A 144,179-nucleotide genomic window follows, 5' to 3' on the forward strand; every position below is an offset into this window, starting at 1 on the left:
TTTCACATGTCATAATTGAGAGAATCTGCTTCTGTTCCAGCAATGTCAGCTCTGACACAAGTTTGCCACATGCTCTTTTAACTTAAAAGCTATAATACAACCCAAGAGCTAAATAAATTCAGTGCTAGAGATATTGATAAATGCAACTAACTTCTGACCTTTCTCAGGAAGCTCAAGGTTAAAACTTTTATGTGTGGTTTTGAGGCGGTAGAACTATAGAGGACATTTAAAAGTGTCAAACATGTTTGTAACAAAAGACTCAATTGAACACATCTGAGTACATTTCTTTATGTCTTTTATGGTAGTGCTAACATGTGGGTTCAATTAAAAGGAACAATCGCAGAAATGATAGAAAAGAACTCCCATATATGGAGTACTCACTACACCCCAGGCACCATGCCAAATGTTTTCCAGGTATGATGGTGTTTAAAGATTACAAATCAGGAAAATGAAACTCTAAGATACAAGAAAATTGCTCAGGTCACACACTTGGTAAATGGCAGAGACTGGATATAAAGTCAGATCAGTGTGACTCTATAACAGAAATACAACAGCTGGATGGAGGAAAAACAAAGAAATACATTTCAAATAGTTTAATATTATTGTGACTGGCTGAAGGCAAAAGAGATGTCATCTAGAAAATAGGAGATTTAAGGAGATAGACTTTTTCTTTAAACTGTGTTGGAAATGTTTCATAAAAATGTGGAAAGCCAAGTGCTCGTCTTAAACTTCTGGATTGATGCTAGTATCTTCTTTAAGTGTGTTGCAGTTTTTCTTTTCATTTTCAAATTTTGGATTAAAATACTTTGTTTATGTTTTGATTGGCTTTTGTATTGTCTATTATTCCCTCCTCATTGGCCTTACTGCTTCTTTCTGAACAAAATGCTACTTCAAATGTTTCCTTTCCTAATTCTTACCATGCCCCCATCTTTCAACTCTAAGCCTTTCCCTAAACCTGCCTTTAATGGATTCAGTTTCCTCATTTGAGGTTTCAAAGTCTCCAGTTAATATATCTTTGTCTATAGTATAGTTTTTGGTTCTTGGCATCCATACTTTTGAGACTTTTGTCTTATAGTTCCTCATTTGTGACCTTTTTTGTTTTCCTTTTGTTTGTTTTTGACTTTTTTCTACCCTGTCTTTTTGAATTTGTGGCCCTTTTCTTTAGGTCAAAGCCTAAAGAAAGAAGTTTCTAGAATCTCTCTTACTAAACCAATTTTCAACTTTCTAAAATGTAAAAACTAGTTTTTTCAAATTGATCATAAATCTGCTCTTGGATCAATCAGTCATGACCAGTTGGGTCGTGACCAGAATCCCATCGTACAAAATGGCTGCTGGGAGTCTACTGATACAGACTCTGTTAGGGGCATTCCTAGAAAAGGCAAAATGTTTACTAGCCAGGTACTCATCCAAGAGGTGCCTTCTACATTCTGTAGACCAGCGCATAGGAAAACATTATGATGTCCTTGTAAATAAGATGGAGAAACATAAACTGAATCCTGGGGAATTCGGTGCAATTGTAAGTGTTTGAACAACCAAATGCAAAGAAGGTTCACTGATGTTACCCTGCAGGCAGGTCATTAGTGATGAGCTGGAAGGCTCTGCTCAACCTGCCCTGATTTTGGCATTTCTCTCAGTGATTCAGATGAGCTCTCACTAGAATGCAAGTGCCCACATGAACAGAGGCTATGGCCCTGGCTTCCTTGGTGCTATCAGGCCACATTAAGAAAGTGATAGTCGTTTGTCATTTTCTGACTACCCTCAGCTCCCCTTCCAGAGTATATTATCCTCCAGTCTTAAAGCAACTGCCATTAGAGCTCTCCTGGGAATAAGTAATGCCAAGATAGGGAAATGGCTGGAGTTCACTAGTCTCCCCTACCCCTACTCCCAACCTTTTCTCTATTCTCTTTTCCTGGGACACCATTTACTGAACATTAGGCTTTTGGATTTCATCTGTTCTTTCACATTTCTCTCTTTTCATCCTATGCTGTAGGAGATTTCCTCCCTTTTATATTGCAATTTGTGAACATTTTATTTCTGTTATCACATTTTAAATCTCTAATTGCTTCTCTAATTATTCTTTTTAAAATCTTATGTTTTTATAAAAATCTTTCTTAACTCTCTTGAGTCAGCTTTTATTCTATTCCCTGATTATTTTTTTTCCCACCAGAATTTGTTTTTCACATTTATATATCTTGATCTTTCCCTCTCTAGCTGCTGGATCTGCCGTTATTTTGGTGATCTTTGCTTACCTGCTCATATTTAAGAAAGAAGGTCCACGTAAGTGGGGTGACATCTCTCCACTGATAATTCTGACTGGGTGCTCTGGACATGAGGTGGGAGAGTTGAGTGGAAGGTCCTTTTTAGGCTGAGCTTGCCTGATGGCCAGAATGAGAACTTTACTGTGAGACATAAAGCTGATGACTGAAATCCGTAGATCTCCAGTGTGGAGAACTGTCTAATCTGTTTAGAGAAGAGCTGTCTGGGGCTTGTTTACTTTTGCTTGAGGGTAAAGGCCAGTTGCCTGTACTTACTACATGTGAGGGAGGGACGGGAGGGTGGAAGTGGATGGTGGAGAAAAGCAGGTGGGTACAGTTGATCCACCTTCAGAGCTTGCCGGGTTCCCTGGGCTGACTGGCAGCCATTCTCTGCAACCCTCATAGCTTGTCCTGGGCTGGCCGTCTAAGGCATCCTTTACCTGTAAGCCCTCTTCTGTCAACTTTCTGGCTTCCAGATATATGCCAGCTGTCTCATCCCCAAGTGATACCTCCTTACTCTGTTCTCCATTAGATACGAGTTTATTCCTTTGTGTACTTCTGTTCCTTTTGTACAAAAAGCCAAGGCACAGAGAGCATGTCTGGTTCATTAATAAAAAACAACAATACACATTTACTGTTTGTTATCCTGCAAGTAATATTTCTAGCAAGAGAACTGTAAATTAATGTAATGGTCCATTAAAATAAGCAAATAATTTTTTATAAGTTAAAAAAGTATACAAGTAATATATAAAAACATGCTTCTTATAGAAATGCAAATACAGAAACATGTGGATTATAAAGAGAATTTGACTTTTCCCTTATTTTTTTCCCCAACACAGTTCTGCTCTTTCCCCGGGAAGCAGCTGCTGTTAGTTACTGGCTATGTATCCTTGACTATTGCTAATGTATTTGTATATCTGTATGTGTCTGGTTATCAGGCTGTTTGTACTTTTTATTTAGATAGGATCAAGTTTCATATGTTGTTTTGTGAATATTGACTCGGCCATATGTCTTGGCTAGCTTTTCATGGTAGATGTACAGCAATCATTATTTCCTCTACTGGTTGCCATTTAAGGAGTCTGCAGTTTTGTTTTTTTTCCAAAAGGCAAAATCTATTACTTTCCTGTTTCTTTGACCCTTAGCATGCTTTCCACTCACACTGTCATAACTGTAAAGAATCCCAGTGAATTAAACTGAAAAAAAATGTGACTGGATGAAATATAGCAAATTGAACAGATCATAACATGTGATAATATTTAGAGGTACAGTGCTAAAACTTCTTTATTAAAATTCATATTATCCTACCTCAGGTAGTGAATGGAACAAAATCAAATCACAGTTATTTTGCTCACAGTTAAGAAGGCAAATCAGCTTGAATGTTGTCTCTCAAACGTACTAATAACAAATGTCCAGGCTTAAAATATCCTTACTTTTTTCCTACTGTTCTTTTCCTACTATTCCCTGCCTATTTTTCTGGTTTATTCACCATGTTTTAAGTTCTTGATTTATTCCTTGTTCTTTTTGTTATAGGTCTTGAAATTGGAATCAGTTTAACCTCAAAAAAAATAATCAGTGTTAATTTTCAGATGAATCCTCTTTATAACAGTGTATAAGAATATCTATGACAAAAAATACACACTTTTGACTCTGTGGCAGAATGATACCCCTATACACCCCCATTCCCTCCACTTCCCACTTTCACATTTCTTCATCTGTAGAAATCTGTGCTCACTGGTCGCCTCTTTGTAAGGTTGGATCACAACTCCAGCTTACACTGTGCTTGTAACAAATTCATTGAGCACTAAGCTATGTTAGGCGCTGTTATATGCATTTCATTTTCATTATCTCATTTAATCCTCAAAATAGTCCCACACATTAGATTTAGAGAGGTTAAGGTACTTGTTTAAAAGTCAGACAGTAAGTGGTAGAGCTAAGCTTCAAACCTGGGTCTGCCTAACACCAAAGCTTGAGCTCTGGCCTCTGTGCTGCACATTCACCACTCAGCCAGTGAACCCTCGTGACTGGGTGAGAAGAGAAACCTCGCTGGGAGGGTGGATGATGGCCCCCCCTAAAGGTATTCACATCCTCATCTCTGGAACCTGTAAATGTTATTTTTTATGGTGAAAAAGGACTTTGCAAATGTGATTAAGAACCTCAAGATGGGAAGATTATCTTGGATTATCCAGGTGAGACCTAAACACAGTCACATAGATCATCATGCAAGGGGGGCAGGGGATCTGACTGCACAGAACAATTGGGAAAACAGTGTGATCATGGAAGCAGAGTGCAGTGATCAACCAGAAACCAAGAAATGCCAGCTGCTACCAGAAGCTAGGAAGGGAAGGACTGATTTTCTTTTTTTGGTGGGGGGGAAGGACTGATTTTCTCCTGGAGCCTCTGGAGAAAGCATGGCCCTGCTGACACCTTGGTTTGGCCCAGTGATATCAGTTTCAGACTTCTGGCCTCCAGAACTGTGAGAGAATAAGTTTCTGTTGTTTTAAGCCATTAAGTTTGTGGTGATTTTTTATGGCAATCACAGGTGACTTTGTGACCTCTCCAGGCCAGTTTCCTTATGTAAATGAGAATATTAATGGTAATACTTAGAATTTAAAAAATGTACAGTGCTAGCTTTTCCTTGCACAAGGTGAATGCTTGACAGAACTATTACCGCTTTTAGGATCTGATAGGAAGACGTTTGCAGGGCTTTGAGAACACACAAGGAGGAGGGGCAGTTAACCCAGCCTCTGGTTCATAAACGCACCCAACCATCCAGTAAGGTTAATGAAGAAGTTAAAATTGATTTTAAAAGACAATATATAGCATTTTTTTGGCCAAATGACAGAGTTCACACACAAAAAAATCTCCACCCCTAATTTCTAAGAGTGACTGCAATCATCAGAGAAACCCTTTTCAGGTGATAACTCTTATTACCTGGTAGATGCCCCGGTGACTTTCTTATTTTTCTAGAGGTGATTCTGAATGGTCATTCCAGGACACATTAATTAATGGACCATAAAAATAAACACTGCAACTGGAGACTGGAAGTGTAAATTCAGTTGCCTATCAGGAATGTAATCTGTGACCATGACACTTTGTCCATAGGAATGAACAGAGGGAGGGCTGGGCTGGTCTAGGGACTTGGTTCCCAGGCTTGTAAGGATTATTTCTCTCTGAGGGCTGGACAGGAGCTGGGCCAGAGAGTTTGCCTTTGAGCTGTTCCCATTTGTTCATCCAGCTCCCGGAGAGACGTCATTGCCTTCATTATGGGTTGCTCTGGGCTAGTGATGGAGGAGTTAGCAGGGTGGCCTGGAGTGGCTCTCTGCAGGCTGGTGCCAGCTGACACATGCCACTTAGGTTTCCAAGGAGCCAAGCTGTCCCCACTCACGCATGGCTGATGCACTTGTGGCTAAATGCGGTGCCGCTAGGGCCCCAGGCCAGATTCAGGGCAGGAAATAGAATGCCACCTCCATCACCAGGGAAACAATGGTCTGCGTGCATGATTTAAACCGGGGCCAACAAGAAAGCTCAAAGGCACAGTCAGCAGAGGAAGGGAGACAAGAGAATGGCTTGCATGGATTTTGTCTTGGGTTATGACTGTTGACAAGCCACTTAACTGCCCCCATGTTTAGGTTTATCTGCATGTAAGATGGAGGGAACAATACGCATCTCACAGGGGACTTATGAAAACAACATTTCTGATAGACCACTCGGAATCCATGGATGGAAGGTGGTATGTAAGTGCAGATGGTAAACTTATTGTGTGTGTATGTTTTCAGCAGGTGCTTTAAGGGCATGCAGACCCTCTAGAAAACACATTTAGAGTCTGACTGAAAACAAACAATAGTAAAAACTAACAATCTTAAGTGCATGGATTTGTCTTTGGTTTTGTGCAGCTATCGGGGAATTACATGTGTAATTCAGACTTCAAATCTATTTTATTTTCAAACATTGCTGTGATTAGTCGTACTTAAGGCTCAAATCATTTGAGGATGCTGTACTTGATTGTTTGCAGATGTTTGCCAACTTTGTTCTAAAAAAATTCCCAAATTAATTCTACTGTATAGTTTAATGAGTTGCATGTGTAGTCTGGAATGTTTGTTTCCAAATTGGAAGGGGGCAAAAATCTTTTTAAAAAACAAAGTACAAAGAGGAAGCCTTTCTCTATCCCTGAGGGTTTACTGTTTCTGAGGAGTCCTGAGTCTGTTACATATACATTTGTTTTGTTCATTTAAGGTTAAGCAATCGACCTCTGACCTCCCTATAAGGTTATTAAATGTTGTTTTCTGTCAGCTGGGTTCCTGGGGGAGTCTGTTCTTGGTGAATTAACCTCTCTCTTGTGCATACTGTTGTCTAGAATAATTCCTGTGGGTCCAGATGAATCATGACTATTACAGAAAAAAATAACACAAATAATACACTTAAAAGTTAGATAATTATATAAATGAAATATAAAAAAGAAAGATTGTTTGCAATTCTCTGATACAGAATTAACCATGTTGGCATATATGTATATTTTAAACAAAAATGGGATTCTAATGTCTGTACTTGGCTGTTTTGTAACCTGCTTTTGGGGTGAAACCTTCCCCTATTGGATCTGGGAGGAACACCATAGATCCTCAGAGTGTCTGGCCCACAGTGAGGAGGGGTCCTACTTTGGTTGCAGGCATGGCGGTGGGGGTCCGGGGTGGAATGAGGGCCTCAGAGCATCAGTCAGCATTTATGAAAGAAGTTTCAAAGACTTGTTCTCTCAGATGTCACTCCACTTCCTTAGCGCTAATGTGTTTTGGCAACAGCACACATCCCGGAACTGGTAAACACTTACTGATTTTAGTTTCTGTGTGGACGATGATCCTGTGCCCTCCCGATCCATTTACATTCCATCAGATCCACTGGTTCCCTCTTCCTCCCTTTTTTTCCATACTAACAGAACTTGATCAGGCATGCAGCACAATGCACAAATCTTATAGCCTTTTGAATTGAATACTGCAGACCTATATGCACATATACATGAACCAGTGTAACCACCACCCAGGATATAAAACATCTCCAACATCCCAGAAGTGGCTCTGTGTCCCCTCTGAGTCAGTCCCTCCTACCTCTAGGTAATCATTCTGCCCAGTCTTAGACACTAATTTTACCATGTTATTTCCCACCTAAAAACATTCCACAGGATTACTGTCCTTTTATCTTGCTCCTTTGGGTCTAAATGTCTCTGCTTGACTTTCCAGGTCCACTTTCTTAAGAGTCCTGCCTGCTGAATCATCTGGGCCTCCATTGACACCTCGTGGCCCAAGGCCAGTATGTGCCCTGTCACTCCCATCTGCCAGACTCGCTCTGGAGCTTTGTTCCCTTCGTGCCCTCACCGTTCCCTGGCCTGCCTGAATCTCACCCATCCTTCAAGGCTCTGCTCAAGTCCTGCTTCCACCAAGAAGTCCTTTCACTTTGCTAAAATTTGTTTCCAATTTCTTTACCTCCCACTTACACTCTGAATTGGTTGACATCAAGTAACCAAGTTTCTGCAGAGACTTTGGGCCAAGGAAGGCAGGCCACGCTGCCATCCCTGCTTACAACTCCCAGTACCCTTTCAACAGGCAGCAGCACAGAGTTTTCCAAACCTCCCTTCTTCTCTCACACATTCTCTTGCATCAGGGGGCTGCCTCATTTCTGCTGCTCCCCAACCCCAAACCCTGCTCCCGGTCTGTCTAGCCCCCTCTCTCCTTCCCCTTCTTGGTGCTTTGCTACCCACCTCACCAAATTCTCTCCTCCAGACTCAGATTCTACCCATTCTTTAGATTTGACAGGAAAATTCCTGAGACCAAGCTCTCCTCAGAGGGTTGGGATAGATTGAGGGCTGAGAATTTGAGCAGATGAAGATGGGCTTTTTTTTTTATCAGATATGGGAGGCCTGGAAATGCTGGTACATCACATGATTTTGCCCTATCCCACCCACATCCTTCACACCCAGCAGTTAGCGGCTGTCCCATCTTCTCTGTTGTTCCAGTGTGTTAACCTTGCTCCCACCCAGACTTTCTGAGTTTCCCATGGCACAGCAGAGATCTGAGCTCACAGGTATCAGCACAATAAAGGGTTTAAATAAAATATTGCTGTTAAAGTGCTTAGCACAATGTCTGCCATGGTCAGGCTTGGGGCTAATATAAAAAGCCTGCAACTCTTTCTCTGATTCCTGTCAAGCCAGGTGTGTTAGGGGTCTCAGAGTGAGTGTGTGTGTGTGTGTGTGTGTGTGGCCAGAAACCCTATCTACTATAGTGAACACAGGCCCTGGGGCCATGGCCAGCTCTGCACTGACTCTCCCTGGGACCCTCAGTCTCTTCTTGAGGAAAATAAGAATCATAGTCCATGCAACTTAGATGAGTGTAAGTGTGAGCACATGTCAAAGCACTTTGCAGGTGGGGACACCTTACCAGTATGAGCCGACAGGCAGTACAAAATGTTGGCATGAAACTTACTGGCCTAGCTCCAACTTGCAAATATAATTGTGTTTTTAAAGTGGCGGTTGGAAAATGCAGCACCCCCCCCAAAGAAAATTGGGTTCTAGACAAGATGTTTCAATTAGACTCCTTCAGCTGTAAGCAGACTCGGGAGTTTGGCTGCCTGCATTGATATACAGGGTCTTACACAGACTTACAACAAAAGTCTGTCTAGTCCAAGATATGGTTTTTCCAGTAGTCGTGTACGGATGTGAGAGTTGGACTATAACGAAAGCTGAGCGCCGAAGAATTGATGCTTTTGAACTGTGGTGTTGGAGAAGACTCGAGAGTCCATTCGACTGCAAGGAGATCCAACCAGTCCATCCTAAAGGAAACTGGTCCTGAATATTCATTGGAAGGACTGATGCTGAAGCTGAGACTCCAATACTTTGGCCACCTGATGCGAAGAACTGACTCACTTGAAAAGACCCTGATACTGGGAAAGATTGAAGGTGGGAGGAGAAGGGGACGACAGAGGATGAGATGGTTGGATTGCATCACCGACTCGATGGACATGAGTTTGAGTAAGCTCCAGGAGTTGGTGATGGACATGGAAGCCTGGCATGCTACAGTCCATAGGGTCACAAAGAGTCAGACATGACTGAGCAACTGAACTGAACTGAACACTAACTTTGGAAAGTGACTTTGTCATCCCAAGCCTCAGTTTACTCACCTGTGAAATGGGGATATAGTTTCTTTCTCTTAGAATTGTTGTAGGGGCCAAAGTAATTTATGTGACAATATAGCACAGTGCCTGACACATAGGAATGCTTGATAAATAATAGTGCTTTTATTATTTCCTAGTAAGTGTTGCTCTGGACATGTTGAATGAATGAATAGCTGCTAGTGTGGATTTGATTTATGAGGGTCCTTTCTGTTCTTCTCTGATATTTTCAGGCTGCTTCCATCTGACCGTGCTTGGCTGGGAACAATTTTGACTAGCCATGTGAGAAAGGAATTGACAAAATGAAAAGCTTCAACCAGAGGTAGAAATGCTGCCTACAGAAGACAGTGAGATCCTGGAAGCAAACCCACCAGCCACCTGAGAGCTAGCAAGGAGGGTCCCTGAGGCCCAGGCCTGTCACAAAGCTGTCATTTCCCTCTCTGCTTCTTCAGAGAGCCCAACTTGCCTCTGGTTTCATTCCTAAGTGCAATTCCTGGACTCATCCTGGCAGGACTTTTGGTATCTTTCTGGGTAGCCAGATGAGATAAGCAGTAGACGATTTTCTACAAAAGAATAAGTAACCATTGTAATATCTAGGGGCCCCTACCCTGTGCCCACTCCCTGCACCCCCCGCCCCATCTCCTCAGACAATTGTCAGGGATGAGCCTGTGGGCAGAGGCCAATTTCATGACACACACACCCTTCTCAAATCCAGAAAGCAGGGTGGAGATTTCCATGGTCACTCTGAGGGCAACAGTTTGGTCCAGACTTTACCTTTGACTTACTCAGTGGCCTTTAAAAAGTCCCTTCTCCTCCCCAGATCTCAGACTCTCCATCTACAAAATGATGGGGTTGACCCTTACAGTCTCTGAAGTTCCTCCTGTCTCTGAAGGTGGCAGCGTGGTGTGAGTTATCAACCTCAGTTGCAATTCTGGCTCCACTGTTTTCTGACTGTGTGGCCTTGGGTGAGCCCCATAAGTTCTTTAGGTTGATCCCCCTCTGTAAAATGGGGTGATAAATAGTAATCTACCCTATAGGGTTGTGCATGCCTTCTCAGTCCCTCAGTTGTGTCTGACTCTGCAACCCTGAGGACTGTAGTCTACCAGATTCCTCTGTCCATGGGATTTCCCAGACAAGAATACTGGAGTGGGTTGCCATTTCCTTCTCCAGGAGCTCTTCCAGATCCAGGAATTGGACCCAAGTCTCCGAGTCTCCTGCATTGGCAGGATTCTTTACCACTGAACCACCTGGGAAACCCACACTATAGGGTTGTAGCAAAGTCTAAATAAGACATTTGCAGTTAAAGTACTTAGTACAGAATCTGCCCATGGTCAGGTTCAAGAAAGCAAGCTAAATATCAAAAGCCTGCACCCCCTACTCTGATTCCTGTCAGTCAGGCCAGGTGAGTTGGGCCCTGGAGTGATATATGTGTATATCTGTATGTCTGTCTGCGGATGCATGCCAGGGCATGTGGAGGGTTTGGCCTCTCCCAGAGCACTCTGGGAAAATCTGTCCAAGGAGTCTCCCTGAGGGTAACAGCTGAGTTGGAGCAGGCATCTCATTCAGCAGAAGCCACAGCTCATGGCCTTCTCTTCACTGCAGCATGTCCCAGTCTTTGGGGCTCCAGATATCTTCATTGCTTCTTAAGTAGTTTTACTTGAAGAGGCAATAACTGATCCCTCCCAGCTTGGATGCAAGCCGCTCCCATGAAGAAAAGCAACCTGTTCTATTGCTGTCCAGGGCTTTGCTCTGTCCTGGAGGGCTGCCCGAAGGCAAGGAGCCTTAGCTCTTCTTCTGGCCCCTGCACCCGGGTTCTGGGTTTTGAACTCAGGTCAGCTCTGTCTGAGGACTCAATCCCTTCTTTTTTCTGTTGTTGGACCACACAGTGTTTCTTTCACACTGGACACTCAGCTAAGTGATGCAGGAAGTAGGCCCCCGGGAAGGCAGATACCGCCTAGCAAAGCAGATAACCAAGTGAAGCCTCTGGATGCCTCTGGGGCCCGGGGCAGGCTCAGAGATAAGCGGAAATGCCAGGCTTATCGCTGCAGCCCGAGTTCTAGAGAAGCCATCCTGGCCAGCCCACCTCGTTCCCTGGGCTCCGGGCAGTCGGGCATCTCCAAGCAGAGTAAACAGTGGGCTGGCACGGCCGCAGCAGCAGGACAGGACTGTGCTCACTCCGGCACTTCGCAGTCCCAGCGCCAGAGGCCAGCAGCGGGCATCGAATTACACCCAGATACTTGCGGTAAGCAGGCCGGTCTGCTTTGAAGTAGGAACCCAAATAACAATTATTAGGTTCACAGGACAAAGGGAGCCTCAGTGACAATTGTCGCCCAGATCTGAGTCCTCTTGGACCAAGAAACTCCATCAGCAGAAACTTTTGGTTGATGAGTACAGCCTGGGGGTGGTCAACACAGGCCTTTCCTGACATAGTGGGCAGACAAGGCCAACGGGCAGCTAACCCCGAAGTTGTCCACGTTGAACCCTGCGAGGCTTTCTGAGGTTCTGTTTCATCTCTGGTTTCCTTTCGGGAGTAAGTGCAGCTTCGTGGAGGATGTGTTTGCACTTTCTGGTTGCACATCATGAGTGGTGCATGCGGAGTGGTGGCCTCGGGGGAGGTCAGGTGGCTGGGGGAGCTGATTTAGGTTTGGGAAGACACACCCTGGTCCCCTGCCCCCGCCCCACAATGAGGTGACTGAGTACGCTGCGGTGCTCGTAGGCTGTCCGTCTGAGGTGGGATGGGCGTGGTGAGGGGTGGTGAGTTCCGATCTCTACTGTTTTCATGTCCTTACTGTGTGCCAAGGGCTGGGCTGAGTGTTTTGCTTATCTGAATACTCAAATAGCCCTGAGGCTATTGCGCTGTTATGAGCCCCTTTTACAAATGAGGAACACTGTGTTCACAGAGGTTAAGTAAGTTCCAGCTGGCCCTTAAGGGCACTTAGGTGTACTTACCTACACAAGTAGGTAGTACACCTTTCCTCAAGATATGTGGCCTCCATCTCACAGAAAATTGTCTTATTTGATTTTATTAGAACAAGACCCTTCCCTGCCTTGTGCTGCCACAGTTGTTATACGTCCACAAACGTGCAAATTCTACCACATGTTGGCCTCCCCAAGATGTTGTACCTGTGAGCTCTGCAAAACCTACTTTCCATCCTGCTTCCCAGCAGCAAACACAATGAAGTCTTTGAGCAGTTCTTTCTGGTATTTGCCTCCAATTCTTTCCTCATCAATTTTGTTCATTATTTATGGATTTCCTTTTAAGAGAAATGAAGATTTAGCTCTCTCCATTTTCCCTTTGCAACTCTCATAATATTATATATCACTGCTTTAACTTAATGCAATATTTACTTTATTATGGCATAATATATATATATGTATATAATGAACATTATAATGTGTGTGCTGTGCTTAGCAGCTGTCTGACTCTTTGTGACCCCATGGACTGTAGCCCGCCAGGCTCCTCTGTCCATGGGGATTCTCCAGGCAAGAATACTGGATTGGGTTGTCATGCTCTCTCTAGGGGATCTTCCCAACCCAGGAGTTGAACCCAGGTCTCCCACATTGCAGGCAGATTCTTTACCATCTGAGCCACCAGGAAAACCCAAGAATACTGGAGAGAATTGCCATTCTCTTCTCCAGGGGATCTTCCCAACCCAGGAATCCAACAGGGGTCTCCTGCATTGTAGGAGGATTCTTTACCAGCTGAGCTACCAGGGAAGCCCAAAAGTCTGATGCTCTACCAACTGAACTATCCAGGCTCTTATATAAATATTATTCATTGAAAATTCAATCATGTGCTTAGAAATTTTTTTTTTAATTTTTTAGTTGGAAGATATTGCTTTACAATGCTGTGTTGCTTTTTGCTGTACAACCGTGCAAATCAGTCATAATTATATATATAATCCTTCTCTCTTTAGCCTCCCTCCCCTGCTCCCATCCCACCCCTCTAGGTCATCACAGAACTCCATGCCAGTCTCCCTGTAATCGTGTATTTTGATTTCATTCTTTCCTGGTCTCTGATTTTCTTGGAGACTCTGATTCCTTTTGTTCCCCTTTTGCCCCGTGGCCGGCATCATACTGATGGCTAACATCTGAGCGCTCACTGTGTGCCAAACTTTATTCCAGGCGCCTCGCAAGCATTCTCAAGTGACCCTCCTGACAACTCCATGAAGCATGTGCATTGTTATTATGTTACACTCCAGGAAATACAGACTGAGAGAGGTTAAATAAACTGGCCCACGATTCTGCCTAATAACGGGCAGAGGCAGGAGTTAAATCCTGGTCATCTGACCCTAGCCCCATACTCTTAACATTTTACATGTCTTTAACTCTGTTATATTTCATAATGCCTGTAGGATTTCTTTGATAAATTCCTTTCCTCTTTCTTTCCTTTCTCCACCTGAACTCCAGCTAATTAGATGTAGGATGAGCTTAATACACTGTCTCTCTTTTTTCTCCTAATGTACACATCTTCAACTTCCAGTTCTGTTTTCTGGAATATTATCTTATTCCAGATAAGATAATATCTTCTTATCCTTGTATTGGATTTTTAAATGTTAACATTCATATTTGTAATTCCCAAGGCCTCTCTTTTATTCCATGCTTGTTCTTTTTCCATGATACCCTCTTCTTTTTTAATGGATGGAAGAGTCTTTCACACTTTTCTGTGGTTACTAATGAGAGCCTTTTTTGAAACTTTCTTCTGTTTCTTTTTTCCCTGTTTCTGCCACGATTATATTTCTGTTTATTTGTTTTGGGGCGCCCCTTTTTATCTTGGGAGCTTTCTTTGAATACCTAGTGATCCTTTCTTTCTGTGCACATTTCAGAATAAGGCGCAGAAACCTGGGTGGTGGGTTGAGGCTTGTTGATCGCTTGGCTTTGTTGAGGATCAGATGATCCCCAGAGCATAGTACTGTTATATTGTGGACTGCTGCATCCCCAGAAACGGATCTGTGATCTGCAGGGAAGGTAGGGCAGGAGGAGAATCACAGCTTTGAATGGACTCCTCAGCCTTGAGTTTCTGCTCCTCTCTTCCTCCAACTGGGATCTCAGGGTCCACAAGCTTCTCTAAAGTTCTTCAGGAAAAGCTGGCTATCACCATAAAGACATTGGAAGACTCTTGGGGTTCAGTGCACACTGGCCACAGCCTCCGGCAAACAGAGGTCTACATGTGCTTTTCTGGGAGTGGATCAGCTGCCAGTCCTCACCCAGGAGAGATGAGGTGTCACTGCACTTGCTACTCTGTAACTATCCAGCTTGGCTGCCTCTTCTCTGGCCTGCGTTCTCTTGACTTGGTGGGTGAAATGCCTCCCCGCGTCCTCTGGGCAGGCACCATGGCCCCAAAAGAATTGCCCGTGGCTCTTGCTGTGCCCTCTAACTCAGGCAGCTGGAGAGAAGCCATGCACCAGCCCTCAGAAAACCGATGTGCTCATAAACTCATTTCTCCTGGAGGCTGAGAAATGAAAGGGCTTCACAGTTGGTCCTGTTCATCAAGGAGGCCTAAGAACTTGTCCTGTTGGCATATTCTGAGCTTTCTCCCAGAGGGTCCTAGAGTTTACTTCTGGGAATTGTCAGGGCTTCCTGCCCTCTGCTCATTTGATTGTTCTGGGAAACCCCAGCAGCAGCCTCCTCCTTCCACATTCTCCCGGGGATCAGCCCAGCTCCCTGCTCCTATTGGAGCCTCCTTAGCTCATTCCTTCTATATAGTTGCCTTGAATACCTACATCCCAGGCACATTGGTGCACTGGGGATCATGGCAAGCCAAAGGGGTGCTGTTCTGGGCTCAGGGGCCTTCAAAGTAGTTCTGGAACAGTAAACCCACTGACTTGCAATTACTTGTCACTTAAGGGAGACCAGGGGCAAATCCTTTTGCAATTTGAATAATTAACTTTTGATATAAATAGGTGTCTGGGACACTTACTTGTGACCATTGTGTTCACCTAGACTTTCAAAATATCTTTCCAGATTTTATTAACCCAGGACTTGCCTGGAAGCAGGCTGCTCTGAGATCTCTTGAGCAGCGGTCATAGTGAAGCAGCCTGTGCCAAGCATTGGTAGGAACGGTCTCCCAGAGACAGCATCTGTCTCTTTAGACTGTGGGGACTTCCTTTCACAAAGATTAGCAGGACCTACTGAAGGACACTGTGCTGAGTGTTAGACTTCCAGAGCTTTCTCTCGGCGGACATTTCCCAAGATTGGATCCAGGGAACCGCAGTTCCACAGGGAAGTGTTCAGCAGGAAGTGCGGGGAAGGAGTGAGTCCCTGGTCGGATGCTGATTTCTTCCTGTGGCAGATGAGTGCTGCTGAGGTACACAGTGAATCCCCAGCAGTGTGCCCAGGGTGCCCCAAATTTCTTTTTCCAAGGAGAGTTTATCTGTGTGTTTTAAATCACAGTACATGTAGCAGACCAGTGCTCTTTGGAGCATGCTCTGGGCCCTTCCACCAATGACACCTGGTCTGTGCTTCCAGAAACGGGTCTGGATTTCTATATGGGCTGCTAAGGGCAGTTGTCCTGACAGAGGGGGGTGGCGAGGGGTTTGTGGTCAGGCTGCACACTGCGTTTACCACTCACCTGTAGCTTCAGACAGCAAGATGATCCCAAGGCACTTTTAGATGTCAGAGTTCCAGGTCGAATTTATTCTCATAGTTCCTTTCATTCAGAAGGAGGGAGGTTAAGGGGATGCTAACACTCACCTCCCTGGTGCCGGCCTTCACCAGAGACACGCTGTCCTCAGGAGGTTGTACGCCCGGGGCCACCTTGGACAGAGTCCCTCTCTGGCCCTGCTTTCTCTCTACGAGGACCTGGAGGCAAGTGGGGCTGGTGGACTGCTCCACGGCAGCCTCAGGCACTATGGTGCCCCCTTGCACCCCACCTTAGTGTCAGCTTGAGCGTGTCCTTTTACCTGCTGTATTGTTGATGTTTCTGTGAATGTTCCATTTTAACCAAGGGTTTCTGATGCTAAAACATTTGGAAACCACAGGAAACACGGGTCCCCTTGCTCTCTAAGGCCCTACTGTGTCAGCTTCAGTTTTTCAGTTTACAGACTGAATGCCTGATGCCTGTGTAGTCATCCTTGGGGGAGAAAGGGGTGGCTGGCAAATTGTCCCCAGAGGGCTCTGCAAGGAACATGGCCTGCAGGATGACGCTTGGGGAGTAACCTAGGCCCTTGCTAGTCCCTCACTTCTATTTTTAGGTACAAGTGATTAGTGACTGGGGGCCCCATGTTGGGGTGGAGGGGAACGTGTACACTCACCTCTACAGCAGCCTAAACACCTTTGAAGTATCAGCAAAGCAGGGGCAACAAAATTTTGTTTTTAATTTGCAAAAGAATCAAATTTTTCCATCATGACAAAAATCAGAACTCTGTTAAATGGCCTCACATTTATTCCTGTTTTGGTCTTGCTTCTTATTGTGAATTGGGTGTGTATGTGGTTTGGGTGGGAGCCATGTACTCCTCAGTGCTTTGGGTCTCTTAAGCCCTTACTCTGCCCTGGTGTTCCTGAGGCCCCCTTGTAGAGTCCGGCTTTCAGGACGTTACCTAAAGGATTCCTTTTCTTCTAACCTTTAGTTTCAGCTACATGAACGCCTGCCTGTCCTGGGCAGATTCTTAAAATATTTGCCCATCAGCAGCCTCTCAGAGAGGAATGTTAAATGATGTCAAAGGGGCCCCGAGGAGAAGGGCCTGGGCCAGGCCCAGCCTGTCACTCATGGCCACGGCAGAGTGGGAGATAAGCAAGGCAACGGCTCGCGGAGAGCCTGGTCCTCTGGACTCCCTGAAAACCCCAGGCAGTCCCTAGCTAGGGAACAATGAACTTCCAGACGCCACTGCCCAAGTGAAAGCCAGAGGTCTGTGGCTCTTCCGAATCTTCACCCTTGGAGAGTCTTCATCAGGATGTCAGGAGCCCCTAAGGAGAGTTTGGGGCCCCAGGGGCTGCCGGGGCTGGGCAAGGCCTGCTTAACCAGCATGGACAAAAAGCTCAACTTGCTGAATGAGAAGGTTGACAAACTGTTACATTTCCAAGAAGACGTCACGGAGAAACTGCAGTGCGTGTACCAAGGCATGGGCCACCTGGAGCAAGGCCTGCACCGGCTAGAGGCCTCCCGCGGTCTGGGCCCGGCTGGGGCCGACCGCTCTCCACCGTCTGACGCTCAGGCTGGGTGGCCGGAGGTTCTGGAGCTGGTGCGGGCCGGCAGGCAGGATGCTGCCCAGCAGGGCGCCAGGCTTGAAGCCCTCTTCCGGATGGTGATGGCCGTGGACAAGGCCATAGCTTTGGTGGGGGCCGTGCTCCAAAACTCGAAGGTGGTGGACTTCATCATGCAAGGGAGTGTCCCCTGGAGGAAGGGAAGCCTGGCCGACGTCCCGGAGGAGGTTGGTTCCTGCTTCTGTGCCCCGGTGCCCTTCTGGCTGGAAGGGAGGCTTGGGGCCCTGGTGGGTTACCCAGACAGGAAGCTAGTCTTCGGAGAGCGGGAGGGCTGTTGTCTTCTCTAGTGTCTCCTGCATGACCTGTTGATGGGAAAAAGGAGAGGTAGAAGCTTAAAGGCCATCAGTGGATTTCCAGACAGGGCAGGACAGTTGGGTTTCTCCCTTGTGCCCTGGTGAAGACTGTGGGGCCCTGGGCAGTGCGGGGCACCTAGAAGTGGGGGGCAAATAAGCCACTAGGGAGAGGAGGGCAGTTACACTTCTCTGACATCCCAGGGACTTCTCTCCTTACACCTGGGGTGGGAGAGAGATGGGGAGCACTCAGTTTACCCTGACAGAGCCCCCCCTTCAGAAACCCAGACCCCCCCTTCCTGTCCCCAACCTTGTGCTCTGTCCCCGAGTGGGCGGAGCATGCAGCTGCCTGTGGGGAGATGAGTGTTGACAGTGACCCATGGGGGACACAGGCTGGAGCCAGAGCCTGGGGGTGGAGTGTGGCATTTCTGGGAGCGGCTGTTCCCAAGGGTTGCATAATCAGATCCACTGGCTAAAGGACGCTTGGCTGGGGTGCGGGGTGTTTGTATGTGCATGTGTGTGAGGTGTGTAGAGGCAACACTCTGTTTGGGAACAGCTAAGGGTCAGCCACCTAGCAACTCGCAGATGTTGGCCTGGAGCTACCCTTTCAGATCTTTGCAGCCTTCCCCCTCATGGAATCTGAGCTTGACTCTGTGTCAGTGACTGAGGCTTTCCGGAGCAAGGCTGCAGGACTTTCCTTCCTTCCCGCCCCCAGCCAGGCCACCTCCAGCCAGGCCAGAATTTGCTTTGCAGACCCCTTTCCCTCCCGCCCTGCAGCTTCTCCACAGCTGACCCCTCCCGCCCCAGCTCTCTGTTTTCTGCACCTCCCCTTAGAGTCAAGCCCGTAGCAAAGATATGACCTTTTGCTCTTGACTATGATAACCAACCTCAGCTTTAAAAAAGAAAATAAATCTAATTTATGCAATGGCAAAAATCATTCTCCCTCCTACTCATCCCCCCGTCCCCAGGACAACCCTCCTCACCCAACTATCATAGGAGCCTATTTCCTGTGAAACCTTCCTGACAGAGACTGTTAATCTATAAGCACATTGGTATACACACCACCCTCTTTGTTTAGTTTTAACTAAAATATTATTCACATTGTACTGGGCTTGATTATTTTTAAGCTTTTTGGGGCATTATTTTGGGCATTGTTTCATATTTATAACTAGAAAACGTTCTTGTTCTTGTTTTTTAAGTTGCAGAGAGTTCTGTTTTTAAGAATGTGTCTTAATTTGTTAATCAGTCCCATATCATTGTATACATTATTTCTCATTTTTAGCTTTTATAAATAATGATGCAGTGACTATCCATGGAATTGTGAGTTTATCTATATGACACACTCCTAGAAGTGACAATGCTAAGCCAAAGGGTAAATTTATACAATAAATAATGCCAAACCAACCTTCCAAGAAGTTATGCTAATTAAGTAACATGGGAATGCTTGTTGCATTCCTATTTTTGCTAACAAAGCATATTATCCAGTTTTTCATTCATTGTCTGTCTGGCGAATGAAAACATCTGTTTCTTTAAACATGTGTTTCTCTAAAAATTTTTTTTAATGTAAAAAATGTCAAATGAATAAAAATAGGTTAGTATAATGAACCCTGTCAGCCCACAACTAGAGGCTGTTTCCCACCCACTTCCCTCTTTCCAGATTATTTTAAGGAAAATCTGAGACATTGGATCGTTTCTTCCATAAGCAACTCAGCTAATATATCTAAAACATAAGGGGTCTTTTAAAAAATGTTAGCATGATACCCTTCATATCTAAAAGGTAAACAGTAACTTGATATTACCAACCAGTGTTCAAATGTCCCTGATCAACTAATGTTTTATTTGTTAACTTTTAAAATTTGTTTCTTTGAGTTAAAATCCAAATAAGGCAATTGGTTACATGTTTTTAAGGTTACTTTTTTTTTAATTCATAAATTTTCCCTCTTTTCCATTTTCTTTTTTTTGTCTTTTTCTTGATTTTTAAGAATTCTTCATACATAAGTGAAGTTAGCTGTCTCACGTGTTGCAGATATTTAGGCATTTCTGCATAAGGCAAAGCCATGGAACTTTCTATTTTCTTGCCATAGTTCTTGCCTGTGATTGATCTGGAACATGACTGATCTCTCTTCTGGTCTTTGTATTTAATATACATGTCAGTAGCTCTCTACAGGGCTAGATCTAATCTCCCAGTTAGGCGGTCATCTCCTTACCCCCATGAGAAACCTCTGCTTCCTTCTGTGTGCTGGCAGGGCTTTCTCACAGACGGTGTCAGAAAATGGGCCGTTAATAGCTGAGACTGAGCCCCAGCTTTTAAACACACTGTGGATGCTGAAAACAGTGCATTGTGGAGACTTTCTGGAGACCCTCTTGTATTTCCTAGGAGAGTATGGGCATTGCAATTTGTGGAATTGAATGCAGTCCTAGCACTGGCTGCCAGGACTTCATGAAGCTTCTCCTCAGGTCTGGATTGCTCAGTGACACTTCATTTGGTTGTAGCAATGGATCAGATTATTACTGGAAGCTGCATGCTCTCTCATGGACGGAGTCAGGCTCAGCCAGGGTGCACAGAATCACAGTCAAACTGCTCAGATGCCTAGGTGTTTGGGGTTTATCCTCCTTCTTCTGAATACATCAAAACCAGGCCAAGACCAAAAGATTGAGCCTTGAAGTCAAAATTCATCTCTGCCTGTGTGTTTGTGTGTGTGTGTGTGCATGCACCTCCCTTCACCAAACACAGGGGGAGGGAGAGGATAGTCTGAACCCCACAAGGTCTGCCAAAGGACAATCTGTTTGAATCAGTCTGTTTGAATCTTTCTCCACTGGTAGGTGAAGCAGGAGGCAGCCGTGATAATGCTTCCAGTTCCCCAGTTATGGGGGTGGCAGGACAGAGTCTGTAGAAAGAGACCCAGGGAGAGATCTCCCTAGAGCAGGGGATCCAGGTCACGATGATGCTGGTGATAATCATGATGACAATAGCCAACCTTATTAAGTGTTCCCATGTGTTATGTTGTTACCATTAAGAGGGCAAAGCTTGCTGTCCTGGAATCACACAGACATGAACAGGAAACAAGACTGAGAGAAGAGGTCACAGGGTAGGAAAATCAGTGGAACCAACCTGGAAGCAAGCAGAACCCTGTGTACTGCCCTCCACTCCCACCTCAAGTACAAAGACCGCTCCACACCCCCTGCCTTTTGTTTGTAAGAAAGCTGAAGTCTCCCAGGCCTCGCTGAGTCACAAAAGAGCAGGCTCAAGCAGCTAATGATTAGGACACTAGAGTCACAGACCCAGTGTCTGATACACGTTCCTGAGTTGTTTCACAGACACTATAACTGCCACCAGAGGGAAAAGGCCAGCTGCATGTTGACCAGACTGCAGCCATGCCATCAACTTCTCCATCTTGAGTAGTACTGAATTTATGGCTAGGGCAATTTCAAGAACTGGCCTCAAGAGAATGGTATTAGCACTATTGCTCATAACAATCTATAACTTTGTGGGTATTAGAATAATTATAGCTTGCTCTGCAAAAATATGTAAGCAGGCAACTAAAATTGTCAGCAAAGAGATGGTACAGATTCAAGTCAACATCTTCACTCTGAAAATACAATGTCTTATGTCAGCATGAAGAATTTACAGAAGTCAGACAGATCCCTAATCCCAAAGGAATGGAATATGGCACCCTGTGTCAGCATGAAAGAGTTACAGAAGATGGATTTTCCCTCATAATTCCAAAGAAATGGAATGATGTTTTGACAAGTGGGGATTTGTAAGCAACATTTGGCAAGAAAGAGCTCTCTGTAGGAGCTCCCTTTTATCTTGTCACCAAACTTAAACCAGGCACCTCCATGCTCTACTCATGTCTGGCCCAAGCATACCTTTCAAATCTTTTAATCACACAATCCCTTGCCTAACATGTTTGTTCTTTCTGTAGATCAAACAACTTGAAATGAAGAATAAGTAACTAACAGATAACCAGATCTCTTCCCTAGCTTCTTCTTTCGTAATCTCACAAAGTAACTAACTGTGAACAAACTGAACAAGATAGCCTCCACCAGCCTATACAACAAGCCTGCATTCAGTGGGGGACGAGGACGACTCTGACTCCTTATCTCAATGATTAACTGAGGTTACTTTCTTCCCTTTTAAAAACGTTCATGGGTGAGCAGATTCTTTGGAGGTGGTTTTTGGGGGAAGAGAGTTCACCATCTCCCCAGATTGCTGGCATTCTGATTAAAGGCAACTTTCTACCAACACTTGCCTCTCTCAAGTATTGGTTTTTGAGCAATAAGCAGCTGAACCTGATTCAGTAACAAACCTAACCTTCATCCTTAGTGTCAGGGAGACATGCAAGAGAGGTAAGGATTGTGGTTCCCCGGTTAGAAGGGATTGCTCCAGCTGATTTTGCCATGTGGGCTTGGAGTTGACAGATCATCAGATTTTTTTTTTTCAAGAGAAGCTGGAAACCTAGAATGTTTTCTAATCAGTTTTATTAAGGTATAATTTCCATACAATAAACTGTATATATACAACTAAATATGAACATCTTAAGTACACAGTTTAACAAATGTATATACCCTAATAACCACCACCACAATCAAAATGTAGAACAATTCTCTAAACCCAAAAAGGAACTTAGAATTTTGATGTAAAATGCTGTGCAAGCCAAATAAAACTCTAGCTCTTTTTGGACTCTGGGCTCCCAGTTGAGGCCTCTCTGGCCAAGGTAGGAGAAAGGGCCTTCAGTCTCTGGGCGGAGACCAGACCTGGGTCTGTGACATGTGCCAGGAGGAATCTTGGGGGCCATACTCTAGATGGGGTTTAAACCCTACCAGTCTGGCTCAAGTGTCCTGTACTATAAAGTCAAAGACTCAGAATCACCAGGGAGACCGAACAAGGGTCAAGGCACCTAGAATTACTTGCACTCAGAAATACTGAGTGCTCTGGATGATTTCAGGAGCACAGCGCATGCACTGGCCTGGTGTGGACCGTTCAGTTAGGGAAGAACTCCTGAGAGCCTCTGTGGGTGGGCTCTGAGCATCCTACACGATCCACTCTGTCTGTCTCAGACAGGATAAAATCACCAGAGCTAATCACCTTGTGTTGGGAGAACTCTTCAAGAAATTCTACAAATGAACTCCCTCAATCCTCCCACTGCTCTGTGATTAGATACTATTCTCCGCATTTCACAGATGAGAAAAGTGAGAGGCAGAGAAGTCAAGGATCTTGTCAAATGGTTAAACCAGATTTAAATCCATCAAGTTTAGCTCAAGGGTCCTGTACTATAAAGAGAGAACATTGGATCCACCTACCTACCTCCCAGGCAGATATTCATTGACAGTGACACTCCGCCTACAAGCATGGATTCAGTATCCAACCCAAGTCAACACTGGAATAGTCATGACCGACTAATCTAAATTGACTCAAATTTATTTTCCAAGCCTAATCTAGTATTTTGAGGTCTGGTCTAGTTAGATAGGGGACTAGGTCTGCCCCTTACCTGCAATACAGGAACCCATTTGAAAGGACTTGGTGACCTTGGGAAAACCTCAGTGTCCTTATCTCTAGAATAACAATAGTAATCCGTACCCTCTAGTATTACTGTGAGACTACATGAAATAACCTAAGTGTTTCTATTTCAAGCACAAGGTAGGTGCTCAACAAAATGTTTGTGGCCTCAATGATGACAGTGATAGCTTTTATGGTCATTCTTTTAGAACAGAGAACGAGTGGAAGAGAAAGAAGCAAAACCAAAGCACACGCTGAGCACCAGAGGTGTGCAAGCTGAGCTCAGAGGCCCTTGGGAAGGTGAGTAGGGCCCCATTTGCTTTATCCCACATGCACACCCAACAGTTTCAGGGTAAAAATACCACCACCATAACAAATGTGATTACTGAAAAACTGCTGAAATGTCTTCTTCCTCTTTTTTTGAAGTTTTTTTTTTAATGTTTATTCCACTCTGTATTGCTATGTTTATTTCACTGTGCTTTAAATTTTTATGGACTTTTTTAAAGTTTAATTTTCTTTTATACTTTTTGCATAATATTTACATGCTTCCAAAGCTGAACTGATAAAACAAGCTATCCTAAGTCTAGTTTCTATGCATGTTCCCTGCATCTCATTTTCTCCCCCACATTTGTAACCATTTAAAAAAATTTTTGTCTTATCTTTCCTTTGAGGTCAAGTCTCTTCAGACCACATTATAAGTGGTTATACACAGGCATGTGTGTGCTCATACACACAGACAGCCTCCCTTTAGACAAACAGAAACACATCACACACTTCTCCGCCTTGTTTTCTCCATCTGAATATCCTGAGATCACTCCAGAGCTGCATATGGAGATAGTCATTTCTCCTTTTTTATGCCTGAGTGGCCCTGGTTTAGTCAAACAGCTCCATCCTGATGGTCACTCGGGTTATTTCCAGTCAGCCTAGAGTTATAAACATGGTGCACTGAATGGCCTGCTGCATATTCTTTGGAAAGTTTCCTCCAAATGAGAGATTTATCCTGCTTATTTTCCTATAGAGAGCCAGAAGGCGGACCTGCCAGAGGGGACAGCATCTGACCTCCTTACCCAGGCAGAGGCCTCACCAGAGCAGAGAGAGGGAATTCCTGGCCCAACTCCGGTGCGCCCAGAGGTGGAAGTCCAAACTCCTAGAGCATCCAGCGAGAACCCCGGGATTGGCCTGGAACTGTCTGTGGTGTCTGAAAGGGTCAGTGAGGCTCCCACTGGCCAGGAGGCTGCATTGCGTGCAGGACGAGGAACATCACCCAGTAGGCCTGACCCTCGGCCCTCGGTGGAGGGCATGCGGCTGACTCCAGCACCGCCAGCTCAAGCCAAGGCAGCTCACAGTGGTGGAGAAACACCTCCAAGGTAAGGCATGTGCCTCCAAGCTGGGAAAGGAGGGGGGAATTAACTGCAGCCCCTAGGCTAGAATGTGGCCAAGGGGACAGCTGCTCCTGCAGAATGTCCACTGTGTGTGCAGTGCTGGCTAGTCTCACAAGGGGAAGATAAGAGAAGGCCAAGGCCCTGCTTTCAGGAGCTTAGAGCACTGGTTCTTACCTGGCACCTATAAAAGTTACCGGAAGGAATTTTTAAGATACAAATGAACAGAGATTCTGATTTATTCAGTCTGGAAGGAGGTTCAAACATTGTTTGTTTTTAAAGCTCCCCAGTTGAGTCCCAAGTGGAACAAGACTGAGAATCACCAGTTCTGACAGCAACAGTAATAGCTATAATGACACCTAAAAGATGGGGTTCATAGAACACATCCCAGGTGACGGTCATTGGCTGAGCATTTCACAGACATCATCTCATTTTACCCTCAAAACATCCCCAGGAGGTATCCTCAATTTATTGATGAGGAATCAGGGTCAGGTTGCCGAGGGTCACACAGCTAGGGGTTCAGAGTTGGACTCTGAATCCAGGTGTTTGTTTATTATTGAAGTATAGCTGATTTACTATACTATATTAGCTTCAGGTATTCAGCATGTGGGGCTTCCCCGGTGGCTCAGTGGTAAAGAACCCTCCTGCAACGCAGGAGCCACAGGAGATGTGGGTTCGATCCCTCTGTCAGGAAGATTCCCTAGAAGAGGGCATGGCAACTTACTCCATTCATCTTACCTGGAGAATCCCATGGACAGAGGAGCCTAGTGGGCTATAGTTCATAGAGTCAGACACAACTGAGCGACTGAGCATACACTCATGCGGACAGCATAGTGATCAGATTTTTTATAGTTTACACCCCATTAAAAGTTACTACAAGATAATGGCTACAATTCCCTGTGTTATACAATATATCCTTGTTGTTTTTCTAGTTTATACATAGTAGTTTGAACCTCTTAATCCCCTACTACTAATGAGCACCTCCCCCTTCACCCTCCTCACTGGTAATCAACCAGTAGTTTGTTCTCTGAGTCTGTTTCTGTTTTGCTATATATCTTTAATTTGCATTATTTTTTTTTAGATTCTATATATAAGTTATTTCATACAATAATTCTTTCTCTGTCTGATTTACTTTATTAAGCATAATATTCTCTAGTTGATATACATTGCTACAAAAGGCAGAATTTCATTCTTTTTTATGGCAGAGTAGTATTCCATTGTACATATCTACCACATCTTCTTTATCCATTCATCTCCTGATGGACACTTGGGTGCCTCCATATCTTAATTATTGTAAATAGTGCTGCTATGAACATTGGGGGCATATGTATCTTTCCAAATTGCTGGTTTTGTTTTTTCTGGATGCACATCCAAGAGTGGGACTGCTGTGTCATGTGGTAGTTCTATTTTTAGTTTTTTGAAGAACCTCAATACTGTTTTTCACAATCATGGCCCCCATTTACATTCTCACCAACAGTGTATAATTGTTCCTTTTCCTCCACATCCTTGCCAACATCTGTTATTTGTAGATTTTTTTGATGATAGGTGATCTGACTGTGTGATGCGATATCTTGTTGTTTTGATTTGTATTTCTCTAATAATTATCATTGTTAAGCATCTTTTCATGTTCTTTTTGGTAATCTGTATGTCTCGTTTGGAGAATTGTCTACGGAGGCCCTCTGACCATTTTTTTCATTGGGTTGTTTGTTTTTTTGTATTGAGTCTATATAAACAAATAGGCTGTTTGTATATTTTGGATATTAACCCCTTGTTGGTCATATCATCTGCAAATATTTTCTCCCATTTGGTAAGTTGTCTTCATTTTTTCAATGGTTTCCTTTGCTGGACAAAAGCTTTTAATTAGGGCCCATTTGTTTGTTTGTTTGTTTTGCTCTTATTTCTTTTAACTTAAAATACAGATTTTTTAAATTTACTATAATTTACATCAGTCTTTCTGAATAACCATTCTTTCCCAGGAGTTTTATGTGTGGGATCTTATATTTAGATCTTTAATACACTTTGAATTCATTTTTGTATACAATGTGAAAAAGTACTACAGTTCGATTCTTTTGCACGTAGCAGTCCAGCTTTCCCAACAGTGTTTATTCAAGAGGCTGTCTTTTCCCCATTGTATATTCTTCCCTCCTTTGTCATAGATTAATTAACCATGGGTACATAGGCTTATTTCTGGACTATTTTTTGTGCCATTGATCTGTGGTTCTGTTTTTGTGCCAGTACTATGCTGTTTTGATTACTGTAGCTTTGTAATAGAGCCTGAAGACTGGGAGGGTTATTCCTCCAGCTTTGTTCTTTTTAATCAAGATTATTTTGATAACTTAAGGTCTTCTGTGGCTCCATATGAATTTTAGGATTATTTGTTCTCATTCTGTAAAAAATGTCATGGGTATTTTGATATAGACTGTGTTAATTCTGTAGATTGCTTTGGGTGGTATGCCTATTTTAACAATATTAATTCTTCCAAGCCAAAATGGGATATCCTTCCATTCCTTTATATCATCTTCAATTTCCTTCATCAATGTTTTATAGTTTTCAGAATAAATGTCTTTTATCTCCTTGTAAGTTTCTTCCTAGGTATTTTTAAAACATGATTTTAAAAGGGATTGATTTTTTACTTTCCCTTTCTGATAGTTCACCATTAGCATATAGAAAATCAACAGATTTCTGTATACTAATCTTGTATCTTGCAATTGTATTGAATTCATTGATCGACTTTTATAGGTTTTGGGTGGAAACTTTAGAGTTTTGTATTTAAAGTATCATGTCAATTGCAAATAGTGACAGTTTTCTTGTTGAATAGTGACATTCTTTTCTTCCATTTTGGATGCCTTCTATTTCCTTTTCTTGTCTGATAGCTGTGTTTAGGAGTTCCAATACTATGTTAAATACAAGTGGAAAGAGTGAGGTCCTTGTCTTGTTTCTGAATTTAGAGGAAAGGCTTTTCGCTTTTCATCATTGAGTGTGATATTAGCTATGAGACTGTCATAGTGGCCTTTATTATGTTGAGATGTGTTCTCTCTATACCCACTCTGATGATAATTTTTATCATGAATATATGAATGGATGTGGATGTGGAATTTTGTCAATGCTTTTTAGGCATCTATTGAAATGACCATGTGATTTTTATCCTTCCTTTTGTTATAATGATGTATCACATTGATTGATTTGCAAATATTGAACCATCCTTGGGTCCTTTGAATAAATCCCACTTGATCATGGTGTATGATCCTTTTTACATATTGTTGAATTTAGCTTGCTAGTATTTTGTTGAGGATGTTTACATCTATATTCATCAAAGATACTACCCTATAACTTGCTTTTATGGAGTATCTTTTTCTGGTTTTGGTGTCATTGTAATGGTAGCCTCATAGAATACATTTGGAAGTGTTCCATCTTCTTCTTGGACTAGTTTGAGAAGGATAAGCCCTAGCTCTTTTTTATAGAATACAAAAGAGAATTACCCTGTGAAGCTGTCCAACCCTGGACTTTTGTTTGCTGGGTTTTTAAAAAATTATAAATTTAATTTCACTGCTAGGGATCAGTTTGCTCAGATTGGCTGTTTGCTCTTGATTCAGTCTTGGCAGGCTGTATGTTTCTAGAAATTTGTTGATTTGTTCTGAGTTATCAAATTTGTTCATATATTCTATTCTGATTTTTTGTAGTTCTATGCTATTTGTTATTTCTCCTCTTTCATTTCTTTTGTTTGTTTTTAATTATAGTTGATTTACAATGTGTTATTTTCTGCTCTACAGCAAAATGATTCAAGTATATATATATGTATATACGTATTCTTTTTTTAAATGTTCTTTTCCATTGTAGTTTATCATAGGATAGTGAATATAGTTCTCTGTGCAATACAGTAGAAACTTGTCCTCTTTCATTTCTTATTTTGTTTATTTGGACCTCTCTCCTTTCTCCTTGATGAGAGTGGTTAAAGGTTTATCAATTTTGTTTGTCTTTGTTTCATTGATCTTTTCTATTGTGTTTTGATCTCTATTTTACTTATTTCCTCTCTAATTTTTATTTTGTCTTTCCTACTGCTGACTTTGGGCTTTCTTATTCTTCTTTTCTAATTCCTTTAGGTGGTAGATTAGGTTGCTTGAGATTTTTCTTGTTTATTGAGGAAGGTCTGTATCGCTATCATTTTCCTTCCTAGAACTGCTTTGACTGAACTCCATAGGTTTGGGGGGCTTCCCAGATGGTGCTAGTGGTAAAGAACTTGCTTGCCAATGCAGAAGATGTAAGAGACACAGTTCGATCCCTGGGTCACGAAGATCCCCTGGAGGAGGGCATGTCAACCCACTCCAGTATTCTTGCCTGGAGAATCCCATGGACAGAGGAGTTTGGCAGGCTACAGTCCATAGAGTCACACAGAGTCAGACATGACTGTAGCAACTTAGCATGCATGCATGCATAGGTTTTGGAGCACTGTGTTTCCATTTACATTGTCTTAAGGTATTTTCTGATTTCCTCTTTGATTTTATCATTGACCCATTGGTCTTCTAGTAGCATGCTGTTTAGTCTCCACTTGTTTGTTCTATTCCCATTTTTCTTTCTGCAGTTGGTTTCCAATTTCATACCACTGTGGCTGGAAGAGATGCCTAACATAAGAACACACATTCTTTTCAAGTGCACATGGAATGTTCTCCAGGCTAGATCACATGCTAGGCCATAACACAAGTCTCAAAAAATTTAAGAGGATGGATATAGGTTTCTGAACTCCAATATCTGTGCCCCTAATCACTACACCATCCTGTTTCTTGTCAGCATTTAGTTAAGTCCTAAATACTATGGTAGGGAAAGAATAATGGGTCTTCAGAGGTGGGAGGTTGGTATAGGCTGAATCAAGCCAAGGGAGTTTCAGGAGGATTATGCTTGGAGTCCTGGAGATGAGGTTGTATCCTAACCCTCAGGACTCAGTCTCAGGACCTGCCATCAGCCAACATGGTTCAAGAGAATGAGTTAGAACCTGATGATTGTCAGATCTGTGTGTTATCCACCAGTGTTCTCCAAGGGCAGTGCACTAAAGGGCATTCTGCTTCCTGGGCTTCTCTATAAATGGCCTGGTACCCTTCTACACCTGTCCTCAGTTGTCCTGACCTATAACCAAGCCCCTCAAGGCCTGCTGTAGGGAGGGGAGCTGGTGTCTGTGTATGCTGTGGTGACTGGCAGGGAAGCCCAGATACTTTGTCTGCCTTTGTTCTGCAAGGAAATGTGAGTCCCCAGGAGACCTAACCATCTGGAGGGAGGGCTTTCTGGCAGGCATCCCTGGATCCTTGCCAGGGCTCTAAATGTAGAATCTAAGGTGGAGATGAACTTTTCATGAACTTGTTAGGGGCCCTAAAATGATTTTGGGTGAGAGAGAAAGGTCTCTATGTAAGTTTCAACCTTGAGCTGAATTTCAGATACACCCAACTGGGCTTAGGAACTGGGGAGATCACTACCTACCCTCCCTTATCTAGCACATGGGTATATCTTGGGGGAAATGGGTTTGAATGCAAGTGTTGGCTCTAATTGGCAGCGGCCACCTGACCACCTGTATATTCTTCCAGACACTGGCTTCCTGCAGTTTCCCATGTTCCTTGATCAAGGCAATGCCTGAGTTGGGCTTGGATGCCACCTTTCCCATCCTGCCCTGTCATCACCAACCTGTAATTGCTCCTGAGGGGTGTCAGGGGAGTTTTGCTACATCCTATCCAAGCTTTAGCTGTGAACAGTCTGCAGAACCAGGTGCATTCAGGAGCAGGCAAACGAGGGACCCAGGCCTCCAGCTGCTAGGGGAAGCCCTAATTTAAAAAAAATTTTTTTTTTGGTTAAAAAGCATGTAACATAATATTCATCATTGTAACCATTTTTAAGTGTATAGTTCAGTGGTGTTAAGTATATTTATATTGTTATGACACAGATCTCCAGAGCTTTTTCATTTTATAAATCTGAAACTGTTACCATAACTACCATTCGACTTTCTGTCTCTATGCATTTGACTACTCTAGGTCCTTCATAGGGGCTTCCTAGGTAGCTCACTGGTGTAGAATCTGCCTGCCAATGCAGGAGATGTGGGTTTGATCTCTGGGTTGGGAAGATCCCCTGGAGAATGGAATGGCAACCGACTCCAGTATTCTTGCCTGGAAAATCCCATGGACAGAGAAGCCTGGCAGGCTACAGTCCTTGGGATTGCAAAGAGTCAGACATGACTAAGTTAGACTGAGCACAGAAGCACAGGTCCTTCGTATAACTCATTCACTCAGATGTGTAGAATCAGCCTTTCTGTCACTGGCTTATTTCACTTAGCCTGAGGATGAATACTATTCCATTATGTGTATATGCAATGCTTTGTTCATTCTTTCATCAGTCAGTGGACACTTCAGTTGCTTCCACATTTGCCTGTTGAGAATAATACTGCCATGAATAAGGCTGTACAAACATCTCTTTGAGGTTCTGCTTTTAATTATTTTGCGTTTATTTTCAGAAGTGGAATTGCTGGATCATATGGTAATATATTTTTATATTTCTGAGGAACTGCCATACTGATTTCCACAGTGGCTGCACCATTTTAGCCTTCACTATTAGAACCTCTGTGGTTTCTTTTCTTAGTTGACTCTCAGCACATCCACGAGGTGTTATCATCCTTGTTTGACATAAGCGGTTGCTGAGGCTAGACTTGCCCAAACCCAGCCCTATCTAGTAACCTGGTGGTAGACCAGTAGGGTCTGAAGCTCCCAGGGTCAGCGTCCTTTCCTCTGAATGTTGGGGCTTAGAGGACTTTCCTGACCTCCAGCTGGGGTCCCAAACCACAGTACAGCTTGGTCTGGGGAACAAGTATGGATGAGATGGGCCCAATGGCATCGGGGACTTGTAGAGAGGCAGAGAATTTCCTCAAGCGTGTAAGCATGCCGGCCTAGCACAGCCAGGACTGTTTCTTCAGGAGAAACAGAAAGTCCAGAGTCTTATAAACGATTCCCTGATTTTACTAAAATATGTCTAACCTGAGGCTTCTAGTGTGATGTTTGACTTGGTTGACCCTTCTCTTCACTTAAGGGAAGGGAAACTGAGGCCCAGAGAAGGAAGGGAACAGCCCAGGTCTCCTGCCTCCAGGCCACAACCCTTCTGGGGCAGAATCATGTTTCCAAGGGGCCACAGAGATGTCTGGTACCCATCCTCCCACTCCTCTCACCCCCCATCCACCACAGGTTCTTCAAGTCTCCCCAGATGCTGACCCAGTGGAATCCTGGTGACATCACATGTCACTGAAACCAGCCTCTCCCCAGTGTTGTGTCTGGGTAGAGAGGGATAGGGTTTGGTTGCTGGTTTCAACCACAAGCTAACTCTTACTATTATAACAACCCAAAGGACACTTTTAACAGATGAGAAAACTGAGGCTAAGAGACCATGGTTAGTGAAAGGCCGCAGCAGGCAGTTGAACCCAGGCATGCTCTGATTTGAGTTCTTGCCACATTTCTCTCTGTCCCAGGATCTCCATCCATGTGCAGGAGACAGATACCCCTGGGGAGCTGCTTGTGACACGAGGGGGCAGCCTCAGAACCTCACCCCCTGCAGAGACTCCAGCAGCTGTGCCTCCAGGTGAGCAGGACCCACCTGGGCCCAGGTGCTGCCCCCAGGCCCCCGGGACTGAGTCAGGAAAACCTATCCCCAGAGGAGCCAGTGTGCGGAAGCGGAGCTGTGATGGGGGAGCAAAGGCCAAAGAGAAGCAAGGACCTGGGTCCGAGCTGACCATGGCGCCAAGCAGGGCCAGGAGGGACAAGGCAGCTGATTCCGGGGCCCCAGGCCCACAGCAGGACACGAGCCCTGGAGCAGGGAACCCTGACCCTGGGAAGGACTGCACAGCTGGGGGTGCGGGCAGTGCCGAAGCAGGAAGGAGGACACCGCCAGGAGCTGAGGCGGGCAGCCTGGTTCTAGGTAAGTGAGGCCGTTGCTGTGTGCCCCAAGGTGAGTGAGTCTCAACAGCCTACTCTGGGAGGCCTCCCTGAAGCTTCTAGGTAGAGATAATGTGGGGATAATGTCTGGGAGACCAGGACTCAGAACAGCCTGCCAGCACATCTCAGAGCTGGAGACCAAGGCATGGAGATGCAGCAGGCTGAGCTCAGGTTGGCTGTGGCCATGGGAGAGGAGGGAACATGGGGGACTCAACTGGGTGGATTTCTCAAAGCCACCTGCCTGCCCAGTAGAATTGGTATCATTCTGGATTGAGATAGGGAAGGCTCCTGCTAAAAAGCAAATCCATTACCTGGTGTATATAACCAACTATTAGCCATTTGCACCCAGTGGGCTGACTCTCATCCAGGATCAGGAAAGGGCTGCTGATCTGCTTTCTGTCCCAGAGGTAGTGATAGATGTCCTTGTGTTCCTGTGACCCAAAGTGCCTTAGGTCTTTCAACCCTTACGGCCACACCCTCAAGGGAGCTCTCATCCCATGTGGTTCCCGGAAGGCCACCCTTTGCCAATTCCCTGTCCCAGAATTTCTGGAGGCCCTGAGGAAGGGCTGAGTGTTGTGCAGGTCATCCTGGTGCCCCTTGGCTCTTCCAGGCTCTGAAGTTGCTCTGATGTCTCTGGTTGCTTCCTTTCCCCTTGTATGACCTGGTCCAGATGTGGACACAGCCTCCCTTAATTCCTGAAACACAGGTGAGAGCAACCTGTGACTTTAGTCTTTCTGAGAATTAAGATGGCGATCAAGCCAATGTTAGCTGAGGACTCTCTGTGAGCCAAGCCTCAAGCGTTTGTGGCGGTGTTTACCCTCACAGGTCTGTGGAGTAAGGACCCATGAGATACAAGAGAGGCTGAGAAACACTTGTAAGGCCTCAGGGTCTGTGCTGACAGAGCCAGGATCTGATCACTGGGCTCTTGAAACTTGTGTGTAAACCTTGAGAACAGAAGGCAGTTACTTTGCGGTGAAGGAGACTTCAGACTGAAATTCTAGAAGTGGAATCTGTGCCATACAGTCAGGCTTTCCAGAGGCCCAGAAAACAACAAAACCCCACAAAAGTTACCCCCTTGTAGTCTAGGGCTCAGGCTCACCTTGGCAGACACACAAAAAATTCTCTCAAAGCACATTCAACCTTCTACTTTGGGGAGCAGAAAGTTGCTTGTGAGACAAACTAAGAGAAAATAGCAGTATTTTCCCCTGCTCTGGGTCCAGGGTTGCAGAAATCACGGAGCTGTCCTGGGAACACTCTGAATGCTCCCTTGATAAACCCCCAAGAAACCGGCAGAGGCCTTTTTGAATCAAGAGGGTCTAGGTCTGGGGGTCGGGGTGGTGGGGGGGGTGGGCGGAGCTGAGAGGTAGGGGCTGCATGAAGGAGACTCACGGGCTGCTGTCTCCCGAACAGACGACAGTCCGGCCCCGCCAGCCCCTTTCGAGCACCGGGTGGTGAGTGTCAGGGAGACCTCGACCTCAGCGGGTTACACCGTGTGCCAGCATGAAGTCCTGGGAGGGTAAGCGGGCCTTCTGCCTTGATGGGGGTGGGGAGGGCACCTGGACAACCGGGCGCTGCTGCTGGTTCTCAGGAACTGGTGGATGGAGCCACAGCCAAGAGTGGGCTGTCCCGCACGGCAAAAGCGCGAGCCGAGAGCTCATAAAGAGTGGGTGAGGAGACAGCCGCGGAGAGCAGGAGGGCCCATGTGGTGTGAGTGAGGCGAAGTGTAGGGTACAGGTGGGCCCACAGTGCAGGCCTGGGGCCCATGTACTGGAGGTGAAATGAGAGCCGACATGGGGTGGGTTAAGAGGAATGACCTCTAGGGTGAGGATGGCCTGGGTGGTGTGGCTGTGGGGGACTCCCCTGGGGTGCAGGATGGCCCAAACCTATGGGGTGAAGAAGCTCTTCTCCAGGTTCAGGCAACAGTGTGGGGCGGTGACTATGATACCTCTGAGGGGCAGGGTAATCCCTGTAGCGTATGTGGAGTTGAGGTAGGACCAGAAAGTCCAGGGTCCCAGATAGGGCTGGCCCCCACTCACGCGCAGGCTGTGCCTCCGGGGCTCTGAGCCTGCCGTGTCATCGCGTCTCTCTCTGCAGGGGCCGGTTCGGCCAGGTTCACAGATGCACGGAGAAGGCCACAGGCCTCTCGCTGGCAGCCAAGATCATCAAAGTGAAGAGCGCCAAGGACCGGGTGAGGTGTCTGCCCCAGGCCAAAGGGTGCGCTGGGCCAAGCTCAGAACTCCTTCACTTCCTTCTAGGCCCCTCTGGGTCCTGCACTGCCTCAGGCCCCTCCACACCGAGCAGGAAACCTGGCCACCTTTCCTGCCTTTTTTCCTTGGCTCCCACACTCTAGTCAGCAGTCACCTTGCACCCTGGGGAACAGGGTCCTCCCAGATCTCCAGGGTTCTTTTGGGGGTCTGAGGGATCCTATCTGGGAAATGAGTGGGTTCCTTCTGTTATAAGAAGCTGGTGTGGGTGGTGAGTTAAGGAAACCTGGTGATGCTGCAGGAAATGAGGATGCAGGGGGTGTGTGTGTGTGTGTGTGTGTGTGTGTGTCTTGGGGGATGCAACTGACTGCTCTTCCTAACCCATTTCTTGGAAACTCCTCTCCCGGTTGGCTTCACAAGGAGGATGTCAAGAATGAGATTAACATCATGAACCAGCTCAGCCATGTGAACCTGATCCAGCTCTACGATGCCTTTGAGAGCAAGAACAGCTTTACCCTCGTCATGGAGTAGTGAGTGGGAGGCAGGGCCAGGGCTCAGGGTGGGGCTAGGAGCCAAGGTTGCAGCAAAGCTCTCCCTTTCCGCTCTCTGTGACACCCAGAGAATGTCATCACTTCCTCTACCTGACCTCCTACATAAAACACAGAGGACAAGACCATTTGTCAGAAACCAGTGAGCCTGGTTCAACCTGCAGATATTGTTTTGGCCTATACATTTTTAATAATTTTGATTTAGCATTAACAGTTGGAAATTGGGAAATTTCATATTAAAACCTAGATGCCCGATTTTTCTTGCAAATATAAAAGATCTAGTAATACTGGCTCTGCATTCTCAGTTGGAAATGGTATGATGGAGCTTGTAGTAACTGACCTTTGTAGACAGGGCAACCAATTTCCCATTTGCTACAGTGCCCACCACTTTCAACGACCCATAGGGCTGAGGCCAAGGGCTCAGGGGACATTTATTAGTGTGCTGGTGTTGCTGTTTTCCTTCTGGTGCAAGTGAGGAGAGTAAAACATTTGTCATGTCATTTCTCTATAAAAAATGGAAAAACAAAAGTTATACTAAAGGCTGTGTATTCCAAGAAAACTTTTGTCTCACATCTGGTCTGATTTGTCCACTTAGATTCTTGCCATGTAGGTACTAATTGGCCCCTGTAGGCCAGTGAGTTTATAAGCTTGGTCTGGAGTATTGAGAGTGAGTATCCAGAGTGAGCCTGGGTGATCAGCACTGCAGACAAGCCCCAGTCTCCCGTTTGGCCCATCGCTTCCTTTTTATCACCCACACTCTGAGTTGGGAATAGACCAGAGCCTGTCCCCCCCGCCCTCATGGTCCCCCATAAAACCCTAGGTGGCAGTGGTACCCTTGTCTCCCCTGGTGATGAGTGGACCAGTCCTCTGAGAGCCTTGCTCAGTCACCGTCTGCCTTTTCTTTTGCCCTGGCAGTGTGGATGGGGGTGAGCTCTTTGACCGGATCACAGAAGAGAAGTACCACCTGACTGAACTGGATGTGGTCTTGTTCACCAAGCAGATCTGCGAGGGTGTCCATTACCTCCATCAGCATTATGTCCTGCACTTGGACCTCAAGGTCAGGCTCCTCCGTGGGCGTGTCGGGGGTGGGTGCCCCTGTTCCTGAGCCTCTATGGCTCTCTCATCTTTGAGAGCTCTGTCATCACACAGTCCTGGCTTCCTTTCCTGGCTCTGCCATGGCCTAGTTCTAGAGTCTAGGGCAGGCCAAGTCTCAGAGCCTCAGTTTCTCCATCTGTGAAATGTGGAAAATAGCTACCTCATTAAGTGTTCTTTAAGGATCAAATGAAACAACTAATTTTTTCTATAAAAAAACCTCAAAAATTAGTTTTTAAAAAATTAAAATAGAAACACATGCATGTAGTAACAAATGTAGACAATATAGAAATATATAAAATGCACAGTGAAAGTTCTTCTCACTCAGTCTCTGTGCTGAGAAGTCTTCTGTATTAGCATGTTGGCATGAAAAACACTCACAAAGGAGAGCTCACTGTACATTTCATTTTTAAACTTGCCTTTTAAAGTATAGTGTAGACATCTTATCTGATTCTCTTTAAGGGCCATCATATAGTCCATTGAATGAAAGCATTGCAGCTTCTTTTGTCTACTTGAAAAGTAAGCATGTGGTGGCCATTCTTTTCTTTCTTTTTGATACATAGTTTATTTTTCAGTTGTCTATTCTGTTCCATTGATCTGTTTGTTTTGATGCTGATATCACACTATTCTGATTAGTATAGCTTTGTAACAGTTTGAAATCAGGAAGTGTGGTGCCTCTTTTGTTTTTCTTCCCCAAGATTGCTTTGGCTATTTGGGGTCTTCTGTAGTTCCATACAGATTTTAGATTATTCACTGTATTTCTGTGAAAATTGCCATTGAAATTTTGATAGGGATTGCCTTAAATCTGTAGATTGCTTTGGGTAGTAAGGACATTTTAATATTAATCCTTCCAACCAAGAGCATAGGATATCTTTCCATTTATTTGTCTTCTTTAATTTCTTTCATCAGCGTCTTACAGTTTTTAGTATATAGATCTTTCACTAACTTGTTAAATTTATTCCTAAGTATTTTTTTTGATCAACTATAAATAGGACTGTTTTCTTCTCTTTTAATAGTTTCTTTTTAGTGTATAGATATGCAACTGATTTTTTGCATATTGCTTTTGTATTCTGAAAATATACTGAATTTGTTTTTAAGTTCTAACAGTATTTTGGTGACGACTTTAGCATTATATATATATATATATAAAATATAGCGTCATCTGCAAATAGTGACAGTTTTACTTCTTTCTGAGTTGGATGCTTTTTCTCTCTTTTATCACCTAATTACTCTCTATGACTTCCAATACTGTGCTGAATAAAAGTAGTGAGAGTGAGCATCCTTGTCTTGTTCCTGATCTTAGAGGAAAAGCTTCCAGCTTTTACTATTGAGCATATTATCTATGGACTTGTCATATATGACCTTTATTATGTTAAGGTATATTCCCTCTATAACTAGTTTGATGACAGCTTTTATCATGAAATGGATATTTAGTTTTGTTAAGTGTTTTTACTGTATCTATTGAGATGATAGTATGATTTTTATTTTTCATTTTGTTAATGTGTTGTATCACACTGATTGGTTTGCATACATTAAACCATCTTTGCATCTCTGGAATAAATATCATTTGATTGTGGTGTATAATCTTTTTATGTATTGTTGAACTTGATTTGCTAATATTTTGTTGAGGATTTATACATCTATTCTTAAGAGGTATGTTAGACTGTAATTTTCTTTCTTGTAATATCCTTGTCTGGTTTTGCTATCAGGGTAATGCTGGCCTTATAAAATGAGTTTGGAAGTATTCCCTCCTCTTCTGTTTTTTGGTAGAGTTTGAGAAGTATTGATACCAATTTTTTTTTTAAAGATTGGTAAAATTCACCAGTGACGCCATTTGGTTCTTGAGTTTTGTTTTTTGGTATATTTTTGATTACTAGTAATTAGTCTGTTCAGATTTCCTGTTTCTTCATGATTTGCTCTTATCTAGTTGTTACAATTCTAGGAGTTTCTTCTAGGTTGTCCAGTTTGTTGGCAATGAATTCCTCTCTCTCTCTCTCTTTCTTGGTGAGTCTGAAAAGTGAAAAATGAAAGTGTTAGTTGCTCAGTCGTGTCTGACTCTTTGTGATCCCACGGACTGTAGCCCACCTGGCTACTCTGTCCATGGACTTCTCCAGGCAAGAATACTGGAGTGGGTACCCATTCCCTTCTCCAGGGCATCTCCCCAACCCAGGGATCAAACCCGGGTCTCCTGCATGCAGATTCTTTACCATCTTAGTCACCTTATCTGTAAAGTTTGTTTCCAGTTTCATCAAGATATAATTGACAGGTAACATTGTTTTTGTTTAAAGTATAAACATAATTGTTGATATATGTATACACTGCAAAATGATTCCACAGTAAGTTTAGTTAATTATATCACCTCACATAGTTACAATTTCTCACTTAACAACTTTCATATATACAATACTGCATTGTTAACTATAGTCAGCATGCTGTACATTATATCCTCAGGACTTTTATTTTATAACTGGAAGTTTGTACCTTTTGATCACCTTCACCAATTTCCCCAAACCCTCCCCCTACCTGCCTCTGGAAACCACTAATTTGTTCCCTAAACAAACTACTCATTTGTTCATATGAGTTCTGGGTGATTTTTTTATAGATTCTACTTATAACTGAGATCATACAGTAAGTGTTTTTCTATGTCTGATTTATTTCACTCTGCATAATGTTGTCAAATTCCATGTTGTCACAAATGGCAGAATTTCTTTCTTTTTTATGGCTGAATAACCTTTTGTGTATATATAACACATTAAAAAATTATTCATCTTTGATGGACACTTGACTATTGTAAATAGTGCTGCAATGAATATAGGGGTGCAAATATCTCTTCAAGACTGTGATTTGGTTTCCTTTGGATATATACCCAGAAGTGGAATTGCTAGATTGGTAGTCCTATTTTTAATTTTTTGAGGAAATGCCACACCGTTTTGCACAGTGGCTGCACCAATTTACATTCCCAGCAACAGTGCACAAAGGTTGCGTTTTCTCTACATCCTCACAGACACTTGTTATCCCTTGTTTTTTGGATGACATTCATTTTAACATGAATAAGTGATATCTCATTGTGGTTTTGATTTGCATGGTGGCCATTTCTATGGTTTTTCACTCCGCTGGGGCAATAGAAGAATTTTTCTCTACAACCTCTGTCAGGAATCTTAGTGGCTCTCTACAGAAGATGGGAAGTGGGTTGGTTGGACCATGTATGCACACTGCTCCTTCTGACCATCTTTCTTGACTGACATCAGACTGTAACATTGTGGTACTATGAAAAATGGTAGAGATGGTGAGGAATCGGCCTCAAACTTCCTTACTCACTGGAGCTAATTCCAGAGCCTCTGGACCAGCTTTTTGTGGCATGAGCCGTTAAGAGAAGCTAGGATTCTGTTCTGTGATTCAGGATCAACGAACAGCCTTTGGGGCAATTCCTGTGTTACTACAGAAGGAGACAATCGTTGCCAAGGTCTGTTTCCCAGCCAGGAGCAGAGCTTGAGTTAGTTCAGCCTCTTCCTGACCAGGAGATCTTACATAAGTTCCTTGATCTTATTGATTGGTCTTGCATAAGCTCATCAATTGAAAAGTGGGGATTAATAATATCTACTCCTAGGAATGTTGGTTGAATTAAAATATGAAATATTTTAATATTTCACTTGGAACATAACTAGTGTAACTGAGGAACTGAAGTTTAAATTTTATTAGTTTTTAATTAAATAAAAAACTGATATGATTAAATTATTTAAAAAACACAAAATATATTTAGAACAACTTCAACATGTTAATTTGCTGTCAATTTCATGCAATCTAAATACAAATAAAGGATTTCCCAGGTGGCTCAATGGTAAAGAATCCTCCAGTTCATGAGATCTAAATACATTTAAAGTACTTCTGATGAAACTTTAGTGTCTGAATTGAGATGTGCTATAAATGTAAAATACACACTGGATTTCAAAGGCAATATAATAAAAATAATTGAAAATATCTCATCAACATTTTTATTTTGATAACCTATTGAAATAATAATATTTTTATATATTTGGCTAAATAAAATTATTATTAAAATTAAGTTTTAGAAAATACTTTGAAATGAATGAAAATGAGAACACAACATGCTAAAGCTTATAGGGTGCATGTAAACTAGAAACAAAATTTGTAGCTGCAAACTGTTATATGTTAAAAAGAAGATCTCAAATCAATAATCTAACATTCCACCTTAAGAAACTAGAAAAAGAAGAACAAGTTAAACTCAAAGCAAGTAGAAAGAGGGAAATAAGAAAGATTAGAGCAGAAGTAATTGAAACAGAAAATAGAGAAACAGTGAGATCAGTGAAAAGAAATTTGTTCTTTGAAAAGCTGAATAAGCTGACAAATCTAGCTATTTTGAACTAGAGAGAAAGAGAGAAGACTCAGTTACTGAAATGAATGGAATGAAAGAGGGGACGTCACTACCAGCCTTACCAAAATTAAAAAAAGATTATGAGAGAATATTATGAAAACTTGTATGCCAGCAGATTAGATAATCTAGATAAAATGCAGATTCCCTAAAAGGCACAAACATCTGAAAACTGGCTCAAAAAGGATCAGAAAATCTGAATAGACTTATAACAAGTAAAACAGTCAAACTAGTATAAAAACTACCCATAAGAAAGTCCTAGACCCATATGGCTATCAAATGTCTAAAGAGTTAACACCAATCCTTCACAAAATGTTCTGAAAATAGAAGAGAAAGAAACATTTTCTCACTCATTTTATCAGATCAAACTTATCCTCATCCTAAAACCAGGCAGACCTCACTTCCTGTGATGAAACTACAGTACAATATCCCTTATGAATATAGATGTAAATATTCTCAATAAAATATTACTAAACTGAGTATAGCAGCATATAAAAAGGATTATACACATCACAAACTGGGATTTGCTCCAAGAAAGCAAAGTTGGTTTAACATAAGAAAATCAATCAATGTAATATGTCATATTAAAAGAATAAAGGATGATATCACCTGATAATTTTAGTAGCTGCAGAAAAAGCACTTGACAAAATTGAACACCTTTTCATGATGAAAACACTAAGCAAATTAGGTATAGAACTTCCTTAGCTTGATAAAGGCCACGTATGAAAAACCCCCAGGTAATAATAAACTTAATGGTAAAAGGTTGAATGCTTTCCTTTTAAGATCAGGAACTAAACATGGATGTATATTCTTGCTGTTTCTATTGAACATTGTACTTGTGGTTCTAACCAGGGCAATTAGGCAAGAAAATAAATAAAAGGTATCCAGATTGGAGAGAAAGAAGTAAAACTTTATTCACAGATGACCTGATTTTGTATATAGCAAATCCTAAGGAGGGTAGAGAGAAACTATTAGAACTAATAAATGAGTTCAGCAATGTTGCAGGATCTAAGATGTAAAATTCAATTGTATTTCCGTACATTAGCAATCAACATTCTATAAATAAAATTAAGAAAACCATTTCATTTACAGTAGCATTGGAAAGAATAAAATACTTAGAAATGAATTTAACCAGATGTATAAACTTTATATTCTGAAAACTATGAAACATGGTTGAAAGAAATTAAAGATGACATAAGTAAATGGAAAGACATCCCATGTTAATAGCTTAGAAAACTTAATGTTATTAAGATGACAATACTCTCCAAAATAATCCATATGTTCAATGCAGTCTTGTCAGACTCACAGCTGACTTCTTTGCAGAAATTAATAATCTAATCCTAAAATTCAGATGGAAATTCTTGGGACCCAGGTGAGCAAAAACAATCTTGAAAACGAGGAACAAAAAAAAAGAAGAAGATGAACAAAGTTGGAGGACTCACATTTCCCGACTTCAAAATCTACTATAAGCTACATAAATAAAAAATGTGTTATGATGTAAGGATGGACAGACATATCAATGGGATACAATTGAGAGTCTAGAATTAAACCCTTTTATTTGTGGTCAATGGATTTTTGAGAACAGTGCCGTGACGGTTCAATGGGGAAAGAGTAGTTTTTGCAACAAATGATGCTGGGACACCATGCTTGATATCCACATAAAAGTTGAAGCCCCACCTCATTCTATAAATAAAAGTTAACTCAAATGGACATAGACCTAAACATCAGAGCTAAAACTATAAAATTGTTAGAAGATAGTGTAAAAGTAAATTATATCTGACTCAAAAAGCACAAGATAGAAAAGTTGATAAATTTAGATTTCATCAAAATTTAAAAATCTTGATACTTCGAAGGACACCATCATGAAGATGAAATGACAGCCCACAGAATGGGAGAAAATATTTTCAAATCTTTTATCTGATAAAGGACTTGTACGTAGGGTGTATAAAGAACTCTTACAACTCAATGAGAAAGATAAATTTGAATAGACATTTGTCTAATGAGGATTTTAAAATGGCTAATAAGCACATGAAAAGATTTTTTAACATCATTGGTCAAGAGAGAAATGTAAATCAAAACTACAATGGGATACTATTTCAGACCCATTGGATTAACTAAAATAAAATATAAAAATGGCAGACAAGTATTGGCTAGGATTTAGAGAAACTGGAACTCTCAGACATTGCTGGTGGGATTGTAAAGTTGTGCATCCACTTTAGAAAGCAATTTGGCAGTTTCTATAATGCTAAACATGGAGTTATCATATGACCAGTAATTTCACTTCTAGGTATATTCTCAAGAATTGAAAACACAAGTCAACACAAAAACTTGTACACAAATGTCATTAGCAGCGTTATGCATAATAGCCAAAAAGTAGAAACAACACCAATGTTTACTCTCTGATGAACAAGTAAACAAAATGTGGTAGGTATATTGTCCTTATAATGATTATTATTCAGCCATGAAAAGGAAGAAAGTATTGATATATGGATGAACCCTGAAGATATTATGCTGAGTGAAAGAAGTCAGATGCAAAAGGTCACATATGTATTTATGATTCCATTTATACGAAATTCCCAGAACAGGCAAATCTACAGAGATAGAAAATACATTATTGGTTGTCAGGAGCTGCAAGTAAGGAGGATGGAGAGTGGTGACAGCTGATGAATATGTTTTTTTTTTTCCTGAAGTGATGAAAATGTTCTAAAACTAGAGTGGTAAACTATCTACTGAAAAACCACTGAATTGTATACTTTAAAATGGTAATTTTTATGATCACGTCTTTATTATTTATATTTCAATAATGCTTTTATGAAAATTAAGTTCACCTATTTCTTTTTACTTTTTTAATGTGGCTATTAGAATTTTTTGAATTATGTATGTAGCTCACATTATATTTTCTATTGGACAGTGTTATTCTAAATCTTATAAAGAAGGCATGAAGATTTTTAATCATCATTTTTCTGAACCTATCTGAGGAGTTTCACAGCCCCATTGTAACATAAGTAGCAATAAAATCTTCTATTGGGAGAAATAGTACCTGATATTTGCTTCACAAGCTGTAAAGTCTTTAATGCATTATTATATCATTTGATCTTTACACCTTCCCAGGAGGAAGGCAAGAAGAGGTTATTATTCTCATTTTACAGATGGAGACACTGAGCTTTCTGGAATGGGAAAGTACTCATCTAGGGCTACAGACCCTGGTAATGGACCCCTGGACTGCAGGCCCTGACCTTAGGTCTCCAGGTCCTTTCTCCTATAAGCCTTCCATCTGCCCTCAACCCCTCCCCACCTTCAAATTTGTCTGCCACAAGCAGCAAGAATTATTCCAGTCTTCCTCAGGGCCTCCAAGCTGATATGAAAGACTTAAAAGAAGCATGTCAAGTCCATTATCTCCATTTCGTGGGTGACAGCTGTCACCACAAAATGGCAGGATGACATCTGGCAGCTCTGATCTCCTTGACCAGACTACTGCAGATTTGGTCCCACACTTGAGATTCCGATTTAATTGGTCAGGATTAGGGCCTGGGTGTTAGGATTTTCGAGGGGTCCCCTGATGATGCTAGCAAGCAGTCAAGGTTTGGAACCACCACCCCAAGCCAATGGTCTCAAGCAAGCAGCTCGTGGGCCAAATCTGCATCCCAGATATGTTGTGTTTAACTCCCACACATGATGAATATGTGTTTAAATTGGATTTAGTTGTCAACATTTAAAAGCATGGAGTTTTTACTTAAACTTGGATTTCTGGGATCCCTTGAGGACTGAGGAACTCTAGTGACTGGACCTACATTTCTGTGTGGTGGCCAGTGGCTGAAGCTGAGCTGTGGCTGCCCTTTTACACAAGCAGGAGTTCTCCAGGTTCTCATAGTTCAAACCACTCCTTATTGTCTCACGCTAGCCTGCATCATTTATTTTCACTATCAATCCATCCCTGAAGGGCTGCCCTCTAGGGCTTTCCTTTGGAGGCTGGGAAACTGCGGCCTATTGACAAACAAGTGTGGGAGCTCAGATCTTCCTAGTTGTTGATTAATCTAAGCAAACTTCTTTTTCTTTCCCAGCCTGAGAATATACTGTGTGTCAATCAGACAGGACACCAAATTAAGATCATTGACTTTGGGCTGGCCAGAAGGTAAGAGAGTTGTATTTGGGTGCTTCAGCAGAACTCCCTGGGGACTCTTGGATATGGTTACCCACAACTCAGCCAGTTTTTTAATTTTGGGGACTAATATGAGAAAGCTCTCTTACAAGGTTGTGGCCTTCACAAAAACTATGTAGACAGGCTTTGTTATGACCCTCCTTGCTACCACAGGGGGCAGGTTTATGCAGCAGGCTCCATTTCTCCTTAAAAGGCTGTAGGGTTCTAGGTTCATCCACCTCACTAGAACTGACTCAAATTTGTTCCTTTTTATGACTGAGTAATGTTCCATTACTTAGCAACTAAACAACAAAATATTCCATTGTATATATGTACCACAACTTCCTTATCCATTCATCTGTCGATGTACATCTAGGTTGCTTCCACATCCTGGCTATCGTAAATAGTGCTGCAGTGAACACTGGGGTATATGAATCTTTTTGAATTATGGTTTTCTCAGGGTATATGTCCTGTAGTGGGATTGCTGGGTCATATGGTGGTTTTATCCCAGTTTTTTAAAAGAAATTTCTATAGCGTTCTCCATTGTGGCTGTATCAATTTACATTCCCATCAGCAGTGCAAGAAGGTTCCCTTTTCTTCACATCCTCTCCAGCATGTATTGTTTTTTGATGATGGCCATTCTGACCAGTGTGAGAGCCTGTTATACAAAGCGAAATAAGTCAGAAAGAGAAACATGAATATTGTATATTAACACAAACATATGGAATATAGAAAAATGGTAGTGATGCTTTGCAGGGCAGTAATAGAGACACAGACATAGAGAACAGACTTGTGGACACAACAGAGAAAGAAGGTGGGATGATTTGAGAATAACATGAAACACATATATTACCATATATAAAATAGATAGCTAGTAGGAAGTTGCTATATAACACAGGGAGCTCAACCCAGCACTCTGTGAGAACCCAGAGGGGTGGGATGGTGTGGTGGGAGGGAGACTCAAGAGGGAGGGGACATATGTATATATACTTATGGCTGATTTATGTTGTTATATGGCAGAAGCCAACACAATGTTGTAAAGTAATTATCCTCCAATTAAAAATAAAATTTAAGAAAAAAATTAACTATACTTCAAACCACTTGTGTGAGCAGAGGGGGGTGGTAGTTAAAGGAGGTCACTGAATGGGGGTGCTGGGCAGCTCATTTCTATTCATTCCCCAGGTCTCCTGGGACCAGGATGTGTGATACACTCATTAGCAACTCTGCCTTCCAGAAAATAGCTAGGTTAGACAGGAAAGTGCGTGACTGTGCAGGATGGTGCCATGGATAAGCGGTTCTGGGCTCTCAGGACTGGGCTTGATCTTGGTAAAATGGTGATATAATGCAGTGACTGTTGATATGAGCAGTTATGAAGTTTAAATGAGATACTACATCAACAGTGCAGAACCATCCTATGAGGGTGGTTAGGTTCTCAAGTGTTAGTGCATACAGTGAACATCATATATAATTAAAAAACACACAAAACTTAAAGTCCCTTAAAAGGCAAGCCTAGTGAAGTATAGATAGCTTTCCTGCTGGATCCTGTCCTGTCTCATGTGTGATAAACACCATGCCTCTGCAGGGCTCTTGTCCATGGCATGCATATCCAGTGGTGTGGCTGTAGCAGACCCTGGGCATTGGGGAGGACATCCACAGTCTATAGTGCTTCCCTGGTGGCTCAGACGGTAAAAAATCTGCCTGCACAACAAAATTCTGTAAAGCAATTATCCTTCAATTAAAAAATAAATAAAAAAGAAAAGTTCAACCTCCCCCCGCCCCAAAAAATATCTGCAATGCAGGAAACCTGGGTTCAATCCCTGGATCAGGAAGATCCCTTGGAGAAAAGAATGGCAATCCACTCCAGTATTCTTGCCTGGAGAATCCCATGGACAGAGGAGCCTGGTGGGCTACAGTCCATTCGGGTTGCAAAGAGTCAGACATGACTGAGCGACTAACAGTTAACACTTTCCACAGTCTATAAAGATGAAAACCAATGTATGCTCATCCTCCATGCTTCCTCCAGAATTCTGTTTCCACCAGGAAATGACATGTCTCTGAGAATCACATACTTTCTAGATAGGCCTTCACACCACAGCTGAATAATCAAATCTTGAAATTTTTTCTAATGGTCATTTTCCACAAAGAAGTTGTTTTTGTCACTTTATGAGCCTTGCAGCATCTTCCACTCTCTCCACTAGGGGAGAAAGGAGACTCTTATCTCCACGGAGGCAGAGCTGCTTGCCTGAGTTCAGCCTCTGGTGTCGAGCACCCGCCTCCCAGAGGTGGCATTCAAAACCACAGTGGTGGTCTTCCTAGGTCACTTCTCCACTGGTTGAAGTGGTAAATGTATCTCTTTGTAGGTGTGAAAGGTGCATTTTCAGAGCTCCACATGATGGATGGGAGGCCAAGTGTGGGGTTGTTAGAGTAACAGCAGAGGGAAGTTCTTATCATCCCACTATACCTTCAGGATCCTCATTACACAGTGTATTGTATTTCATTAACAATACCAAGCCCCCCAACCCAAAAGCTTAAAAATCACACTCAACCCATAATGTAAAAAAAATTGCTTAATATTTTTCTGAGTGATGTTGTATAAAATTGGGATGCATCCTGTACACTTGTGTATCTTATGCACCAGGCATGCTTCACAACCTAATTTTCATGTCTCTGCCTGCTCCACAAAGCCTTTTTAACCATTTCTTTCCTAATCCCCAGGTTCCATCTTCATGATGCCACAGGCGTACTGCGTATCTGTTTATGTACTGCGGCCCTTTGGAGAGCCACAGACCATTGTAATAGCTAAGACTTTTTTTGCCCCACCCCCACCAGAACCGGTGTTTACTGGTAGCTCAGACGGCATAGTCTGCTTGCCACGCGGGAGACCCAGGTTCGATCCTTGGGTCAGGACGATTCCCTGGAGAAGGGCAACCCACTCTGGCCTGGAGAAATGACAAGGGACCAATGACAGGGAACCCTGACAGGCTATAGTCCATGGGGTTGCAGACTCAGACACGACTGAGCGACTAACAATTTCACTTTCACTTTTCCACAAGAACCACTGTTCCCTCACTGTGGGGCAATATATTCTTCATTGAGACTGCACACGCTAGTGTGTATGTAGGCCCCTTCCAAATGTCAGATGACCAATTGCCAAATGAGGATTTACAGCGACGCACTGTGAATTCAGAGCTAGAAGTAACCCCCTGAGGTCCCTGGAGTCTGAGAAGGCTTGTCTGAGCAGCCAGAAGAGAGGAATGGATGAAGTTTTGTTACCTGCAGGTAATAGTGCTGGTAAATGTTTAACAACCCACTGCAACTGGAGCAGGAGAGGGGACGGATTGATTTGTAACCTTTGCTAACTTCGGCTGATTTCAAGCTACCAGTATGACATCACTGAGTACAGAGCTGAGAGGAGATATGCAGAGCTGGCTTTCATGCGCCTGTGACAACTGGCTCCAGCACGCCTCTGCATGGAGAGGAGGCAAGAGGGCTAGTGTGACTTGGGGGCTGAGAATAGGATGTGCTGTGTGTGTGAGCAGGCTGACCTGGGGAAGGCAGGAGTTGCAGGTGGGGCAGTGGGTGCTGAGGGCACTCACGGGGCACTGGAGAAGTGTAGGCGCAGAAAACATGGTGCTTGGGAAATGGCCCTCGGTGGAGCTGGGCCGACAGGCTCATGGGTCCTGGCTGTGAGATGAAAGGAAAACATCAAAAACATCCTCAGCAGTCTGGCAAACTGGTCACTCAGCCGAAGGATTGTTTGGCAAATTGACCTGCTTACTGGGCAGTGTGATTTGAAGAGGAGGGACCTGTGGGGGAACTATGTGTGTTGAGAGAGTATGCCTCATGCTCCAGAATAGTTAAAATGTTTGTAAAGAGGGAGGAAATGGCAAAGTTTCCCCATAATAAGACCTATAGAAAGTACAGTTGTATTTCTGGGTGGGGCTGTGAGCAGGCACTGAGACTGTGAGTGGAGGTATGGCCCTCAGTAGAGAGGGGCCACACAAATCCAAAGAGGCTCTGACATCCAGCAAGAGGGACCAGTTTTACACCAGGCTGGGTGGTAAGAGTCATCAGTAGGTCTAAGTAGGGACATATCAAAGGTCGAGGATGGAGACAAATGGGAAATATCTTGTTTAAGCTTGGTCTCCAGAATTTTGGGTGCAGGAATGTGCCTCCTGACTCCCAGTCCAGGGCTCAGATTGGAATCTAAGCACATTTAATCAGATCCTTTGGCAGGGCAAGAAGGTGCTTGTCCAAACCTTATGGGCTGTGACTGCATATGTGACCTTATGATTACAGACGGCCTTGCTCTGGGAATTTGGAAAGGGAATCTTGGATACTTTGACCCAACTTTGGGGCAGATGGATTGGTTAACTATTGCCACAGTACTGTTGTATAACAAGTCACCCCCATATACACTCCTTGCTATATAACAAGTCACGGTGACTTAAAACAATTGTTTATTTTCCTCTACACATTTTTGAGTCAGCTGGGGAATTAGTATGATGGACCCAACTCCCACTAGCTCATAATAAGGAATCTTCTAAGCCAGTTGTTAAACATGACCGTTATTACAAATTAAATTATATAAATGTACAATTAAAGAAATTATATCAAAACAAAGATATTACAATTTTACATTATTTATCTTCATTTTTGGTTGTTCTGGGTCTTCGTTGCTGAATGCGGCCTTCCTCTAGCTGCAGAAAGTGAGGGCTACTGTCTAGCTGTGGTGCCCGGGCTTCTCATTGTGTTGGCTTCTTTCGTTGCAGAGCACAGGCTCCAGGGTGCAGAAGCTTCAGTAATTGTGGCACGTGGGCTCAGTAGTTGCAGCTTGTGGGATCTAGAGCATGGGCTGAGTTGTTGTGACATATGGGCTTAGTTGCTCTGTGGCATGTGGGATCTTCTCAGACCAGGGATCAAACCTGTGTCCCCTGCATGGGTGGGCAGATTCTTATCCACTGTACCACCAGGGACGTCCAAGATATTACATGTTAAAAACTTAATAACTGCTACTTATTTTACTAAATTTCACTATTATTTATGCTCATGAGGTTATTTATGCCTATTATTATTCTTATTGTGGAAAGACTATAAAATAGTGTGCTATTGCCTATCTCTTCTCAACTCTTTATTCAGTGACATCCTGATAGTACTTTAAAATCAGGCATGGTGAAATCAATATTTACACCATTGGCAGATGCTAAAAATCAGGATTTTTAAAAGAAATCAGATGGCCGGTTGTTAAACTTTTACACACACACCACTGGTAGGGAGTTTCTGATCTAGGCTGAGTTGAACTGGGCTTGGATGCAGGTCAGTGAGGACAGGTCTTTTCCAGGTGTCTCCCATTCTCTTCTCATGGTGATGGCCGAGGAGCAGGAGGGCACATTCCTACAGCCTTGGAATTGGCCGACTCTCACTTCCACCCACACAGCACTGGCCAAAGCTACTCACATGGCCAAGCTCAGCGTCAGTGGGATGGTGTAAAATATCCCATCTCTAGTGGAAGGAACTACAAAGTCACATGATACAAGATGTGGCTGTGGGGCAGATGAAGCAGTAGAAATAAGAATGTATCCTATAGCCAAAGTAATCTTGAGAAAGAAGAATGGAACTGGAGGAATCAACCTGCCTGACTTCAGACTTGACTACAAAGCCACAGTCATCAAGACAGTATGGTACTGGCACAAAGACAGAAATATAGATCAATGGAACAGAATAGAAAGCCCAGAGATAAATCCACGAACCTATGGACACCTTATCTTTGACAAAGGAGGTGAGAATATACAGTGGAAAAAAGACAACCTCTTTGACAAGTGGTGCTGGGAAAACTGGTCAACCACTTGTAAAAGAATGAAACTAGAACACTTTCTAACACCATACACAAAAATAAACTCAAAATGGATTAAAGATCTAAATGTAAGACCAGAAACTATAAAACTCCTAGAGGAGAACATAGACAAAACACTCTCCGACATAAATCACAGCAAGATCCTCTATGACCCACCTCCCAGAATGTTGGAAATGAAAGCAAAAATAAACAAATGGGACCTAATGAAACTTAAAAGCTTTTGCACAACAAAGGAAACTATAAGCAAGGTGAAAAGACAGCCCTCAGATTGGGAGAAAATAATAGCAAATGAAGCAACAGACAAAGGATTAATCTCAAAAATATACAAGCAACTCCTGCAGCTCAATTCCAGAAAAATAAATGACCCAATCAAAAAATGGGCCAAAGAACTAAACAGACATTTCTCCAAAGAAGACATACAGATGGCTAACAAACACATGAAAAGATGCTCAACATCACTCATTATCAGAGAAATGCAAATCAAAACCACAATGAGGTACCATTACACACCAGTCAGGATGGCTGCTATCCAAAAGTCTACAAGCAATAAATGCTGGAGAGGCTGTGGAGAAAAGGGAACCCTCTTACACTGTTGGTGGGAATGCAAACTAGTACAGCCACTATGGAAAACAGTGTGGAGATTTCTTAAAAAACTGGAAATAGAACTGCCATATGACCCAGCAATCCCACTCCTGGGCATACACACTGAGGAGACCAGATCTGAAAGAGACACGTGCACCCCAATGTTCATCGCAGCACTGTTTATAATAGCCAGGACATGGAAGCAACCTAGATGCCCATCAGCAGATGAATGGATAAGGAAGCTGTGGTACATATACACCATGGAATATTACTCAGCCATTAAAAAGAATCCATTTGAATCAGTTCTAATGAGATGGATGAAACTGGAGCCCATTATACAGAGTGAAGTAAGCCAGAAAGATAAAGACCAACAGCATAACTAACAATATATATGGAATTTAGAAAGATGGTAATGATAACCCTATATGCAAAACAGAAAAAGAGACACAGATGTACAGAACAGACTTTTGACTCTGTGGGAGAAGGCGAGGGTGGGATGTTTCGAGAGACAGCATCGAAACATGTATATTATCTATAGTGAAACAGATCACCAGCCCAGGTTGGATACATGAGACAAGTGCTCGGGCCTGGTGCACTGGGAAGACCCAGAGGAATCGGGTAGAGAGGGAGGTGGGAGGGGGGATCGGGATGGGGAATACATGTAACTCCATGGCTGATTCATGTCAATGTATGACAAAACCCACTACAATACTGTAAAGTAATTAGCCTCCAACTAATAAAAATAAATGCAAAAAAAAAAAAAAGAATGCATCCTAGGAAAGTGGTGTCCAGGGGCTGAGAGCCTGGACCCTCTGTCCTCAAGAGGAAGGCTGTTCCTCTCAGTTTGGCTGCTTGGCTCTGAGGCTCCAGGCAGATGCCAGTGCAGGGGAGGAACAGGCTGCCAGAGGAAGGCTTTCACTTTCTTCCCCTCCCTGGCTTCCTGTCACAACTCAGCCACCAAGGTGATCTTTGTTGCACTTTCACTGGATGGGTGTGGGCTGTGTTGGCTCAAGGTTTGCATTTGCCTGGCTCTTGGCAAATTTGGAAGAGAGGAGACTGTATTTGGAAAACTCATATCCCTGATTTAAGGGAATTGGGCCACATCAGCAGAATATTTATTTTATTCTTCTCTCTCAATTGCCTCATCTGTAAAATGGGGACAGTAGACTTACTTCATGGTGCTGTTATGGGGATGAAAGTTTATATAAATAAAACTTTTAGCATGGTATCTGCAAATAGAAAGTATTCATTGATTTTTTAAAAATAAATATTTAATTTTTAGAGGAGTTTTAGGTGCATATCAAAATTGGGGGGAAGGAACAGGGATTTTCCATTCATCCCCTTTCCCACATATGCAAAGCTTCCCACATCATCAACAATGATAAGCTTACTTTGACACATCATAATAACCCAAAGTCCGTGGTTTAAATTAAGGTGCACTCTTGATATTGTACATTCTATGGGTTTGGATTAGTGATATACTCATGAAGAGTATTGGGGAAGGAAATGGCAACCCACTCCAGTATTCTTGCCTGGAGAATCCCATGGACGGGGGCCCCGGCGGGCTACAGTCCATGGTGTCGCAAGAGTCAGACATGACTTAGCAACTAAACCACCACCACCACCAGCATGAAGAGTACATCTTGTGAAATGACAGGATGGATGAATCACAAGCTGGAAGCAAGATTGCCAGGAGAAATATCAACAACCTCAGATAGGCAGATGATGGCCGAAATTGAGAAGGAACTAAAGAGCTTCTTGATGAGGGTGAAAGAGAAGAGTGAAAAAATCTGGCTTAAAACTCATAAAAAAACTAAGATCATGGCATCTGGTCTCATCACTTCATGGCAAATAGAAAGGGAAAAAGTGGAAACAGTGACAGATTTTATTTTGGGCAGCTCCAAAATCACTGCAGATGGTGACTGCAGCCATTAAATTAAAAGACACTTGCTCCTTGGAAGGAAAGTTATGACAAACCTATTCAGTGTATTGAAAAACAGAGACATCACTCTGCCAATAAAGGTCCATATAGTCAAAGCTATGGTTTTTCCAGTAGTCATGTACGGATGTGAGAGTTGGACCATAAAGAAGTCTGAGCGCCAAAGAATTGATGCTTTCAAGTTGTGGTGCTGGAGAAGACTCTTGAGAGTCCCTTGAACGGCAAGGAGATCAAACCAGTCCATCCTAAAGGAAATCAACCCTGAATATTCATTACAAGGACTGATGCTGAAGCTGAAGCTACAATACTTTGGCCACCTGATGGCAAAAGCTGACTCATTAGAAAAGACCCTGATGCTGGGAAAGATTGAGGGCAGGAGGAGAAGGGGGAAACAGAGGATAAAATAGTTGGGTTGCATCACCGACATCATTGACATTAGTTTGAGCAAACTCTGGGAGATAGTGAAGGACAGAGAAGCCTGGGGTGCTGCAGTCCATGGGGTCACAAAGAGACTGACACAACTTAGTAACTGAACAACAACAACAAATGGGTTTGGACAAATAATGAATGATGGCATGTATTCATCAACAGAGTATCTTCACTGCCCTTAAAACCCTCTGTGCTTCACCTATTTATCCTTCCTACTTCCTAACCCTGACAATCACTGATCTTTTTATTGTCTCCATAGTTTTGCCTTTACCAGAATGTCATATATTTGGAATCATACAGTATGTAACCTTTTCAGACTGGCTTCTTTCTTTGGCAATATGCTTTTAAGGTTCCTCCATGTCTTTTGAGGGCTTCCTAGGTGGCACTAGTGGTAAAGAACTCACCTGCCAATGCAGGAGACATGGGTTCAATCCCTGGTTGGGAAGATCCCTTGTAGAAGGGCATGGCAATCCACTCCAGTGTTCTTGCCTGGAGAATTCCATGGACAGAGGAGCCTGTTGGGCTACATTCCATAGCGTCACAAAGAGTCAGACGCAACTAAAGTGACCTAGCATGCTTACATGTCTTTTCATGGCTTGATGGTTCTTTGTTTCTTTTCTTTTTTTTTCAGTGTTGAATACTATTCCATTGTCTGGATGTACCATACCTTATATTATCCACTCACCAACTGAAGGACACCTTTGTTGCTGCCCATTAAATTTTAGCTAGGGATTTTCTTCTCTTTCAAGAATGATTCTAAAAATCAACTTTTGCCATTCAGCAAAACTCAAACTTCTCCATGCAGCCATCAGTTATCTTCCTAGTCTCCCTTAAACTTCATGTCCAGAATACTTTCTAATCTTTTTTTTGTAATTTTATAAAATACATGTAACATAAAATTTACCTTGTTAGCAATTATTAAGAATAGTTACAGTTGTTGTTCAGTCACTCAGATGTATCCGACTCTTTGTGACCCCATGGACTGCAGCACCCCAGGCTTCCCACACTCTCTCCCAGAGTTTCCTCAAACTCATGTCAATTATGTTGATGATGCAACCCAACATCTCATCCTCTCTTGCCCCCTTCTCCTCCTGCCCTCAATCTTTACCAGCAACAGGATCTTTTTCAGTGAGTTAACTCTTTGCATCAGGTGGCCAAAGTATTGGAGTTTCAGTTTCAGAATCAATCCTTGCAACGAATATTCAGGACTGATTTCCTTCAGAATGGACTGATTGGATCTCCTTTCAGTCCAAGGGACTCTCAAGAGTCTTCTCCAACACCACAGCTCAAAAGCATCAATTCTTCAGCACTCAACCTTCTTTATGGTCCAGCTTTCACATCCATACATGACTACTGGAAAAACCATAGCTTTGACTATACAGAACTTTGTCAACAAAGTGATGTCTTCTGCTTCTTAATATGCTATCTAGGTTTGTCATAGCTTTTCTTCCAAGGAGCAAGCATCTTTAACTGTGTTCATATTGTTGTGCAACTGACTTCCAGAGCTCTTTTACCTTGTAAAACTGAGCCTCTATACCCATTAAACAAATATCCCTCATTTTCCTCCTGCCTCCAGCACCTGGAAACCGTCATCCTATTTTCTGTCTCTGAATTGACTACTCTGGGAACCTCATATTAGTGGAATCATACAGTATTTGTCTTTTTGTGACTGGCTTATTTCACTTACTGTAATGTCTTTGAGGTTCATCCAAATTGCAGCGTGTGTTAGAATTTTCTTTCTTTTTAAGGCTGAATGATATTCTATTGTATGCATATACCAAATTTTGTTTATCCATTAATCTGTTAATGGACACTTGGGTTGTTTTCACCTTTTGGCTAGTTTTGAATACTGCTGCCACGAACGTGGGTGTATAAATATGACTTCAAGACGCTGCTTTTAATTTTTTTGGATATATACCCAGAAGCAGGATTCCTGGATCATATGGTAGTTCTTAAGAAAATTTTTTTGAAGAACTGCCACACTGTTTTCCCTAGTAACTGCATCATTTTACATTTCCACTAATAAGGGTTCTAATTTCATCACATCCTAGCCAACACTTGCTATTTCCTATTTTTTTTTTCTGATGGTGTGGGTACTATTTCATTGTGGTTTTGATTTGTATTTCCCTGTGGTTTTGATTTGATGATCAGTGACGCTGAGCATTTTGCCTCTTTCTGTAACTCATGCCATCTTCCCTTTAACCATGTTGCACAACAGAGCAGTGCTCCCCACACAGTTTATACCCAGTTTTTGCTCACTCATGTGAGTGAGTGAGTAAGTGAGTGAAAGCCACTCAGTCATGTCTGACTCTAGGGCCCCATGGACTATAGTCCATGGAATTCTCCAGGCTAGAATCCTGGAGTGGGTAGCCTTTCCCTTCTCCAGGGGATCTTCCCAACCCAAGGATCAAACCCAGGTCTCCCACATTGCAGGTGGATTCTTTACCAGCTGAGCCACAAGGGAAGTCCTCATTCATGTGACTGTAGGCCAAATAAGATATATGGATCTTCCCTCCATTTCAGATTGCAAATACCTGGAGGAGGAAGACTGTGGTTTTCTTATTTTCCCCAGTAACAGGAAAGTCTGCATTTAGGGCCTGAGGGTGTGATGACTTCTCAGTGAACCACACATGGTGGGATGTGAGGTCTAGAAAACATGGCTGACACCAGGGTTGAGGAGTATTTAGCTCCCAACAAGAATTAGCCTGGCATCCCCAGCTTCTCTCAGAGCTCACTCCCATTGTGCTCTGCACCCCTCCTCCCCAGATACAAGCCTCGGGAGAAGCTGAAGGTGAACTTTGGCACTCCTGAGTTCCTGGCCCCAGAAGTCGTCAATTATGAGTTTGTCTCCTTCCCGACGGACATGTGGAGTGTGGGAGTCATCACCTACATGCTGTGAGTGCCCAGGGGCCTGGTTTCCCACTGGGGATGGAGGTCATTTGTCTTAGTTTGGGTATCCTTAGAAGCAGCAAAAATTTGAGTGCAAGGAGTTTACTGGGGAGATGTCCCCAAGAGAAACACCGAGGAGTGGGGAAGTGAAATGGGGAAGGAAGGGAACTAGCAAACTGTGTGTTGTGGAGTCAGTAACCACTGTGGCTAACTGCAGTTTATCCTGTGAGGAACATGGGACCCACTGTGGGACCTGCTGAGAGCTAGTTCAGCTGAGGGGGGAGGGAGTCGGAGTATTTATACACTGCCTCTAATCAGTTGTTGCTAGTGGGCTGGTCCCAGAGTTATTAATTCCCTGAAACCTCTGGGTTGATAAATCTGCTTCCGCTAGAGAGAGCGCCCTCTGGTGAGGAAATTGAGGTGCTGCGGTCCAAGTGGGGCTGGAGCGCACTGAAGCGGTGAGGAGAGCGACGGACAGAGCAGGGCTCAGCTCCTGCGTCTGCTAACCTTGTCCCTCTGCTCCCCGTTTTCTCTGGGCTGAGGAAGTAGAGGTAGGATGGGCAGAGAGGCGAGCCAACCACAGACTAAACATTCTCCTCTCTCTCCAATTCGCTCAGCCGTTTCCTCAGGGGCACAAAATCAAGCTTTGCCCCCAGGCTTATTATTACGGTTTAACTGTTTCTGTACTTTATGTGTACGCTGCACCGGTGGGGGAATATTGAGGCCCAAGGCCAGCCAGTGAGGTTGTCCTGTCTCTTTGCCCTCCTCTAGATGAGCCTAGTAAAGCCAGTTTTCCTTTGGCCTCTGAGGCCAGGGTAGTCTCTGAGACATGCCAAGCTATTTTAAAACTCAGTCAAATGTACATGACAAATGGGCTTATTGGGTTGGGCCTCAATTTACTCAGGGTAAGAGGGAATGTTGGAGAAGGAAATGGCAGCCCATTCCAGTATTCTTGCCTGGGAAATCCCATGGATGGAGGAACCTGGTGGGCTACAGTCCATGGAGTCGCAGAATTGGACACAACTGAGCAACTAAACAACAACAAGAGGGAATGTAGTGAGCATAATAAGGGAGTTTTTCCGACACCCTTCCTGCCATCAATTTCCCAGTCCTTCCACTTCCTCTACTGAGTACTGTGGATTTCTCCTATGGAGAGGCAAACGGGGGTGCTTTTCTTTTGAACCTTCTTGATTCTGGTTAGTTCTGCTTGACCTTGTAAGAGTCTTCTCTGTCTTGTCATTGTCTGTTGGCAGGCGTGGATTCCACATACTGACGGTCCTTTCTCTCCTCTGTAGACTCAGTGGTTTGTCCCCATTTCTAGGAGAAACAGACGCAGAGACCATGAATTTCATTGTGAACTGTAACTGGGATTTTGATGCTGATACCTTTGAAGGGCTGTCAGAGGAGGCCAAGGACTTTGTCTCTCGGTTGCTGGTCAAAGAGAAGAGGTACCCTTTATTGCTTATCACCCATGATCCATTCTGATGGTGACCATCCATCTGGATGCTGTGGAAATCAGGCTGTACTGGGCACGGCTGCTGAAGTGAATGGTCCTTTTGTCCTATAGACCAGTTCTGTCCAGGATTTCTTAGTCTGCTACTTCTTTGGGAAAAAAAGGTAACAGGGAAAGAGACAAAGGAAATCAATTAAGAAACAAGTGACTAGGATCATAAAATCTAGACAGAATTTTAGAAAGGACCATATTTATAAATTAGGCCTATTTCAAAGTTATCACTTTTGATAGGCTAATGTTGAAAAAAAAAGTTGAGATATGCAGTTGTTATTCCCCAGAATAAAAGACATAAAACATTATTTCTTGGAGATGAAGACCTACTTACTTTTCAGTAGGTTTATCAAGGTCATGGGTTGGACTACTGAGTTTTCCAATACTCAGACATACGGGAATAACAACAAGTGGTAAGGCCCAAGATCCGGGCTCTGAGGTAGCTCTCATTCCCTGGCCATGACTGTTTTGTTTCTTCCTGACTGTGAAAAGTCATGTGTGATGAAAAATATTTCTATTTCAGAAAAACAAGTTGACATTATTCTCTGTGAAGTTCTTTTACTTCTTGAGAGCAATTCCAGGCTCACCTGTCCCCCCTTCTGTTCTGCCTCAATTCCCCAGCTCTACTCTGGGAGATGGTAATTAATCACAGGGAAATACATCTTCCATAGAGGGCTGGGAACATTTTGCTGATGATATTCTTGCACTTTTAAGGATGAGAATTTTAGGTAGGAGGATTTTTTTTTTAAGTATGTGGCATGAATCTGCCCAAATGATTAATCTCTTCCACTGACTCAGCTTCCTACCAATTGAACAGAATTTGGACAGCCAGAAAAGGCAGCCCCAACTAAAAGTCTCACCTGCTGTTTGATTTCACAGTTGCAGAATGAGTGCCACACAGTGCCTGAAACATGAGTGGCTGAATAATTTGCCTGCTAAAGCTTCAAAATCGAAAGTTCATCTCAAATCCCAACTATTGCTGCAGAAATACATGGCTCAGAGGAAATGGAAGGTATCTATTTTTCTTTTAGTAAACACAGTATTTGTCTTCTTTAAATGTCCTGTGAAAGAAATGTACTAAGTTTTTTACTTACATTTTGATTCTAAATAGATTATTTAGGGAGAAAAAAGCCTCATGTCAAAACCTATTACCTTGAGTAAAAAAATGCCTCAGACCAAAAATGACTAGCATAAAACTAGCATTTAATTCATACTTATGTGAACACTTGAAATGACAGCATGAAGTTTGAACATATGTTCTCAGTGACCATTGCAGTGAAGTGATCAGAACTAACTGCCTGTAGTTTGAGGCTGATTCCTCCACATTTCAGAAAGAGGGCCTAGGAAAGCCCAGAAGTGAAAGTATTAGCCACTCAGTTTTGTCCGACAATTTGTGACCCCATGGACTGTAGTCCACCAGGGTCCTCTGTCCATAGAATCCTCCAGGCAAGAATACTGGAGTGGGTAGCCATTCCGTTCTCCAGGGGATCTTCCCAACCCAGGTACTCAACTTGAGTCTCCTGCATTGCAGGCAGATTCTTTACCATTTGAGCCACCAGGGAAGCCCTGTTAGGCTTTAAAAGCTTTATAATGTTGTTTACGACAGAACTGTTTGGAACCATGGTTGTAAAATGTATCTTAAAAACAATTGTCCCCCAGAGAAGTGACTTTCCAATATTTTGATGTTGGCTTAGATCCTCAATAAAGTCAGCATACAAGTATATGTATACTCACACATGTGTGAGACAAAAATACTGTGACTTTTACTCCACAGAGTATGATGAGCTCTGATATTTTCTACTCTATGATATTTCGTTTCATTAAAAATTTTCCAGTCATGCTCCATGAATTTGATTTCATGACTCACTGGTGGGTTGTGCATTACAATGTAAAAAATACCATTCTAGAGTGCTCCATTTTTCACATGAGAAGGGCAGGAGAACATGTTTTCTCACTTCAAACTTGCTCCAGACCTGCCCCTGAAAGTCATGTGACTGTTTTACTATAGTTTTGCTAGAATCTTCTTTTTCCCTTTAGTTATCAATTTTAAACAAACTCAAGTGGCTGAACTTAAGCTAGTCCTTTTATTCTTTCTTCTTAAAGTAATTGGTCTAACAATGTGCTTCCCTCCTCTTTTTTCCTCTCCCCCGCTTAAGAAACACTTCTACGTGGTGACTGCTGCCAACAGGTTAAGGAAATTTCCAACTTGTCCCTAATCCTCAACTCTGCTGCTCCCATGTGCCTCGAAATGACTGGGACTGGTGGTGAAATCATAACTGAAGATTCCTAGTAATCTGGCTTTCTACTTATTTTGTTTCAAGAAGGTTATGACTGTTGCCTTCCTTGTGGATGAAAAGTGGCTGTAAGAAAGTGACCTAAGAATTTTTTCTGCCTTGTAAGATCACTGAGTTGAAATGCTGTGGTTACTTTTCAAGTGTACCTACTTTTGGTGATAAGTATAGGCATGCTTTAAGTAGTAGGTAGGAAAGCTCTATTTTGCTAATGTCAACTTTAAAGTCAGCTTACTTTGATTAAAGAACCCAGTGGACTGTCACACAGGGCATGTTAGTCAGTGTTACCTCCTCTAGTTCAAAGAATTCCTAGCGTTTTGATTTACTCAAAAGTGAGCTGACATTTTGTACTACATTTGTTGCTCTAGTGTGAAGCAATGTAGATTTAGGGCAGAGATCCTCAAGCTTGTTTTAGCTTGTACTCCCTTTCAAGAATCAAAACATGCATACCTCTACCCTCTCCTAATTCTGCCGTGTCCTGACACTGGCAGCCTCCATCCTAACCTGTCTTTCTGTTATGAATCTATGGTCTAGTAAGTCTGGGAACTGATATGTAATATGTGAAAAGAGATATGTCATATGTGAGAAGAGAATGCAGTGGTGTTCAGCGTTCTGAGAGAAACAGAAACGATGCACTGTGAGAAATCAAATGAAAACTGCTCTCCTCCTGCTTTAAGGGGATAGAACCATCACTTAACTAACTTCCTGAAATGAGTAACAAGGAATGCTTTATTATTCAAAAGTAAATATTCCTTTTAATTTCCTCACTGCTAACTTGATTTTCATGGTATTCCCATGACCTTCTTGGGTAAGCAGTTTTTACTTTTAGTTTTTAATTAGCCATGCAACAGTTTCACATTTTTTGTCCCATAATACTTTTATTTGTTTATTTATTTTTAAGCAGAGGACATGGGTGTGGGGAGAGGGGCAGAAGATGGAGAGGTTAATCCTCCCGATGCATTTCTTTGGTCATAATGTTCCTCTGGAACACTAATGCCTGTTGGGAAGCTAAGATTTTCAATACTGGCACGCCTTGGCCTGCTCCAAGCTGACTGGCTAGTGGATGAATATCAGAAGAGATGGCTGCTGGAAATCTCTCTTTCATGGGCCAGTAACCGTGACTTAGTAAAATGCTTTAAGGTGTTTTGAAAGCAGCCTCAGAAGGAGCTAGAGGATATCTATAGTTCTATCTATAGTATGGTTATTCTTCCCCTCCACAGGACTTTACATTGGTGGGGAATGCTATGAATCTTCTCCCCAGAAAAATGGAGTCTCCCCAGTTAGTTATTCTAATCTAGAACACCACTGCCTAACAGAAATATATGAGTCAAATACATAATTTTAAAATGTGTGATAGATTCTCTTTAAAAAAATCTGGTAAAATTAATTTCAATAATTTATTTAGCATAATATATTAAACATTTCAATATATAATGATTATAAAAAGTATTGATAAGCTATTTTATGTTCTTTTTTTCATACTAAGTCTCCAAAATTTGGTGTGTATTTTGTACTTAAAACACATGTCAGTTCGGATTCTAGGTTTTTATCAGACATAATTTGTATTTAAATTTCATAAAATTTACTGTGGAAAAATATACTCACATACTCAAGTTATTCAAAGCATCTTAAATATTTTCTAGTATTTTTACATTTAATAAAAATTAGGAATTAGGAATTCAGTTTTACAGTTGCATTAACCACATTTTAAGTGCATTTAGCCACATATGGTTTGTGGCTGCTATATGATAGGACAGATCCAGGGAAAATCTGATAGTTATCAAATTTTAATTTTCCCTTGTATGCTATAATTCTCTACCTAAAGAAACAACTTTTCTCCAAAGTCCCTTTGAGGGATTTGTTTAGGCCAGACCCACACAAGTGAGAGTTACTGCAGAAGTTAGCCTCCCTTATTTGGCTTATTTGAAATGTGAGGGAGCTTTTATGAAGCTTTAATTTTCTGGATATATTATTAAAAATTTTCTGGATATTTTTAGTTCTCTGCTATGTACTTAACTAAAAAAATTTTTAGACTGACGCTTTGCTGGTATTAACTATTTCTAATTAAAAACTGCTGAGAGATCCAATATAAAATAAAATTTTTAAAAAAGAAAGAAAACTGCTTGGCAGAGGAAATCTGACATGTAGTCAGGACCCACATTTTATCTATCAGATTTAGTGCGGGTGTGGGCAAAACAGGATTTTTCACTCTTGATGAATATGTATCCAATCCAAATAAAAGTCATGCCCACACTTTCACCCAGTGATTCCATTTCTAGAAATTTATCCCTCAGCAATATTTGAACAAGTGGGCAGAGGTGTATGCAAAATGACATTTACTGTAGCAAAATGGCCCAATGAAAACAACCTGCATGTGATCATCAGTATGAGTTTAAATTTTGCCACATACGTATAGGAGGTTGCCTTATAGCTGTTAAAGATAGATCTTGATGTACTAATTTTTATTATGAAAAAATTATGGAACATATATATGGTATTATCCTCTTTGTGAAGACATGTTTATATATGTGTTAAATTTTTCTAGGTTATGCAAGAAACTTGACAGTGGAATGTGGAAATTGGGTGATGGGGAGAGAGGGAATTCTACTTTTCACGTTATTTCTGAATCATTTGAATTTTTTTAACAATGAGCATGTATTGCTTTTATAATTAAAAATTAGCCACCTCTTGTCAAGTGTGGACCTGTCTTGACCCTGATTTGAGCAAATAAAGATATTTCAGAGACATTTAGGGAAATTTAATTCTAAATTGTATATTTGATGATAGAATTTCTATTTGTATTAGTATTGTGAGGTATGATAACAGTAATGTGTTTATAATGTGGATTAAATGACCTCAGGAAAAAGGGAGACATAGTGAAGCAAGTGTGGCAAAATCTTAACTGTTGGGTTTGAGTAGTCAGTATGGGCTATCAGTGTATTTTCCTCTAGTAAAGGGATATATATTTGTTGTATACATTTGAAAACTTTAATGATAAAACATTTTTTAATCAGTTAAATAAGCCAAGAGGAGCTGTTAAAGAAATGAGCTTCCAAAAATCTTTACAACAGCACTGGAATATATGAACCCACTAAGTAGACAGCTTCCATTGCTGGGGAATGAATGTGTTGAAAAATTGTAAAGGAGTTCAGCTCTAGGAGAGCATTTGGACAAGACTATGTTAAGGCAATTCCCCTACCCCACAACTATTAGGTTGGTACAAACATAATTGCTGTTTCAGATCATGAATTTTAAATCGTTTTAACTAGGCTCAAACATATCTTTATTAACCAAAATAGGAACCATTACAAGCAGCACATTTTTGCCAACAAGAAATGTTTGTTTATTCCTGTAGCATAAAAGTCTATGCTTCGGGATTCGACAAACTCTTGGAAAGCATTTTCTGCCTCCTGATGGTTGTGGAAGTGTTTCCCCTGCAAAAAATTGTTGAGATGCTTGAAGTAGTGGAAGTTAGTTGGCAAGAGGCCAGGTAAATATGGCAGATGAGGCAAAACTTCATAGCCCAATTTGTTCAATTTTTTTTTTAGTTAATTTATTTATTATTGAAGGATAATCACTTTACAGAATTTTGTTGTTTACTGTCAAACCTCAACATGAATCAATCATAGGTATACATATATCCCCTCCCTTTTGAACCTCCCTCCCGTCTCCCTGCCCATCCCACCCCTCTAGGTTGGTACAGAGCCCCTGTTTGAGTTTCCTGAGCCATACAGCAAATTCCTGTTGGCTGTCTATTTTACATATGGTAAGGTAAGTTTCCATGTTACTCTTTTCATACATCTCACTGTCTCCTCCCCTCTCCCCATGTCCATAAGTCTATCCTCTATGTCCGTTTCTCCATTGTTGCCCTGTAAATAAATTCTTCAGTACCATTTTTCTAGATTCCGTATGTATGAGTTAGAATACGATATTTATCTTTCTCTTTCTGACTTACTTCATTCTGTATAATATGTTCTAGGTTCACCCAACTTATCAGAACTGACTCAAATGTGTTCCTTTTTATGGCTGAGTAATATTCCATTGTGTGTATGTACCACAACGTCTTTATCCATTTATCTGTTGATGGACATCTAGGTTGCTTCCATGTTCTAGCTATTGTAAATAGTGCTGCAATGAACAATGAGGTTCCTGTGTCTTTTTCAATCTTGATTTCCTTAGGGTATATGCCTAGGAGTGGGATTGCTGGGTCATGTGGTGGTTTTATTCCTAGATTTTTAAGGAATCTCCATACCATCTTCTATAGTGGCTGTATCAATTTACATTCCCACCAATAGTGCAAGAGTGCTCCCTTTTCTCCACACCCTCTCCAGCATTTATGTTTGTAGACATTTTGATGATGGCCATTCTACCAGTGTGAGGTGATAACTCATTGTGGTTTTGATTTGCATTCTCTAATAATGAGCAATGTTGAACATCTTTTCATGTGTTTGTTAGTCATCTGTATGTCTTTGGAGAAATGTCTGTTTAGGTCTTTTTCCCACTTTTTGATTGGCTGGTTTGTTTTTCTGGCATTGAGTTGTATGAGCTGCTTGTATATTTTGGAAATTAATCCTTTGTCAGTTGTTTCATTTGCTATTATTTTCTCCAATTCTGAGGGTTGTCTTTACACCTTGCTTATAGTTTCCTTTGCTGTGCAAAAGCTTTTAAGTTTGATCAGGTCCCACTTGTTTACTTTTGTTTTTATTTCCATTACTCTAGCAGGTGGGTCATAGAGGATCTTGCTTTGATTTATGTCATCCAGCCTATGTTTTCCTCTAAGAATTTCATAGTTTCTGGTCTTACATTTAGGTCTTTAATTCATTTTGAGTTTATCTTTGTGTATGGTGTTAGGAAGTATTCTAATTTCATCCTTTTACATGTAGCTGTCCGGTTTTCCCAGCATCATTTATGAAGAGGCTGTCTTTGTACCATTGTATATTTTTGCCTCCTTTATCAAAAATGAGGTACCCATACATGCATGGGTTTATTCCTGGGCTTTCTATCTTGTTCTATTTGTCTATATTTCTGTTTTTGTGCCAGTACCATACTGTGTTGATGACGGTAGCTTTGTAGTATAATCTGAAGTCAGGAAGGTTTATTCCTCCAGCTCCATTCTTCTTTCCCAAGACTCTTTGGATATTTGGGGTCTTTTTGTGTTTCCATGTGAATTGTGAATTTTTTTGTTTTAGTTCTGCGAAAAATGCTGCTGGTAATTTGATAGGGATAGCATTGAATCCATAGATTGTATTTGGTAGTATAGTCATTTTCACAATATTGATTCTTCCTACCCAGGAACGTGGAATATCTCTCCATCTGTTTATGTCATCTTTGATTTCTTTCATTAATGTCTTATAATTTTCTTTGTACAGTTCTTTTGTCTCCTTAGGTAAGTTTATTCCTAGATATTTAATTCTTTTTGTTGCAATGATGAATGGGATTGATTCCTTAATTTTTCTTTCTGATTTTTCATTGTTAGTATATAGAAATGCAAGCGATTTCTGTGTATTGATTTTGTATCCTGCAACTTTGCTAAATTCACTGATTAGCTCTAGTAATTTTCTGATACTATCTTTAGGATTTTCTATGTACAGTATCATGTCATCTGCAAACAGTGAGAGCTTTACTTCTTATTTTCCAATCTGGATTCCTTTTATTTCTTTTTCTTCTCTGATTGCTGTAGCTAGGACTTCCAGAATTATAGTGGTGGAATTGGTTGAATAATACTGATGAAAGTGGACATCCTTGTCTTGTTCCTGATCTTAGGGGAAATGCTTTAAGTTTTTCACCATTGAGAATAATGTTTGCTGTAGGCTTATCATATATGGCCTTTACTATATTGAAGTAGGTTCCTCCTATGCCCTTTTTTTCTGAAGAGTCTTAATCATAAATGGGTGCTGGGAATTTTGTCAAAGGCTTTTTCTGCATCTATTATCATATGATTTTTATCTTTCAATTTGTTAATATGGTATATCACATTGATTGATTTATATATATTGAAGAATCCTTGCATTCCTGGAATAAACCCGACTTGATCGTGGTGTATGAACTTTTAGATGTGTTGCTGAATTCTGTTAGCTAAAATTTTGTTGAGGATTTTTGCATCTATGTTCATCAGTGATATTGGCTTGTAGTTTTCTTTTTCTTTCTTTTCTTTTTTTTTGTGGTGTCTTTGTCTGGTTTTGGTATCAGGGTGATGATGGCCTCGTAGAATGAGTTTGGAAGTGTCCTTCCTCTGCAACTTTTTGAAAGAGTTTTAGAAAGATAGGCATTAGCTCTTCTCTAAATGTTTGATAGAATTCTCCTGTGAAGTTATCTGGTCCTGGGTTTTTGTTTTTTGGGAGACTTTGGATCACAGCTTCAATTTTAGTGCTTGTAATTGGGTTGTTCATAATTTCTATTTCTTTCTGGTTTGGTCTTGAAAGATTGAACTTTTCTAAGAATCTGTCTATTTCTTCCAGGTTATCTATTTCATTGCCATATAGTTGTTCATAATAGTCTCTTATAATCCTTTGTATTTCTGCATTGTTTATTGTAACCTCTCCTTTTTCATTTCTAATTTTGTTGATTTGATTCCTCTCTTTTTTTTCTTGATGAGTCTGGCTAAAAGTTTGTCAATTTTGTTTATTTTCTCAAAAAACCAGCTTTTGGTTTTATAAATCTTTAGTATGGTTTCTTTCATTTCTTTTTCATTTATTTCTGCTTGGATCTTTATGATTTCTTTCCCTCTACTAATTTTTTGGGGGGGTTGTTCTTCTTTTTCCAGTTGTTTTAGGTGTAAGGTTAGGGTGTCTATTCGATGTTTTTCTTGTTTCTTGAGGTAGGATTGTATAGATGTAAAATTCCCTCTTAGAACTGCTTTTGCTGCATCCCATAGGTTTTGAGTTGTTGTGTTTTCATTGTCATTTGTTTCTAGAATTTTTTTTATTTCCCTTTTGATTTCTTCAACAACCTGTTGGTTATTTAGAAATATGTTGTTTAATCTCCAGGTATTTGTGTTTCTTACAGTTTTTTTTCTTGTAATTGATATCTAGTCTCATAGCATTGTGGTCAGAGAAGATGCTTGATACAATTTCAGTTTTCTTAAATTTACCGAAGTTTGATTTGTGACCCAAGATGTGGTCTATCCTGGAGAATGTTCCATGTGCACTTGAGAAGAAGGTGTATTCTTCTGCATTTGGATGGAATGTCCTGAAGATATCAATGAGGTCCAGCTCATCTAATGGATCATTTAAGATGTGTGTTTCCTTATTAATTTTCTGTTTTTATGATCTGCCCATTGGTGTCAGTGGGGTGTTAAAGTCTTCTACTCTTACTGTGTTACTGTCAATTTCTCATTTTATGTCTGTTAGTGTCTGTCTTATATTTTGAGGTGCTTCTATGGTGGGTGCATAGACATTTACAATTGTTATGACTTCCTCTTGGATTGATCCCTTGATCATTATGTAGTGTCCTTCCTTATCTCTTGTAATCTTTATTTTAAGGTCTATTTTGTCTGATATGAGGATTGCTCCTCCAGCTTTCTTTTGCTTTCCATTTGCATGGAATATATTTTTCCATCCTCTCACTTTCAGCCTATATGTGTCTTTAGGTCTGAAGTGGGTTTCTTGTAGACAACATATATAAATGGGTCTTGTTTTCGTATCCATTCAGCCAATCTATGTCTTTTGGCTGGAGCATTTAATCCATTTACATTTAAAGTAATTATTGATATATATGTTCCTATTGCCATTTTCTTAATTGTTTGGGGTTGCTTTTGTAGATCTTTTTTCTTCTCTTGTATTTCTTGACTATGTAAGTCCCTTTAACATTTGTTCTAAAGCTGGTTTGGTTTGAATTCTCTTAACTTTTGCTTGTCTGAAGAGCTTTTTATTTCTCCATAAATTTTGAATGAGATCCTTGCCAGGTACAGTAATCTTGGTTGTAGATTTTTCCCTTTCAGTATTTTAAATATATCCTGCCGTTCCCTTCTGGCCTGCAGAGTTTCTGCTGAAAGATCAGCTGTTAAGCATATAGAGCTTCCCTTGTATGTTACTTGTTGCTTCTCCCTTGCTGCTTTTAATATTCTTTTTTTGTGTTTAGTCTTTGTTTGATCAGTATGTGTCTTGGCGTGTTTCTCCATGGGTTTATCCTGTATGGGACTCTCTGTGCCTCTTGGACTTGATTGACTATCTTCTTTTCCATGTTGGGGAAATTTTCTACTATAATGTCTTCAAAAATTTTCTCATGCCCTTTCTTTTTCTCTTCTTCTTCTGGGACCCCTATAATTTGAATGTTGGTACGTTTGATATTGTTCCAGAGGTCTCTGAGGCTATCCTTAGTTTTTTTCTTTCTTTTTACTTTATTCTGCCCTTCAGAAGTTATTTCCACCATTTTATCTTCCAGCTCACTGATTCATTCTTCTGCTTCAAATATTCTGCTATTGATTCCTTCTAGAGTATTTTTAATTTCAGTAATTGTGTTGCTTGTCTCTGTATGTTTATTCTTTAATTCTTCCAGGTCTTTGTTCATTGATTCTTGCATTTTCTCCATTTTGTTTTCAAGGTTTTTGATCATCTTTATTATTTACTATTATTATTCTGAATTCTTTTTCAGGTAGTTTGCCTATTTCCTCTTCATTTATTTGGACTTCTATGTTTATAGCTTGTTCCTTTATTTGTTTAGTATTTCTCTGCCTTTTCTTAATTTTTTTTTAACTTACTGTGTTTGAGGTCTCCTTTTCCCAGGCTTCAAGGAAAGTTGAATTCTTTCCTTGAAGAAGGTTGAATTCTTTCTTCCTTTTGGTTTCTGCCCTCCTAAGATTGGTCCAGTGGTTTGTGGAAGCCTGGCAGGCCACAGTCTACAGGGTCGCAAAGAGTTGGGCATGATCAAGGCGACCCTGTGCACATAGACATGAGACATTTTTTTGCCTTTGGCAGTTCTGCCCCAGTGAGGGTTGAGCATGAAACTGGTGCAGCTGCTTGGCTAGTGGAAACCCTCGTGGTGCCAAGTGTGCAGGCACATGGACTGCCTCCATCATAGGAGGTATGGCCCTATCAGAGTCTTTTTTCAAGCCTCTTGTAGCTGGTGATCAGAAGGCCTCTTTGCCAGTCTTTTTCCATAGCTCCACCCGTTCAGGCACTTAGAAGGCTCCCTTGCCTGGGTCCTTCTCTGTTGTTCAGCATGTCAGGCACATAGAGGGGTCCCCCTGGCTGGGGTCCTACTCTGTAGTTCAGCGCATCAGGCGTTTGATGGGCCAGCCTCTCTATTGTTCAGCTACTGATGCTGGAATGTTGGGGGAGAGAGTCTATGGTGGTGGCTCCACCCCCTACACGTGACTCAGCAGTATCACCTTGCTTCCAGGGCTGCCTGGCTTTCCTCCACTGGCATTTCCCACCAAGATCTCCTCCCTCACATCCCCTCAATCCATCTCTCCAGTCAACAGCAGCCCTTGCCCTGGGATTGCTCCACAATCCATAAACTTCAGCTCCCAGTCACTGCACCTTCTAGGGGACTAGCGTTTCTGTCCAGGGTATGTATGGCTGTGGCAAGGACTGTCTGATTCTCATTCCATTTAGGTGGCCACAGATCAACTGTTTCACTCTCAGCCTTAAATGTTTCTCCTCTGACTCAGACAATTGCCCCAATGTGGGGATCGGACCCCTGCTTTAGTTCCCCCACCTGCTGAGGGCAGGTCCAGTCCTACTAACACTGCTGTTTTTCCCCTAGTTCCTTTGTCCTACCGAGTTTTGCATGATTCTATATATTTTTTTCCACTAGTCAGGTACTCCTGTCCGTTCTCAGCTGGTGGTCTGCATGCACTTCTGTGTATGAAGGTATATTCCTGATGTATCCATGGAGAGAGATGTAGTCCATGTCCACCTACTCCTTCACCATCTTGTTCTCAGTCTTGTTCAATTTTTGAAGTGTTGGTTGTGTGATGTGTGGTGGAGCATTGTTGGGGAGAATTGAGTCCTTTCTGTTGACCAGTGTTGGCTGCAGGTGTTGCTGTTTTTGGTGCATCTCATCGATCTGCTTCTCAGATATAATATAACCGGGATTCAAAAAGCTGTAGTGGATCAGACTGGCAGCAGACCACCAATCAGTGACCATGAGCATTTTTTGGTGTAAGTTTGGCTTTGGAAAGTGCTTTGGAGCTTCTTCTTGGTCCAACCACTGAGCTGATCGTATCACAGGATGTCATATAAAATCCACTTTTCATGGCATGCCACAGTCCAATTGAGAAATGGTTCATTGTTTTTGCACAGAATAAGAGAAAATGACAGTTCAAAATGATGATTTTTTTTTATTTGTGGTTAGCTCGTGAGGCACCCACTTATTGAGCTTTTTCACCTTTCCAATTTGCTTCAAATGCTGAATGACCATAGAATGGTTGATGTTGAATTCTTCAGCAACTTCTTGTGTAGTTGTAAGAGGATCAGCTTTGATGATGGCTCTCAATTGGTAATTGTCAACTTCCGATGGCCAGCCACTATGCTCTTCATCTTCAAGGCTCTCGTGTCCTTTGCAAAATTTCTTGAACCACCACTGCACTGTATGTTTCTTAGCAGTTCCTGGGCCAAATGTGTTGTTGATGTTGCAAGTTATCTCCACTGTGTTAAAACCCATTTTGAACTCAGGTAAGAAAATTGCTCAAATTTGCCTTTTGTCTAACATCATTTCCATAATTGAAAAATAAACATAAAATACACAGCAAGTAATGTCATTAGAGAATTGGACTGTGAAGAAAGCTGAGCACCAAAAAATTGATGCTTTTGAACTGGTGTTGGCGAAGACTCTTGAGAGTCCCTTGGACTGCAAGGAGATCCAACCAGTCCATCCTAAAGGAGATCATTCCTGGGTGTTCATTGGAAGGACTGACGCTGAAGCTGAAGCTCCAATACTTTGACCACCTCATGTGAAGAGTTGACTCATTGGAAAAGACCCTGATGCTGTGAGGGATTGGGGGCAGGAGGAGAAGGGGATGACAGAGGATGAGATGGCTGGATGGCAGCACCGACTCGATGGACATGAGTTTGAGTAAACTCCGGGAGTTGGTGATGGACAGGGAGGCCTGGCGTGCTGCCATTCATGGGGCTGCAGAGAGTCGGACACGACTGAGCGACTGAACTGACTGACTGAATGTCATTAGCAAAAAAAATAAATAAATAAAGTGAGAAATGTGCATTAAAATAATGTGTAACATAACCACATTTATTTAAGAATGTATTCTAATATCAAACAGCAAATTTCAACCATGACAAAAACTGCAATTACTTTTGCACCAACCTAATAGTAGAAAGGTGATTCATTTTGATGTATGGCAGAAACCAACACAAAATTGTAAAGCAATTATCCTCCAATTAAAAATAAATTAAAAAAAAGAAAACAAAAGAAATGACCAAGAACTTATTCTTGGTTTGATTATCTTATTCTATCAGATAATCAAAATAATTACCATCGCTTGCTTTTAAGGCATAAGAAAGGTCACAAATAGTACTAAGATTTATTCTCATGAAATTAACAGCAAAAAGGCAACCTTAGGAATGGGAGAAAATATTTGCAATCATTTTTTTAAATAGAGGCTTAATATTTACACTATATAAAGAACAACTCAATGACAACAAAAATCCATATTAAAAATTAGGCAAGGATTTCAACAGACATTTTCCTAAGTGGCCCATAAGCTCATGAAAAAGTGCTCAATAATCATCAGGGGAATGCAAATCAAAACCACAGTGAGATACCACCTCATACCAATTTAGGATGGCTACTGACCAACAAAGAAAAAAAAGCAGAAAATGAGAGTATTGGCAAGGATGTGGAGAAATTGGAACTGTTGTACACTGTTGGTGGGAATATAATATGATGCAGTTGCTGTGGAAAACAGTATGGTGGTTCCTCAAAAATTTTTAAATAGAATCATCATATGACCTAGCAATGTCACTTCTGGGTAAATGCCCAAAAGAACAGAAAGCAGGGTCTCCAAGAAACACTACACACACACACACACACACTCTCTCTCCAAGAAACACTACACACACACACACACACACACTCTAAATGCCCAAAAGAACAGAAAGCAGGGTCTCCAAGAAACACTACACACACACACACACACACACACACACACACACACACACACTCTATAGCAACACTATTCACAATAGCCAAGAGGTGAAAGCAACCTACATGTTCATTGACAGATAAATGGATAAACAAAGTGTATAGGTATATCCACACAATGGTAAATTATTCAGCCTCAAAAAGGAAAGAAATTCTGACATATGCCACAATATGGATGAACCTTAAGGACATTATGCTAAGTGAAAAAACACATCAAAAAATAATTCTACTTAGGTGAAGTTTTCTAGCTAGATTAGTCAAATTCAGAGGTAGAATGGTGTTTGTCTGAGGCTGGAGGAGGGAGGAATAAGAGTTGTTAATGGTTTTCATAGGTAGAGTCAGCTTTATGGGGTGAAGAGTTCTGGAGATCACATAATGTGAATGTACTAAACACTACTGTTTTTTTTTTTTGTTTAGTCACTAAATTGCATCTGACTCTTGTGTGACCCCATGGACGGCAGCCCAACATGCTCCTCTGTCCATGGGATTTCCTAGGCAAGAATACTGGAAGGGGTTGCCATTTCCTTCTCCAGGGGATCTTCCCCACCCAGGGATCGAACCTGTATCACCTGCGTTGGCAGGCAGATCCTTTACTACTGAGCCCCCGGGGAAGCACTACAGCATTGCCGACTATATTGACTTAACTGTTAAGATAGTAAACTATATATGTATTTACTATATAAGACAGTAAACTATAAATGTATTTACTACAATTTATTTTTTTAAAATGAGTGTGCTTTAATTTTGATGCAAAGCTAGAATCTAAATCTTGGCACCAAAACCAGACTATATACCTTTTTAAATGAGGAAAAGACTCACCTATTTTAGATCAAAGTAATAACAGAAGTACTATTTAGTGAATGCCTTGTAAGTATCACACGCTTTATAAACATTACCTTCAAGTCTCACAAGGTAGATAATATATCTATTTTCAAACAAGGAAACTGAAGCTCAGTAAGGTTGTGAAATTTCCTTAGGCTATCAGTGGCAGAGCCAGAATTTAAACGTAATTGTATGTGGTTCCAAAGCTCACATTCATTCCCATCTACCACAGGGCTGTGGGATATTATACCTGTTTTCGGATCATTTGATTATGGCATTTAACCGTAACAGCTTGCTAAGTGTCTAGAATTAAAAGGGGCTGGGGAGGAAAATCACTCCTTTAACTACTTCTGTTCTATGTAGCAGGTATTATACCTTATTTATAGCAAATAGAAAACAACAACTGAACAGCAATCCACTCCAATATTCTTGCCTGGGAAATCCCATGGACAGAGGAGCCTGGCAGACTACAGTCCATGGGGTCCCAAGAGTCGGACACGACTTAGCGACTAAACCACCACCACCACCATCATTATTGATACCACCCTAAATAGGTTTAAACAATTTAGATGCAATCACTTTATTGCATTCTTCATGAAAATATTTACTTAGATCATGTGTTCTTAATTTTAGTTAAAATCATGTCTGGCATGATGCCTTAGAACCGCTAGCAACTTATATTCCCAGTCTTTTTCCATAGTTTTAAAATAAGTAGTATTTAGTAAGGTTATATTTTTCAGTATGTAGATAGCAAAGAAAATAAACCTTGGTCTCTCTTTTTTAAAGTATAATTGACTTACAATATTATATAAGTTTCAGGTGTACAATATAGTGACTTGATATTTCTATACATTATGAAATGACCACCAGTCTAGTTACCATCTGTCATCATACAGTGATTACATTATCTACCATACTCCCTATGCTGTACATTACATCCCCATGACTTATTTATAACACATAGTTTGTACCTTTTATTTATTTTTCATTTATTTTTATTAGTTGGAGGCTAATTACTTTACAATATTGTAGTGGGTTTTGTCATATATTGACATGAATCAGCATGTACCTTTTAATCTCCCTCATCTATTTCACTCATCCCCTTGACCCTCCTCCCCTCTAGCAACCACCGCTTTGTTCTCTGTATCTGAGCCTGTTTCTGTTTGTTTTTAGATTCCACATGTGAGACCATACGGTAATTTTCTTTCTCTGACCTACTTCACTTAACACTCTAGGTCCATCCATGTTGTCACACCTTGGTTTATTTCTTAATTTTTTAATATGATGCTAATATATATTTATGTGAGACCTCTATAAGTGTTTCTTTCTATATTTTAATACTTACTACTTATACCAGGAGCCACACTAAATGCTTTACATGTATTGGCTCAGATACTCCTCCAATTATTCTATGAGGTAGACATCTCTTTTATTCCTACTTATAGATGAAGGATGTGTGTTAGTCACTTAGCTGTGTCCAGCTCTTTGTGACCCCATGGACTATAGCCCACCAGGCTCCTCTGTCCATGGAATTCTCCAGGCAAGAATACTGGAGTGGATTACCATTTCATTCTCCAGGGGATCTTCCTGACCCAGGGATCTAACCTGCATTGCAGGCAGATTCTTTAACATCTGGGCTATAGGGATAACCAGATGAAGGATAAAGAAGCTAATTAACTTGTTCAAGGTTTCACAGGTGGTAAGAGCTGAGCAGGGTTTTAAACCCAGAAAGCCTGATTCAAGAGTTTGTGCTCTGGGGAGCAGTATGGTTCAGTTCAGCAACCTGGGTCTTTTTTCCCCTCAGAGAAGACAGCTTTTGGCATCACAAGAATTCTCCCAAACTTTAACAAGTACACTTGTTTAACAAGTACACTTTGAATGCATATAAAAATAATATTTATTAACTTAAGATTGTACCATATATGGATTTATTCAAACCAAGAGATTTACACAAAAACTTAAAAAAGTAAAATCCTTAGACTCCATTCAGCCTGAAATTCATATTATGGATAGGGCAGGAGACTGTCTTTTGCTTAAAACAAAACAAAAAAGCAAAATGGCGTCAATTACATTTTGCAGAGTACAGACCTGTGGGGAGCCAAGGCTGAGTCAACCAGGCACCGTGGCTGATCTAATGAATTTGCTGCCCATATCAGAGCCATCCTGCTCAGCCCCAAGGCTGGCTTCTTTGCCACTAAGAATAGGATCTTTGTTTTAAAAGTTTAAACAAATTTCCAAAGTCCTCACGTTTTCCTTGAGGTGGCAGATGCACTGCTGGTTTGCAGTACAAGTTAGTCTGGAAGCTGAAATCACTGTGTTGCAGACTTTTGAGCTCTAGAAGCATTTTCCAAAATTTTCCTTTTCCATTCTTCATAATCTTGTGTCAGATCTTCATCTTTCTGCGGTTTATGTAGGGTCTCTACTGCATTTTCTATTTCTACGAGAGAAAAAACATTTTTTTAATGTTGCAAAATCCTTATGGTATAAATAAGTAAGAAAGAATTAAGCTTATTTACTTTAAAATGTCTATCTTAATTAAGGTAACAGGGAATAAGATACCAAAATGAAAAGTGGAAATAGAAGTTAACATATCGGTTTTTCACTCTCCCTTACACTCCAAGCATTTCAAGACTTCTTGATGATAGTTAACATTTATCAAGCCTTGAACCAAGCACTTTGTTTTATCCCATTCAGTCTTCACCACAATTCTATGAAATGGGTGCTAACATCAATCACATTTTATAGATTAGGAAATTGAGGTTCACAGAAATTGTCACTTTCCTAAAACTGCACAGCCAGTAGGTGATAAAGCAGAATTTGAACCTAAACAGTTTGTCTTCAGATGTATTCTTTTTCTTCTATTTTTAAAAATTTAAGTATTAAGAAAAAAATTTTTACAGTGTTGTATTGATTTCTGCCATAAAACAATGCAAATCAGTCATAATTATACATACATTCCCTCCCTTCCTAGCCTCCCTCCCCTCCCCTCATCGCATCCCTCCAGGTCATCACAGAACACCAGACTGGGCTTCCTGTGCTACATAGCAACTTCTTACCGGCTATCCATCTTACACCTGATAGTGTATGTATATTGATGTTACTTTCTCCGTTCGTCCTACTCTCTCCCTCCATGACTACGTCCTCTACATCTGTGTCTCCAATCCTTCCTGCAATAGGCTCATCAATATCATATTTCTAGATTCCATTATATATGCTTTAATATGGCATCACCAACTTGATGGACATGAGTTTGAGTAAGCTCCAGGAGTTGGTGATGGACAGGGAAGCCTGGCATGCTGCAGTCCATGGGGTCTCAAAGAGTCAGACATGACTGAGTGACTGAACTGATAGTATATTTGTTTTTCTCTGACTTACTTCACTCTGTATAACAGGCTCTAGGTTCATCCACCTCACTGCAAGTGACTCAAATGTGTTCTTTTTTACGGCTGAGTAATATTCCATTGTATGAATATGTGTGTATATACATATATATATATATATATATATATATATATATATACACACACACACCACATCTTTATTCATCTGTCGATGGACATCTAAGTTGCTTCCATGTCCTAGCTATTGTAAACAATGCTGCTATGAACACTGGGGCACATGTGCCTTTTTCATTTATGGTTTTCTCAGGGTATATGCCCAGTAGTGGGGCTGCGGGGTCATATGGTAGAGTTATTACTAGCGTTTTAAGGAATCGCCATACTGGTCTCCATAATGGTTCTATCAGTTTACATTCCCACCAACAGTGCAGAAGGGATCCCTTTTCTCCACACCCACTCTACCATTTATTGTTTGTAGATTTTTTTATGATGGACATTTTCTGACTAGCATGAGGTGATACTTCATTGAAGTTTTGATTCCCTGGTGGCTCAGATGGTAAAGAATCTGCCTACAATGTGGGAGACCCCGCTTCGATCCCTGGGTTGGGAAGATCCCCTGGAGGAGGAAATGGCAACTCATTCCAGTGTTCTTGCCTGGAGAATCCCATGGACAGAGGAGCCTGGTGGGCTACAGTCCCTGGGGTCAAACAGAGTTGGACACAACTGAGCAACTAACACTTTCTTTTTTCTAATAATTAGTAATGTTGAGCATCTTTTCACGTGTTTATTGGCCATCAGATATATTCTTAATTACACAGTACTTGTGTAAACTACTGCTTGGAAAACTGGTATTATCAATGATTAACTGACAGGATTGAGCTAAAATCTGACCCTTTTTGTTTTTAAATGAAGTATGGTTGATTTACAATGTTGTGACAGTTTCTGGTGCAAAACAAAGTGATTCAATTACACACACACATACACACACATTATATATATACTTTTTTATATTCTTTTCCATTATGGTTTATCACAGGACACTGAATATAGTTCCCTGTTGTACCTGCTATACAGTAGGACCTTGTTGTTTATCCATCCGTTATACATAGTTTGCATCTGATAGTCACAAACTCCCAATGCAACCCTCTCCTGCACCCCTGCCCCCTTGGCAACCACAAGTCTGTTCTCTGTGTCTGTGAGTCTGTCTGTTTCATAAATAAGTTCATTTGTGTCATATTTTAGACTCCATCTAGAAGTGCTATCACTGGTATTTGTCTTTCTCTGACTTATTTTGTTTAGTATGATAATTTCTAGGTCCATCCATGTTGCTGCAAATGTAAAATCTGACTCTTGTTAAGGCAAGCTACTAAAGCAGCAAAGGGCCATTCACTGCATTAAATCCATTGTACACTAATCCTATTGTACCAAATTCAATCTTCATCTAGTATTAACATGCCTCACCCTTTGCTGAAGGTTCAATCACTGTCTTCTTTTTCTTCTGTGGTGGAGTAGCTGAATCTCCAGGTTCTCCTTTAAGGGGGGCGAAAATACACACATATATATATATACACACACACACATACACACATATATATATATATATCATCTGAGTTCATTTTTCTCCTATTTTTAATTTCAGTTTTGGGGTGTATTTTGGATCACAAATAAAAATTAGGTATCTCGAATGACCAAATACTAGGATAAGGAGAAGGGAAATTATCTTGCTTTCTCTTTTCTTTGGCTTTTCTTGTCAGACTTCAAAAGGGAGAATCTATTCTCTAGGCATGAATTTACAGAATTACAGCATTTTTTTAAATTGTTGTTTTTAGTTATTAAGCTATTTATTTGAAAACAAACAGTAATTTTGTTACTGAAAATAAAGAGTAATTTTCTTACTAAAAATTGATCTCATCTATAGTAAATATATAATTCAGAAAGCAGCTAGTTTGCAAGTTTGAAAATATTTAACTTTTACCATCAGGTTTACATTTTCAAGTGACACATTCTAGAAACATGGATTGAATTACTCACTGTCAATCTGCTGCCCAATCTTTTCTAATTGTTTATAGAGTCGATCAAATATGGCCTTTTTAACTCCAGATGTGGCTGCCATTTTATTTCTGTCCACCTTTAGCTTTAGAATCCTACAAAAGAATTTGATAAACTGCAGTTCTTAAGATCAGTACTATTATCTTCTTTGACCAAACAGTTATCAACTTATTTCCTTTCCACTCAGGCTTTATGAAGAGCTCCCAACTGTTTAATTTTCCCTTTACTTCACACACATATCATTAGCTAAAAACCATGCAAACTTACCTTTTAAAGCTATTTATTTAGTTATTTATTGTACTGCAAGAATTATAATATACACGTTATCTGTTATATAACAAACTGGACACATGAAAGACATCTACTGTAGTGCTTCATGCCTTATAGAACTCTTTCTAGTAAATCTCAGATATTAACTATTTGCTGAATGTCAATTACAGCATGTTAAAATATTTAATTCACTTTAACTCAAAATGCTTATATTTATACTATTACAAGAATATAAACCACTCTCACCTCCAAAAACTCCCTCCCTAATAATAATTCACAACAATCACTAATGAAAAATAACAAAGAAAGCTTCTTAATTCAGATAACAGACCTATCTGAATCTTTTTTTGCTCAGTGAAACTTGGTTTCAAAAGTAAGGTTGTCCATATTGTTTTCTATAATAGCCATATTCCCTCCATATACTTTTATTGAATTAAAGGGCATTTTCTATTAAGGCCAATTAATCACTAATAGTAGCTAACAGAGCCAAACACATCAAAATTAGTGGTTAGGTAGTAAAAAACCTATTTCCTAACAGCCAACTAATTTTGTTTTCTGAGGAGTTTTCCAGCAAGATAAAACAAGACAACTTTAGATGAAGATAGCAATTACCAATATTTCCAGGGTAAAATTTTAGTCAGTATACATATAGATAATCCCAAAGATTCAAATTAAGAATTTATTAATGAAATGTTTTATAAACTACTTGAAAAAGAGTTGTAATCAATACTTTAAAAATGTGACTGGAAAATCATAACTAAATGCTATTTTAATGACAGATTTCATGATTTATAAAAGGCAGACCCTGAAATCAGATTATCCAGCTTATATATATTGGCAAGTAGGCTTCGGGCAACATTAATTCCTAGTTGTCATATCTGTTGTGGGATAAACTGAGACTTGGGTGACTTGGCCACTATTAATGTTATTTAGGAAAATATGCTTTGAGTTGAAATCAACTAAATTAGAAGTATTCTTTGGGAATGAGGAATTTATTTATAAATTACAGACTTTCCTGACTGGTAAAAGGAATACTTACTTGCAAGCTGAAAGCAGTGCAGCAGTGGTGAAAAGTGGCCTGGATAAGTCAAGATCCACTTGCTGTGTTTGTGGAAGACTGGACTCATAGCTAAGTAAAAGCAGTGTTTACAGAGTTATTTGTTAGAAAATATTGTTTCAAAGGGACTGAAAATGCAAATAAGAACTCATCAATGTGTAAGTTTAAATGTATAAGAAATACATTCTGTCACTTCAGCATGTTAGTTATTTTTTAAACTGAAAATTTCCAGGACATTGGATACTTCCATTTTACGTATCAGTATTGAGTTTTAATTATATGCCTCATACCTTTGCAGTATCTTTGAAGCCAAGTTCACTGCTTCTGTACAGCTAAACTGTACTGCTAGGTCTCTTATTCCAATATTTGAGTTCAGGCCCAATAAACACTCAAAAGATTTAAGACAACTCTGATACATCTTCTTGTTCAAGCCAGAAAGTTTAATCAAGTAAGCCTTTGAAAGGAAAAAGAAATGAATCATAAAAATCATAAGTGCTCTATATTAGTACCTTTAACACTTGTTTAATAAGCTAACTTTTCAAAATTAATTATTTCTGTGGCAAGTCACACTACCTAAAGGTTTAGCTTCATTTACTCAAAAATCAGTAACCATGTCAGGCAAGATAAGTAATGCTCATAATAAGCTCACCTATAGAAAGCTACCTATAGAAGCTACCTATAGAAAGGCAGTCATGTCACACGTGTGTGCAGATGATTTAAAATACAACATAGTGCTACCAATGCCAAGCTGTGAGCTAAAAAATGTGTGTGTATGCACACGTGTATGTGTGCATGCTCAGTTGTGTCTGACTCTTTTGAGGTCCCATGGACTGTAACCAGGTCCATGGACTGCCAGGTTCCTCTGCCTATGTAATTTTCCAGGCAAGAATACTGGACTGGGGTGCCATTTCCTACTCCAGGGAATCTTCCCAACCCAGGGAGAGAACCCATGTCTCTTGTGTGTCCTGCATTGGCAGGTGGATTCTTTACCAGTAGTGCCATGTGTGAAGCCCACGAATTAAAAAACACAGAAGACATATATAAGGTTACTTGTTTTAACAAAGGTGCCAATTTGTAATCCACTGGAAAAACGAAGGAGTGAAATAGTGGGAGTAGCGTGGGGAGGGTAAGTGTGTGTGAAAGGGACAGGAGACAGAAACTGGAGAGAAACAGGAGGGATAACAACTGAGGGACACCAACTCTGCCTGGGGAAGAAAAGCTTAATAAAGGATGTAACAGCAAAGTGGGGTCATTTTAAGACAAACAGAAGCTTGCTAGAAGAGCACCCTGGGTTTAAAAAATAAAGGCAGTGCATGTAAAAGTCAGCCACTAAGGTGCATGGTCTGTCAAGCGAACAGTATAGCTTGAGGTTAGCAGGGTTCAAGAGAGGCTGGAGAATTTGATGGTAATGGGGAGCCAACCCATTGGAAGCGAATGGTGTTTACCATGCCACCATTTTATCAGTGTAGCATTATGTGACAGGCACTGTGTTAAGAGTGCTACATATATATTGTATATTGTGTATATATATATACCAACTATATATATATAGTATATTGTGTTTCTTCCTTACAATTATCCAGTGAAATGGATACCTCTTACCCTACTTGATAGATGAGGACACAAGAGACTCACAGAACTAGTAACTGGCGGTGCTGAGATCTGGTCTCAACACGTGAGTCTTGCCATAGCTTGGCTCTCAACCACTGTGACATTGGAAGAAAAATAATACGATGGTTTTAAAGTATGTGATTTAGGAGGATGATGCTAGTGGCAGTTTGATAGATGGCTTTGTATAAGGAAAGAAGTGCTCAGGGAAACTATGTAGTAAAGAGTAAAGAGATCGTTGCAAAAAAGTTTTTTTCTCCAACTTGACAAAATGGTTCTAAACTTCATCTAGAATAACATATTCTGGATGAAAATTCTAAAACAGAGTTGTGACAGGGGCTAGTACAACCAGAAATGAAAACATATGATTCAACTTCAGTGCCACACCAGATTATTCAGACATTCAGTGGGACCTACTTACCCTGTCCAAAGGGCACTTCATGCAGGAAGCTGCAAGGTCCAGACACATGACTGCATTGCTGGTTTCTGTGGTTCGTGCAGACAGGCCAACACACTTCACATGGGACAGTCGCAAGTACTCCTCTGCTTTCCTGAGCAACACATTCACTAAAACTCCTTCTTTTTCAGAAGTTTGCCTAATACTTTGGTAAGCAATAAATTCAGCCTGGTGGACTTCATTCTGACCCTAACTCTTAGGCACGTTTATTTGAGGCTGGGAATGAAACTCACATCCTTTGGGGAAGGACAGGGTTCTACAAGACAGAGCAAACCCTCTGACTCCAAACATCACTGTGCTCCAATCCTTTCAGGAAGAATTAAGTTCTTGAAATTCTCCAAAAAAGGCCAACCCTTCTTTCAGCCTTCCATTACTGGACCAAGCATGAACTATGACAGACAGAGGCAGGCAGGTGAGACCAGGGTTCCTCCTTCCCCTAAATCAGTGGTTCTCAAGCTTTACTGTACATGACAGTCACCTTGGAGCGTGTGAAAACAAGCCCCAAGTTTTTTATCAGTAGGCCTAGAGTGGGGCCCAAGAATGTGCATTTCTACCAAGTGGCAAAAAATATTGATGCTGCTGGTCCAGGGACTACACTTCAAGAACCACTGTTCTAAACAATTAAGAGTGCAGAAGGCCATAATTCCTGTCTTTTAAGAGTGCTCCTTCCCTTCCCTCAACTAATCCACAGCCCAGGCACCCATCCTAGCCCTGCCCTCCAGAGTTAAGTCCTGCCCTTCACAGTTTAAAGTATTTAGAAATACTTTATTTCTAACCCTGGATCTTGCAAAGGCCCTTCCCATCTCCGGGCTTTTGTACAGTTTGCTGTGCCAGCTTGGGCCCTCTTCCCACACCTTCCCGTGGCTGGCTGCTTCTATCAATCGAGTCTCAAAACAAACGGCAACCCCTCCAAGGCTTTCTGGAAAGTTTTTTTTTGTTTGTTTGTTTGTTTAAATTAAAAGCAGGCACAGGCCGCGCTCCGCCCCACCCTCGGCGGCTCCGCACACCCATCCTATTTCGTTTCCTGCATTTGGTTGCCACCAGACACTGCCCTCCTTGGGGGTCTGTATCCCGTCTGCCTCTGCCGTAAACGCACTCTCTGTAAGTTTCAGGGAAACGACCCACGTTCTCCGCCTCTCTCCCTTTCCCGCCACCGTGCATCTCACAGTGCTAGCTGGTCCCAGGGGCCGCTCGCCCGTCCGGCCAGCTCACAGAGCCCACTGCCGGGAGGATTTTCTTGATGTAGAGCCTAAATCCTGCCGTTGCGCGGGAAAAGCATGGGCCTCATTTGAGGAGGGCGCAGGGCTACTGGGGCGTGCGCAGCCCGACTCACCTCAGCACCTCCGGCTCGACGATGCCCAGGCGCGGGGCTAAACGCCTGATCAGACCAGACTCCATGGTGCGGACTAGGAAGACAGCCACAGCTGAGACCCGACGAAACCCGCGCGCAGCTGCTGCGCTCGCCAGTTAAGGCTGGGCCCCCTCCCCCTCGCTGCATCTGGATTGGTTGGGACTAGAAGTTACACTGCCCCGCAAACCAATTCTGGCCATTCTTCTGCGCGTGCGCGCTGCGAGTACACACGTCAAGGCCAAATGTGAATGCGCTGGGATGGCTCCCACTCATTCCATTCCTCCTTTCTAGAGAGACTCGAACGCTGCCTTTCCCTCCGGCGGCCCCTTCCTGCCTCCGAGAGTTTCCCCGCTACTCCGCACTGCCCCGCCCTCTCACACACTGTGGAGAGATTGGCTGGCGCCTAGGTCCGTCAGTCCACCGTGAAGTGACAGGGACCAATAAATAACCGGAGTTGGGGGACCAATCGAGGAGCCCTCTGCTGGGTCCGAAGGCGGAGCCAGAGGGGGCGGGGCTTGGAGGGGCCGCAGAGTCACCTGACCGCGGGAGGCTCCGCGCGGGGTGGGTGCTGCTCGCTGCAGGCTTAGGGGAGTCGCCATGGTGAGTGCTGAGGGGCGGCGGGCCCGGGGCTGACCCTTTTCCCAGCCACTGCTCACTCCCACCGCTTTGGAATCGTGCAGGCGGAGTCGGGGCCCAGCAGCCGGATCGGAGCTAATACCAGCCAGGCTTGGCCTACGGGTTGGGGGACAGGCCGGGGAAGGCCGCAGGCGGGCCGATCCAGGATCGGGTGGGCGGCGGCGCCTGGCCCTGGCCGTTGCTGTTTGAGGGGGTGTATTCGCTCGGTAGCTCTGAGAGTAAGTAAGGGCCTGCGACCCCTCTGAGTGAGTTGGTCACCGCCCCGCCTTGAGGGGATCTCTAGTGCTGGGTCTGGGCGTCTGGCTGGAACGGGGGCGTACGGAGGGCCTGAGGCTCAGAGGTGGCGTTGGGACCCGCCCAAAGGCTGCTCCCTTGCTGACGGTTCCACCTTTGTGCCTGGTAGCGCTTTCGTGTCCCTTTCTTGTGCAAGAAATACCTTCTGGAGAGTCCTTTATAGTGCCCAGGCCTTTTTTAGCCTCATGGGCCTCTTAGATTGGCTCTTAGGGACTGGCTTAGGTGAATTTCCTGGGAGGACTCATACTATCTGATATCCATTAATTCTGAGAGACAAAAAAGAGACTGCTTGTTTCCTTTAACATTTGTTCACTGGGCGCCCTGGCTGTCTTACTGCCTTCCCCATTGATGAAATCCAAATCTTTTACTCACTGGAAGTAGGCATTCTCCTCAGCGCCTCCCCATGCTGGCAGCAAATCGTGGTGTAGCTGTTGGCTCGTGAACTTGAACTTCCTCAAAATGTGAATCCTTGTGTCTAGTTTCCACAAAGGCAAGTTGTCACTTGCATTTTATTAGCGTTTGACATAGTCTGTGCTGTATAAATAATGTTTTTGCATGTCGGTGTACGGTATGTCAGTTTTAGTTATCAAACTATTCAGTTTGTGTAGACAGGCTTCTCAAAACCTGTAAGCCTGGAAACAGCCTTCACTTTAAATGCGCTAATGCCAAAAATCAGAATGTTTGACATACATTGCTTTCATGTAATATGATGCCGTACAAGGTGATTTTGCTTATTTCTCTGAATTCTTAGTTGGGGATTGATATAAGAATGGTGCAAAAATTAAACTAGCAGTTGTCTGTTTCTCAACATTTATGGATTGACATTTATAGTGTTTGTAATAAAAAAGCACCTACTTGAGGATCTCTTATATATCCCCGTTCTGTGCTTGAGGAGCCAGTTTGGAATAGTGAACGAGACACACTGTCCTATCCTCGCGAATTTTACTGGGAAAGAAAACTTGAGTAGTAGTCTTGTCACAGCCACTGTCTCTGTGACTTGGGTAAGTCACTCATTCTTGAGTCTCCTTTTTGCATCTGAAAACAAATGTTCTCTTTTTGGCCCTTCCCAATTCTAATTCAGTTCAATTTATCATGCATCTTGTTTGCCTTTTATGTCATGCACTGTGCTGGGCACTGAAAACATAGCCCATGCTTTCAAAGAACTTCAAAGAGTCTAGCAGGGAAGACATACTTATGGAACTTAATGTAGTACAGTCTGAGTATTGAGGACAGTCGGTCAGTTCAGTGCTGTGGGGCCATGAAAGGAGAGGCGGTTCTGGGGAGTATGGGAAAGATTACAGGAAGTAACATGTGAACTGAGATTCTGAGGACAGTGAGTAGAAATTTTCTAGGTGGAGAAGAATGTGTCTTGCTAGTAGATGAAGCTGGGGGAAGTAAATGCTCATGGTGTGTGCCATCACAGGATTCCTGGGGAAATTTATTGGTAAATGAAATTGGAGATGCTGGTATTAAAATACATGTTTGGATATTCCCATTCTTCATCATGCTTAGTTCTCCCTACTTCAGTTGCTATTTTTTGTCTTATGGTCTTTTTAAAAAATAGTGTTTTCATTAACATAATGAAATTCTGTATCTTTGTGAGATGTGTTATTTCCATTTTATAGTTGATTAACATTGCATTGTTTGATTACATCTATCTTGAAAACATCTGTATGAGTGGAGAGATCGACAAGTCTCTAGGATGGTTGTAGATAATTGCCGGTATCTATGGGGAATATAATAATAATGGGAACACTTATGTGAAATGCTTATTACTAAGTGCTAAGCAATTTTCAAGCTTTATCGGTGTCATTTCACTTTATTACTCATAACAATGATACAAGTAATCCTATTATCCTTGTTTGCAAGAGGAAATGAAAGCACATTGTTTGAATGGGAACTAGTTTTATAAGTGATATGTTCATAGTGACCTTTGTTTTCTCTGCTCCTTTTAACTGTAGACTTGTGAGGGCTATTTGGCTTGAATCTATGAGCTAAAAGGGGTCTAATCACAAATGTTAATTTGATTTTGACTCTAGTGTTTCCATTTTTCTCTGATGCATATAACTGCTATGTAGAGTCATTCGTAAATGCAGAACCCCTTTTATGAGTGAGGGGTCATTGGTTACCTAATTTGTGTGTAGTGAAATCATGTTCATGTTAAACTGTCCTGCTCAGTGCCATTCTTGGTAGGAAGGGCATCTAGATGTTCCTTTAGAATAGCCAGCTGCATTGTCTTACAAGTAATATGTAAAAGTACATTTCTTCATTATAGCTTTATCTCTTTATTTTCTACATTTTGTATATATACTTTTCTATTAATTTTAACCCCAGTTGATACAAAATAGGAAAATTTTGCTAATTTGCTTATAGATTACTGAGTCTAGTCAATTCTATACAAATATTTTTGAATTGTTTGTAATCTGTTTATAGGGCTTCCCAGATGGCTCAGTGATAAAGAATCCACCTGCTAATGCAGGAGACACAACAAACACGGGTTCGCTCCCTGGATTGGGTAGATCCCCTGGGGAAGGACAAGGCAACCCACTCCAGTATTCTTGGTGGAGAATCCCATGGACAGAGAAGCCAGGAGGACTACAGTCCATGGGATTGCAAAGAATTGGACATGATTTAGAGACTGAGCATGTACCCAACCTCTTTATAACCACACTTTTATTTGCCATATAATTATACACAGTAGCCAAAAGGTAGTACTATACCCAAATATCCATCAGCAGAAGAATGGATAAACAAAATGGTATATACACACAATGGAATATTATTTAACCTCAAAAAGAAGGAAATTTTGGATCTTCCTGATGTTCTAGTGGTTAAGAATGTGGTTAAGAATTTGCCTGCCAATGCAGGGGACACAGGTTCGATCCCTGGTCTGGGAAGATTCCACATGCCACTGGGCAGCTAAGCTGAGAGCCCTAGAACCCGTAGTCCGCAATAAGAGAAAAGCACCACAAGTAGAGAGTAGCCCCCACTTGCCACAACTAGAGAAAGCCCACTGAAAGCAATGAAGACCAACTGCAGCCATAGATAAATTAATTAAAGTTTTTAAAAAGGACATTTTGACATATGCTACAACATGGATGAACCTTGAAGATATTATGGCAAGTGCAATAAACCAGACACAAAAGAATGAATATTGTATAATTCCCCTTATATGAGGTCCTAGAGAAGTCAAGCTCTTAGACACAGAAAGTGGTAGTTGCCTAGGGCAGAAGTGGGGGGATGGTAAGTTACTGTTTATTGCTCACAGAGTTTCCTTTTGGAAATGTGAAAAGGTTCTGGAGATGGATAGTGGCAGTGGCTGTAAAACAGTGTGAATGTACTTTATGCTGCCGAACTGCACTCTTAAAAATGGTTAAAATGGTAAATTTTACGTTGTGTATGTTTTACCACAATAAAAATTTCTGCTTATCTCAAAGCTGGCCTTCTGAACCTAGTGAAATCCATTAATTCTAATAATTGTTAAATCTATTGCATCCAGAGGTAAGGAGTCAAAAAACCCAAACCGCTGCTTCATCTCAGAGAAGTAGCCCATGATGAATAGTGGATTTCATTAAGTCAGAATCCTTAAATGCACATGTCCTCCTTGTCAGCATTTTACACTAATAGTTTTGTTGTGTTAGTGTTCAATTTAAAAGATATTGAACTTTTTCTTTGATATTTATTTATGCTTATGAAGAAGTATGCCCTCAGTTCAGTTCAGTTCAGTCACTCAGTTGTGTCCAACTCTTTGCGAACCCATGAATCGCAGCACGCCAGGCCTCCCTGTCCATCACCAACTCCCGGAGTTCACTCAAACTCATGTTCATCGGTGATGCCATTCAGCTATCTCATCCTCTGTCATCCCCTTCTCCTCCTGCCCCCAATCCCTCCCAGCATCAGGGTCTTTTCCGATGAGTCAACTCTTCACATGAGGTGGCCAAAGTATTGGAGTTTCAGCTTCAGCATCAGTCCTTCCAATGAACACCCAGGACTGATCTCCTTTAGGATGGACTGGTTGGATCTCCTTGCAGTCCAAGGGACTCTCAAGAGTCTTCTCCAACACCACAGTTTAAAAGCATCAATTCTTTGGTGCTCAACTTTCTTCACAGTCCAACTCTCACATCCATACATGACCTCTGGAAAAACCATAGCCTTGACTGGACAGACCTTTGTTGGTAAAGTAGTGTTTTCTGCTTTTTAATATGCTTTCTAGGTTGGTCATAACTTTCCTTCCAAGGAGTAAGCATCTTTTAATTTCATGGCTGCAGTCACCATCTGCAGTGATTTTGGAGCCCCAAAAAATAAAGTCTGATACTGTTTCCCCATCTATTTGCCATGAAGTGATGGGACCAGATGCCATGATCTTAGTTTTATGAATGCTAAGCCAACTTTTTCACTCTCCTCTTTCACTTTCATCAAGAGGCTTTTTAGTTCCTCTTCACTTTCTGCCATAAGGGTGGTGTCATCTGCATATCTGAGGGTATTGATATTTCTCCCGGCAATCTTGATTCCAGTTTGTACTTCTTCCAGCCCAGCGTTTCTCAGGATGTACTCTGCATATAAGTTAAATAAGCAGGGTGACAATATACAGCCTTGACATACTCCTTTTCCTATTTGGAACCAGTCTGTTGTTCCTTGTCCAGTTCTAACTGTTGCTTCCTGACCTGCATATAGGTTTCTCAAGAGGCAGGTCAGGTGGTCTGGTATTCCCATCTCTTTCAGAATTTTCCACAGTTTATTGTGATCCACACAGTCAAAGGCTTTGGCATAGTCAATAAAGCAGAAGTATGCCCTAGGGAAACTCAATTTCAAAACATTTTTACCACCCAAAAAGGAACCTGTGCTCATTAATCAGTTACTCATCCACTCTCCCTCCTGGTAACCACCAGTCTGCTTTCTGTTTCTATGGATGATTTTCCTATTCTGGATGCAAATATACCTCATTTTATTGTACTTTGCTTTACTGCATTTTTTTTTTTTTTTCAAATTGAAAATTTGTGGCAATCCTGCATCTAGCAAGTCTTTTTGGTGCCATTTTTCTAACAGCATTTGCTCACTTTGTGTTTTTGTGTCAGAGTTTGGTAATTCTCACAGTATTTCATACTTTTTCATTATCATATTTGTTATGGTGATCAGTTCTGATTGTTTTGAGGTGGCACAAAGTGTACTTAACATAAGTCTGCAAACTTAATTGATAAGTGTGTGTATCTCACTGCTCCCTGACCAGCTCTTCTCCAGTACTCTCCCTTTCCTTGAGCCTCCCAATTCCCTGAGATACAACAGTATTGAAATTAAGCCAGTTAATTGCCCTACAATAGTCTCTTAAGTGTTCAAATGTAACGAAGAGTTGAAAGAGTTCAAGTGAAATCAAAAGCTAGAAATGATTAAACTCAGTGAGGAAGACATGTCAAAAGCTTAGCCTCTGGTACCAGTTAGCCAAGTTGTAAATGTAAAGGAAAAGTTACTGAAGGAAATTAAAAGCGCTACTCTAGTGAGCACATGAATGATAGGAAGGTGAAACTGCCTTATGGTTGATATGGAGAAAGTTTTAGTGGTCTGGATAGATGATAAAGCCAGCCATCACATTTCCTTTAGCCAAAGCCTAATTCAGAGCAAGGCCCTCTCCAGTTCTGTGAAGGCTGAGCGAGGTAAGAAAGCTGCATAAGAAAAATTTGAAGTTAGCAGAAGTTGGTTCATAAGGTTTATGTAAAGAAGCCATCTTCATACCATAAGAATGCAAAGTGAAGCTGCAAATGCTGATGTATTAGATGCTGTAACAAGTTACCTAGAAGGTCTGGATAAGATAATTAATAATGGTGGCTACACTCAACAAGGATCTTCCTTGTAGGCAAAACAGCCTTCTATTGGAAGACGATACCATCTAGGACTTTCACAGCCAGAGAGGTCAGTGTCTGGCTTCAGGAACAGGCTGACTTGTTAGGGGCTAGTGCAGCTGATGACTTTAAGTTGAAGCCAGTATTTATTTACTATTCCTAAAATCCTAGGGTCCTTATGAAGTATGGGCCTGTGCCCATAAATGGAAAACAAAGCCTGGATGACAGCACATCTGTTTACAACATAGTTTACTGAATGTTTTAAGCTCACTGTTGAGACCCGTTGCTCAGAAAAGAAAGGGTTGCTTTCAAAATATTAATAATCATTGATTATGTACCTGACACCCAAGAGTTCTGATGGAGACATACAGTGAGATTAATACTGTTTTCCTGCCAGTTAACACAACATCCATTCTATAGCTCACAGATCAAAGAGTTGTTTTGAATTTCAAGTCTTATTATTTAAGAAATATATCCCAGGGATTTCTCTGGTGGTCCAGTGGCTAAGACTGGGCGTTCCCAATGAGGGGGCCCAGTTCCATCCCTGGTCAGGGAACTAGATCTCACATGCCACAGCTAAGAGTCCACAGCTAAAGATCCCACATGCTACAACAGAGATTGAAGATCCCACATGCTGCAACTAAGACCCAGTGCAGCCAAATAAAAAGATTTTATAAGGCTGTAGCTGCCATAGATAATAATTCCTTTGATGGATCTGGGTAATTTGGAAACCTTCTGGAAAGGATTCACCATTCTAGAAGCCATTAAGAACATTTGTGATTCAAGGGAAGAGGTAAAAAAAAAAAATCAACATACACAGGAGTTTGGAAGAAGTCCTCATGGATGACTTTGGTTGGTTGAAGACTTCAGTGGAGGAAGTAACTGAAGATGTGGTGGAAATAACAAGAGAACTAGAATCAGAAGTGGAGCCTAAAGATGTGACTGAATTGCCAAATCTTCTGATCTAACTTTAACAGATGAAGAGTTGCTTTGTATGAATGAGTAAAGAAAGTGGTTTCTTAATGTGAACTCTACCCCTAGTGAAGGTGCTGTGAAGACTGTTGAAAATGGCAGCACGGGATTCAGAATATACATAAACTTAGTGAATACAGCAGGGCAGTTTGAGGGGCTTCCCAGGTGGCACAGTGGTAAAGAATCCGCCTGCCAGTGTAGGGGACGCAGGAGAGGCAAGTTTGATCCCTGGGACAGGAAGATCCCCTGGAGGAGGAAATGACAACCCACTCCAGTATTCTCTCCTGGAAAATCCCATGGACAGAGGAACCTGACAGGCTACGGTCCAAAGAGTTGGATATGACTGAGCTCCTGAGCCTCTGGAGAAGGAAATGGCAATCCACTCCAGTACTCTTGCCTGGAGAATCCTGTGGACAGAGGAGCCTGGTGGGCTGCTGTCCATAGGGTCGCAGAGAGTCGGACACAACTGAAGTGACTTAGCATGCATGCATGCATTGGAGAAGGCAATGGCAACCCACTCCAGTGTTCTTGCCTGGAGAATCCCAGGGACTGGGGAGCCTGGTGGGCTGCCGTCTGTGGGGTTGCAGAGAGTCGGACACGACTGAAGCGACTTAGCAGCCGTAGCAGCAGAGCTACTGAGCACACAGGGTTTGAGAGAACTGACTCCAGTTTTGGAAGTTCTACTGTGGGTAAAATGGTATCAGACTATCACATGCTACAGAGAAATCATTCATGAAAGGAAGAACCAGTCCATGAGGCAGACTTTATTATTGTCTTATTTTAAGAAATTACCAGAGCCTCCACAACCTTCAGCAACCACCATCCTAACTAGTCAGCAGCCATCAGCATCAAAGTAAGACCCTGCACCAGCAAAAATTTGCTGAAGGCTCAGATGATGGTTAGCAGTTTATAGCAATAAATTATTTTAAAATTAAGGTATATACATTATTTACTTAGACATAATGCTATTGCAGACTTAATAGACTACAGTACAGTGTAAATATGCGAAACTGAAAAGTTTATGTGTCTCAGTTTATTGCAATATTTGGTTTTCTGCTGTGGACTGGAACTGAATGTGCAGTATCTCTGAGCTGTGCCCTAATTTCATATCAGTGGAGTCACACAATGTGTGGTCTTCCGAAATGTCTGATTTCTTTTACTTAACATAACCTTTTTGTAGTTCACATAGCATCTATCAATACTTCACTCCTTATGATTGAGTAATATTCCTTATATATATATATATATATATATATATATATATAAAACATAATTTATCTATTCATCTGTTGATTCTTTAGTTGCTTTTTATTAAAAACATAATCTAAAACCAGCTTACTCATTCAGACAGAGAACATTTATGAAGCATCCATTATGTGTCTGGCAATGTGTTGGGTTCCAAGGATGTAGAAATAACTATCATTTATAGTTATAATGTGATGCCTACTGTAGCAAAGGTGTAAACACAGTGTTTATACAACATAACGGGAGGAGTGGTTAACTCTACTTCACCGGTAGATCAATTCTTTTTGCAAGCAGATTTTTCTGATGGCAAAGAAAAGACTATATGGATGTATTTTGTCCATTTTAACTGTAGCTGTCTGTATTTGAAATGATAAGGTAGATCCCTTGAGGGAATGTACTCTTTATGGTGTTCTACTACAAGTCACTGTTAACAGTTTTAGCTATTTTATTTCTAAGCTGTTTAGTCCCTCATTATATATTGCTTAAGAGGATATGTGTTCTCATAAACTAGTTCCTTGGTCTTCTTAAGGATAGACTAAGATGAAGATGAAAGGTAGTTTAGGAAAAAAGGAGGCTTTCAGAGATTTGGGTTAGACTGTACTTAACCACCACAGATTGGTTATGTTCTAGGTGGATTTAGAGTGTATTAGCAGAGCATAGGCAGCCATAAACCACCACCTTATATTTCTTTGAAGACAACCTGCCACAGAAATGTTGAGTCAGTTTCTGAGAAGAAATTCTCTGTATCTGTTCCTTTTCTCCTTCAGCAGTCTTATGTTATTAACTTCAATAACAGCACAGCGCTCTGTTCAGTTGTCAAAAATTGATAAATGAGTCTGAGATGTAGAAATGGAAGGAACCTTATATGAAAGCTTTGTAATGTAGACTATGGCTGGACCTATGAAAATAACAGATTTGCTTGAAGAGAGTTCTAATGCCACATTAATGGGAGATTTTTAAAAAAATTTTTTAGCCTACAACACAGCAGTCACCGCAGGATGAGCAGGAGAAACTCTTGGATGAAGCCATACAGGCTGTGAAGGTCCAGTCATTCCAGATGAAGAGATGCCTGGTAAGAGTGACAGTGTGAGAGGCACAGTTGTAGTCTGCGTGTTCCTGGGAATGTTAGGCTGTGTTTTCTAAAGCCTGTAGCACTACTGCTATGGTAAATCTAATAGTCAGCCTCAGCTCCCGCAGGCACTGTGTGGAGCAATTTCAGCAGATAGCCCTGTTGAAATATTTACTTACCTTTATATTTATGGTTTGAAATTGTCTGTCTTCTCTACCAGAATGTAAGCTCCATGAGGATGGGAGACCCTGCCTTCTGTTTACACATCACTGTATTATCTCCATACCCTATCTGACCTGAATTACTGACCTCATCAGTTCTATACCTCAAACCTTAGGAATACTTGACATATAATAGTTGCTTAATAAATACTGGTTGAACAAATGTATTAAAATGCTTTCCATTTGAATTGTTCAGCCTTTCCCCTCTACCTTGAAGGCTTTTATTTCTGTCCTGAACAGACACATTTTTTTTGCAAGAACTACCTTAAAAACTATACTTAATTTTCATATTCTGAAAGAGTAGATTTTCTGTGTAGAAACTATAGTTTCTCTGGAATAAAATTTAAGAAATGAAACCAAATAGGCTGGCACTTAAATTATAAATTGCTGTGTTGATGATGATGATAATATCTTGCCTTTGTAAAGTGTCTTAGAGTTTCTAAAGCTTAGTAATATGTTCTTTCAACAAATTGTATCTATTGTATTGTTTTCCTTGCAAACCAGTTTATAAAAACAAAACTCTAAGAGTGGAGAAAATGGGTGGCATGGAGCTTGCTAGTGCTTGCTTCTCCCTCTTTCTGTGTATGAACAGTGTTTCTGTATCTGAAGGTATTGTCTATATTTATGTCTTAAGTGGGGCACATGGACATTGTGAGGAGAAAAGCATTCTTAAAGGAACAGTCATTGCAGACATCTCTGAAGAATGTTTAACCTATGACCAAGCCATTGTCAGAATAGTAACTTTCTTTCAAAAGAATCAGTATGCCAGTTTTCTTGCTTACAGGTAAAAGATAAATTAATGGAGCTATAGTTTCATAGTTGCTAGGGTTCTAAAGATTTGAGTTATTGCCAGGAAGCTTGTGGTCCTAGATAAATGAGATTTGCAGCCTGGTGAGGAATTATGTTCTCAGTAAAGTGAAGGCAAGGTGAAATTAAACTTGATTTTTATGTGATTAAAATAATTTAGGTGCTGTATACTTTTAAAACTGTGTAATAGATCCTTGATTAAAGTTTGTATAGCCAAGTTAAATGTTTCTTTAAATTAAGCATTCTCACCAATGCTCTTGGTTTTTCTGTAGGACAAAAACAAGCTTATGGATGCTCTGAAACATGCTTCTAATATGCTTGGTGAACTGCGGACTTCTATGTTATCACCAAAGAGCTACTATGAACTTTGTATCTTTTGAATGTTGAAGAACATTTTGATCATACTATTTTCTTGATAAGGCTTATTTTGCTTGTTCCCTAAGTTTTTCGGAAGTTGTATTATTTCTCGTTGTCTTAATCAAATAGTACTTCTCCCTGCAAATGTGCTGAGAAAAGTATCAGAAACCCCTTTTTGTGCTTACACTTCTTTATGTGGCTTGTTGTTATATCTCAATTTTCAGACTACTCATGAAGGATATTGAAAGTATTAAGCAATTGGTTTTTTAATGCTAGGATTTTGTCAAGCTGGACTCTGAAATGTAAAGGACATCAATGATTTGCCATTTCAAAACCCTTTAGTAGTCTCACAGGCAATCTTATTTTTATTGTTTTGCTTTACCAGACATCTTTAAAAACCCTTAAAGTCAGGAAAGCCCAGAAGAAATTCTGTCTTTACTTAATTTAAACATGCTTTCTTACATGACTAACGCTTAGGAAATTTGCCCAGTATAGGAATCCCCTGGTGGTTTAGTGGTTAGAATTCTGGGCTTTCACTGCCATGGCCCAGTTTCAGTCCCTGGTTGAGGAGTTAAGATCCCACAAGCTGTGGGGTATGCCCCGCACCCCCAATAAATAAAGAAAAACCTGCAATTCCAAGAAAAGAAATTTGCCCAATTTAATGAGTCCAACAAGTTGTAGAGTCAACATTATTAGGTTGACTTAGCTTTAAATCCTTAATGATAGTTAAAAGATATGGCTATTTCTGATGAACTGCACTACTTGGAAGTTTACCTGACAGATGAATTTGCTAAAGGAAGAAAAGTGGCAGATCTCTATGAACTTGTACAGTATGCCGGAAACATTATCCCAAGGCTGTAAGTTATTAAGACTCTGCGGGCTTTTATATCTGCATTTCCCACTTTGTGTTATATCCTTTAAAATCAGCGGGTTTTTATTTAATTTCTTAACAAATAGAGGTTAACATTTTGATAGTGATTTTTTAAAGCTGTGAAGTATAAATAACTACTTACTATAGATGATTGAGGAACTTTGAAAATAGAAAAAAATGGACATATTTTGTTTAATTTCTTGACTACTAGAAAAGTTAATATCATGACAGTTATGAGCCCTAATGTGTTTAAAGGTGATATTATAAATAAATGGAAGGGTGTCAGTAAGCAGTTACATTTTAAATTAGATGGTATTTTCTTTATTGCATAGGAGAAAACCTGCTTCCTGTCTTGTTTACTTCATGTTTGTATATATTGTGTTTGAATATAGTCAAATTCTTGAGTATTTTATTTCTAATCAAATGGTGCCTCCTTCTAGTTATCTGTTGATCACAGTTGGAGTTGTATACGTCAAGTCATTTCCTCAGTCCAGGAAAGATATTCTGAAAGATTTGGTAGAAATGTGCCGTGGTGTGCAACATCCCTTAAGAGGTCTGTTTCTTCGAAATTATCTACTTCAGTGTACCAGAAACATCTTACCTGATGAAGGGGAGCCAACAGAGTAAGTGCTTTTCATTTCTTGATTTAGCTGTAGTATTTTTATTGTTGTTGTTGTTGTAAAACATATAAAAAGTATAGAAAAGTATATAGAAGAAAATAAATATCAGTAATTCTCCTACCCAGAGTCAGCCACTGGTAACATTTTGTGTATAGATTTCCTTTGAGACACAGTATATGTGGTGTGATATAAAATGTACTCTTATGAAAATTATGTGTAGATTATTAGAACCTGCTTTTTTAATTTAGCATAATTGAGAGCATTTTTCCATTCCATCAGATATTCTTTGAAAATATGACTTTTTAAATGAGTTACATTTTGAAAATTGTATTGTGATAAAATAATGAAGTATATTTAACTTTTTTTATGAGCTAGCCAGTTTTCATATTGTTTCTTGAATGTCATATCAGTTTTTATAATTTAGCGACTTCTAGTTACCCCAGAGTATAAGTGATTTTAATTATCTGTGCACACAAATTAGATATTAACTCCAAAACAGGGCCAGGGGAGGGAGGTGGTGGGAAGCCATTCAGAGAGAGTTGTCTCTTATGCAACCAATATTCTAGCATCCGAGTCTGTTGTGCTTTTATCCCACAAAGATGGCAGATGGTCTTTATCCAATTGGGTGAACTATTCACATGACAAGTTCCTTTGATTGAGGAACTTAATTCCCTTTTTTTTTTTCTTTTCTTAATTCCCTTTTTTTTTTTCTTAATTCCCTTTTTAAAAAGTTTCCTTATTCGTTTATTTCTAATGTGTATATTTTAGTTGGTTTTAGTATATCTGCATCATTTCCTTTTTAAAAGAAAAGCTATAATAAAACTTTAACCATGTGTATGACAAAAATGTAAATGGTGTACAAAAGATAAAAATTTAACAATGTAGAGAAGATGGTGAGGTTATTTGCTGTATTATGATTTGATTCAGTTTTGAGTGTTTATTTAGTAATCAGCAAAAAGTTTTGAAAACTACTAAGTTCCCCATCTTAGGAAATGTAAAATTAAGCAAGAAATACTTGGTCTTTTACCTTACAGAGCTTACAAAGCTTATAGTTCAATTGCAAGCATAAAATAGTCAATAATAAAATGATGAGTTAACAGTGACATTTACAAGTGTCAATTTTTTAAGGCTTTTTGAATTAATGGAATACAATTCCAAGAACAAGTTTATTTGGCCCAGGAAAAGGAGTGGTTAAGTTGCTTCAGTCGTATCGGACTTTTCATGACCCCATGGACCGTAGCCTGCCAGGCTCCTCTGTCCATGGGATTCTCCAGGCAAAAATACTGGAATAGGTTGCCATGCCCTCCTCTGGGGAATCCTCCCAACCCAGGGATCGAACCCACATCTCTTAGATTTTCTGCATTGGCAGGCGGGTTCTTTAGCACTAGTGCCACCTGGGAAGCCCCAAAAGAAGGGTGGGGGGGTGGGGAAGCATTTTGTCCCTTTAAACTTGAACTGTGTCCCCTCCCTGATATTCTTTTCTCTCTTCCTCTTGAAATTGAGCACTAAGACAGTGTAGTTGAAGATGTCTTTCATGAAGCGTTTGGTGTTAAAGAGGTAAGAAGGAAATGCACAAAGAAGAGGAATATTAGTAAATTGTTCCTATGTTTAAATACTGTGTATAAAGATTTTTCCAACTGTTTCTTTACAGTGAAGAAACAACTGGTGATATCAGTGATTCCATGGATTTTGTCCTACTCAACTTTGCAGAAATGAACAAGCTCTGGGTTCGAATGCAGCATCAGGGACATAGCCGAGATAGAGAAAAAAGAGAACGAGAAAGACAAGAACTGAGAATTTTAGTGGGAACAAATTTGGTGCGCCTTAGTCAGTTGGAAGGTGTAAATGTGGAACGTTACAAACAGGTTTATATCTTTTTACTCCTCATCTTTTCTTATGTCATGAGATATATAAAGTCTGATTTTTTAAATTGAAATATTTTTAAAAATAATATTGCATTGAAAACTGTTGATCAAAGAAGACTTAAGTAAACTGAAAGTTATATTTTGAGTCTGTGTGAATTGGAAGACTCAGTATTATCATTATCAAGATACCAATTTTCTTTACATTGAGATTTATTTTACTATAGAGTTACTCTAAAGTGACAATAAAGTAATGTGATATTGGTGAAAGGGATAAATACATGTATCATTGGAGAATAAATCAGGAATTAGCAAACCTTTTCTTTAAAGGACCAAATAGTACTTATTTTTTGGTTTTGCAAGCCATATAGTTTGCAGCTGTTAAATTCTGCCAGTGTAGTGCAAAAGCAGCCAAAGATAATGTGGAAACAATATACAAAAATGGTCATTAAACTAGATTTGCTGATCCCTAGAAGAGATGATCCAGAATAGACTCACATGTATATAATCAATCACGTATATATAATCAATTATTGTTGATAAGGGTGCAAAGGCAACCTTTTCAGCAAGTGATTCTCTAACTATTGGACATCTGTATGCGAACCAAGCCTCTGAACTGCGACCCATTCTCATACTATGCAGAGAAACTCAAAAAAATTGATCAAAGTCATAAGTGTGAAATTTGCAACTGGAATTTTTAGAAGAAAACACAAAGGAAGTCTTTATAACCTTGGATTAGGTAAGCTTTCTTAGGACACAATAAACACAAACCATAAAAGAAAAAAACCAATGAAATGGACTTTTACAAAATAGAAACCCAGAATTTTTTAATTTAAACATTCTTCTGTAAAATTTTACAGTTTAGTCTTGAAATGAAGTATGGATCAGGAAAACCTAAAATATGATTTTTAAGTTCACAGTTCAAATGTGTTACTGGAGGAGTGACTTAAGATTTTGAAAATAATTCTTTAACTCTTAAAACCTTTCTCTTCTTTCAGATTGTTTTGACTGGCATATTGGAGCAAGTGGTGAATTGCAGAGATGCTTTGGCTCAGGAATATCTCATGGAGTGCATTATTCAGGTAGGTGAGAACATTTCAGGTTTTTAAAGAACTCATTTTGTATTTCATTAATTTTCTTTGTTTTGGGGAAAAAAATCTTGATTGAAGAGAGATTAAGCTTTCCTGAATAAATCCTTTTCTCTTATTAATATAATAACATGGTCTTTGTATTGATGGGTTTTTCTTCCCAAAATGTAGGAAAGAGTAACCTCCAAGTTGTCTAGGTATCATTAGTTTTAGTTTAATTGTAAGTGTACTTAGGTTAACAGAATCTTTCTTTCTGGGGTTATGTTTAGAGAGGCTTGAAAGTGATGTATTTGCACTTGGTTATATAATGTTAAAATGATTTTTTTTCCCCACAAATATGAGTTTTAAATATTAAGTCCAGAATATAGTGGAAAATGCCTTTACTAATTGATTTTTGCTAGTTGATTTTAGTAATAATCGACTATAATTTAATTTTCAGGTTTTCCCTGATGAATTCCACCTTCAAACTTTGAATCCTTTTCTTCGGGCCTGTGCTGAGTTACACCAAAATGTAAATGTGAAAAACATAATCATTGCTTTAATTGATAGGTAAGAGTTTCCTGTATTGAAGGGCAGATGTTTTGACTTTTGAATAATGAATTTAAAACATTTTTGTGAATTCTTTTTTACATCTTTATTAATGATTATGATTTAGTTACATTAGTTCTGTAAGTCTGAGTATCTAATAAGTACTTGTCTGGCTTACTCATGGAAGAAGTTTAGCTCTTAACTGAACAGAAGGCATGGAGATAATATGTTTAATCTATGCATTTAATTGGTATTTAAAGACTTTATACAGGCCCAACATTTAAATTTTATAAATCCAACTATCACCAAAGAGCAACCTTGTGTTTTACAATGATGGAAGTTATCTTTCAGAGGGAATCAGTTTGATCTGGAATCTTTATCAAGTAGACATAAATATAGATGATTAAGAATGTTCAAGTAATCACTCTATTACTGCATTTTTTTAAAGAAGAGTTTTCAAGTACTAAAAATGTTAGTAAGTCCCCAATGTGTTTAAATTATACTTCTTTAGCCCTTGGTCTTGGTTAAAAGTGTAAAACTTGGCCTTTGATATAGCTTTAATGAGTGCCTACTGGGTGTTCGTACATAGTATGTGTCCTGCTTGTGAGCATACACTAATTGACATTGTGAAACCAGAAACCCAAGTGAAGATTTATTTCTGCAAATACTTTTATTATGTTTTAAATATCTAAGTTATTAGTTTTAAAGTCAATTTATATAGCTGAATTCTCCAAATTATCAGGTCCATCCTTGGTTTTAAGAATTATAAGTCAAAAAAAACAACAACAAAAAAAGAATTATAAGTCAATTGGGGATACTCTAAATGGAAGCTCCTAACTGGATTTTCTTAATGTTAGGCGTAACACCACTCAACCATTTCTGTCAGTAGTGATTCTTCTGTGCATAACAAAATGTGGGTCCAGCTGTAATCAGGACAAACAGTAATGATAATGGAAAAAACATTATTTTGAGTAGTTTAATATGTGGTAAATAGAAGTTAACTTGACTGCTTTTGGAATTAGTTGTGTTTTAAACTTGACAGTAGTAAAAATGCAGTGTCTTAAAATTTATCTATATACTTTTTACGTTTTATAACTATGGCTGTTGAATACATTTTGTCATGTTAATACAGTTCTATCCATGTCTACTTAATTAGGCTTCAAAGAATTTGACAGAATCGACCTGTTAAAAATCTGGTGTGTATGGTGTAAAGTAAGAATGCAGTGAAAAAGGCATCATTGGTAAAATTGTTCCATTAAAAATGAATTGAGAGAAAGGGTAAAATATCATCCATGATCCCACGACCCAGATTCCTATATCTTTTTAAATAAAGAGTATTTTCTTTTTTAGATTAGCTTTATTTGCTCACCGTGAAGATGGACCTGGGATCCCAACAGATATTAAACTTTTTGATATATTTTCACAGCAGGTGGCTACAGTAATACAGGTTTGTATGACTTTCTTCCTAAGTTCTAAAAACTTTCATAATTCTCTGCTTATAGTCTTTTAGTAATTGTTTAAAATAAATTCCATGGTTTTCTGAACATTCCAGTCTAGACAGGACATGCCTTCGGAAGATGTTGTATCTTTACAAGTCTCTCTCATTAATCTCGCTATGAAGTGTTATCCTGATCGTGTGGACTATGTTGATAAAGTTCTAGAAACAACAGTGGAGATATTTAATAAGCTCAACCTTGAACAGTAAGTCAAACTTTTTTATAAAAACCTTTGTAAGGCTTTTTTGTCCCAGATTTGTTTTTCTTTCGCAATTTTTAAAAAAAATGTTAGTGTTCATCTTGTTTTTTAAGCATTTGTGAGATTGACATGCTTGGTACTAACCAGGGCAGAAAGTGGCAGCCAATTGCCTGGTTGTGTACAGTGATCAGGTACTGACACTCATAGACCATAGGCATCTTTAGGGACCAGTGTCTCCATTCAGACCCCTTTGTATCTAAGAGTGAGTATTTCCATAAGTAGTTTCCTACAGAAGAGTAAATTATGAAAAAATTAGGGATTCGTGTATGTATTTAAGATGTGAAAATTATATTGGTTTAAATTTTTTTCTATTTTCAGCTTTGATTTTGATATCAGGCACAGTATGAATATTCTGTTGTGTACTTGCATCTTCCTCAACTATGCTGTCCTAGACCTGTTGCATCCTCTAGTGGCCATTTGCACAGTTGTGATCTTATTATCTTATCCCAGTAGTCCCTTTACTGTCCCATCCTCCACTGCTTCTGAACATGAGTCAAACTAGGCCCCTCCTTGCCCTATATTATCATTTCATCTCACGTAATCTTTCTGTTTTCCATCTCTCTTCCAGTGGTTTAGTTGTGTCTGGAAGATTTCTTTTTCCTTTTACCGCTTTTTATTCCTTCTTTTTCTTTTTGTCACTCTCATTTTTTGTGTGAACCAAAAAGGATTCCAGATCGTAAATAAGTTTTGTATCTATATCTTCCCCCACTAAATGAGTTTTAAAGTAAAATTAGACAGAATAAAGAATTCGAAGTACCAACCTCTAAAGGTCTTATTAATGCCTGGATATTCTTCAGTCACCCTGGAATGTTCCTAATTTTATCCTGCTTTTCCTTATTCACCAACATCTGATAAAGAAGAAATAATGTATGTATTATGTTCTTGAATTGCTAGTTTTGCATGGCTTTCTCGTCCTGAATATACAGTACTTACTGACTGCCCTAGAAACTTAACTACCACTTAAAATACTTCCCTTAGAAATACCACATTCTAGACAGTCTTTTTTAACTCCAGGTATACAACCTGTTCATGAATTGTAGACCAGCATAACCTGTTGTATCTATAGGACTTTAATAGATGAATAAATGTGTGTGTTTAGGTGGACATCTGATAGACCTCTCTTGGAAGTCACTGGGGTATTTTGGGATGGTGTGATTCACTTCACCCATTTCCTTTAATATGTAAATGAAAATTTTCAAATTTTTATGAACCAGGTGCTGTTTGTGTATGTAAGAGGTTAATTTATTCACTAAAGGACTGCTGTTTTTCTTTTGGCAGTATTGCTACCAGTAGTGCAGTTTCAAAGGAGCTCACCAGACTTCTGAAGATTCCTGTTGATACTTACAACAATATTTTAACAGTCTTGAAATTAAAACATTTCCACCCACTCTTTGAGTATTTTGACTATGAGTCCAGAAAGAGCATGAGTTGTTACGTGCTTAGTAATGTTCTAGATTATAATACAGAAATTGTCTCTCAAGACCAGGTAAGAGAATACTGACATGCTATATATTAAGAAAACAGAGACAGTGTAGTTATGGTTTTAGACAATGAGACAGACACATGAGATGGGAGGGGAGGGTCATTTACTACTAAAAATAGTGATACTACTTAGTATTATACTACTTAATATACTTTAGTATATATATATACTTTAGTAGTATACTTTATATACTTTAGTGTATATATATATACTTCAGTAGTTATGCTACTAAAAATAGTTATAAATAGCTTATTCATTATATAAATGAGAAGATTAGAGATATATAAAGAAGAAAATATAAAATAGCTATAATCCCACAGGAAGAGAATAACTGCTCTTAATTAACATTTGGTCTGTCTCTTTCTAGACTCTTACCTATATGTGTACCAACATGCATACACTTTCATACAGAAAAAAGGAATTAAGTTGTTGATACTGTTTTATAACTCTACACAACTAGAAGCACTTTTGTCAGTGGCATTACATGCTGATTGTTTCACCCTGGTCGGTTTCCATGTCTTCCATATTACAGGTGGATTCCATAATGAATTTGGTATCTACACTGATTCAGGATCAGCCAGATCAACCTGTAGAAGAACCTGACCCCGAGGACTTTGCTGATGAGCAGAGCCTTGTGGGCAGATTCATTCATCTTCTGCGGTCTGAGGACCCTGATCAGCAGTACTTGGTATGAATTAACTCTTCTTATACCCCTTCAACAGCTTCTTGTGAAATCATGTGTAGATGTGTCTCAAATAGTTTAATCCAGCTTGTGGTATTAAAAGGTTTCAAAAGAATTGAAACTGAGTAAGCGATTAACTGGACTTTTACTTTATGATTAAGTGCATTAATTGTAAACTTCTGGAGCTTATGAAGAACAAGTTGGTTGCTCTAATTTCTTCTGAAGACTTCTTAGGAATTGTAGAAAAGTCTATCTTCCTTTAGTTGGGTATCCATCCAGTTTATTTTCTTTCTGAACTGTGTGTTGCTTTTAGAATTGTTCAGTTGTTTTTCATAATAAACTTTTCAAGTATGAGCAACAACTTTATATTCAGTTGTGTTTATGTTTCCAAGGTTTGCAAATAGAGGTTGTGTTTGTTTGCCACATTGAAAATGTGTGAAGACTTTAAAATTGCCTTTTTCTTAACCCCCTTTTCCTGGCAAAGAACAATCAGATGAGAGTCTCCCTTTCTTTGTCACTAGTCCTTAATAAACCTTTGTGAATAAAACATGTTGCCTGAATAGGATATTGGTGACTGATACTGGGTAATTTATAAAAGGTGGCACAGATAGTGACTTAATTATTGTTTGGGCAAAGTAGTTTAACCATTGTTGGATATGTGGGACTGTTAGTCTGTTGTAATGAAGAACACCTTAATTTGAGGATGGGCCCTGACTGCTTGTGTTGACTTTGTCATAGCTGACACTCTTGTACTCTTTCATAACCATTGTGAAAAAGAGGCTGATTTCTGTCTGTAGTGCGATAGTCTTCAGCTTGGCTTAGCATCAAGCAGTCTGCACTGCATGTGATCTGTACCTAGTGGCTGGCCTGATTGTTCAAATGTTTTAACTAATTGCCTTATGTTTCTGTCATGTTACATACATGGCCTATGTGGGTTTTCATTTTTCGTTGCAAACCAAAGTAGAAAGTGTGCTTTCCACCTGTGGCCAGTTTTGTTATGCCATGTAAAGAAATACCTTTAAGGAAATACCTTTAAGGTGAGGATCATTAGTTTTGACTTTCTCAAGGGGGAATGCATTCTCTTCCTATCCATCTACCATTATCAGAGAAATTTACAAAACTTGAATATGGCACACACTGTGTCTCCACAGTCAAAAGTATTTCATGAATTCTTGTGATTTTTCTGAAACAACCAGACATTTGTTTTCTGATGGCTCTTTTAAAGTTTATTACCATTTTCCTTGACTTAAATGGTCTTAATATTTTCCTGAAGAGGCATGATGTACCAGCAATATGCATACTTTTTATATTATAATAGTAGCCAGTATTTTGAGTACATGCCATGTGTTAGTACTGATAACAGTTTACATCTGTTATTTGATCTTGCCAACAACCCTGAGAGTGAAAATTATAGTTAAGAGAAGGTAAATGGTAATTTTCCCAGGATCACACAAATAGTGTTAAGATCTGTGTTTAAATGTGTCTTATCTTCAGAGCCTGTGCTCTTTATCAACACAGCATACTTTTTACATGTGTGTGTGAAAATATATTTAAATTTGTATCTGCCCCTGGCTAGTTCTGTAAGTTAAGGCAAGTATTACAATCTCTCTGAACTTCAGCCTTTCCCCCATTTGTGAGATGGGCTTCCCTGGTGGTGCAGACAGTAAAGAATCTGCCTGCAACACAGGAAATGCGGACTCGATCCCTGGGTCAGGAAAATCCCCTGGAGCAGGGAATGGCTACCCCTCTAGTATTCTTGTCTGGAGGATTCCATGGGCAGAGGAGCCTGGCGGGCATCTATCTCTTGGGTGATGGTGATGACTTGGCAAGAAAAGAAATGTAAGAGTATACCATAAAAACTGTATTCAAAAAACGGTAGCAATCATCATGATTAGAGCTCTCATTTAATTTTATAATCAATTAATGGGTTCTGTCTGTTTCTTTTGGTCAGATTTTAAACACAGCACGAAAACATTTTGGAGCTGGTGGAAATCAACGGATTCGCTTCACACTGCCACCTTTGGTATTTGCAGCTTACCAGCTGGCTTTTCGGTACAAAGAGAATTCTAAAGTGGTGGGTTTACTTTTAAGTATGTCACTAGTTTTTTCCTCTGTGTGTGTGTATTTTACTTTATTATGATAGAAAATTTCAAACATGTACAAATAGAAAATGGTGTAATACAATCCCAGTTTCAATAACTCAACTCATTTCTAGTCCTGTGTTAAGTATTACTAATAGTGATGTTGGTAGATTACATACTAGTTGAGGAATCACATTAAAAAAACACTTAGAAATGAAAGATTCAAATGGTTTAAATTGATGCTGAAGTTTTTCCTGTGTCTAAAGAACACTTGTGAGACATTGCTAAGTTTTTCACAGAATGACTGACAATGCTTTACTTTTTCAAGAATGATTTTATTTTCTTGGAGTCTTTATAAAGTACAAGTTCTGAAGTGAGGCAGTAGTCTCGTTCAGAGGTTGCAATACATAACAAGTAAGATCTAATATTGGAGAAACATTCTAATAATGGAGAAACAATAATTAATAGAGAAACAAGGTATATTCAGTAGACCTACCAGCATGACATAGCATGCCTTTGGCCAGTTTTTATAAGGCCAGCCTGTCATGTAATTCCTTTTTTCCCCAATATTTTATGGATACATGTTTGTAGATGTAACAATAAAGAAAGCAACTGGCACATGACTGCCTGCCATACACTGTGCCAAGGACTGTAAACTTGGATTATTGCATTTTCTCCTTGTAAAAGTCTGTGACTGTTACCCTCTCTTAAAGACGAAAAGAATTGATTGCTTTAACAAGAAATTTGGATGGTCAAACATGAATAAAATATTTAACCTCACTGGTAATTATAATAGTGAACTTATTTAGAAATCAGACTGGTAAAGAAAAAAGAAAAATGTCCAGCAATGGCAATGGTGTGATGAGTATTCATTCTCATCTAGTAATGGTGGGAATGTGAATTAGTGCAGTCTTTCTAGAAAACTCTGACAGTATGTAAGTACAGCCTTAATAAATCCAATATTTCCGCTTCTAAAAATTTATACTAAGGAAAAAATTAGGGACTCAATAATGCTTTGTGTTTATAGACCATTTGCTGTATTACATTTATGTCCAAAAGGAAATAAAGTAAAATTATGCTGTGTCCTTTTTATGGAATACTTTCTAGTGATTAAAATAATTTTAAATAATTTTAATATCATGAGGAAAATCATGATAAAATAAGTGAAGAAAAGGAGTTGAGTACAAATTACATGCAGCACTGAGCCCAATTTAACTCTTCTCAGTAAGTACTTTAAAGTGGAAAACAAAACCGTACCCAGAGGATCCCAGTTACATAATATTTGCATAGGAAAAAGAAAGGAAGACATTAACATCAGAATGTAATTAGTGATTATTGCTGGGTGGTAGATTTAGGGATGGTTTTAAAGAATTTTTTAAAAATTCTTTTGTGTATTTTCCAAATTTTGTCCAATTTGGAAATATGTTGCTTTTTCTGATAGGAAAAAAAAAAAACCCAAATATATAAAAATTGCAAAGCCAGTGACCTCAAATGGTTGTTTTGAGAAGGCATCCTGCTTGATTTACTTATGGACTCCACAAAAGAGACAGGAAGATAGTAGGAAAACTGTGAACTCAACTTTTACCACTTTTCCTATTTGTTCCATAAAAGTTTTATTTAAAATAAATATTCTTAAGCAAGTTAATATTGAATTTAAGGTAATTTAACTATTTTTTCGTTTTTTAGGATGACAAATGGGAAAAGAAATGCCAGAAGATTTTTTCGTTTGCTCACCAGACTATCAGTGCTTTGATCAAAGCAGAGTTGGCAGAATTACCCTTAAGACTTTTTCTTCAGGGGGCTCTAGCTGCTGGAGAAATTGGTTTTGAAAATCATGAAACAGTAGCATATGAATTTATGTCCCAGGTGATGATCTGCTCTCTTTCTGGGATGAATCTGTTTGCTCTGTTCAGTCACTTGTTATGTTGATGATGTTAAGTTATGTTATATTTATGTTATGTTATGTTTATGTTATGTTATGGTATGTTATGTTAACGATGTTAATGATGGTGGTACATAGGAATTTACTCTTAATTTATAAGCACCCCTTTCTCACTATCTTGATAGGAAATACTATGCTTCTTAATACTGTAGTTTTATTGCCTGGTTTGGAGCAGAAAAATTGATCAGAATTACTGGACACTACTTCCCTGGTGGCCCACATGGTAGAGTCTGCCTGCAGTATGGGACACCTGGGTTTAATCCCTAGAGAAGGAAATGGCAACCCATTCCAGTATTCTTGCCTGAAGAATCCCATGGACGGAGGAGCCTGGTGGGCTACACAGTCTATGGGGCCACAAAGGGTTGGACACCACTCAGTAACTAATCCTTTCATACTTTGAGTGAGCTTGAGGATTTTCAAGTGTGTCATGGTAAAACTTTCAAGAGGAAAAAAAAAATCCCTTTGTTAATTCAGTTTGGAATCTCTGGATTAAAAGTTAAAGCAAGTTTCTTTGTTGCAGCTTGTCAGCATCTTTGTCTTGTGGCTCTCCAAGCAAGGGCACATGTATATTCTAATCTGAACTATTCGCAGGATGAGGCTTTGATGGGAAATAACTTTGGAAAATGCCCTAATAGATAGATAGTCTCTAAAGGTCATTTCTGCTTTGTGTGCACCAGGCGTTTTCTCTGTACGAAGATGAAATCAGTGATTCCAAAGCACAGCTGGCTGCCATCACCTTGATCATTGGTACTTTTGAGAGGATGAGGTGCTTCAGTGAAGAAAACCATGAACCCTTGAGGACTCAGTGTGCTCTTGCTGCATCCAAACTTCTGAAGAAACCTGATCAGGGCCGAGCTGTGAGCACCTGTGCACATCTCTTCTGGTCTGGCAGAAACACAGACAAAAATGGAGAGGAGGTAAGATGGGAGGTCATTCCTGACCAGCAATGTGACAGGAGAGGGGATCATTGATAGGGAACGGCTGCTGTGGCGTTGTGCCTTGGAGGTAAAATAGGTAGAGTGCTTAGAAACCTGACAGGAAATTTCTTTGTTTTGTTAAATGAAATGAACAATAATGTATAGAGAGTTACATGCTGTGGTGAAGCCTCCACTTTGAGGATTGCAACATAGCAAGTTTGTACCACTTCCTTTTAAAAATATACAAAATAAATATAAAACATTTAACATATAAATATATAAAACAATATATTTGTTTTAAAATATTGCTGTATACTTTAAAAAGTGAAGAGGATTTAAATTTGTGTCCTTTTAAAATATGAAAGAGCCATAGTAGTGTGTTTATTTCTTTGTGTGAAATGGGACATTTGTAATTCATTTATCTCTTTAATATTCTCTCTTTAATACTCCTCACTACCTTTTTTCTAGCTGCATGGAGGCAAAAGGGTAATGGAATGCCTAAAGAAAGCTCTGAAAATAGCAAATCAGTGCATGGATCCCTCTCTACAAGTGCAACTTTTTATAGAAATCCTGAACAGATATATCTATTTTTATGAAAAGGAAAATGATGCGGTAAGTGAATAGTAAATTGTTGTTAGTGAAATACTTTATTTTCCTATTTTTAGGTTTGACACATACAAAAGTTTATCATTCTGATATTTTCTTTTTTTTGTTTACAAGGGTCAGAGTTTGGAGAATCCACTTAGTTGGTCTCTTTCATTCTCTAAAGTTCTCTGTCTATATGGATGGCATCTAACAGAAGAGCTCACTATGTGCAAGAAAATTCTTATCTCTTTTGCTTATGAACATTTTATAAAAATAGTCAGTTCAGTTGCTCAGTCATGTTCGACTCTTTGCAGCCCCATGGACTGTAGCACGCCAGGCTTCCCTGTCCGTCTCCAACTCCTGGAGTTTACTCAAACTCATGTCCATTGAGTCAGTGATGCCATCCAACCGTCTCATCCTCTGTTGTCCTCTTCTCCTCCCACCTTCAATCTTTCCCAACATCAGGGTCTTTTCCAATGAGTCAGTTCTTCGCATCAGGTGACCAAAGTATTGGAGTTTCAGCTTCAGCATCAGTCCTTCCAATGAACATTCAGGACCAGTTTCCTTTAGGATGAACTGGTTGTATCTCCTTGCAGTCCAAGGGACTCTCTAGTCTTCTCCAACACCACAGTTCAAAAGCATCAATTCTTTGGCACTCAGCTTTCTTTATAGTCCATCACATCCATACATGACTACTGGAAAAACCATAGGTTTGACTAGACAGACCTTTGTTGACAAAGTAATGTCTCTGCTTTTTTTTTCATTTATTTTTATTAGTTGGAGGCTAATTACTTTACAATATTGTAGTGGTTTTTGTCATACATTGACATGAATCAGCCATGGATTTACATGTGTTCCCCATCCCGATCCCCCCTCCCGCTTCCCTCCCCATCCCATCTCTCTGGGTCTTCCCAGTGCACCAGCCCTGAGCACCCATCTCATGCATCCAACCTGGGCTAGAGCTCTGTTTCACCCTTGATAGTACACATGTTTCAATGCTATTCTCTCAGAACATCCCACCTTCGCCTTCTCCCACAGAGTCCAAAAGTCTGTTCTGTACATCTGTGTCTCTTTTTCTGTTTTGCATATAGGGTTATCATTACCATCTTTTTAAATTCAATATATATGCATTAGTATACTGTATTGGTCTTTATCTTTCTGGCTTACTTCACTCTGTATAATGGGCTCCAGTTTCATCCATCTCATTAGAACTGATTCAAATAAATTCTTCTTAATGGCTAAGTAATATTCCATTGTGTATATGTACCATAGCTTCCTTATCCATTCGTCTGCTGATGGGCATCTAGGTTGCTTCCATGTCCTGGCAATTATAAACAGCGCTGCGATGAACATTGGGGTGCACGTGTCTCTTTCAAATCTAGTTTCCTCGGTGTGTATGCCCAGGAGTGGGATTGCTGGGTCGTATGGCAGTTCTATTTCCAGTTTTTTAAGGAATCTCCACACCGTTCTCCATAGTGGCTGTACTAGTTTGCATTCCCACCAACAGTGTAAGAGGGTTCCCTTTTCTTCACACCCTCTCCGGCATTTATTGCTTGTGGAATGTCTCTGCTTTTTAATATGCTTTCTAGGTTGGTCATAACTTTTCTTCCAAGGAGCAAGCATCTTTTAATTTCATGGCTGCAATCACCATCTGCAGTGATTTTGAAGCCCCAAAAAATTAAGTCTGTCACTATTTCCCCATCTATCTCCCATGAAGTGATGGGACCAGATGCCATGATCTTAGTTTTCTGAATGTTGAGCTTTAAGCCAACTTTTTCACTCCCTTTCACTTTCATCAAGAGGCTCTTTAGTAGTCCTTTTGCTTTCTGCCATAAGGGTGGTGTCATCTGCATATCTGATGTTACTGATATTTCTCCCGGCAATCTTGATTCCAGCTTGTGCTTCTTTCAGCCCAGCATTTCTCATGATGTACTCTGCATAGAAGTTAAATAAGCAGGGTGACAATATACAGCCTTGAGGTACTCCTTTCCTGGTTTGGAAACAGTCACTCTCTGTTTAAAAAATAAAAAAGAATTTACAAATGCTGAATAGTATTTACCACAAGTATAGAGTAACTCCCAAATAAAGGATTGATTGATATTTATAGGTTCAATAAATGGCTTTTGTTCTTTTACTGGTTTATGAAGTTCTGTGTTTCCATTAAGTATTTTTTGTTTGTTGATATTTTAGATGAATAGCCAATAGTTGTCTCTGAAGCCAGGGATCATGTTCTCACATCTCTTTTTTTTCATAATTATTCTGGTAACTTCTAACAGTAACAAAAGCTCTTCAAGATGTTCATATTAAATTACATTATCTTTTATGGTACATACTTGATTGTGAAATTGTATGTATTCTTTTATAGGTCACTATTCAGGTTTTGAATCAGCTTATCCAAAAGATTCGAGAAGACCTCCCAAATCTTGAATCCAGTGAGGAAACAGAGCAGATTAACAAACATTTCCATAACACACTGGAGCATCTGCGCTTGCGGCGGGAATCACCAGAATCTGAAGGGCCAATTTATGAGGGTCTCATCCTTTAAAAAGGAGTCAGACTCACCATCCTCCTTTCCATGCACATCCAGTAAGGGTTTTATTATACTAGGCTTCCCTTCCATAGATTGTGCCTTTCAGAAATGCTGAGGTAGGTTTCCCGTTTCTTACCTGTGGTGTGTTTTACCCAGCACCTCCGGACACTCACCTTCAAGACCTTAATAAAATTATTCACTTCATAAGTGTTCAGGTCTGTCTGCTCATCCTAAGTAGCATGATTGATCTGCTATTTAAAATTCCTGTGATCTGTTTAAAAGAAACAAAAAAAAAAAGCCAAAAAACCCCCACTTATCTCTGTTACTAATGAAACTCCCCTTCCGTTTTTTCTGTTTTGTTTCACTGTTGAGTGTATAATTTCCTTCATTCCTTGGAAGTACTAACCTGAAAGTATCTTTGTTCTGAAATTAATTTAGAGGAAAGGAATACTGTATGTGAAATTCAGCTTGGGCTTCTCCCAAAATGCAAGATAAGGCCATGTGTAATATTTTCCCTAAAATTAGAGTATATTAATGCATGTTTGAGGATTTTAAAGCACCATGGTCTAAACCAGAAGCTATATTTTGCATATTTGGACTCAGCCATCCATTAAGAACTTATGTTGTCTTCTGGACATATTTATCAAAATAATTTTGTTCTAAATAGTATAAAATAGAAAATTTGTGATCTATATAATTTATGTATAACCTTCATTGTTGTAAATTTAGGGGGAAATGCATCATACAGTTATGATTTTTTTTCACCAGTGAAACAATAAAGTTGCTATTAACAATTTTGGACCTTTTTCCTTTCATACTATCTTTTTAAAATTTATTTTTTAACTGAAGGAGAATTGCTTTACAGAATTTTGTTGTTTTCTGTCAAACATAGACATGAATCAGCCATAGGTGTACATATGTCCCCTCCCTCTTTAGTCTCCCTCCCCATCCGACCCCTCTAGGTTGATACAGAGCCCCTGTTTGAGTTCCCTGAGACATACAGCAAATTCCCATTGGCTGTCTATTTTGATTAATAAAAGAAACTGGTGGAATGCGTTTGCAGTTTAACATACATTGTTAAGTTAACCAGTGAGTGGGTTCTAGGCGCATTTTATTTCCTGTATCAGTCAGTCTTCCCCAGCTGTACTATGCCACTGCAGGTAGCCTCCTTGAAATGGTGAAGAGCTACCCTCCTGTGCAGAAAGCTAAGGGTCTTACTGGTATTCTTTCATATATGAAAGCAAGCACCTTGAACACCTCCCAGGACACACATACATCATGCAGATGATTCACTTAACATCCATGTGTGCACCAGCACTGTTACCCTGAGCTTCCTCCTCCAGCTTTTAAGTACATACTGTGACCTTATGTGCTCATTCAGTATTTTTACTCTTGACCAGTTAATTCAGTCCCCACTGTAGTTCCTGTAGGTGGCCCTGAGTCACAGTGGTTAAGAGCAGAGGCTTTGTCTGGAGTCAGGTGGCTTGGATTCAAGACCCAGTACCACTTAGCTCACTTTTGTTCTAAGCAATGAACTTAACCTCTGTGGCCTCAGTTTCTTCATGTGTAACCTGGACACTTACACCACAGAGGTGGCATGACCCTGTGTATTAATACATCAAGCTCATGTAAAGTTCTTAGTGTCTGACTTAAAATAAGCCCTCAATTGTTGGCTATCATTATTACTGGGTATAAAAATATCTGTATCAAAGCATGGAATAAAATTTACTGATCTTTTCTGCCCTTGTATCTTTGACGTTTGGAAAAAGTTCTGAGATGGTGAGAGATAACTAGAGAATTAAAGGCTCTGAGGAATTTGGGAGATGGATATTTCCCCTCAGCTGGCTGCCATTCTGTAGACCCTTTCAGTAAATCACTGAAACAGAGCACCCACTCTTCCCGTGGGTCAATGCAGAATGTTGAATGCTGGTAATTCGGTGATTTCACCGTATTTGCAATGTACACAAAGCCTTAATTCAGGGTAAAGGAAACTTAATCTCGAAGGGAGGATCCAAGCAATACATACTCCGAGCGTCTGGAAATTTAGAAAATGCCACTTTAGGCCATGTTGGTACTTGGGAAATGATTTTGGTTAAATACTCTGTGAATATAAGAAATAGTACTAGGGATAGGAGGCAAGGATGAAGAGTGACAAAAGGAGTGGATCTTATCTAGCTGTACTTCAATCACTTGAAGACATTAAAACAATAATAATAGATGTAAAAAAACCTGGGCCACTCTCCACACCAATGAAATATGATTTTTTTTAAAAAAACTTCCCAAGTGGTTTCAGACTGCAGCTGAAACTAAAACATTGTGTAGACCTCACAGAGTCTACTTCTGAGAAGACTCCAAACCTTGTTGCTATTTTCTAATCAAAACTGAACATAGATTACTTGCACAAAAGATGAATCATGGTGAATCAAAGGAAAGTTATTCTTTTCACTTCCGTTTTTTTCATCTGTCTCGTTTAAGATTAGTCTCTGCCCCTGCTGATTAATTTCTTTGGGTCTTATTCCCAGGTACATAATGCTGGCAAGAAACCTTAGTTTCTACATATCTTAGGAGAGGATAACCGAACGAACTAGTAGTCATTACAGTCAAAGTCCATAGGGCTTTCAACCTCCCAATTTTCTGAAAAGAGAAATGACTCACAGAGGTGCTGTGATGGTCTGTGGTCACACAATGTGTGAGCGGCTAAATCAAGAGTGGAACCCAGGTCTTCTGACTCCTGAGCCAACATAAAAGGTACTCCTGTGAGTGATCACTAGTGATTGCTCAAGAAAACCCTGTCCTGCAGCTGTCAGCCCTGGAAATGCAGAGGTAATCCCTTATTCAGAAGCAGAGACCCTTCCCACCCAGCACTGTCCTAAGGGAGGCAGCCATGAACTCTTTACTAAGGAAGGCAAGAAACCACTTGGAACCCACATCAATTTGAATCTTAATCTCCAGCTGAGGTTATGTTTACATTAACCAGAAAATAGATCTAGTGCTGTCCAGATCAGTTCAGTCCAGATCAGGCAGTGGGAATACATCAAACAAGACAGGCCTCTGCCCACTTAGAACTGGGTTTCTAAGAGGAGACACACACAGACCCAGAATACAGTGTCAAGTGGTGGTAAGCAGGGAAGAGGGATTGAGAGCACCAGGGCTGTTCTTTGACACGGGTGATGCAAGGAAGGCCTCTTGGAGGGGATGACAATTGAACAGAGGCCTGGAGAGACTCGGTGAGCCTATACAGATTGAGAACACTGGGTGGAAAGATAAAGGCACCTTAATAGGACTTGAGATTTGCATCCCATTCTGAACCATATCCTCCTTCATGGGTCACAGCCTTCTCATGGTGAAGGGACTTGCGGAACTCAGTGAAGCCATGCTGTATAGGGCCACCCAAGATGGACGGGTGGCCATAGTGGAGGGTCCTGACAAAACGTGGTCCACTGGAGGAGGAAATTGTGACCCACTCTAGTATTCTTGTTTTGAGAACCCCATGAATAGTATGAAAAGGCAAATGGACATCACCAGATGGTCAATACCGAAATCAGATTGATTATATTCTTTGCAGCCGAAAATGGAGAAGCTGTATACAGTCAGCAAAAACAAGACCTAGAGCTGACTGTGGCTCAGATCATGAGCTCCTTATTGCAAAATTCAGGCTTAAATTGAAGAAAGCAGGGAAAACCACCAGGCAATTCAGGTATGACCTAAATCAAATCCCTTATGGTTATGCAGTGGAGGTAGCAAATAGATTCAAGGGATTAGATCTGGTAGTGTCTGAAGAACACTATGTGTTCTGTCTGACACTCTGAAGAGTGTCTGAAGAACTATGGACAGAGGTTTGTACCATTTTACAGGAGGCAGTGACCAAAACCATCCCAAAGAAAAAGAACTGTAAGAAGGCAAAGTGGTGGTCTGAGGAGGCTTTACAAATAGCTGAGAAAAAGAAGAGAAGTGAAAGGCAAGGGAGAAAGGAAAAGATTTACCCAACTGAATGCAAGATTCCAGATAGTAGCAAGGAGAGATAAGAAAGCCTTCTTAAGTGAACAATGCAAAGATATAGAGGAAAACAATAGAATAGGAAAATAAGAGATCCCCTCAAGAAAACTGGAGAAATCAAGGGAACATTTCATGCAAAGATGAGCACAATAAAGGACAGAAAATGCAAGAAGCAGAAGAGATTAAAAAGAGACAGCAAGAATACACAGAACTATACAAAAAAGGGACTTCCTTGGTGGCTCAGAGGGTAAAGAATCTGCCTGCAATGCAGGATAAAGAATCTGCCTGCAATGCAGATGTGGGTTTGATCCCTGGGTTGGGAAGATCCCCTGGAGAAGGAAATGCTACTCACTCCAGTATTCTTGCCTGGAGAATTCCATGGACAGATGAGCCTGGCAGGCTGCAACCCATGGGGTTGCAAAGAGTCAGATATGACTGAGCGACTAATACTAAGACTATACAAAAAAGGTCTTAATGAACTGGATAACCATGATTGGCTGATCACTCACCTAAAGCCAGACATCCTGGAGTGTGAAGTCAATGGGTCTTAGGAAGCATTACTACAAGCAAAGATAGTGGAGGTAATGGAATTCCAGCTGAACTATTGGCAATCCTAAAAGCTGATGCTGTGAAAGTGCTGCACTCAATATGTCAGAAAATTTGTAAAACTGCAGTGGCCACAGGACTAGAAAAGGTCAGTTTTCATTCCAATCCCAAAGAAGGGTAATGCCAAAGAATATTCAAACTACTGTACAGTTGCACTCATTTCACATGCTATCAAGTTAATGCTCAAAATCCTTCAAGTTAGGCTTCAGCAGTACCAACTTTCAGATGTACAAGCTGGATTTAGACAAGGCAGAGGAACAAGAGATCAAATTGCCAACATTCATTGGATCATAGAGAAGCAAGGCAATTCCAGAAAGACATCTACTTCTGCTTCATTGACTATGCTAAAGCTTTATGTGGGTCACAATGAACTGTGGAAAATTCTTCAAGAGATGGGAATACCAGACCACCTTACTTGTCTGCTGAGAAACCTGTATATGAGTCAAGAAGCAGTAGTTAAAACCTTAATGGAACAACTGACTGGTTCAAAATTGGGAAAGGAGTACGTCAAGTCTATATATTATCTCTATTTAACTTATATGCAGAGTACATTATGTGAAATGCCAGGCTGGATGAATCACAGACTGGAATCAAGATTGCCGGGAGAAATATCAACAACTTTAAATAGGCAGATGATACCACTCTAATGGCAGAAAGAGAAGAGGAACTAAAGAGCCTCTTGGTGTGAGAGAAGAGAGTGGAAAAATCTGGCTTAAAACTCAACATTCAAAAAACCAAGATCATGGCATCTGGTTCCATCACTTCATAGCAAATAGAAGGGAAAAAATGGAAGCAGTGACATTTTATTTTCCTGGGCTCCAAAATTACTGCTCATGGTGACTGCAGCCATGAAATTAAAAGACGCTTGCTCTTTGAAGAAAAGCTATGAAAAACCTAGACAGTGTATTAAAAAGGAGTGACATTACTTTGCTGACAAAGGTCTGTATAATCAAAGCTGTGGTTTTTCCAGTAGTCATGTATGGATGTGAGAGTTGGACCAGGAAGAAGACTGAGTGCCAAAGAATTGACACTTTCCAACTGTGGTGTTGGAGAAGACTCTTGAGAGTCCCTTGGACTGCAAGTAGATCCAACCAGTCCATCCTAAAGGAAATCATCATTGGATATTCATTGAAAGGACTGATGCTGAAGCTGAAGCTCCAATACTTTGGTCACCTGATGCAAAGAGCTGACTCATTAAAAAAGACCCTGATGCTGGAAAAGATTGAAGGCAAAAGGAGAAGGGGACAGCAGAGGATGAGATGGTTAGATAGCATCACTGACTCAATGGATATGAATGAACAGTCTCTGGGAGATAATGAAGGACAGGCATGCTGCAATCCATGGGGTTGCAAAGAGGACTTAGCAACTGGACAGGACTTAGTGACTGGAAAACAACAACAACAACAATCCTAGGCCATCCTAGACCATCTCTCTCCAGCTGACCTGTCTGCTAACCACAGATGCATGAAAAAGCTCATCAGCAATCAATCAGATTGAATCAGACCAGAAGAACTGTGCAGCTGACCTCTTTAGGTCACTAAGTTTTAGGATAGTTTGTTTCATAGTAATAGATATTGATACCCGTCCATTCAATGAAATATCTTGGAGCAATTTGAAAGAATGAAGGGAACATATGCATATTGGTACAAGACATGGAAAGCTTGCTGACACAAATTAATATTTAAAAAAACAGTGTATGTTTTCTACAAGCTAACCTATAGCTTCCCCCATTTCTGCATGCTAGCTTTTGTTGATTTCTATTGTAGCCAGATAACTCTATACTTTGATGTCCTTGTTACCATAAGTTTTGAGACACCCATGTTAAACAGGTTTATTTCAGGATTGTCAGTGAATCCTTCAGAACGGGTAGTGTATGCCACTGCCCTATTGTTATTTGACATTAATACCCTTTTCCCACTGAGAGAGTTAATTCCCAGGCAGGTTGATAAGAAGTCTGGGGTCCCGGAGGAGATAGGGGTTTGGAATTCTCAAGGAGGAGGAAAGGACAAACATCTTTTTTCTCTACATTCCTCAGTCTTAGTCACATAAAATGTTTTTTCTTTAAGCCCAGAACTGATGATTACACAATAAACAACTCAGTTTAAACTCTGTACTAAGGATTATAAAACAACAATGTATCCTGCTTGAGGACAGTTTCTCCTTCCTGATAACCTTCTGGCTAATCCTGTTATCTTAAAATGTAAATTATGGGAGTGGGTCTAGTAAGATCTTTACAACCTTGAGACATTCTTTTGATTTATTGTAGTAAATATAACTCCCTTGCTAACACTATCAAGGGAGGCACAGTCCATCCCCCTTCTGATGTCTATGTCAGAAGCTTTCTCTGTCCCTGTTTATACTTTAATAAAACTCTGCTATACAAAAGTTCTTGAGTGATCAAGACTGGTCCCTGGTCCCGAAGTTAAATCTTCTTCTTCGGAGATCACGAATTGGACACCGTTCACCAGCTTGCCTTAACATCCCTAGAGATTAATGGCTCATACAATACACTTTGGGAATGCTGTCCTGTTTGTTCTTGTGATAAATAGCTCGGCTGTTTCTCTGCCACTTTGCTGGAAGGCGTTCTCATTTGTGTGCTGTGCTGTGTCATGTGTCTTATTCTCGTCAAATTCATTCCCCAGAACCCATTATAATAAAAGTAGGTAGCAAATAGTCTCTGCTTTAAAAAAACATTCCCCATCAATATTAGTCTTTATGAACACACGCAATTGTTACTTTGTCCAATGTGCACGTATCAGGTCAAAGTGATCTATTTCAGAAAATTGTGCTTACTTAAACTATCTTGATGAAAGGATTGTACTTGGGGCAAGTTGTTTCTTGACTGGCACGGCATTGGAAGAGAAGTGATCCTCTCTTGGGGAGATGAGGACTCACAGCACTGGGCTTGGAGATAGAAGTCCTGGATTGAAATCCAGGCTCTGAAAGAAATCAAAGATGACACAAACAAATGGAGAGTTATACCATGTCCTTGGATTGAAAGACTCAATATTGTGAAAATGACTATACTGTACAAAGCAATCTATGTATTCAATGAATCTTGGTCAAATTACCAAGGGCATTTTCCACAGAATTAAAACAAAATGTTTTACATTTTGGATGGAAACACAAAAGACTCCAAACATCAAAAGTAATCCTGAGAAAGAAAAATGGAGCTGGAGGAATCAGACTCCCCAGCCTCAGACTATACTACAAAGCTACAGTAATCAAAACAGTATGTACTGGCACAAAAACAGAAATATAGATCAAAGGAACAGGATAGACAATCCAAAGACAAACTTATGTGCCTATGGCCATCTAAAAGAGGCAAGAATATACAACAGAGAAAAAGCAGTCTCTTCAATAAGTGGTGCTGGAAAAACTGGATAGATACATGTAAAAGAATAAAAACAGAACACTCTTTAACACACAAAAGAAAAAACTCAAAATGGATTAAAGAATTAAATGTAAGGCCAGATACTATAAAACATTTATAGAGGAAAATATATGCAGAACACTGATAAATCACAGCAAGATTTCAACCCACTACCCAGAGTAATGAAAATAAAAACAAAAGTAAACAAATGAGACCTAATTAAACTTAAAAGCTTTTGCACAGCAACAGAAAAGACAAACTAAATGTAAAGACAACCCTCAGAATGGGAGAAAATATTTTCAAATGAAGCTACAGACAAGGGATTAATCTCCAAAATGTACAAACAGCACATGCATCTCAATATTAAAAAAACAAACAACCCAAACAAAAAAATGGGTGGAAGACCTGAAAAGATTTTTCTCCAAAAAAGATACTTGATAACCAACAAACACATGAAAAGATGCTGAACATCACTAATTATTAGAGAAATGCAAATCAAAACTACAATGAGGTATCACCTCACACTAATCAGAATGGCCGTCTTCAAAAAACTCTACAAACAATAAATCCTAGAGTGGGTATGGGGAAAAGGGAACCCTCCTACGCTGTTGGTGGGAATGTAAATTGGTACAGCCACTATAGAGAACAGTATGGAGGTTTCTTTAAAAACTAAAAATAGGGCTATTGTATGACCCAGCAATCCCACTCCTAGGCATATATCCAGAGAAAACCACAGTTTGAAAGGATGTGTGCACTTTGATGTTCACTGCAACATTATTTACAATAGCCAGAACATGAAAGCAACCTAAATGTCCATCAATGGAGGAACAGATAAAGAAGGTGTGGTGTATATAAACTCAATGGAATATTACTCAGCCATAAAAAGGAATGAAATAGTGCCATTTACAGGGACATGAATGGTCCTAGAGACTGTCATAAAGAGTGAAGTAAGTCAGAAAGAGAAAAACAAATATAATATTGCTTATATGTGGAATATAGAAAAATGGTACAGACAAGCTTATTTGCAAAAGAGAGAGTCTCAGATGTAAAGAACAAACTTACAGTTACTGAGTGGTAACCCAAGTGGGGGGAGAGGGTGTGGGATAAATTGGGAAATTGGGACTGACGTATATACACTAGTATGTACAAAATAGATAACTAATGAAGACCTACAATATAGCTCAGGGAACTCTATTCAGTGCTCTGTGCTGACCTAAGCGGGAAGGACATCTTTAAAAAAGTGGATATATGTATACATGTAACTGATTCACTTTGCTGCATGGCAGAAACTAACAGAACATTGTAAAGCAGCTCTATGCCAATAAAAATTAAAAATAAGAAATCCAGACATTGGTATGAAGCCACTGGATCCTGGGGGGTTGCTGAGCCCCAGTTTGTTCGGTTTATCCAAAAATGAGGATGCTGTCATAGGGATGTTTCAGGGACATTCTGGTGCTCAGAGAAACTAATGACGGTGAAACTGTGTGGGGAAGGACAAACAGCTGGACCTGGGGTTGTCAGCCCAGGCCCCTACATTTCTGCCCAGCAGGAACAGAAAAGGAGGGTATCCATTTGCATGACTGAAATATCCTAAATAGCTAGCAGAGCTGGATCCATGGGCTCCAGTAATACCATTAAGAACTGCTTTTCTGCATTTTTCAGGAGATTTTCTGTCTTGATTCTTATTAGAAGAGGGGACCTAAGTAACAAATGCCCACTAAAATGAGGGAACAATCCATAGTCCTCACCACTCATTGCTGACTTATATCAGGCCTTGGCTCACTGATATCACTTATCACGACCTTGGCCTGTAACTTCAAGACCTATAATTAGTCTCAGAATCAGGAAGAATGGGGCTGTCAGCCCAACCTCTGCCTGATTTCCTGAACACTGATTTTTACCCAATTCCTTTTCTTTTTGTACCAAGAGATGAGGGTGTTGAGTGCTTGAAGACAAACTCCTCATTTGGGGAGTTGGATAGGAGATATAAAGCTTGGCCATACTTGGAAATACAGATGAAACTGGACTGAATGCCCATTTTCAGTCACTGACTCAGGTTGGTGGTGTTCCTTAATCCTCATTTATAAAATGAAAGACTTTTGGCTTTTCCATTTGGTGGAAAAGACAATCCTAGAGAGGGAGGAAGGAGAGACAGAAAGAAGAAGAGAAGAAAGAAGAAAAACAAGGAGGAGGAAAAGGAGAAAGAGGAGAATGAGAGGAAGAAAGAAGGGGGGACGAAGAAAAAGAAGGAGAAGGAATTGAAGGAGAGAGAGGGAGGGAGGAAGGGTAAAGAGAAGATAAAGGTGTGGAGAGCCTTAGGCAGGCCAGTGCTGGAGGAGCAGGCAGAAGAACGTTCCCTCAACAATTCCTTTTCTCCATAGTGTATTACTCCAGGTTTTTGTGGGCATCAGGTTTCAGTTTTCAAACTTATTTTTATGACCATTAAAGTTATAAACAAATAATTATAAGCAACAGAAGGCACAGAAAGCTTCAAAAATGCTTAAAAGTGCTCCCTGATCTTACTCCCTGTGGATCTGGGTGAGATTTCCTGGAGAAGGGATATTTGAGCTGGAATATGAGCGTTTTGTAGGAGATGATTAGGGAGGAGAGTGGGGGAGGAAGAGTTATGTTTGCCCCCTCAGGATTCACTTTCCATTCTTCATCTCTGTGCTCCCAGAGGCACAACCTCCAGGGACTGTCTCTCCAGGCTCTTGAATGGGTTTGGCCAATGGGAGGCACCCGCAAGAGAGGGGTGCAGGGAGCAAATGAATGGTGGTATTTATTCCTCTGCTCCCTCCTTGCCTGAGGTGGCATTCCTCTACGGACGACCACAGCTGTGTCAACCTCTGACTGCAGGAGGCATAATTAACTGAGGGCGCTAGCTGCTGTGCTCTGAAGTCCATCCCTGCATTGCTCCAAGGCCATGTCTTGCATGGGCAGCTCCCAGACGTTCAGCCTGTGCAGTAGGGTTGCTAAGGCATTCCTGAGAGATCTGGGATTCCTCTAACTGTCAATTTTGGCTCCTGACAATCTTGACAAAACATCCTTAGTCCAGTCCATCCTTCTTCCTCTCTTCTTCATTTGGAGTCTGAATTACATCATGTCTGATGCTCCTCCCCACCTTTCTGAGTCCCCTCCCCATTTTCTCTTTTAAACGTTCTCCCTAATAAGATCCAACATGTTTAATCTCATCTTGGCATTTGTTTCTTGGAGAACCTGCCTTTGCTGAGAGGCCCTTCATTTTCAACTACCAGCTCACCCTTTCCCAGCAACTGCTCCCTCTTCGCCTCTTTAAGGCCTGGCTGTGATTCCAGCTCAGCTGTTGGTAGTCTCTGGGTGGTGTTTCCCTTAGGGCTGTTTGCAACTTTTCAAGAAGTCCCATCGTTAAACTCAGAAAAGTTACTGCTATAGACTGGATGTTTATATCTCCCCAAAACTCATGTGTTAAAACCTGATCTCCAACAGACATAGAGAATAGACTTACGGACACGGGGAGAGAGGAGGAGAGGGTGAGATGTATGGAAAGAGTAACATGGAAACTTACATTACCATGTGTAAAATACATAGCCAATGGGAATTTGCTGTGTGGCTCAGGAAACTCAAACAAGGGCTCTGTATCAACCTAGAGGGGTGGGATGGGCAGGGAGACGGGAGGGGGGCTCAAAAGGGAGGGGATATATGTATACCTATGGCTGATTCATGCTAAAGTTTGACAGAAAACAACAAAATTCGGTAAAGCGATTATCCTTCAATAAAAAAATAGATTAAAAAGAAAAAAAAACCCTGATCTCCAATCTGATGATATTTGGAGGTGGGGGCCTTTGGGAGGTGATTTTGTCATGAGGGCAGAGCCCCCAAGAATGGGAAGGAGATCCTGGAGGGATGATCCTTTGCCTCTCCACCATTTGAAATCACAGCAAAAAGGCAGCTTTCTATGAATCAGTCTCTCACCGGACATGGAACCTGCTAGCACCTTAGTCTTGAACTTTGCAGCTTCTAGAACTGTGAGAAATCAATCTCTGTTGTCTACAAGCCACCCGGTTTGTGGTATTCAATTATAGCAGCCTGAATGGACTAAGATAGTTACCGTCTTTGAATGTAACACTTGTTTACTGCCAGGATTCCCTCTGATACAGTAGTCTGGCACAGAGAACAACCCATGCAATATCCTGATGTGAGGGAAGACTTGGTGTGTCCTCTCCACTATGATAACCCATATCGCCCACTGGACGCCAAAACTTGCTTGTCTTGTGGGTTTGGGGAAGCCCGTGATCTCCACACTCCTCTGAGCTTCCCTGCTGCCTTAGGCAAGCCTCCAACTTTCTATTGGCCTCAGGGTATAACCAAATGCTTTCTCTATTGAACTTCTCTTATTTTTGCCTGCCAAGCATCCAGTCCTCTTCTGATTATTATAATTTGATTTTCCCTTTGGGAATCAATTTTTTCCTTCTCTCAAACTATGTTGGTGTACCAGATTGCCCAATTGAATCAGAAATTAGAGTGTGGTTTGTTGGGTTAGTAAGAGTCAACTTGAGGTATTGTGGAAGCTATTGGGGAAAAGGATCTCTTTTCTTTGGGACTGATGTATTGAAAGAACTTTCTAGGGCCATCTTATGGATACAAGAGCTGGCATAGGAGGAAATCTGAATTGAGAGACAGAGAGAAAGAGAGAAGATGAGAAAAACTGGTGACATCATTTGAGCCCTTGGATGCGGATGTGTCTGAAACTAACATGCCCTTGAAATTTTCACTTGTGTAAGATAATTGACACTTGTTACTTTGACTAAACCATTTTAAGTTGGATTTTTGTCACTTTAAAAAAGAGAATTCAACTAAAACTGCTATAAGGGCCCTTCTAGTTTAATTGTTTTAGGAATTTACATGTTCCTCACACCAGAGACATAACATTTAATGTCAGCTACAATGGGTAGAAGCTACAATAGATACAATGTTAGAGAAGACTCTTGAGAGTCCCTTGGACTGCAAGGAGATCCAACCAGTCCATCCTAAAGATCAGTCCTGGGTGTTCATTGGAAGGACTGATGTTGAAGCTGAAACTCCAATACTTTGGCCACCTGATGCGAAGAGCTGACTCATTTGAAAAGACCCTGGTGCTGGGAAAGATTGAGGGCAGGAGGAGAAGGTGACGACAGAGGATGAGATGGTTGGATGGCATCACCAACTCAATGGACATGAGTTTGGGTAGAGTCCAGGAGTTAGCGATGGACAGGGAGGCCTGGTGTGCTGCAGTCCATGGGGTCGCAAAGAGTCGGACATGACTGAGCGGCTAAATTGAACTGAACTGACAATGGGTAGAAAGCAACTACTTCTCTATGCCTTCTTCCCAGAAATGAGAGATGGGGTTTTTTTAAAAATAGCCTTTCATATATAGTTTATATACTATAAAAGTGACTCATTTTTATGTATAAAATTCAGTTGTTTTTAGCAAATTTACAGAATTTTAAAATCCACTTTTAGAACATGTTTTCATCATCCCAAAAAGATGTTTCATGTTCATTTGCAATCCTTCCCTGTTCCTATCCCTAGCCAAAGGCAGTCATTAATCTGCTATTTGTGTTAGTTGCTCAGCCATGTCTAACTCTTTGTGACCCCATGGACTGTAGCCCACCAGGCTCCTCTGCCCATGAAATTCTTCAGGAGTGAATTGCCATTTCATGGGCTGCCGTTTCCTCCTCTGGCTATTTGTCTATAGATTTGTTTTTTCTGAGTATTTCATGTAAATGGAATCACACAACATGTGGTCTCTGTGTCTGTCTTCTTTTTAACATAATGTTTTTGAGGATCATTGACTTGTAGTATGTATCATAACTTCCTTCTTTTTTTTAATCACTGAGCATTCACCAGAATCGAAGTATGGATTGTCTTCATTTGTTTGACTATTATGAATAAAGCTTCTGTAAACATTTGGATACAGATCTTTGTGTGACCACATATTTTCATTTCTCTTAGGTAGATACCTAGAAGTAGAATTGTTGGTTTATATGGAAGTTTTAAGTTTAACTTTTTAAGAAAAGATCAAATTGTTTCCCAAAGTGACTGCACCAAAAGTATTAATGCATGAGGGTTCTGTTTTCTCCACATTTTCACCAACACTTACTATATCTGTCTTTTTGATTGCAGACATTCCATTGGGTATGTATTCGTATATCATTGTGGTTTTTATTTGCATGTCTCTAAGGATTAATGATATTGAGCATTTTGTCATGTGTTCAACAGCCACATTTTCTTTCTTGAATTGTATATTTAAATCTTTTGCCAATTTAAAGATTGGATTCTTCTGTATTCTTTTTATTTAGTTGCATTTGTTCTTTGTATATTCTGGATTTAAGTCTTTTGTCAGATGAATGATTTGTAAATATTTAGGAGACAGAAGTTTAAATCAAGAAGCTGATGGTCCTACCTCTTTCTTCATGCCCAGGATGGGCCTTGACATACCTGGAAATGGTAAAAATCTGCCTTTGAACCCTCTTCTCTCATGGACTTATGTCCTACTAAGCTGTGCTCCTCTATTTCTCAGAACTAGGTCCTTACCTTAGTTTCTTTGGCTGCAAACAACAAAAACTAACTCTGGCTAAATTAAGCAAAAGGATGTTTGTTGGAGGGACTCCTGGAGCTGTTGACCAAGCCACGCTTAGGCCACTCACCCTCTCCCAGCTGGGCCAGGCTTGGTCACTTTGCTTTCTACAGTGGGTGGTGGGATCGTTGATTTACTCTCCCACAAAGACACCACACCATGGAGGAGAGATCATTCCCCAAAAGGAAATCAGGACATTAATTCACTAACTGTTTTTCTTGCTCTGACTCTTTTACCATATTATGCTGCTTTTCTTTGGCATCCTTAATCAGGCAGTCAGAGCTCATTTCCAAGGAAGAAGGTGGGATTACTTTAGAGAGGATATTGAGCAGATGACTGGAGAGGGACAGACTTCTCTCTGTCTCTTCATTCTTAGGATATGTTTCCCAAGAAACACCAGATCTATCTTAAATAAACTACCAGCTCTCCCTCTGTGTGTGTGTCAGCATCTGCTCCTGGAGAATAGCCTGTAACCAATAGCCCTCGGAAGCCCAAAACCCTCTACCCAGTTTCTCTGTGGGACCTCATGTCCTCTCTGCTTCCTTGCCTGAAAATGCACCACACTTAAAATTTGAAAGCTTGTAGTTTATTGAGTAACAACTAATTAAAAAAAAAAAAAAAACGCTTAGCACTTTTGCCTTGTTGAAGCCTAGTAGAACATGGGCCACCAGCAGCTCTACTAGAGACGTGCGAGAAAATGTGGCCAGGGTTTTGCTCTTGATGGGTCTGCTCAAATTAGCACAGTCTAGTCCAGAAATATAGCCTCAATATGTGTAGCCAGTGTTTACAGCAGTACTTGAAGGACATCAGCTTCATTAAGTTGGGCTAAATGAACTTCCTTGAATGGGTCATTCAAGACATCTGCCTTATGCAGAAACAATGCTAGCTCTTTGCATATAAAATGAAAATTTAAAAACTTTAAAAAAAGACTTAGCATGCAGCCTGGCACATAGTATGTATTCAATATATGGTAGCTTATTAGTATTATTATTATGGGATGAGAAAGGCCTAATCCAACTTAGAATCAAAGATGTAAATCAAAAGCAATTATGACACGAGAATGTTGTTAAGGCAAGCATTTGGAGGGGGTTGCTCTTTTAAAAGGGCAACTGCACATATACATTTTGACTTTGGCATTTGAGGGGCATATCACCTTTTTTAATGCCTATTCTAGACATCTAGAGTGTTATTTTGAGTGGCCTCTGCCCATCACAATGGAATGAATGGCAACTGCCTGATTGAGAATACAGAAGAAAAACAGCATAATACAGCATAAAAGTCAGAGCAAGCTGTAGTGGGGCTGAGAAGATTGCAATTTAATGGGGCTCAATTATTTGATTACAATAGACCTTTCAGTTGCCATAGAAACAAAACCACTGCTCTGAAAAAAGACACTGATGGGAACAGGCAGGCACAGATCTTTCAAAAAAAAAAAAAAGCTAAATTAAATGGTGCACAGAATGGCAACAAATCCTCCTGAAATTACTCTATCTGGGTGGGTAAATGAGGAAAGCACCGAGGTAACAGGTAGTGTAAAATGCTGACACAATGCTGGCTGATCAAAGCAGTCTCCAAATTGCAAAGCAAAATTAATATTTGAATCTTGGGCTCTTCTCTGTGACAAGACCCCAGATGCTGGTTTCCTGTAGGATTGTAGATGAGTGAGCCATATTGGGGGCTGGAGATAGGGGATAGTCAAAATGAAGTCTGGATGACATAGTGGGATAGGGAGTGAAACAGGGAGACAGAGACAAATTGAGACTTTATTGTCAAAATCTTGAACAACATAGATTTAAATTGTGCAGGTCTACATATACTGCAGAATGGACAAACTGTAGTGAGAGCCTTGAAGAAGTGCATAGCCAGAAGCTCTAACTTCAGGGATCTCTCTACTGGGATTTTCAATACAGAACCATTTACATTTGCAAAAACTTGAAGGAAAAAATCCTCTTATGATACCAGTGAAAATTTATAGGTACTCACTTGGTACACGCAACTTTTGGCAGGAAAGAGCACTTTAACAGGAAAGAGCTATCTGTTACTACTGCCACTAAGTCACTTCAGTCATGTTTGACTCTGTGTGACCCCATAGACGGCAGCCCATCAGGCTCCCCTGTCCCTGGGATTCTGCAAGCAAGAACACTGGAGTGGGTTGCCATTTCCTTCTCCAATGCATGAAAGTGAAAAGTGAAAGTGGAGTCGCTCAGTCCTGTCCATCTCTTAGCGACCCCATGGCCTGCAGCCTACCAGGCTGCTCCCTCCATGGAATTTTCCAGGCGAGAGTACAGAAGTGGGGTGCCATTGCCTTCTTTGGAACTATCTGCAGGAGGCTCCTTTTTGTCTTACAATACTTTAGCAAAGCTACATTGTAATTAACCTCAAGCCAGGTGCCCTCATCTCCTACTCATCTCAAGCCAAAGAACAACTTTCAAATCTTTCGATCACACAATGCTTAGCTTAACATGTTGGTTCTTTCCATAGACCAAAGAAGTAAAAATGAGGAATAAGTAATTAACAGATGACCAGATCTCTTCCTTAGCTTCCTCTTCAGTAATCTTGTGAACAAACTGTGTGAACAAGATAGCATCTAAAGAAAGATCAGAAAGAGTCAACAAGTGTGCACCCAGTAGGAGACAGTGATGAATCTGATTCCCTGTCTCAATGATTAGGGGCTTCCCTTGTAGCTCAGTTGGTAAAGAATCTGCCTGCGATGTAGGAATCCGCCTGCGATGCAGGAGACCCTGGTTCAGTTCCTGGGTCTGGAAGATCCCCTGGAGAAGGAAATGGCAACCCACTCCAGTATTCTTGCCTGGAAAATCCCATGGACAGAGGAGCCTGGTGGGCTACAGTCCATAGGGTTGCAAGAGTTGGACACAACTTAGTGACTAAACTACTACCACATCTCAATGATTCACAGATCATTGAGATCAAAAATTAAAGAGATTACTTCTTCCTTTCCCTTTAAGAACTTTCATGGCCAAACAGAATCTTCAGAGTTGGTTTGGGGGACATGAATCCACCTTCTCCCCAAATTGTTGGCTTTTCTGACCAAATCAACATTTCTTTCTACCAACATTTGCTTTTCACATGTTGGTTTTCAGGCAGCAATCAGCCAGATCTGAGGTCAGTAACATGGGTATCCTTGTGCCAAGAGCATTACATGTGTCCTCTTATTTAATCCTCCTGACAGCCTAGGAGGAAGGTATTATTATTATCTCCATGTACAGATGGGGAAACTGAAACCAGAGAGGAATAAGCAATATGGCTAGTGTTAAGAAGAAAATGGTAAGATTTGAACCCAGGTCCTTCTTAGTAGAGACTCTAAGCCCTTAACCATTAGCATTAAATGAATTATATTGTCATTATAGGGTAGAATATTCTATAGACACTGAAATTATAAGAATTTTAGGGGCATAGGAAAATGTTTCTTATAAGTAAGAAAAGCATGTCATAAACTTAATATATTGCATAATTTCAACCATGTTATTTTTATAAATTTGCAATCAAAAAAGACAGGAAGAAAATTATTCTATACTGACAAGTGTTTTGGGTTTTTTTTAAGTTTATCAACTCTGTGCAGATCTGAGGCTGTGGATATGGGTATTATCAGAATATTTTATTACAGTGTTAATTTCTTCAGACCAGACAAAACCCACACAAAGCCAGAGAAATGTCCAGAAACAAAGAGATCTTCAAAAGGTGGTGGATCAGAGGTTGGACTAACTACCAGGACTATTTTAAGATGGAATGATGGTCACTAGTTAGGGGAACAGAAAGGGAAGGCTCTACAGCCTGGGCTGAACCCTTCTACTCAGGTCCCCAGGGCCCTCACAGCACTTTTCCTGATTCCCTCACCTCCTCCTCTTTCCCCTCTTCCTCTTTTCTTCTTTGTCCTCTTATTCTTCCACTCACTTCTTTCTCCTCCTCTAGCCAACCTCTATCAGGCACTGAAGTCAGTCAATAATTGTGAAATGGTCATCTAACAGAACGGGCATCCGAGTTTTTCCTTCCTCAGTGTATATCTTTCCTCTTTCTGGTAACGGTGGGACCCTGAATTTTCTTAGCAAACTATCTCTACAGGAGCTGATAAGGCTGTCAATCAAGGTGCCTGCCCTCTCCTAGCCAGAGGATGGATGTGACTGAGCTTGGCTAGGTGAAGTCTAGTAGGAATGGGAACCTTGAGCAGATGACATAAAGATAGAATGCTGGGGAAGCAGATCATCCTGGAGAAGGCACTTCAAAGAGACCACTCCCTTGAAACCCAGATCTTCCCTGGGACCTATCCTTCTAAAGCCTCGTCCTTTTGCTTTTTATTCCATTCCATAAGCTACCCTAGGTGCTTCCAAGATTTATTTCTCTTGTTGCTGAGTTTTGCTTCCATTGGCTAGTCTGTTTCTGTAGCTCACCACCACATAGCAACAGAGGCCAACTCTGTGGCTGTTTACATAGGGTCTCAGTAACTTGGTTCAGACACGCAAAGGAGAATTGAACATCATCTCCTCCTGGCTTCATTCTAGATCTTGTAGACTGGACTTAACGGGCCTTGTTTCTAAACTGAGGAAAAGGTTGCAATTTTGGCTCCCTATTGTTCAATCACTGAATGATCATGTTCTGTGTTCTCTCCTCTTGACTTTTTTAATTTGAAAAATTTGAACCAAGGCCAGATTAAGGTCTAGGCTGTCAAGGCAGCTGCAAACCTGAAGGAGAGTTACATCATCATTTGGAAATGTGAAACCAGTGAGCTCAGGTTCCCCCAGGAGTAACTGTACAGAACTGGTGGGAACCTAGTGAGTCTGCTCCACTGAGGACAACATTGCCCTCTGGGGATGATTAAAACACTCCACTTTTTTCTTTTTGGTATTTTTGAGACACACACTTTTTTTAAAGTCAGATGAAGTTTTTTTTTTTTTTAATTTTAAAAAATTCTTTAAATTATGAGAGTATGATAACAGATTTATAGTAGATTGGAAAATACAGAACAAAATTGCATGTAGTTCCACTACATATTACAATTAATTATTTTTTAAGTACATAAATTAAGATTTTTCAGTTGAAGTTTCGATGTAAAACTCTCAAAAATTAACAGAATGAATAGACAGAAAAGTAGAATGATACACTAGACTTGAAAAGCCCTTAATTCAACATAATTAAGATTTATACAATTTTCACACAAAACAGGGCACAAATTCTATTCAAGTTCCCATAGACTATAAACCAGGAGATACTGGAGCATACCCAGGGACATAAAACAAGGTGCAAAAATTTCACGGCCTAAAAGGATTGAAATCATCTATAGACTATTCTCTTATCACTGTGGCATTATGTTAGATATCAATATAAAAGTACATTTGAAAATAACCCACTTATTTTCAAGCACAATGTGATATTTGCCAAGAGAGATCTTTGACTTAGTCATTGAAAGCCTCAAGAAGGTTAGGAGACTGGAAAAACACAGAGGGTGATTGCAGAGAAGAAAGCATTTAAATGAGAAATTAATACCAAAATGAGAAATTAATATCAAGGATACTTTAAAAAGGCAATGTATTTGGAAATTAAATGTTCACTTTTAAATGATGGGTGTATCTAAGAAACCATAACAAGAAAAATTAGAAAACATTTGTATCAGAACAAATATGAAAAGATAATTTATCAGAATTTGTTGCATGCAGCTGAAGCTGCTCAATGAAACTAAATATAATGTGGAATCTTGAATAAGGTATGAAAACAAATAATGGACACTAGCATAAAATTTTGTGAAATTTGAACAAAATCTCTACTTTAGTTAATAATACATAACATGTTCATTTCTTGTTTTCTTTTAAACACAGTATTTCTTTATATTTTCATAATTGGATTAAGTTTCAAGCTTCATTCAAGATTATTTATTTATTTATTTATTTTGGTTTTCAAAGTACTTTTCACTTTTGAAAAAAATTTATTTATTTTAATTGGAGGCTAATTGCTTTACAATATTGTAGTGGTTTTGCCATAAACTGACATGAATCAGCCATGGGTGTACATGTGTTCCCCATCCTGCAACCCCCTCCCACCTCCCTCCCCATCCCATCCCTCTGGGTCATCCTAGTGCACCAGCCTGATCACCCTGTCTCATGCATCGAACCTGGACTGGTGATCTGTTTCACATATGATAATTTACATGTTTCAATGCTATTCTCTCAAATCATCCCACCCTCACCTTCTCCCACAGAGTCCAAAAGACTGTTCTATACATCTATGTCTCTTTTGCTGTCTCACACATTGGGTTATCGTTACCATCTTTCTAAATTCCATTTATATGTGTTAGTATACTATATTGGTATTTTTCTTTCTGGCTTACTTAAACACAGTATTTCTTTATATTTTCAGAACTGGATTAAAAGTTTCAAGCCTCATTCAAGATATTTTTTAAAATTCACTAAAATAATAAGCTTGTTAGACTTTTAGCAGTAATACTTTGTTGTTCAGTTGCTCAGTCATGTCCGACTCTTTGTGACCCCATGGACTGCAGCACACCAGGCCTCCCTGTCCTTTATCATCTCCTGGAGCTTGCTCAAGCTCATGTCCATTGGGTGGGTGGTGATGCCATCCAACCATCTCATCCTCTGTCGTCCCCTTCTCCTCCTGCCTTCAATCTTTCCCAGCATCAGGGTCTTTTCCAATGAATCAGTTCTTCACATCAGGTGGCCAAAGTATTGGAGTTTCAGCTTCAGACATCAGTCCTTCTAATGAATATTCAGGACAGATTTCCTTTAGGATGGACTGGTTTGATCTCCTTGCAGTCCAAGGAACTCTTAAAAGTCTTCTCCAACACCACAATTCAACAGCATCAATTCTTTGGCACTCAGCTTCCTTTATGGCCCAACTCTCACATCCATACATGACTACTGGAAAAACCATAGTTTCGACTATACGGACCTTTGTCGGCAGAGTAATGTCTCTACTTTTTTAATACGTTATCATAGCTTTTCTTCCAAGGAACAAGCATCTTTTAATTCCATGGCTGTAGTCACCACCTGCAGTGATTTTGGAGCCCAAGAAAATAGTCTGTCATTGTTTCCAGTAATACTAGATGCCAGAATTAAATGGCACTATATCAAAACATTGAGTGAATATAAGTTAGAAATCTAGCATTCTATTCATACTTAGTCAAACAAGTGGGACCAAAATGTCATAATTTTTTTAACTAAGCAAAAATTCATAAGTTTTCTAAAATACGTGTATTATGCTTATTATATGTTTATATTTATATAAACTTTTCTACTGCACTTGAGAAAGAACAACAAAAAAGAGATGGAGAAATTGGAAAACATGAACTAAAAGAAATGGGAGTGCTGAATATGAAATAGAAAAAGTGAAACTAGATAAAAGTTAAAGACCATCATATAGTCCGGTTGTTTTTAAACCTGGCTGCTCATTAGAATCACATCTGAAGCTTTGGGAAAAAAACAATACCTGGGCATTTGTATTTTTCCAAAAATTCTAGATAATTCTAACGTGTATCTGGATTTTAAAAAGTAGTTACAGATTTTTCTATTAAATGGTGGTTTTAGTGATACAGAATTCTATTATTTTCTTTTGACCAATCATCATACAATAGTATCAAAATGAATAATAATTATATAATCACAATAGTGGGCTTCCCTGGTGGTTCAATTGGTGAAGAAATCTGGCTGCAATGCAGGAGACCTAGGTTTGATCCCTGGGTTGGGAATATCCCCTGGAGGAGGGCATGGCCACCCACTCCAGTATTCTTGCCTGGAGAATCCCCATGGACCAAGGAGCCTGGCGGGCTACAGTCTGTGGGGTTACAAAGAGTTGGACACGACTGAGTGACTAAGCACAGCACAGCACAATCAATAGTAAAAGATGTTAATCAGTTTCACAATTAATAGCCAGACAAAAATAAAAAATATTTATAATTGCAAGCCATCATGGAAACACAATTAACCTAACAGCATAAAATAACTACTTACAATCTAGGGGGTTAAGTAGAGTAATGTGGTAAGTGGAAGTATATATACAAGCACATGTCTTCAATCACCCAGTCTGTCTTTTGCCTGGTGCATTTAATCCACTTACATTTAAGGTAATTATCCATATGTTTGATCCTATTACCATTTTCTTGACTGTTTGAGGTTATTCATTGTAGTTCTCTTCCTTCTCTTGTGTTTCCTACCCGGAGAACTTCTTTTAGCATTTGTTGTAAAGCTGGCTTGGTGGTGCTGAATTATCTTAACTTTTGCTTGTTTGGAAAGCTTTTGATTTCTCCATCAAATCTGAACAAGAGTCTTACTGGGTAGAATATTCTTGGTTGTTAGATTCTTCCCTTTCATCGCTTTAAATATATTGTGCCATTCCCTTCTGGCTTGTAGAGTTTCTATTGAGAAATCAGCTGATAACCTTATGGGAGTTCCCTTGTATGTTATTAATATTTGTTGTTTTCCCCCTTGTTGCTTTTAATGTTTTATATTTATCTTTAATTTTTTTCAGTGTGATTATTATGTGTATCGGTGTTCCTCTTCCTGCCTGGGACTCTCTGTGCTTCCTGGATTTGGTTGACTGTCTCTACTTCATTTAGTTGTTTTTCTGGGGTTTTATCTTGTCATCTGGGTCTTCCTTGGTGGCTCAATGGTAAAGAACACGCCTGCAATGAAACCCAGATTCAATCCCTGGGCCAGAAAGGTCCCCTGGAGAAGGGAATGGCTATCCATGCCAGAATTCTTGCCTGGAAAACTTCATAGACAGAGGAAACTGGTGGGCTACAGTCCACAGGGTTGCAGAATCAGACAAGACTGAGTGACTGACATTTTCACTTTCTTCGTTTGGGAGATAATCCTCCGCCTTTTCATTTCAATTAACTTTCTGGGGTTGTGGCTTTCCTTTTGGAGGCTGCAGGATTGTTCTTCTTGTCTCTTCTGTCTGCCCTCTGGTGGTAGAGGCTGATGGGAGGGACTGTCTGTGGGGAAAACTGGGTCTTGTTCTTGTGGGCAGGTTGGGCTCAGTCAAACTTTAATCCAATTATCTGCTGCTGGGTGGGGCTGTGCTCCCTCCCTGTTAGTTGTCTGGCCTGAGATGACCCAGCCTTGGAGTCTCCAGGCTCTATGGTAGGTTAATGGCACCTCCAAGAGGTCTCACTTGCCAAGGGGCACCTCCCAGGACTGCTGCCATGCCTCTGTCCCTGTGGCGTGCCACTGCCAACCCACAGCTCCACAGGAGACCCTCCACCACTACCAGATAGGTCTGGTTCAGTCTCTTGTGGGATCTCTGCTCCTTTCTCCAGGGTCCTGGTTTGTGCAAGATTTTGTTTGCACAAAAGTGGAGTCTCTGTCTCCCCTAGTCCTGTGGAAGTCCTGTAATCAAATCCTGCTGGCCTTCAGTCATATTCCCTGGGGATTCCTAGTCCTTTTGCTGGATCCGCAGGCTGGAAGCCCAACAATATGTCTCAAAACCTTCACAACAGTGGGAGAACTTTGTTATTATCGTTCTCCAGGTTGTGGGTCACCCACCCAGCAAGTATGGGATTTGATTTTATCATGATTGCACCTCTCTTACCATCTTGTGGCCCTTTGGGTTCAGTTCAGTTGCTCAGTCGTGTCTGTCTCTTTGTGACCCCATGGACTGCAGCATGCCAGGCTTCCTTGTCCATCACCAACTCCTGAAACCTGCTCAAACTCATGTCCATCGAGTCACTAATGCCATCCAACCATCTCATCCTCTGTCGTCCCCTTCTCCTCCTGCCTTCAATCCTTCCCAGCATCAGGGTCTTTTCCAAAGAGTCAGTTCTTCACATCAGGTGGCCAAAGTATTGGAGTTTCAGCTTCAGCATTAGTCCTTCTAATGAATATTCAGGATGGATTTCCTTTAGGATTGACTGGTTGGATCTCCTTGCAGTCCAAAGGACTCTCAAGAGTCTTCTCCAACAACACAGTTCAAAAGCATCAATTCTTCGGTGCTCAGCTTTCTTTATAATCCAACTCTCACAGTCACACATGACTACTGTGTGACTGTAGTCACACACACAAAACATAGCTTTGACTAGACGGACCTTTGTCAGCAAAGTAATGTCTCTGTTTTTTAATATGCTCTCTGCCGGGGTCCAGCCCCAGCAGGATCCAGGGGGTACCCTCAGGATGAATGGCGTCGGCGAGAGATAGAAGACACGTGAGACCAGCCTTGATAGGGCCAAGTCTGCGAGGGAGAGAGAAAGAAAGAGAGAGTGACCAGATGAGGGGTGGAGCTGGCAGAGTCTGGCAATGCTTTATTTTTTACCGTGGCTTTTATACCCTAAATTAGTACATTTCTAAGGGGAAGATAGTTTAACATTACATCAGCTTGTTCTTCATCAAACCAGGGTGTTTTCTGCATACTTCTTTGTTTATGAGGGTCTTGTACATTATCTTCTGGCCTTGGGGCCTATTGACATTTTATGACCTAGGTGAACGCAAAGCTGTTTTCCGTAATCTATTCTTTAATGAACACAAAGGTCAGTCCTTTTGCAGAAGTTACCAGTTAAATTTATCTAAAAGGTTTACCACACAAAGACTTTGCAGCTCCAGTGAGGCAGCCCCTGTTTAGCATTCCTGGTTAAAATTAACAGGTTTAAACTCTTATTTTTCTAAATCTTTAACTATAACCACTTTTAGAATAATATTTTTATGTTCTCTAATAGGGCTTCCTCACCCCCAAAGGGCTCTGTGTCTACTAGGGCCTTTATGTGATCAGGCTCTTTATGCTGTTTTATGATTAGGGTATTATAAGCAATCATGCATATTAGTACCAAGGGCATTTGCCAAGCAAACTAAAATACCAGCAAAGGAGTTTAAATTAAAACACTCCTTTCACCCTGAATAATCTCATAAAATACCACCACCTGGGAAATTTATTGATTAAAGTTCTAAATTGATTCTTATTAGGAAAGAGATCAGGGAAGGCCTTCTGCCTGTGTCACAGAAATTAGGGAGTAGTCTATTGAAGCAAGCATCAGAAAGACAGATATCATCTTTAAGGTGAGCGCTGGGGGCAGCTTTTCGGAATCCCTGAAAACCTGATCCGCCTTGTCCGTCAGGTTTTCTCCCTCATGACCTTGTCATGGGTGGAATCTGTGCCGGCAGCTTTCTAGCATATTAATAGGTTTGTCATAGATTTTCTTCCAAGGAGCACATGTCTTTTAATTTCATGGCTGCCATCACCATCTGCAGTGATTTTGGAGCCCCCCAAAATAAAGTCTCTCACTGTTTCCATTGTTTCCCCATCTAATTGCCATGAAGTGATGGGACCAGATGCCATGATCTTAGTTTTCTGAATGTTGAGTTTTAAGCCAACTTTTTCACTCTCCTCTTTCACTTTCATCTTTGGATGTGGGATTTCATATTTTGATGGGTTCCAGTGTCCTCCTGCTGGTTTTTCAACAGCTAGTTGTGATTTTGATGCTCTTGCAGGAGGAGATGAGCACACATTCTTCTACTCTGCCATCTTGATTTGTAATGGCAGATGAAATTTTTATTTCAAATAATGCATTCACAATGACATTTTCCTTTCACATTTTGATTCCTTTTATTATCTGTTAAACCCTTTGATGTGAGTCTATGTGGTTTTCTGGTTTGGAAACTACAAAAGAAAAGAAAACAACCATAGGAAAGTGGGAAATGTTTTATTGATTTATTTCTGAGCCTTGATAATGAAGTGACTTGGTAGCAATTAAAAAGAATGAGACAATTCTAGATTGGGTTATATTCTATATGAGTTATATTCAAGACTTGCTCTAATAGCAAGTTAAAGAGTAAGATGTCAAAGTTATTTTCTTTCAAAAAACTAAAAGAACTCACACACATAAACAAATACTGTCCATTTTCTAAGGATATTATATATAATATGTGTGTGTGTGTGTGTGTATATATATATATATATATATATATGAATAGGAATTGGCAACCCACTCCAGTATTCTTGCCTGGGAAATCCCATGGACAGAGGAGCCTGGTGGGCTACAGTCCATGGGGTCACAAGGAGTTGGACACAACAGAGCGTGCACACACATATCTATTAATAGTCTGGAAACTATAAAACTCAAACTAATACGTTACCTCTGGGTGTGAGATGGGGGGAACCAGAATTAGGAGAGGTGGTCAAGGGAACTTAACCTTGTTGGTTGGAATGCCCTACAAGTATCAGTTAAATCTAACTCATCTAAAGTGTCATTTAAGGCCAGTGTTTCCTCATTAATTTTCTGTCTGGATGATCTATCCTTTGGTGAAAGTGGGGTGTTAAAGTCCCCCACTATTATTGGGTTACTGTTGATTTCTCCCTTTACAGTTGGTAGTATTTGCCTTACGTATTGAAGTGCTCCAATGTTGGGTGCATATGTATTAATGATTGTTTATATCTTTTTCTTGGATTTAACCCTTGATCATTATGTAGTGCCCTTCTTTATCTGTTATAACAGTCTTTGTTTTAAGGTGTACTTTGTCTAATAGGAGTATCACTACTCCAGCTTCCTTATGAAATTTTTGTGTAGAAAAGCTTCTCCTGTCCCCTTACTTTCACTCTGTAAGTGTCCCTAGGTCTGAGGTGGGTCTCTTGTAGACAACATATATATGGATCTAGTTTTTGTATCCACCCAGCCATTTAATCCATTTGGTGCATTTAATCCATTTACATTTAAGGTAATTATTGGTATGTATGATCTTATTACTACTTCCTTAATTGTTTTGGATTTAGTTTTTGTCAGTCTTTTCCTTCTCTTGTGTTTCCTGCCTAGATAACTGCCTTTAGCATTTGTTGTAAAACTGGCTTAGTGGTGCTGAATTCTCTTAACTCTTGCTTGTCTGTAAAGGTTTTGATTTTTCCATCAAATCTGAGCAAGAGTCTTGCTGGGTAGAATATTCTTTGTTATAGGTTTTTCCTTTTCATCACCTGTAATATATCATGCCATTCCCTTCTGGCTTGTACAGTTTCAGTTGAGAAATCAACTGATAATGTTATGGGAGTTCTCTTGTATGTTATTTGTCTTTTTTTCCCTTGTTGCTTTTAATATTTTATGCTTGTGTTTAATTTTTATCAGTGCTTCCTGGACTTGGATGACTATTTCCTTTCCCATGTTAGGGGAGTTTTTAGCTATTGCGTCTTCAAATATTTTCTTGGGTCTCTTCTCTCTCTCTTCTCCTTCTGGGACTCCTCTAATGCAAATATTGGTGCATTTAACATTGCCCCAGAAGTCTCTTAGGCTGCCTTCATTTTTTTCACTCTTTTTTCTATATTCTGTTTTGCAGCAATGATTTTCACCATTCTGTCTTCCAGGTCACTTATCCATTCTTCTGCCTGAGTTATTCTACTATTGATTCCTTCTAGTGTATTGTTCATCTCTGTTAGTTCTTTAGCTCATCTAGGTCTTTGGTAAGATGCATTTCTTGCATCTTCTTAATCTTTGCCTCCATTCTTTTTTCCAAGATCCTGAATGATCCTCATTATTGTTATTCTGAATTCTTTTTCTACCTATTTCTACTTTGTTTAGTTGTTTTTCTGAGAATTTATCTTGTCCCTTCATTTGGGACATAATCCTTTTTCTCTTTATTTTGGTTAGCTCTCTGTGATTCCGGTTTACATTCTGGAGGCTGTGGGATTATAGTTCTTGCTTCTTCTGTCTGCCCCTAGTGGATGAGGAGAAGAGGCTTGTGCAAGCTTCCTGATGGGAGGGGCTGGCTGTGGGGAAAACTGAATCTTGCTCTGGTGGGCAGTGCTATGCTCAGTAAAGTTTTAATCCAATTGTCTGCTGATAGGTAAGGCTGCACTCCCTCCCTGTTAGCTGTTTGGCCTGAGGCAACTCACCCTGATCTACAGGCTTTACTAGGCTAATGGCAACCTCCATTAACCTCAGATATGCAGATGACACCACCCTATGGCAAAAACTGAAGAGGAACTAAAAAACCTCTTGATGAAAGTGAAATAGGAGAGTGAAAAACTTGACTTAAAGCTCAACATTCAGAAAACTAAGATCATGGCATCTGGTCTCATCACCTCATGGGAAATAGATGGGGAAACAGTGGAAACAGTGTCAGACTTTATTTTTTTGGGCTCCAAAATCACTGCAGATGGTCATTGCAGCCATGAAATTAAAAGGCGCTTACTCCTTGGAAGGAAAGTTATGACCAACCTAGATAGCATATTAAAAAGCAGAGACATTACTTTGCCAACAAAGGTCCATCTAGTCAAGGCCATGGCTTTTCCAGTGGTCATGTATGGATGTGAGAGTTGGACTGTGAAGAAAGTTGAGCACCGAAGACTTGATGCTTTTGAACTGTGGTGTTGGAGAAGACTCTTGAGAGTCCCTTGGACTGCAAGGAGATCCAACCAGTCCATCCTAAAGGAGATCAATCCTGGGTGTTCACTGGAAGGACTGATGCTGAAGTTGAAACTCCAATACTTTGGCCACCTCATGAGAAGAGTTGACTCATTGGAAAAGACCCTGATTCTGGGAGGGACTGGGGGCAGGAGAAGGGGACGACTGAGGATGAGATGGCTGGATGGCATCACTGACTCGATGGACATGAGTTTGGGTAAACCCTGGGAGTTGGTGATGGACAGGAAGGCCTGGCATGCTGCGATTCATGGGGTCACAAAGAGTCGGACACGACTGAGCAACTGAACTGAACTGAATGGCAACCTCCAAGAGGACTTATGCCAACAGCTCTCCCAGGACTGCTGTTGCCAGTGCCCCTGTCCCTGAGACAAGCCATTGCCAACCCACGCCTCTGCAGGAGACTCTCAAACACTCACAGGTAGGTCTGGCTCAGTCGCCTGTGGGATCACCTCTCCTTTCCCCTGGGTCCTGGTGCACACAGGGCTTTGTTTGTGCCCTCTATAATGGAGTCTCTGTTTCCCCCAGCCCTGGAATTCCTATAATCAAGTCCTGATGGCCTTCAAAATCATATTCCCTGGGGATTCCCAGTCCCTTTGCTGAATGTGAAGCCTATAACCTTCCAACAGCGGGAGAACTTCTTTGGTATTATTGTTCTCCAGCTTGTGGGTTGCCCACCTGGCAGGTATGGGATTTGATTTTATCATAATTGTGCCCCTCCTACTATTTCATTGCAGCTTCTCCTTTGTCCTTGGACATAGGGTATCTTTTTTTTTTTTGGTGGGTTTCAGTGTCCTCCTGTTGATGGTTGTTCAAAAGCTAGTTGTGATTTTGGTGTTTTTTTAACCTTATTGGTTAGATATTTATGATGGGAATGTATTTATATGTTTCTGATAAAATTAAAAACAAAACTTAGGAAGCAAATAAAATATAGCAGCTCTGGTTGAGGAGGAACAGAGTGTTGTACCCCATACCCACTCCTGGAACTTTCTTGGACATCTTGGGGTAGAGTTTAGTCCACACTCTTTATTTTTCACTTGGGGAAACTGAGGCCAAGGAATTCATCAGAATAGTTTGTCTGAGGCTTGCAGTGTTGTTTTCTTGAGATCAGACAAGACTCAGTGGGATGTCCCTGATGGTCCAGTGGTTAAAAATCCTCCTGCCAATGCAGGGGACACAGGTTTGATCTCTGGTTGGGGAAGATTCCACATACCATGGAGCAACTGAGTCCATGAACCACAGCTACTGAAACCCATGCACCGGAGAGCCCTTGCTCTGCAAGAAGAGAAGCAATGAGAAGTATGTTTACCACAGATAGAAGAGTAGCCTGCTTGCAGCAATGAAGCTCCAGTGCAGTCAAAGATAAAAAACAAAATCCAAAACAAAATTTGATGGAAGCCAGAGAAATGTCCAGAACCTCTCTCCTGTCCCTGCACCACTCAACCATTCTCAGAAAGAGATGGAGATTCTGATTGCAATGTGAGGAGACCTGTTTAAATTAAACAGGAATGTGTTATCAGAGTGAAGGTTAATGACCTAAAGATTAACAGCAGAGACTGAATTCCAGGAGAGGGGATTGTGCTAACTGTACCTGTGAACTTGGAGTCTCCGCATTGGAGAGATTAATGGGAGTAAGCTGTGCCCATCGTGAATCCAGCTTGGAGCGTGGTTCCTGCCTGCTTTCATCAGTCCACAACAACAAGGCTCTCAGCAGAGTGATGGAGTGATGGGGAATATAACTAGGGGCCCGAGGCAGTGTGGCTGTGCTAACGTCTACCCTGGCAATGACACTGTTGTAGCATTAGAACAAATTGCTTCCTCTCTCTGAGCCTTAGTTTCCTCTTGGTAAAGCATGTTTCATTCACTCTATGGTGATGGTGTGAGGACTGCAAGAGCTGCAAAGAAGCTTAGGAAAAAAAGTATGATATGAATCAGGACAGATGCCTTCGTTTGCAGGCGGCAGGAAACTGATTCTATTAATCAGTGCCTTATGCATGCGGAGATATCAATGAGCCAAAGGGGGCAGGGGAGCTGTTGTTCTGCCCTTGAGGTGCTTGGGGAATGATTTAGTGGGCAGCAGAAGGCCTAGTGCTGAGGGGTGCATTGCTAGGGCTGAGAACTTCATGGCAGGGAGGGATCCATGAGGCTGGAGTAACCAGAGTGGACTTCCTGGAGGGAGTGGTGCTGGGCCTGGAAGGATGGGTAAGGCAGAGGTAGTCAGGAAAGGTTGAGTGGTTAGCAGGTTATTCTTGTCAGGCTCATCTCCATCTTCTTCCAGCTTGAATGTGTCACAGGTCCAACCATGTTTCCTGAACCCGGAGTCATCATTCTTGGCGATGGGTATCCCAGGACAACTGCACTGGAGTGTTGAGCCAAAGGCCCTGTGACTGGAATCTTCTTCCAAATTGGGGCTTGACTAATTCATCTAAAATCAGTACTCCGCCTGGTGCTAGAAATCATGGTCAAAATGACAACAGTGGGCCATTATTGAATGCTCACTCTGTGTAAGGCCTCCATGAATTAGACACAACGTGCTCCATGTCACTCAATGAGTGGCAGATTACGTGAGGAGAAGCAACAAAAAAACTGGCACTTACACACTGCTTACTACACGCCAGCCTCTTTTCTAAAGGACCTGGTATATTAATTCGTATCTCCCTCCTGATAGTCCCACGGTGCAGGTACTCTCATTATTACCACGCTTATTATCCCTGTGATAACACAGGTGAGGAAACAGGACACAGACTGGCCAGCACCTGCCACGGCTGCATAACTAAGAAGGGGCAGACATGGGATTTGAATCCAGGTATGCTCTGAATGCAGGGGAGAATTTAAGAAAGCTCTGCCTCTGTTTTAGACTATTTGGGCTGCTATTGCAGAATGCCACAGACTGGGTGGCTTATAGACAACAGAAATGTATCACTCACAGTCTGCAGGCTGGAAGTCCAAGATCAGGGTGCTGGCAGATTCCGTGCCTGGTGAGGACCACGTCCCCATTCATGGATGACTCTCTTCTGGCCATGGACCCTCCTGGTAGAAGGGGTGATGAGGCTCTCTCCTGTCTTTTTTAAAAGGGCATTAATTCTAGAACAGGAGGCTTCTCTTCTCATGACCTATTTTCATCACATTGGGGGTTAGGTTTCAACATGTGAATTTTGAGGGGACATTCAGATTCAGTCTATAATCTCAGCCCTCCTTGCAGTCCAACAGGCAGCAGCGATGGTCCTTGTGGC

At 40.6% G+C, this 144,179-nt stretch overlaps 3 protein-coding genes and 1 pseudogene across 9 annotated transcripts; 3 read left to right on the forward strand and 1 right to left on the reverse strand.

Annotated features, from left to right (window-relative positions):
* Positions 1–4,755: 4,755 nt before the first annotated feature.
* On the forward strand, positions 4,756–63,337 carry MYLK3 (myosin light chain kinase 3). 5 transcript variants are annotated; one of them, XM_043436769.1, is made up of 13 exons: positions 4,756–5,985; positions 23,609–23,699; positions 24,418–24,766; positions 32,268–32,713; positions 34,141–34,246; positions 34,825–34,918; positions 35,355–35,464; positions 36,398–36,539; positions 45,026–45,096; positions 56,673–56,801; positions 58,091–58,243; positions 59,179–59,311; positions 60,456–63,337. In XM_043436769.1, the coding sequence occupies exons 1-13, from the start codon at positions 5,902–5,904 to the stop codon at positions 60,513–60,515; spliced, it is 1,968 nt and encodes a 655-aa protein (XP_043292704.1). In that variant the 5' UTR covers positions 4,756–5,901; the 3' UTR covers positions 60,516–63,337. The 5 variants fall into 5 exon arrangements, with proteins under 5 accessions (XP_043292704.1, XP_043292705.1, XP_043292706.1 ...); XM_043436770.1 differs by having other exon boundaries at positions 5,833–5,989; XM_043436771.1 differs by lacking the exon at positions 4,756–5,985 and adding an exon at positions 10,772–10,809.
* A 12,056-nt stretch (positions 63,338–75,393) lies between these two features.
* ORC6 (origin recognition complex subunit 6) lies at positions 75,394–84,139 on the reverse strand. Of its 3 annotated transcripts, none has more exons than XM_043435719.1 (7): positions 83,627–84,139; positions 82,258–82,387; positions 80,519–80,682; positions 80,211–80,300; positions 78,884–78,996; positions 78,314–78,382; positions 75,394–75,951 (listed from the first exon to the last, which is right to left on the reverse strand). In XM_043435719.1, the coding sequence occupies exons 1-7, from the start codon at positions 83,689–83,691 to the stop codon at positions 75,824–75,826; spliced, it is 759 nt and encodes a 252-aa protein (XP_043291654.1). In that variant the 5' UTR covers positions 83,692–84,139; the 3' UTR covers positions 75,394–75,823. The 3 variants fall into 3 exon arrangements, with proteins under 3 accessions (XP_043291654.1, XP_043291653.1, XP_043291655.1); XM_043435718.1 differs by having other exon boundaries at positions 82,258–82,438; positions 83,627–84,029; XM_043435720.1 differs by having other exon boundaries at positions 82,258–82,379; positions 83,627–84,021.
* Positions 84,113–112,817, forward strand: VPS35 (VPS35 retromer complex component). Its single transcript, XM_043435716.1, has 17 exons — positions 84,113–84,244; positions 93,599–93,697; positions 94,995–95,091; positions 95,813–95,936; positions 96,391–96,573; positions 98,222–98,435; positions 99,431–99,514; positions 99,960–100,069; positions 101,399–101,495; positions 101,601–101,749; positions 103,082–103,289; positions 103,819–103,974; positions 105,920–106,042; positions 107,736–107,915; positions 108,669–108,908; positions 109,377–109,520; positions 111,859–112,817. The coding sequence occupies exons 1-17, from the start codon at positions 84,242–84,244 to the stop codon at positions 112,036–112,038; spliced, it is 2,391 nt and encodes a 796-aa protein (XP_043291651.1). The 5' UTR covers positions 84,113–84,241; the 3' UTR covers positions 112,039–112,817.
* A 14,435-nt stretch (positions 112,818–127,252) lies between these two features.
* LOC122421323 lies at positions 127,253–127,422 on the forward strand (annotated as a pseudogene).
* The last annotated feature ends 16,757 nt before the right edge of the window (positions 127,423–144,179 follow it).

This window comes from Cervus canadensis, chromosome 18, assembly GCF_019320065.1.
Source record: "Cervus canadensis isolate Bull #8, Minnesota chromosome 18, ASM1932006v1, whole genome shotgun sequence".
Lineage (NCBI taxonomy): Eukaryota > Metazoa > Chordata > Mammalia > Artiodactyla > Cervidae > Cervus > Cervus canadensis.

Excerpts from the sequence above, each read along its gene's own strand:
- MYLK3 (XM_043436767.1), top strand. The coding sequence starts at position 17,300 with ATGTCAGGAGCCCCTAAGGAGAGTTTGGGGCCCCAGGGGCTGCCGGGG. Across the intron at positions 17,777-23,608 it reads TGGCCGACGTCCCGGAGGAG|AACAGAGAACGAGTGGAAGA; the intron begins GTTGGTTCCTGC and ends TCATTCTTTTAG. Across the intron at positions 34,919-35,354 it reads TGAAGAGCGCCAAGGACCGG|GAGGATGTCAAGAATGAGAT; the intron begins GTGAGGTGTCTG and ends TGGCTTCACAAG.
- ORC6 (XM_043435718.1), bottom strand. The coding sequence starts at position 83,691 with ATGGAGTCTGGTCTGATCAGGCGTTTAGCCCCGCGCCTGGGCATCGTC. Across the intron at positions 80,683-82,257 it reads TGAAGTGCCCTTTGGACAGG|GCTTACTTGATTAAACTTTC; the intron begins GTAAGTAGGTCC and ends TTCCTTTCAAAG. Across the intron at positions 80,301-80,518 it reads GCTTCAAAGATACTGCAAAG|CTATGAGTCCAGTCTTCCAC; the intron begins GTATGAGGCATA and ends GCTTTTACTTAG.
- VPS35 (XM_043435716.1), top strand. Across the intron at positions 96,574-98,221 it reads GATGAAGGGGAGCCAACAGA|TGAAGAAACAACTGGTGATA; the intron begins GTAAGTGCTTTT and ends GTTTCTTTACAG. Across the intron at positions 103,975-105,919 it reads ACCCTGATCAGCAGTACTTG|ATTTTAAACACAGCACGAAA; the intron begins GTATGAATTAAC and ends TCTTTTGGTCAG.